General features: G+C 34.8%; 23 protein-coding genes, 2 long non-coding RNA genes and 1 other non-coding gene across 30 annotated transcripts; 8 read left to right on the top strand and 18 right to left on the bottom strand.

The window, feature by feature from the left end:
* Positions 1-843: 843 nt before the first annotated feature.
* On the bottom strand, positions 844-3,862 carry LOC108819495 (probable bifunctional methylthioribulose-1-phosphate dehydratase/enolase-phosphatase E1). The gene is made up of 12 exons (XM_018592545.2): positions 3,570-3,862; positions 3,265-3,401; positions 2,895-2,990; positions 2,686-2,805; positions 2,482-2,571; positions 2,227-2,394; positions 1,996-2,151; positions 1,762-1,914; positions 1,577-1,678; positions 1,384-1,493; positions 1,185-1,303; positions 844-1,086 (listed from the first exon to the last, which is right to left on the bottom strand). Exons 1-12 carry the CDS (start codon positions 3,754-3,756, stop codon positions 995-997), a joined length of 1,530 nt encoding a protein of 509 aa, XP_018448047.1. The 5' UTR covers positions 3,757-3,862; the 3' UTR covers positions 844-994.
* Positions 3,863-4,392: 530 nt separating this feature from the next.
* LOC108840516 (early nodulin-like protein 1) lies at positions 4,393-6,136 on the bottom strand. Its single transcript, XM_018613343.2, has 2 exons — positions 5,746-6,136; positions 4,393-5,528 (listed from the first exon to the last, which is right to left on the bottom strand). Exons 1-2 carry the CDS (start codon positions 5,927-5,929, stop codon positions 4,534-4,536), a joined length of 1,179 nt encoding a protein of 392 aa, XP_018468845.2. The 5' UTR covers positions 5,930-6,136; the 3' UTR covers positions 4,393-4,533.
* Positions 6,137-9,018: 2,882 nt separating this feature from the next.
* On the bottom strand, positions 9,019-9,510 carry LOC108829483 (UPF0329 protein ECU05_1680/ECU11_0050). The gene has a single exon (XM_018603137.2). It carries the CDS (start codon positions 9,418-9,420, stop codon positions 9,226-9,228), a length of 195 nt encoding a protein of 64 aa, XP_018458639.1. The 5' UTR covers positions 9,421-9,510; the 3' UTR covers positions 9,019-9,225.
* Positions 9,511-17,624: 8,114 nt separating this feature from the next.
* Positions 17,625-21,432, top strand: LOC108843119 (phytosulfokine receptor 2). Its single transcript, XM_018616222.2, has 2 exons — positions 17,625-18,006; positions 18,201-21,432. Exon 2 carries the CDS (start codon positions 18,377-18,379, stop codon positions 21,350-21,352), a length of 2,976 nt encoding a protein of 991 aa, XP_018471724.2. The 5' UTR covers positions 17,625-18,006; positions 18,201-18,376; the 3' UTR covers positions 21,353-21,432.
* A 1,381-nt stretch (positions 21,433-22,813) lies between these two features.
* Positions 22,814-25,164, bottom strand: LOC108818852 (protein RICE SALT SENSITIVE 3). Of its 3 annotated transcripts, XM_018591802.2 has the most exons (7): positions 24,675-25,164; positions 24,538-24,588; positions 24,283-24,420; positions 24,038-24,143; positions 23,871-23,912; positions 23,730-23,786; positions 22,814-23,653 (listed from the first exon to the last, which is right to left on the bottom strand). In XM_018591802.2, exons 1-7 carry the CDS (start codon positions 24,809-24,811, stop codon positions 23,054-23,056), a joined length of 1,131 nt encoding a protein of 376 aa, XP_018447304.1. In that variant the 5' UTR covers positions 24,812-25,164; the 3' UTR covers positions 22,814-23,053. The 3 variants fall into 3 exon arrangements, with proteins under 3 accessions (XP_018447304.1, XP_018447320.1, XP_018447312.1); XM_018591818.2 differs by lacking the exon at positions 24,675-25,164 and having other exon boundaries at positions 24,347-24,420; positions 24,538-24,594; XM_018591810.2 differs by lacking the exons at positions 24,538-24,588; positions 24,675-25,164 and having other exon boundaries at positions 24,272-24,411.
* Positions 25,165-42,410: 17,246 nt separating this feature from the next.
* Positions 42,411-42,565, top strand: LOC130508884 (U4 spliceosomal RNA). The gene has a single exon (XR_008943069.1). It is a non-coding gene; the product is annotated as a U4 spliceosomal RNA (small nuclear RNA).
* An 833-nt stretch (positions 42,566-43,398) lies between these two features.
* LOC108838224 (PRA1 family protein H-like) lies at positions 43,399-44,184 on the bottom strand. Its single transcript, XM_018611189.2, has 2 exons — positions 43,692-44,184; positions 43,399-43,573 (listed from the first exon to the last, which is right to left on the bottom strand). The coding sequence occupies exons 1-2, from the start codon at positions 44,165-44,167 to the stop codon at positions 43,399-43,401; spliced, it is 651 nt and encodes a 216-aa protein (XP_018466691.2). The 5' UTR covers positions 44,168-44,184.
* Positions 44,170-46,237, top strand: LOC108843503 (uncharacterized). The gene is made up of 7 exons (XM_018616714.2): positions 44,170-44,427; positions 44,520-44,615; positions 44,804-44,944; positions 45,071-45,136; positions 45,318-45,485; positions 45,595-45,864; positions 45,987-46,237. The coding sequence occupies exons 1-7, from the start codon at positions 44,221-44,223 to the stop codon at positions 46,086-46,088; spliced, it is 1,050 nt and encodes a 349-aa protein (XP_018472216.1). The 5' UTR covers positions 44,170-44,220; the 3' UTR covers positions 46,089-46,237.
* On the bottom strand, positions 46,204-48,194 carry LOC108843502 (suppressor protein SRP40). Its single transcript, XM_018616713.2, has 3 exons — positions 48,020-48,194; positions 46,493-47,854; positions 46,204-46,395 (listed from the first exon to the last, which is right to left on the bottom strand). Exons 1-3 carry the CDS (start codon positions 48,077-48,079, stop codon positions 46,330-46,332), a joined length of 1,488 nt encoding a protein of 495 aa, XP_018472215.1. The 5' UTR covers positions 48,080-48,194; the 3' UTR covers positions 46,204-46,329.
* Positions 48,195-48,994: 800 nt separating this feature from the next.
* LOC108839945 (protein yippee-like At5g53940) lies at positions 48,995-50,530 on the bottom strand. Of its 2 annotated transcripts, none has more exons than XM_018612732.2 (5): positions 50,372-50,530; positions 49,952-49,995; positions 49,571-49,679; positions 49,412-49,460; positions 48,995-49,326 (listed from the first exon to the last, which is right to left on the bottom strand). In XM_018612732.2, exons 1-5 carry the CDS (start codon positions 50,465-50,467, stop codon positions 49,187-49,189), a joined length of 438 nt encoding a protein of 145 aa, XP_018468234.1. In that variant the 5' UTR covers positions 50,468-50,530; the 3' UTR covers positions 48,995-49,186. The 2 variants fall into 2 exon arrangements, with proteins under 2 accessions (XP_018468234.1, XP_018468235.1); XM_018612733.2 differs by having other exon boundaries at positions 49,412-49,467; positions 50,372-50,529.
* Positions 50,531-60,874: 10,344 nt separating this feature from the next.
* Positions 60,875-62,871, bottom strand: LOC108841077 (protein CUP-SHAPED COTYLEDON 2). The gene is made up of 3 exons (XM_018613859.2): positions 62,642-62,871; positions 62,222-62,505; positions 60,875-61,734 (listed from the first exon to the last, which is right to left on the bottom strand). Exons 1-3 carry the CDS (start codon positions 62,829-62,831, stop codon positions 61,105-61,107), a joined length of 1,104 nt encoding a protein of 367 aa, XP_018469361.1. The 5' UTR covers positions 62,832-62,871; the 3' UTR covers positions 60,875-61,104.
* A 13,581-nt stretch (positions 62,872-76,452) lies between these two features.
* Positions 76,453-79,133, top strand: LOC108820767 (probable aminotransferase TAT2). The gene is made up of 7 exons (XM_018593777.2): positions 76,453-76,916; positions 77,509-77,848; positions 77,936-78,154; positions 78,249-78,308; positions 78,399-78,554; positions 78,642-78,735; positions 78,821-79,133. The coding sequence occupies exons 1-7, from the start codon at positions 76,672-76,674 to the stop codon at positions 78,958-78,960; spliced, it is 1,254 nt and encodes a 417-aa protein (XP_018449279.1). The 5' UTR covers positions 76,453-76,671; the 3' UTR covers positions 78,961-79,133.
* A 6,079-nt stretch (positions 79,134-85,212) lies between these two features.
* On the bottom strand, positions 85,213-86,271 carry LOC108838205 (uncharacterized). The gene has a single exon (XM_018611169.2). It carries the CDS (start codon positions 86,269-86,271, stop codon positions 85,213-85,215), a length of 1,059 nt encoding a protein of 352 aa, XP_018466671.2.
* A 2,373-nt stretch (positions 86,272-88,644) lies between these two features.
* On the top strand, positions 88,645-89,575 carry LOC108841313 (homeobox-leucine zipper protein ATHB-52). Its single transcript, XM_018614084.2, has one exon. It carries the CDS (start codon positions 88,896-88,898, stop codon positions 89,358-89,360), a length of 465 nt encoding a protein of 154 aa, XP_018469586.1. The 5' UTR covers positions 88,645-88,895; the 3' UTR covers positions 89,361-89,575.
* Positions 89,576-90,114: 539 nt separating this feature from the next.
* LOC108838197 (UDP-glycosyltransferase 79B10-like) lies at positions 90,115-91,687 on the bottom strand. Its single transcript, XM_056993351.1, has one exon. It carries the CDS (start codon positions 91,643-91,645, stop codon positions 90,302-90,304), a length of 1,344 nt encoding a protein of 447 aa, XP_056849331.1. The 5' UTR covers positions 91,646-91,687; the 3' UTR covers positions 90,115-90,301.
* A 2,348-nt stretch (positions 91,688-94,035) lies between these two features.
* LOC108839868 (UDP-glycosyltransferase 79B9-like) lies at positions 94,036-95,726 on the bottom strand. Its single transcript, XM_018612648.2, has one exon. The coding sequence runs from the start codon at positions 95,517-95,519 to the stop codon at positions 94,224-94,226; it is 1,296 nt and encodes a 431-aa protein (XP_018468150.2). The 5' UTR covers positions 95,520-95,726; the 3' UTR covers positions 94,036-94,223.
* Positions 95,727-96,392: 666 nt separating this feature from the next.
* Positions 96,393-97,333, bottom strand: LOC108841794 (uncharacterized). Its single transcript, XR_008941599.1, has 3 exons — positions 97,240-97,333; positions 97,023-97,145; positions 96,393-96,933 (listed from the first exon to the last, which is right to left on the bottom strand). It is a non-coding gene; the product is annotated as an uncharacterized LOC108841794 (long non-coding RNA).
* Positions 97,334-97,361: 28 nt separating this feature from the next.
* Positions 97,362-98,057, bottom strand: LOC130505246 (uncharacterized). 2 transcript variants are annotated; one of them, XR_008941594.1, is made up of 4 exons: positions 97,929-98,057; positions 97,803-97,839; positions 97,507-97,726; positions 97,362-97,404 (listed from the first exon to the last, which is right to left on the bottom strand). It is a non-coding gene; the product is annotated as an uncharacterized LOC130505246 (long non-coding RNA). The 2 variants fall into 2 exon arrangements; XR_008941595.1 differs by having other exon boundaries at positions 97,507-97,581.
* A 708-nt stretch (positions 98,058-98,765) lies between these two features.
* On the top strand, positions 98,766-101,132 carry LOC108842878 (homogentisate 1,2-dioxygenase). Its single transcript, XM_018615923.2, has 9 exons — positions 98,766-99,085; positions 99,263-99,493; positions 99,569-99,648; positions 99,738-99,905; positions 99,983-100,158; positions 100,235-100,304; positions 100,392-100,546; positions 100,620-100,703; positions 100,789-101,132. The coding sequence occupies exons 1-9, from the start codon at positions 98,904-98,906 to the stop codon at positions 101,020-101,022; spliced, it is 1,380 nt and encodes a 459-aa protein (XP_018471425.1). The 5' UTR covers positions 98,766-98,903; the 3' UTR covers positions 101,023-101,132.
* On the bottom strand, positions 101,004-105,079 carry LOC108842877 (uncharacterized). Its single transcript, XM_018615920.2, has 18 exons — positions 104,813-105,079; positions 104,599-104,727; positions 104,362-104,529; positions 104,209-104,292; positions 104,067-104,117; positions 103,873-103,929; positions 103,704-103,786; positions 103,496-103,619; positions 103,361-103,420; positions 103,037-103,291; positions 102,799-102,952; positions 102,595-102,722; positions 102,452-102,499; positions 102,237-102,367; positions 102,066-102,148; positions 101,781-101,955; positions 101,402-101,679; positions 101,004-101,313 (listed from the first exon to the last, which is right to left on the bottom strand). The coding sequence occupies exons 1-18, from the start codon at positions 105,056-105,058 to the stop codon at positions 101,150-101,152; spliced, it is 2,418 nt and encodes an 805-aa protein (XP_018471422.2). The 5' UTR covers positions 105,059-105,079; the 3' UTR covers positions 101,004-101,149.
* A 2,375-nt stretch (positions 105,080-107,454) lies between these two features.
* Positions 107,455-108,205, bottom strand: LOC108840975 (major latex allergen Hev b 5). Its single transcript, XM_018613769.2, has 2 exons — positions 107,962-108,205; positions 107,455-107,857 (listed from the first exon to the last, which is right to left on the bottom strand). Exons 1-2 carry the CDS (start codon positions 108,070-108,072, stop codon positions 107,624-107,626), a joined length of 345 nt encoding a protein of 114 aa, XP_018469271.2. The 5' UTR covers positions 108,073-108,205; the 3' UTR covers positions 107,455-107,623.
* Positions 108,206-109,243: 1,038 nt separating this feature from the next.
* Positions 109,244-110,360, bottom strand: LOC130508754 (uncharacterized). The gene is made up of 4 exons (XM_057004415.1): positions 110,259-110,360; positions 110,065-110,156; positions 109,678-109,737; positions 109,244-109,556 (listed from the first exon to the last, which is right to left on the bottom strand). The coding sequence occupies exons 2-4, from the start codon at positions 110,101-110,103 to the stop codon at positions 109,416-109,418; spliced, it is 240 nt and encodes a 79-aa protein (XP_056860395.1). The 5' UTR covers positions 110,104-110,156; positions 110,259-110,360; the 3' UTR covers positions 109,244-109,415.
* Positions 110,361-114,291: 3,931 nt separating this feature from the next.
* Positions 114,292-116,816, bottom strand: LOC108839835 (uncharacterized). Its single transcript, XM_018612610.2, has 9 exons — positions 116,600-116,816; positions 116,270-116,513; positions 116,044-116,193; positions 115,688-115,745; positions 115,508-115,600; positions 115,274-115,372; positions 115,080-115,171; positions 114,693-114,752; positions 114,292-114,584 (listed from the first exon to the last, which is right to left on the bottom strand). The coding sequence occupies exons 1-9, from the start codon at positions 116,740-116,742 to the stop codon at positions 114,444-114,446; spliced, it is 1,080 nt and encodes a 359-aa protein (XP_018468112.2). The 5' UTR covers positions 116,743-116,816; the 3' UTR covers positions 114,292-114,443.
* Positions 116,817-118,933: 2,117 nt separating this feature from the next.
* Positions 118,934-121,366, bottom strand: LOC108840661 (uncharacterized). Its single transcript, XM_018613488.2, has 9 exons — positions 121,026-121,366; positions 120,700-120,943; positions 120,472-120,621; positions 120,180-120,237; positions 120,010-120,102; positions 119,793-119,891; positions 119,562-119,653; positions 119,345-119,404; positions 118,934-119,251 (listed from the first exon to the last, which is right to left on the bottom strand). Exons 1-9 carry the CDS (start codon positions 121,292-121,294, stop codon positions 119,111-119,113), a joined length of 1,206 nt encoding a protein of 401 aa, XP_018468990.1. The 5' UTR covers positions 121,295-121,366; the 3' UTR covers positions 118,934-119,110.
* A 1,507-nt stretch (positions 121,367-122,873) lies between these two features.
* LOC108825395 (vesicle-associated protein 4-1) lies at positions 122,874-124,584 on the top strand. The gene is made up of 7 exons (XM_018598693.2): positions 122,874-123,257; positions 123,355-123,425; positions 123,494-123,575; positions 123,643-123,764; positions 123,885-123,962; positions 124,074-124,193; positions 124,287-124,584. Exons 1-7 carry the CDS (start codon positions 122,993-122,995, stop codon positions 124,347-124,349), a joined length of 801 nt encoding a protein of 266 aa, XP_018454195.1. The 5' UTR covers positions 122,874-122,992; the 3' UTR covers positions 124,350-124,584.
* Positions 124,585-134,500: 9,916 nt separating this feature from the next.
* On the top strand, positions 134,501-137,224 carry LOC108838188 (uncharacterized calcium-binding protein At1g02270). Its single transcript, XM_018611151.2, has 9 exons — positions 134,501-134,813; positions 134,896-135,001; positions 135,165-135,376; positions 135,466-135,542; positions 135,644-135,752; positions 135,891-136,016; positions 136,183-136,293; positions 136,385-136,492; positions 136,632-137,224. Exons 1-9 carry the CDS (start codon positions 134,589-134,591, stop codon positions 136,869-136,871), a joined length of 1,314 nt encoding a protein of 437 aa, XP_018466653.2. The 5' UTR covers positions 134,501-134,588; the 3' UTR covers positions 136,872-137,224.
* Positions 137,225-137,472: the final 248 nt, after the last annotated feature.

Raw genomic sequence — 137,472 nt, 5'->3', positions numbered from 1 at the left:
GCGGGTTCGGCTTCTGGCGGTACACGGCGGGCCTGTCCCGCGCGGGATGCGGTCTTCAAACTAGCTACCCAATCCCGTACCGCGAAATATGTAGGCCTTCGCGGGCCATCCCGCGGGACATCGAATATTACATTGCTTATTTCTACATGCACAAACAAACATAGACAATAATTGAGTTTGAGCTTACACATGATCGAGCATACTCTTAAAAGATCAATACATTAAGCTTATACAAAACAAATGTTTTTTATTATCATTTATAATGGCTTGAAGAAGCTCCACCGGTGCAGACCAGAGACGCTTGGGAGACCGGAAGCATCATCGACCCTGAAACCACCATCAACGGAGCTCCATAATGTCTAATCCCCCTCTCTCTCTCTCTCTCTCTCTCTCTCTCTCTCTCTCTCTCTCTCTCTCTCTCTCTCTCTCTCTCTCTCTCTCTCTCTCTCTCTCTCTCTCTCTCTCTCTCTCTCTCTCTCTCTCTCTCTCTCTCTCTCTCTCTCTCTCTCTCTCTCTCTCTCAGGTGAAAGCTTCAAAATCCCGCGGTTTAACCCATCCCGCTTTCGACCCGTCCCGCTTTGAGCCCATCCCACTTTGAACCCGTCCCGCTTTAGACCCGTCCCGCGAGGCCCGCAATTTTGCGGGTTTATCAAATGGAGGCCCAATCCCGCCCCGCAGCAAGCCTTTACAGGCCAGGCCCGCGGTCCAAGTCCTTGATTGCCATCCCTACTATTATGTACTTATTTTGTTCTATCTTTTCTGTTCTTAGAAAATATATAATATTTATATTATACATAATTATAGAATTGTTGCCCCAACGTTTTGCCCACTTCATACCTCACATGCATGAACCAAACTTTACTGAATTCACTGATAAATCAGAGTCGAGCTTCGTCGAGCTCTACATATAAATTTATTATCAAAGTCCATTTATTTGGTAACTGTGATCATATTCAAGTACAACACCAATAGGAAAAAACACATAGAGGAATCTCTAGATTTGGGAGAATGATGTGACAGTCTTGAACCCGTGATTCTCTGGTAGGGAAGCGTTTCCAGGTCTAATAGATATAATCGCATCCAAACCTTTTCACAACCGCAAAAAAAAAAGTCATCAGAATCTCTAACCAGTTTCACAAGTAAAATAGTATCTAGAGATAGAGTTTTGTGCATGTGTTTATTACCTGCGGCTTTTGCAGCAGTAGCTTCTTGGTAAACATCAGTCACAAAAAGAATATCAGAAGGATCATCCACTCCCAATGTTTCTGTAATCTCCTTGTAACTCCTGCTTTCTTTCTTGTTTCTGCAGCCAAGAAAACGTATGAGACTTTGGATCATCCATCTTCTATTGAAAATGGAAGTGATGGACTCTTTTTATATTACCCGATTGTAGTGTCGAAAAAGCCAGATAAATACTTCCTCAGATCTCCATAGCTTGTGTTCCCAAAGAGAAGCCTTTGCGCTAATCTACTACCACTGGAATATATGTAAACCTATTCACATCAACATGTTAGACATGTGAACAAACAAAAAAAACAAAAACGCCATTTCACCTAAAAGCTTTCATGAAACAGACCTTAGTTCCTGACGTATGCCATTTCTCTAAAGCGTCTGCTACATCTTCGAAAACTACAGACTTCAGTTCATTACACTCGAAACCCGTTCGCCATATGTGACCCTTGCAATACAGATATTCAATATCAGACATCATCAAAACCAACGAGACATTGAAAGCTGGTGGTAGCTTGTTTTTATTCTCACTTGCAATTCCTTTAAAGCAGTGATCTTTCTATCGGCTTTTATCATTGCCTCTACGTTAAAGACCACAGCTGCAATGACCTTCTCTTTTCCTTCATCAGCATGAGGTACAGGAACAGCACCACCGGTTACACCTTGTCTCAAGTCTTCCTCAACCTAAAACATATAACCAGAGATGAACTTTGGTCACTTGTTGTTTATGACAAGAGTGATATGATGATAAGACAAATTATTTACCTGAGACCGCAACAACTTGACATCCTCTTGGGTTTCTGCTGTGTCGTACGTCAAATTCAAATGCTTCCCAACGTTTTCACGAGCATAGGGAAAGAGAACATCGGTGACGAATGTTATGGGGGTTGTTGTCCCTTCAATGTCCAGGACAATGCATCGCTGTGCAACCAAAAAAAAAAAGAGTATAACTGAAACTAGATTTTGTCAAACCTTGACTATTGGCTTTATACATACCCAAGGATATTCTGTTTGGCTTTGTGAATCCTTGACTCCGGATTTCACAGATAATTGATTCTGTGAGTGTATGGCTCTTTGGATAGGCCCATGTTCTGGAGTAGCAGCATCCAGACCCAGTTGATGAAGCTTGATGGCAGCATCGAACAGATAATGGTAACATTCAGCCTGGATTCAAGCATACAAGTTTTTATATAGCAAATGATATGTGAATGAAACATAAAAAAAAAAAAAGCAGAAGTGACTTGCACAAACCTGAGTCTTAGCATGGATCCAGGAATCACCCCAAATGTAAACTCCGTGATTGCGTACCAACACTGCCGTTGCTTTTGGATAGGCTTCCATCTGAAAATGGGAGCGAGCCATATATGTCAGAAGTCAGAACTAATGAAAATTTCTTCTTTTATTTGCATATTCAAGCTTCCTCAATTATATATATATATATATATATAGACATACAGCTTTAGTGAGAGAATCAGTGAGCTCATTCTCATAAGCAGTGTTCTCTATGATTGGGACAACGAGCTCGTCATAGTATCCGTGACCTTGAATCCCTTTGATCATCTCCATGTGAGTTATCTGCGACATCTCAGATATGAAGGACACATTACGAACCCAAGGTTTTTAACATATATATATTTAAGGAACTTTTGAACTGTCGGCTTTACACGAAATTCTTTGGCATGTGGATTAAGCATTGTGACAAGACAAGATTCCATGCCATGGCTATGAATAACAGCTCCAGCATTTCGCATCTCATATGCCTGCACGCATACCACAACGTTAAACAGTACCTCATACGAGCTCTTCACCAGGCGTTAGAAACTAAACAAAGTTAATGCTATGGACGTTTTTTTAATAGAGTCAAAATTATCTCACTGTTACTAGAGATTGGACATATAAAATGAAATGGAAAATCATAAAACAGAACAATAAACATTTGGTAGGGCAAAGAAACTACCACACGATTAAGTAGAAATATCAATAACCATTCACCAACAGACCACACAGAAAGGTAAAAAAAAAAGGAAAGCAAACCTTCATGAAAAGAGGAGCACAATCAGTACACTTGGGGAGCTTATTAGGGTAAGGCTTAGGAGAAGGTGCAGATAAGATGGAACCATTAGGAGATATGATGTACATATCCTCAGGTTGCATCCTCTCCTTTTGAACACCTTTCAACACACATTAACACACAAAATGGAATCAAATTACAAACCAAGAACACTACTAAACACAGAACAACTGTCCAAAGAAGGATAATTACAGAACATGATCACAGCATAATAAGATAAGACAGACAGCATAATAAGTTCAAACAAATCATTCCAATCAAAAGCAACCTGAAGGAGACATGACGATGAGTTGGTGGGGTTTGGGGATAGAAGCATCGTGAACCTTGATGGTGATGCTACCTCCTGTTCCTGATACCCAACCTTGTGTGTAGAAGTGACGGCACAGCTCAGTTACTAACGAACTTGTCTCCTTCACCTCTTTGCCCTCCAGATACGCCTGCGGATAACCGGCCATTGATTTAGCAAAGCAACGAGAGATTTGAAAAGCGATCTCGCTGGCTTAGCCCTTTCTCTTGCCTGCTTTCAGTATAATTGATTCCTTTTTCTCTCTTTGTTATTTTTTTCATTTAGATTTTTAAAAGGTTTTTTCTTAAGCAAAACGCATTTTCCTTGCTCTTTTTTTTGGTGGGCCATTTCAGTAAAAGCCCATAATTTTAGAACTTCTGTATTGACTTTGAATTATTTATTTTGAATACGATATGATTAGAAGAGTTCTCGAGGTACATATCCCCTAGAAACTTGTTAGTCACCATGATTAGAAGATAATTACGGATCTTTCCAAAGCGACACAGGCTTTTTATAGACCGAATTCATCATAGTTATCGGCAGAAATTCATTATTGTTTGAATGGAAAATACTTTTATAAGATTTGTATTTTTTTTTATTTGTATTTGAATGTGCACATTAATTACTAACAAATTAAAGGATCTCTACTAAATGTCATAAATTTCTCAATAAATCACAGGTCAACTTTTTATTCAATCACTGGTTCATGGAACGATAGGGGTTCAATTCAAATTCCGAGTATTGACAACATTCTGCGATAACAATTCAACACAAAAATAAATAAATGTAGAATGAAATGCTTAGAACAAAGACAGCGATATTAATAACAACAGTAATAGTTCAATAATGCAAGTAAAAAGACACACTCAGAACAAATAATAAAAAGGACTCAGCAAACAGAACAAAGACATGTAAAATCACACAACAATTTTTTAAAAATAAAAACTTAAGCGAACATAAAAACGGTAAAAGCCACACCGAACAGTGTAGACATAACCGAAGTAACGGTCACAACGGTTGCTGCACTTTTGGGACTTGGCGCCGGCGCCATGTTGTGATCTGAGGGTGGAGTAGATTCAGAAGGAGTTGGCGCCGAATCTGCTGGAGTAGCTGGTGGGGACGTCGGAGGTTTCGCTGGGGGAGATGCAGACGGCTTTGTTGGGGCAGCAGGGGATGGAGACTTTGGCGACGGCGGAGAGTTTGATGACGGCGATGGAGATTTTGATGGCGGAGTATGTGTAGCTGGGGACGTTGCTGGAGCTTTGGACGGAGATGCTGACGGAGCTTTCGCCGGTGCAACTGGAGAAACAGGGGAATGAGCTTTTGGAGGCTGACCTGTCCACGGAGCTTTCGCCGGAGAAACAGGGGAATGAGCTTTTGGAGGCTGACCTGTCCACGGAGCAACTGGAGAAACAGGGGAATGAGCTTTAGGTGGCTGAGATGTCCGCGGAGCCTTCGCCGGAGCTTTCCACGGAGCCTTCGCCGGAGCTTTCCACGGAGCCTTCGTCGGAGCTGTCCACGGAGCCTTGGCCGGAGCTGTCCACGGAGCCTTGGCCGGAGCTGTCCACGGAGCCTTCCCCGGTGCAACTGGAGAAACAGGGGAATGGGATTTAGGCGGCTGAACTGTTGACGGAGCTTTGGAAGGTGCAACCGGAGAAACAGGGGAATGAGCTTTCGGTGGCTGTGCGGGGGACGGAGCTTTCGCCGGAGAAACGGGGACCTTGGGTTGATTTTTGATGCCGAGGACAAAGACTATCAACTTCTGTCCCTTGGTGCAGTGCTCTTGATTACCACTGATGAAAAAAAAAGGACCAGATCGGTTAAGAGCAACCTCGGTTTCACCACTATCAAACTTCTCTATCGGATTCTTAACGTTGCATGCGTCGTAATCTGCTTGCGTCACGTGTAGCACCGAGTCTGATTCCTTGGCATACTTAAAATCTACACAAGATTTTATGATTTTTTAGGATTTTAGGAGATATTTTGTCACAATCACACACACACACACATATATATAAGAATTTTAAATATAGTCTAATATTTTAATCATATATATAAGATTTTGTCATAATCACACAAGTATAGTTTAAGATTTTTTGTCACAATAACATGTATAAAAACTCGTAATATAAAACCTTAGCAAAAGAAATAATCTTACAGAGTGTGTCATTGACTTGGAAACGGCGACTTGCAGCCCAAGTATTGTAACTCCCACTTGGATTTACGACCCAAGCGCCGTCACCACCGACTTTAAAACTATTTGCATCAGCAACTGAGAAGAGGGTCGCACAAGACGCCAAGACGATGAAAGAAAGACAGAGACTTTTCATGATGGCCACCATGGTTTTTAGAGAAGTGGCGAGATCTGAGATTAGGGTTTTGTGCGTCTCTGATTCCTGGGGGGATGAGTATTGTTATATAGTACTAGAAGTTTAGGAGACTCAAAGGAGAATCTTACAAACATGGAAAATGTAGATATGACAGATTACTTCTTTGCTTTAATAGAAGGGAATATTTTTGTTAAGGTAATAAAGTATTTGGTTTTGAACATTGACAGAGATGATTAGGAGGCATTTATGTGTGAGGATTGACTCATCGTATATCATTTACCATAACTTTTGTTATTTACTTCTGATTAAAGATATTCATTACCGTGTGGTTGACTGACTAGATAAGTTGAACTTGAATACCGAAGTGGGTCTTGACTTTTCAAATCTGTAACTAGAAGAATCCGAATTGGAGGCTACTCTTAACATTTGATTATCTTGGAAAGGTGTGGCTCGTTGGAAGTCCAAGTTGAGTTCGAACAAGAAAAGCCCAATAACGTTTTTGATTGTTTTCTTTTGTGTGCGAAGCAACAATAACCGAACAGTTAAGAGAGATAAATACCTATGAAGAAACTGTAAACAATTATGTAGCTATGTATAGTTTTGATTGAGCTCTTGCTAAATTGGATTGTGTTTCTATTTTCTTTTTCAGATTTACTGAAAAACTCTGTTTGCAATATTTTGATCAGCTATATCTCATTACTGGTTTGATTTATCTTTTAATGAAAAATTTCATATCACTTTGAGCGATTATTTTTATTCGTACTCGTAAAAACCAGTAATAAGATAAATTAAACCAGCATATATAAGATAAATCAAACTAGTAATAAGATAAATCAAACCAGATTTTTATGGGATTTAAGGATTCTTTTTGTCACAATCACTATATATGCTAGTTTCAGTTTGGTTCAATACTTCCAAATTCAAAATCATATTAACTTTGTCAGTCGCACTTAATTTGGTTTATTGGATTGAATTCATAATATATGGTCGTTCACTTGACATATTATAATATATGTTTCAGTGTCATATATCATTATTTTTTACCTACCAAAGAAAATATCATAATTTTCAACTCAAACCAACATCCTAGCCTAAAAAGATAAAAACTTTTGTCAGTCACTGAAATTTTTGTTTATAGTAAACCAAAAGGTATTTACCAACCAAACAAATGTGAAAATTTGAAAAAAAAAATATGAAGATCGTTCTTGTTTGAATTTTTTAAAAGATTGTATAATTCGATATCTTTATATATAGATAGAAAAAGTCGTTCAAATTATAATGTAGCTAGCTAATGCTCTTAAGGTGAAACTTTTCTATAACAAAATATTCGTTAAGAACTGGAAGATAATGTAAAGACTTGCACACACTATGTTAACATGTAGACTAACACTTTAATCCTAACACTTAGCCAGGGGCGTTCCTGAAGGGCGTTCCTGAAAGATCGGGGGCCTAAAACATTTTATAAAGGCTTTAACTAAAAAAAAATTTTAAGCTAATTTGGGGGTCTTTTTTAGAGTAAATATTTTCAAAAAAATTGGGGGCCATAGTCCAATGTTTCACCTTGCTGTGCTCAGGACCGCCTCTGCACTTAGCAAACAAGTCATAGTGAAGGTTTGATAGGAAATCTTTCTTTTCTACTGCAAACAATTCATAGTGAATCAATAACATGTTGATCTGATTATCACAAACACTGCAGAGAACTACCTACACTGATTCTTTCTACCGCAAAACTCCAATTGGATTATATAATCGCAAAAAGCTTATTTCATTCTATAGTCTGTATTGTAAGTTTTTTATTTTTGATAATTTTCTGATTACATGGTTATATGATCACATCACTTTGCGCGATTATTTCTAATGAATAGAGTCAAATCAACATATTTTAAGTCAGTACTCACGATCCAAAATATGGAGTGATTAAGGTTTGGATCGGTAGCTATCGATTAATTACGGAAAATAGTTAAGCTGTAAAAAATAATTAAATCGCAGAAAATTTTAAAATTTATAGAATGATAAAATACATGTTTAATTGATCAAAATGTTTTATATGATATTCACTTTATTATAAAAAATAAATATCGATAATTAAAATAATTATTTCAAAATGTGAAAATAACTAAAATTTATTAGTTTTTATTATAAATATTAAGTTTATCTTTCAATACGTTTTAATAATAGATTGATATTTTATAATATTATAAAATAAATTATAGGATAACTTTATTTACAACATAAATATTAATCATTAAAATCATTTGCTATTTATTTAAAATTTTATATTAGTATTAGCATATAATCTAATAATATTAAAGTGTTGATTTTGTAAATAATATACTAAACTCACTTTTCTACTTAATGAAATTTTCTTTTGAATTTTTGTCAACACAAACGCAAATCTGCATTTTTGAATTTCTGTCAGCACAAACGGAAAAAGCACAAACGCAAAAGCATTTGTCTTTTAAGAAAGACCATCATTTTCAGTGATAAGGTAATTGATAAAATATATAATTAGGAATTTTCTGTATTCGGACTAAGGAAACAGATGCATGGATCGCTTTCCAACACCACTGTGGTCATGAATTGAAACACATACAATCGATTTTTATCAATTTTGGATGACTACTATCAACGAGATAAGAAGTGAATTATGTGAGCAAATCCTTAGCAAGATAGATTGAACCTATAACTGCTTTATTAGAATGGAAAGAAGCTTTAGATGCCCCTTCTTTTGAGAACTAAACATTTCTGTATTCCATAAGAGAAGGTGTCATCCAAAATAACTGCAACCTTGATTACCTTCTTACAATGCCATTTTGCTAAGGAAATTAGATTACACGAGCTTTTGAGATCGTGACAAACAAAAAGATTACAAGAGCTTGAGTTGATTTCATTGAAACGGAATTCTGTTGTAATAAATTATTGCACGCCTAGACCGATAAGAGTTTTAGACTCAGATTTGATTCGTTTAATAGTTTTCATTCATAAACTTGTTAGAACAAAATTATCAAATCCGAAACTGAGAATATCAAATACATTACGAATCATATAAACTCAAACCCTCAAATCTAATCATAAGTGGATTTTTATAAAATTAAAGCATATCACGTTGAAACAATAATCATAGCTTTCACGAATTCATAAGAGTACACATATCAAACGAGCATCATTGATAAAATAGAGATAAACCATATTGGCAAAAAAAAGACAATTTATTAATCAAGAAAAATTACAAGTTACTCAAGCATCACATAGCATCGAAATTAAAATAAAACTGGATAATCAATTACGTTTTCTTGAGAGTAGAGCTTTCACTCGGCCTTCTCTGCTTTGGTTTCTTTCTTCTCTTCTTTCTTCTCTTCTTTCTTTTCTTCTTTCTTCTCAGGCTTCTTCTCCTCTTTTTTCTTCTCTTCCTTTGGTTTTGAATCTACAGCTTTTGGTTTACCCTGCTTTGGTTTCATGAAGCAGAAGCAAGAGCAGCATGGACACTGGAACAAGAACTTCATTTTTCTCTCTCTCTCACTTATCCCCTTCTCTCTATCTTACAATCTCACACACACATTCTACATTCCTTACCTAAGAACTAAAGCTTTAATGAAAGTAGAGCACTGATTGGGCCTTTCTAGTCACTTGTTACTGTGCTTTTTTGACATTTCTCTAACAATTTTGTCCTTTTCTTCTCGTCTAATAATGATACTTTCCTTGGTCCCACTCCAACCAATTATCTTTTTATTTTCAATCATGTCCCCTAAGCTCGGCTGGAGTGACAGTGTCCCGAGTCCTGAAGGTGGCCAGTTTCTTTCAGAATTTAGTGACAACTAAATCAAATAACTCTTTAATAGCTTTCTCACTTATTCACACGCACGATCATTGATATTATAGTTTTTGAACTCCGTTTTGGTGTAGAGCAAATCATATTTAGGAACAAGTGGCCAACCATATGGATTTTTTTGAATCTGATTGAATTTAAGAGAATTATAAGTTTGCGGATGGACTTCTTTTCTGTGGTGTTCAGATGGTTCATAAAAAATGGATCTATATTCAAATTAAGTAAACGGAATGTGACTTAGTTTCGTATAACAAGACGATAAAAGTTTTGGAACTTGTTTACGTCCCATGTTCATCTAATACCAGTTGACCACAAGGTTCCTTTTACACTCGATGTTGTATAACACAGAAACATGGAATTCGATTATCGCTTGATGTTTACCATTTGATTATAAGGCCCGTTCTACACTCGATGTTGTATAATACAGAAACGTAAAATTCGATTATCGTTTGATGTAAGGAAGAAAACGTAAGGGAATGACAATGTCATGTGGAGAAAACAGTCGGTTCTTTTTCGTATATTCATGCACATGCATAATGACTACTTTAAGAATGATTATGAAATGTTGGAGAAAACAGTAACGATCATTATTATAATTTGAAGAAAGTAGTTCATATATTATCTTGGATCTTTGTGACATATGGTTGGATTCCACTTCAGTCTCTTTCAAACCAAGTGGATGGCCGCCCTCCTCTTTTATTTTATTTTTTTGTGTGGGACCTTGCGAAGGATTTCTCTGCTAAATCTAGTAAATTATTAATCAATTGCACTACCTTATGATAATGATACTCAAAATCGCATTTTATACACCGTTTAGATGTTTTTGGATATTTGATATCTAATTTTGTATTGCACAGCAATGTGGGCTGGGCTTAGGGTATGTGCTAAGAATCATGGTATCTTTATGGTTTCATACATCACGATCCTGGATTAACCCATTAGTATCATGATAAAGGATCAGGCTACCCTCAGATTTATTTATCCAAGGATTTTGTTATGATTTAAGTTTTCTTATTCAGAGGGAGATGTCAGCTATAGCAGGAGTTTCATCTAATGATCTCAGTGGTTCAAATCGTTAACTATAATGACGAAGTTGAATTCTACAGTATTTTCTCAGGTTTATGGATTTATATTCCGTCAATTAACAAAGAGTAAAATTTTCTTTTTCCATGTAAGATTCCTTATAGAAACTTCTAAACATATACCATTGTGGATGGAGTCATCTTGGTTTCATATGCTGCGGTAGCTTATTACATGTTTACTGGTAGATTTATTTGTTGTAAACAGTGTAACATACTTCACAAGTTCACATAAATATTTATCGCATTAGTAGCTCTTCTGAGTTACTAGAAACCTTCCAAAGGAAGTACCTCTTAAGATCTCGTGTTCGAGTATCGCTGCTGAGGAGGGAGCACATTTAACATGCTACGTTCGAGGACCGAGGTTGTGAAGGGATTACGGACCTTTTTTTTTCTTTTTTTTTTTGCCACTTGGGGAAATTTCACACCCAGAAACCTTTGAAGGTGGAATCGAACCCTGGTGTCTTGGATGCCACTTAGCCACTAGATTAAAGCTGATCCGGCAGGGATTACAGACCTAATCACCTAAGTCTCTTTACTGACAAAGAAACAAATGTAGAACATACCTAAAAGTCTCTTTACTATATAACAAAAAAACGGAAAAAGAATGTAGAATATTTATGTTTAAGAAGGTAGAAAGTTTTTTTATATAAACGATGATAATGTAATACCAACCCAATATTTATACTCCCTCCGTTTCAGATTAGTTTTCGTTCTAGAGAAAAATTTTTGTTTCAAAATAAGTGTCGTTTTCAAATTTCAATGTAAAATTTATTAATAAGATTTTTCTGTCTATTTTTCTATTGGTTAAAATATGGTTAGGTGTTTAGGTAATTGTGTTTTTATCTTAAAAATATATAAAATTACATGTTTTATTAATATGTATGCATAAGTTTAGAATACGACAAATAAAATAAAACAGAGGAAGTACTTGTTAATGGTAGGAAATAAGACAAATGTACTTACTTTTCCAAAAATGTTTGTATAATGTTGGTTTCTCAATAGTTATTCAATTTGGAACACCGAACACAGTCAATTGAGACACAAGATGGGATCTAATTGACACGTTGAAAAGATGAGACAAGCTTTGCATCCTTTTCTGCTTTCTGAATACGGGTCTTTGTGTTCTTCTACGACAGGAAAATATAAATCTCAAGTTATACGATTTTAGAGATACATGCATTCTGTTTATAGCTGTGTATGTCTCTGAAGTCTTTGTAATAATATTAGCCAAAACCAGATTATATAGCTATGCAAAATAGGTACAGGTTGACTAGTTAAGTGCACCAGGCAAATAATATGGAAACATTTACATTAGAAGTCAGTTTTCTAGTTTAATATTACACTAGATGATAATCCGCGCCATGCGCGGGGTGAGTTTTTTAAAATATGTTGTATTGAAATATTACAATTAGAATGCATCTTGTTATCAAGATTTTTTTTTTACATTTGATATGGGGTGGACATTCGGATACCATTTGGTTCAGTTATGTTTCGGTTCGGTTCAGTTATGTTTCGATTTTTTGTGAGTTCGATCCGGTTCGGATCTACGGGTTCGGTTTGGGTTTGGACTCAGATAACTCATTTTATTTTTAAAAAGTAAAATTCATATATACTTTAAATTTCTCAAAATATAAAAATAAAAAATTATTTATAACATATAAATGTGTATAATGCAAGCTAAAATACTTAAACTTAACTTAAAATTTGGTTAGTTTCAATATTCGGATAAGAAATCAATAGATATTTGAAGTATTGGTATTTTGAATATCATTTAACTATTTTGATCATGTATTTTTAACTATTTGTAAATATTTTCAAGTATTTTGGACAACTTAATAACATTTTATATATATTGTATATTCTTTTAGATATTAAATTCTAAAAATAATTAATATATTTAAGTATATAAATCTGGTTTCGATATATTCGATATCCGAAATATTTCGTTTCGGATCAGGTTCCGTTCTAAAAAATATCATCTTAATAACATCTTACAATTTTTGGTAATTTATAGACGTTTTAAAAAATTTAAAATATAACATATATGAAAAATATTTTTTTAAATATGTTTAAGTGATTTTTTTGATAATATTAATTAAAATAAAATGTAGAGGATACAATTTTTTTATCAAATATTTTTTATTTGTAATCATTAATTATCATATATACATTAATCATATTAGGTAATTTCGTAGCTTTTATTTAAAGAAATAAACTTATGTAGCTTTTATTTAAGGAAATAATTTAAGACTACTAATTAATATGATAATTAGTTTAATAAAAAGTATAATATATATTTATATGGACCAACATATTTTTCTAAGGATTTCTGAGAATCATCCTAGTGATGACACGTGGCTACAAAACATGTTGTAATGTTCCAGGATTAATATATAGGGGATTATAAGACACTTTCTTCTACTAGGGTAGTTTTTCTAAACCAAATCTACTTTCTACTTATAATCTAACTAAATAAGCTAACTAATGTGGGTCCCAACTTTCTCTTTCTTATCAATTTTTTCTTTTCCAATCAACTTCTTCTCTTTTTTATCGCCATTTATATATTTTTTTTGTTTAGATGATTAGAAAATTCAAATCTGATTCTTAATTTTTTTTTCTTAAACTATTTTTTATGAAATCGTTTTCTCCATCACTCGATCTATCTTTTGAGATCTGTGAAGGTGCATCTCCGATGTTGGTGTACACTTTATTTAATGTACACATGTTATTTTGTGTACGCTATTTGACATATACACGTGTACATTCAAAATGAACCAATATATGTGAATAAGTTGTACACATAAAGTAGACCGGTGGTTGCTTACTAATGTGTACAACAATATGATGTCCATGTGTACACAAATTTTACTATCATGTACAATGATTCACTTGTATGATATTGTCCACGTACATAAGACCAATTTTTGTTTTTGAGCAAGAACAACAAACGACATGTGTGTACACTTTGTGACGTGTACACATGTAGGAATTTGAACAAATTAGATGTTTAAAATAAATGGACATGTTATTTTGTGTACACTCAGTAACGTGTACAAATGTACATAGAAAATAAACCAATATATGTAAAAAAGTTGTACACATATTGGTTCATTTTCTAGAAAATGAACCAATATATGTAAAAAAGTTGAACCAATATTTTGTGCACACTCAGTAATGTGTACACATGTACGTAGAAGATATGAGGCACCACAAAAGTTATTAAAGAATTGTGTTTATTTTATAAAACCACTAGACTAAAAAAACAAAATCTGAGAAAAAAATAAGATGAAAAATCAGTGGATCCTACAGATAAGATGAGAAATCAGTTGTCTATTTTTACAAAAAAAAACAAATAGCGTATACATGTGTACAATATGAGATTATGTACATATGTACACTGTGAATGTCCACATGGATCATTCAAAGAGAACATGTTTTAAAAATCTTTCAGTGGCTATGAAAATGTAAAAAAACTCTAAAAAGAATTATATTTCAGATCCTAATGTATATATATGTTTGAAGATATGTGTAGTTGCTTTGACAGCTCATGGTCAAAAAGTACATGCTTCACAATGTACATATGTACATTAACTTCATATCGATCACAATGATGTACACATTGATATAATTCATCACATACATGTGGATAATATATCATGTGTACATGTTGATAATTTTTTGCATATTCATGTGTTTTAACAGTTTGAAGCATGATTAAGAGTGATGTCACAACAGAGATAACACTTATGTCAATGTACATATTGAACTAACAAAAAAATAACACTCAAACATATGTGTACATGTAAATATCCGAAAATAATATATCTCAAACATATACACAACTTTACAACATGCATGACATCTAACATGTATCTCAAACATATGTGTAAATGCAAAGCAAATGTACAAATTTCTTTGATTTTTCACCATAAGAAATAAAAATACACATGTCTATTTTTACAAAAAAACAAATAGCGTACACATGTACAATATTAGGTATGTACATATGTACACAGTGAATGTCCACATGATCATTCAAAGAGAATGTCCACATGTTAGCCTTTGTCGATGTCAAAAACATATGTGTACATGTAAATTTCTTTTTTAAGTATATGTTAAACACACAAACACCTTTAGATGTGCTTACAAATTACTAATATAATAGTGTACATACATATTATTATCCATGTGTACGACTCATGGATGTGTACATGTTTTTTTCAATTTTTAAAGCAGTGGTATTTTAGTAAATATGTCTTCGTCTTCCTTAGATTTTTAGGGTTTTCTGCAACAATTTTGCAGCCGCCATTGATTTCTTTCACATAATCTTTCATTTTTTTACATTTTAATTATAGGTTACATACACTTCAAGATCGTAGTGTTATCATTTAGAAAATGGTTTTCAAATTCAGATTTCAAAAATAGTGAGTTTTTTTTGGTCAAAGGAGATGAGTTGAAGAGAACAAGAGAGATGAATTAGCACAAGAGAGATGAATTGAAACACGGCCACCACCGCGGAATTCAAACATCACAACCACGAGCACAAGAGAGATGAATTGTGAGAAAAGAAAACGTTTGTGTTACAGAGAAAAAGAAAGAGAAAGAGAAAGAAAAAGAGAAAGATAAGAAAAATAAAATTAAAAATTGTAAGACCCATTTAGTTTAAAGAATGCACATAGTTAGGAAATAGTTAGCTTGTGATTTTAATAAACTATCTTACGAGCAACAACTGCCCTAAAGTATAATAAAAAACTTAAAAGTGTCCTACAATAAAAATAACTCAATAATATGAACAGAATGACAAAGAAGGGTGACCGAAACTAAACATACACCAATGAAAAAATAGTAACTGAGGTGAAGTGCGATAGATTCGAGGTACGATCGTAGAGAAGACTTGAAAAACAAAGAAAGTAGGAGGCCGATAGGTGTACGGTTCGAGAACTTCACGTGATTTGCGGTATGTGAGTAGTTGACTATACAATTCATTATCGAAAGACATCACTCCACTCTCGATTCTCCCAAACATTAATTAAATTCACATTAATATTATATAGATATAAAATGAACGCTCCATAGGATAAATCTCTTAAATAGTACACCTTTAAAATTTACCATAAAAATAGCATTCAAAAGAAAAATTCTTCAAAATAGTAGTACTCATTTAACACTAAATCAAAAACTTAAAATATTATATATTTAAAAAAACCTTTTAATATATGCTATTTTGAAAGAAACAAATTTTGTCAGCTATTTTTAGATATTATTTAGTGCTATTTGAGAGTATTACTCTACTTTATATATGTAATGCTGTAGAAGAAAAATCGGTTGTATCACTAGACCCACAAAAACTATTCATCATAATTAATTATCAGTACCAAGTTCATAACTTTATTTTTGTCAAAGTACCAAGTTCATAACTTACTCGTAACTATTGGTTAATTACTTCAAGTCTTCTACATATATATAATTACAATAAAGAGTCTCTTTCCAGTTTTCTCATTATATATTCATATATATATATATATATTTATATATTATTATTCATATATATTCATACTATTATCACTTTGCACTGCATGGTTCTATCAAAATTTAAAACTTTATCTTTAAAATATCATGTAATTAAACACAAAAAGCATAACAGAGTTAGTGGGCACATCATCAATCAAGGACCTTTTGTATATGAATTTTCCCCATTATGTATTCACAAGGTACTTTTTCGAGACCATAACAATTTATTTATCGTTATTTTAGAACTATTTTTTGTAGGTTGTCAATAGAGAAAGATTTTAAGGAAAAAACAGAGTTATTTTAAAATAAAAAGGCCAGAAAACATATCATTAATGCAAAAATGTGCAAGTCACATGGGGACGCGTGCATCTGGCCTTTTCTAAGAATCTCAACGGTTCCACCTCTTTCACGGCATCGAACCCGTGACGTCCGGCTGAAAGTCCAAACCGAACCGGTGAACCCACAAGGTTCTAAGGAAGGTCACTCTCTCCGGGCCACGTGCACCGTAAATAGCCATGATGCGTCACGATTTTCACGGGAGGTTCGATTACTATATATTGAAACACTTGCTACATTTTTCCTGGTTAAAATTTGTTTAGATATTTTTTTATGACTAGAGGTTCTACACTTATGAATCTTTTTATGTTATTATGGATAACGATACTTAAATTTTTACTTTTTAGAGAAAAATCATTTTGGTATTTGATTTTTGGGGCAACGTATTGACAATATGAGTTATTAGCTTCATCATTAGATAATCGGATTAATTCGGAACGATACCTTAGTCTTTTTCTTCCATTATTTTCCTTAATGCGACAAACTATATAAGAAAACGAAAGGCGGTAAGAAAAGTATTTACCTAACTACATACTTTTGTTGACTTTGTTCCAACTAAAAATTTAGTTTGTTTCCCACTAATTTGTCCAAAAATATAGATCTGTAACAAAACGACAACATTTTGTCTGCATATGCTTATGATAGTTTCGAGAAACTTATGTTTTTTTTTTTACCTCAACGGAGGTAAATTAAAATAACATTTTCTCTTATCTCCAAAGTAAAATATTCAAAGAAAAAAAAATTACAGCTAAACTGTATGAGGGTTTATTATTTAGAGAATATAAATAAACTTGTGAGCTGTATGTAATAAATAGTTGTGCAGAATTTTGTCCACAGAAATTAAATAGTAAAATTTTAATTGACAATTATAATTTGTAAAAAGAAAAAAAATAAATAAAAAGTTAAGGAGAAGTGCACACAAGACTTTGGAGACAAGACCTGTCACGGACAAAAGCTAATTAGCAACTCTCACTGTTCTTGAGAAAACGAAACCAACTCTCCTCTCCTTTTCTTCTCAAAAACATCTTCTTTCTATTGTCTTCTCCAATCAATTTTGAAATTAAAAACATTGACAAACTTTTAAACCTCAACTGCTCTTCTCTCTGTTTCACTTTCTAGACTGTTCTTGTCTCACCACGAAAAAGACCTGCACTTGCAGACTATACACTCTATAAACCCTCCAAACAAAAAGTGTTTGGCATCATCATTGTTTCCCTGAGAGAGAAGAAAAAGATCATTCAATGTCTCAGTGGCGGTTGTGAACTCGAAAGGTCTTAGCTTTACCTTGGAAAGCTCTGCAATTTAGGGTTTTTGTTGGCCAAAATTGCTTAACGGTATTATTACTTTACTCTTTTGACTGATTATTTTAAGTTTTAAAATTTAGTATTACTTTGCTTAAGTTACAAGTCTTTGGATAAGACTTGGGATGTGAGCAGTCTTAGTTACAAGTCTTGTCTGTTTAGTTTCTTCTTCCTCTTCTGCTTTGATTTCATAATACTCTTTTTTTTTTCTTGGGATTCGGTTTCAGGAAGATACGTTTTGCTCTTCTCAATTCGCTTTCATCACAATGTTGCTTCAATCACAAGTTGTGCAAAGCTCTACTCTTTTTGGGACATGAGCATGTGACTCTGTGAGTCTTCTTCTTCATGAGCCCTTAAGTAAAGCAAAAAACGAGAAGACTCTTGTCTGTGTGTTAGTTAAGTCATGGTGATCATTCTCCTAGTGATGTTCTTCTTTCTTGGTTCAACCCTGAGCCAACCTACGCTCACATGTCATCCCACCGACTTATCTTCCCTCAGAGAGTTCGCAGGAGCGTTGAAGAACAGGTCCGTCACCGAATCTTGGTTCAACCATTCAACTTGTTGCGAGTGGAGTGGTGTCAATTGCGATGCTTCTGGTCGAGTCACAAAGCTGGTTCTGTCTGAAAAGGGTTTAGAAGGTGTGGTCTCAAGCTCTCTAGGCGAGTTGAGTGAGCTGAGACTACTCGATCTCTCTCATAACCACCTCAAAGGCGAATTGCCCTCAGAGATCTCCAAGCTGCATCAGCTTCAAGCTCTTGACCTGAGCCATAATTCACTAACCGGGAACCTATCCAAACTCGGAGCGTTCCCTCGTCTTGTGATGCTTAACGTAAGCAACAACTTGTTGGAAGGTGAGATTCATCCTCAGCTATGCGGTGAGGTTCTTGATTTATCGATGAACCGTCTCGTTGGGAGTCTCGATGGACTGTACAGCTGCAGTAACTCTACTCAGGTCTCAGTCTCTGGAAACTACTTATCAGGAGAGTTAAGCGAGAAGCTGAGCAGCCTCACTGCTCTCAAGTCTCTCTTGATATCCGAGAACCGGTTCTCTGGTGAGATACCAGATGTCTTTGGTAACCTCACTGAACTCGAACACATAGACATAAGCTCCAACAAGTTCTCAGGAGAGTTTCCTCCAAGCTTATCTCACTGTACCAAACTCAAGGTTCTTGATCTCAGGAACAACTCGCTAACCGGTCCTGTTGATCTCAACTTCACTCTGTTTCAAGACCTAGCCGTTCTTGATCTCGCAAGCAATCATTTCTCCGGACATCTCCCTGACTCTCTCGGTTATTGCTCAGACATGAAGATCTTGAGCTTGGCGAAAAACGAGTTCACCGGAAAGATCCCCACCACGTTCAAGAACATGAAGTCTCTTCTGTTCCTGTCCTTATCCAACAACAGCTTCGTGGATTTATCAGAGGCCATGAACGTGCTGCAGCATTGCAGGAACCTCTCAACTCTCATCCTCTCTAAGAACTTCATGCGAGAGGAAGTGCCGAGAGACGTCACCGGATTCGACAACCTCGCCATCTTAGCCCTCGGAAACTGCGGTCTCAGAGGTCGCATTCCCAGCTGGCTGCTGAGCTGCAAGAAGCTGCAAGTTCTTGATCTCTCTTGGAACCGCTTCTACGGAACCATCCCTAGCTGGATCGGTCAGATGGAGAGTCTCTTCTACATAGACTTCTCAAACAACACGTTAACAGGACACATCCCTGTGGCCTTGACCGAGCTCAAGAGCCTGATCCATCTAAACTGTACAGACTCCTCTCAGATGATAGACTCTTCAGGGATACCTCTCTACGTGAAGAGGAACAAGAGCTCTCACGGTCTTCCTTACAACCAAGTCTCGAGATTCCCTCCTTCCATCTACTTGAACAACAACAGACTCAACGGGACGATCTTGTCAGAGATAGGACGGTTGAAAGAGCTTCACATGCTGGATCTGAGCAGGAACAACTTCACCGGGGAGATACCTAACTCCATCTCAGGTCTCGACAACTTGGAGCTTCTTGATCTCTCTTACAATCACCTCAACGGTTCCATCCCTCTCTCCTTTCAGAGCCTCACTTTCTTGTCGAGGTTCAGCGTCGCTTATAACCGTCTCACGGGCGCTATTCCATCGGGTGGTCAGTTCTACAGCTTCCCTCACTCCAGCTTCGAAGGAAACTTGGGACTCTGTCGCGCCATTGACTCTCCCTGCGATGTTCTCATGAGTAGTAACGTGTTGACACATAAAGGCGCTTCACGTAGTGGTAGTAATGGAAAGTTTGGGAGAAGCAGCATTGTTGTGCTTACAATAAGTCTTGCCGTGGGGATCACGCTTCTTCTCTCGGTTATTCTACTAAGACTCTCGAGAAAAGATGCTGCTGATGATGATGATAGAGTCAATGTTTTTGATGAGGAAGTCATCAACAGCGAGGTTCTTCATAAAGCTCCTCCCATGTCGTCGTCAAAGATAGTTCTCTTCCATAGCTGTGGATGCAAAGACCTGAGCGTGGCGGATCTGCTCAAGTCCACGAACGGTTTCAGCCAAGCAAACATCATAGGATGCGGCGGGTTCGGTCTCGTCTACAAGGCCAATCTACCCGACGGCTCTAAAGCGGCGGTCAAGAGGCTTTCGGGTGACTGCGGGCAGATGGAACGTGAGTTCCAAGCAGAAGTGGAAGCGCTGTCACGTGCGGAGCACGTGAACCTCGTCTCTCTTCAGGGATACTGCAAGCACGGGAACGATCGGCTGCTTATCTACTCGTTTATGGAGAACGGGAGCTTGGACTATTGGCTGCACGAGCGTGTCGATGCGAACACCTCTCTTAAATGGGACGTGAGGTTGAAGATAGCTAAAGGAGCGGCGCGTGGGCTTGCTTACTTGCATAAAGACTGTGAGCCTAACGTTATCCACAGGGACGTGAAGTCGTCTAACATTCTGTTGGACGAGAGCTTCGAAGCTCATCTCGCGGATTTCGGGTTAGCCAGGTTGCTTAGGCCGTACGATACTCACGTGACGACTGATTTGGTGGGGACGTTGGGGTACATTCCTCCGGAGTATAGCCAGTCTTTGATAGCCACGTGTAGAGGAGATGTTTATAGTTTCGGTGTGGTGCTTTTGGAGCTTGTTACGGGTAGGAGACCGGTGGAAGTGTGTAAAGGGAAGAGCTGTAGAGATCTTGTGTCTAGGGTGTTTCAGATGAAGGCTGAGAAGCGTGAAGCTGAGCTTATTGATGAGGCGATACGGGAAGATGATGTGGATGAGAAAGAGGTTTTGGAGATGTTGGAGATTGCGTGCAGATGCATTGATCATGACCCTAGAAGGAGACCGTTGATTGAAGAGGTTGTTGCTTGGCTTGAAGATGTCCCAGTAGAGTCTGTTAAACAGTAGTGTTAATCCTTTTGTAAGGATCTTTTGTTAGTTCTTTAATGTAAGATCACTGGTTTTTTGGTTAGAGAAGCTTTGGGGTATACATGTAAGTTATGAACTTTTGTTGATCAAGTCTTGGCCTGTGTACATTGTTCCGGAAGCAAGATTCAGTTCGGTTTTGAATCCTAGCAATTATACATTACATTTTTAGAACAAAAAAATGAAACGAATCAGAACCTAATGACACCCAGATTTGTACAGTATAATATAGTTTATATATATATATAAATATTAACTATGTTTAATTTTAAAATAATCAAATAATTTGTTGTAAAATAATAATAATCAAATAATTTTAAAATACTATCTATAAATTGAAACACCTAAAAACTGAATTACTATAATATTCTTTATCCGAAATATAAAAAAATTGTCAGAATTTTTATCTAAAATTCTGAAGTTTTTTGAATTTTTCTGACATTTTAACCTAAATTAACGAAATAACTTGAATCAAATCGGAAAGATCCAAAATTATTTCGAGGCAATTCCTCTCATGCCCATATTTCTTACTCCTCAATCTCTATTAGACAGTTTTTTTCTTTTAATTTTATATGTCTAACGAAAAATTATAAAATTAAATCGGAAATGTGAATATTTTTTATTTGATTTATAGAATTTGATAAAAATATTTCAAAAATCAAAAAACTGTTTTTAATAGTTTCACGAAAATCATCAAAATATAGTTAAAAACGATTTTAAAATACATTTTTTTCAAATTTGAAAAGTATAGAAGTTATATACTTATCCATGGGTTCACTAATCCATAAGGGGGGAGTTAGGGTATAGTTTTGAAGAAGGGGGAGGATTTTATTTAGGATTTTGGGTTTTGATCAAAAATAGAATTATGGAAAAGAGGTATAGAAGATCATGGAAGCCTATCGGAGATTGTGTGTAGAGAAATAGGGGTATGGAAAAGTTTACTCAATTATTTCGCATGGTAGCCAACCAATTTTGTTACTGCACCCAATTTTGTTATTTTCATCAGCTCATATGCCCTTCATCTCCAAAAACAAATCCACTATATCCTTCACTAATAAAAATATGAAAACCCCAAATCAAATCTTCCTTTCTCTTCAAAACTAAACCCTAACACCTCCTTATGGATTATTGAACATATGGATAAATATTTAAGTTCTATACTTTTCAAATTTGGAAAAAATATATTTTAAAATCGTTTTTAATCATATTTTGATGATTTTTACGAAAATATGTAAAAATAGTTTTTTAATTTTTAAAATATTTTTATCAAATTTTATAAATCAAATAAAAAATATTGACTTTTCCAGTTTAATATGATTTTTCGTTTGACATATAAAATTAAAAAAAAAATGGAGAAATAGCAGATTTAAATTTTTGATCGGACACTGGAGACGATTACTCCAACCAAATGCCTAGGGCCAGATCCGACATACAAAGTACAAATACATCAAGAGAATCAGACTTTTCTCATGTGACAATCCTTATGATACGTTACAAAGTATCTTAAAAAACGTTAAAAAGAGTTTTGACATAAAAGCAGACATATATGTTACAACAGCAACAACAACAACGACGGAGATGTAAGAAAAGAAACAAAGGGACAGTCTTAAACATATTAAGCTAAAAGCTTTTCATTACCCTTTTAAAATCTGTCTTTAAACCTGATTCTTGAAACTTGTCAAATCACCTCAAGAACGTCTCCATAACGTCAGGGAACATTCCTGCATTGCTTCCAGAGTTGTTCCTGAACTCTAGTGGTTGCTGATCCAGCGAGGTTGATGATGAGGAAGAGTCCATTCTTGCTGGTAATGTATAGCTTCTTCTAAACTTGCTAGGATGACTTTCAAGGCTCAAGAACTCGTTCTGGTTCTCGAGATTCATCGGGTTATGCTCCTGGTTAAACAGAAGTCTACTAGCTTCATCTGCACGGCCAGTCAAGGCATTGAACAAAGATAAACCATTGGGCCATTTGATGTCTTCTTCATGTTCTTCCATGGGAGGAAGCATCTGAGGAGCAGGAGGAGCATTGCTTTCTTGAAGGAAACCGAATCTTGTTGAAGCAGGTAGTGTTTGGTTCTGATAACCAGGGGAAGGTAACAATGGAGAGTGTGATCCCCACCCTAAAGGCTGAGACTGAGGTTGCTGGTTTGGAACCAAGGATGAGGATGGAGTCACACCAGTTCGGTTTGAAGAGAAGAGCTGGGAGAGGTAAAAACCGGATCGATAACCAATTGATTCAAACAATTGCCTCATCCTCAGCACAAAATGAAGATCTTCTGGAATCTGGAGTGAGTAAAATAATGATTGTATAGCAGAATCAAAAAGCTAAATCTGAAACTGTAAGATAAAAAGAACTCACAATCTTGCAAGAACCTAGCTGTAACAAACCATGTCCAGCTTGAATCACAGCAATTGTCTGGTCATTTAAACATTAAGGTGAGATCAAGAAGATTAAAAAAAAACTGAAAAACACATGTAAAAAGGATGTTTGACTGTTGACCTGTATGCCTGATTCAAATTGGTCAGTCCATTCTGGAGGAAGCTGCAATAAATTTTTGAACAACCAAAAGCTTAAGTGTTAAGGTGTCACCATTAAGATCATAAACTTCTTATCCAAGAAAAATAAAGAAAGATATAAAAGATCTGTGGAAGATTGAGAAAACATACAGCATCAAAAGAACTCTGCCAGTAATTAGCAAGATTGGGTTCAGATTCAGATGGTTCTTTGAATACCCACTTGTGACATTTATCAGAAGCAACTTTGCCCATCAATCTGCAGATATCATATCAAAGATTCACAATATAATATATCTTAATCAAAGTTTAGCTAATTATGGAGTGATTAGGGTGTGTTTATATAATCCAATTATTTTCTCCATAATTATTTATATAACCACCTACCCAGCACCCACCCTTCTCCATAATTATATAACTGAATGGACATCTTGCTGAAAGCTTTTCTGACAAGATCTTCACCTTCCATGTCTGGTTCCAGACAAAGATCTTCACTTCTCCCTCCTCCACAAAACCCATCTTCCCACATCAACATCCTTTAGTATTAAAATCATACAAACGAAAAAATTGTTTCAGAAAGAGATCTTGAGTTGAAACAGAGCAGCTCTGTTTCTGTCAAAAGCAGAGGAAAAATAGAAAGAGACAAAACTCACAAGCTGCCACTTTCATCTCCAATCTTGCATCCATTACCACCACGGACCCTCCTGTAATCAGAAAGAGGAACAATAAAAGATAAAGAAACACAGATAGAGAAAGATTTATGAACAAAGAGAGAGAGAGATGTGTGTACGGTCGGGGACGAATGGTCCAGAAAACAGAGTAAATCCAGTCTGAATTAAGACAGACGCTTCTAAGTGCTTCGTGTAGTGCCATCATCCCTACAGCATCTTTGCTTCTATCTCCTCCTACACTTCCTGAGCCCACCATGTTTCTACTCTCTCTCTTTTTACCCTCTTTTCTTTCTATTTCTCTCTCTCTCTCACTTCATAACCCTTCAGGATTCTCCAAAGACATAAACCATTACAACTCTTTAAGGTCTTTAAACTCTTTAGCTTTCTTCAGACAAACTCTCTTTTGTCCAAATATTATAAAACTACCCACTGAAAAGAAAAGAAAAAAAAAAAGAAAAGAAAATAAGTTATCTTTCTATGTGAGAGCAAAAGAGTTTGTCAACCACAGAGTCTCATCTCTCTCATACTTTCTCTCTCTACTGTTCTTTTGCTTCGAGTCTTTTAGTGAACAGAATTATATTAAACGAAATCCCGGCGACAAGTTAGGGTTTAGCCGTTTAAGGGAATATATGAAAAGAAAATTGATTATTTATTGGAATATCCGTAAATATTATTTCTTTTAAGGTTATCACGATTGTCATACATAATGTCATCTCCACTTATTGAGTTGCATTCATAAATATTTGGTCCACCTATATTTATTAAAGTTTTAGTTTAATAATTTTTAACACGTTTTTCAGTTTTTATAATCTTTATTTTATGACAACTAAACATTTTTGAAAGTGTTTTGTATGAGAATTTCGATTTTTCAACAAATTTTGCTTAATAAATTCATTCTTGGTGGTCCATTGTTTTAGACTTTAAAAATTAGTCTACCTTCACCAAGAATAATATGGTTTTCCTATAATTCCATTATAGTTGATAGTTAAAAACGCTATTACTTTTTTTTTATATGAAAACCCAAAATAGTGTTACATACATTAGGCTACAATACATACTATACACACATACTTTAAATGGTAATTAAGAGAACGAATAGTAACACTGCATTTTTTAATATTCTTTAAAAATGTTACCATTCATGAAGAATAGTTTTCTTTTTTATTTCTAATTATTAATTTTTATAGAGAATTAGGGAGTATATTTGTTTCTTATTAATTTTGATAAAAAAATTATTTCTATTAATTCTTTTTTATTTATTTTTAATGGTCCTATGATGGTTACTAATTACATCCCAATCTTCCGAAAACGAAAAAAAAAATCCACTTCTTAACAAACTTTGGACATGGCTCTAAAATTTTACTTTTTATTTAAATATTTCTTATATTTTTATTTAAGACATGAATAAATTTGTCAAAATGCATATTTCTCATTGAATTATATAAAATATAGAAAGATTGAGATTTGAGGGTGGGGACAAGTATTATCTTCTTTCTGGCTAGCAAGACAAATGTAGGTGTTGAGGGATGACAAAAGTGGTTCTGTTTTTGTTTCCCCCTCTCATCACTCACTGCCATTTCTTTTTAAAGTATCGTTTTACCCTTCTTCCTCCACATAAATTACGACTCAGGACAGATTTGATGTTTTATCGTATTGAAAATGAAGCAAATGAAGCTGGACCATTTCATCTCCATCTCACAATGGTTTTCTTTTTTTTTTTTGTTTAACCTGGGGGTATCCCAGGCCCAGAAGGCCCAGACTAATCCCCAAGGGGAAGGAATGCCCACGGATAGACGCCCCTCCCAGTTTTTCAAATGGGCCGAAAGCATGGCCCATATCCGTGTGGGTGACAAGAGCGTTGCAAGGTAGTTCCCTCCGGCGTGGATCGAACCCCCTACCTGGGTGCAGGCGGGGACCCGTCCTAACCATTGGGCTACAACGTCTTGTCTCTCACAATGGTTTTCGCTGCGAAAGTTTTTATTTAAAATGACATAATATTGAAAACTAGATTTGTGTCATGCTATACTTCAGAGTTCAGTCAAGTAGCAGGCTGGACCGCAAATTGTGTTCATTCCAGGCCAAACCTAGCATCATCTCTTTATCTCGTTAATATTCGAACCAATAATGTGGTCTTAGTTTTGACATAAACGTCAAAAGAAATATTTAAGATGACGTTTCATATTATTCCGTTCATGTCAATCCTATACATTGATGATTAAAAATGCGAACGGAATTCTTTTCAAAGAAGAAGTTTGTTTGGTACAAACATGAAAAATAACAAATCTCGTGTTATCGCACTACATGTAAGATAAATTGTCAGACATTACAATGAAGAATCTATAAAAATGTTATATATCGGCTATTAACCCTAGAATACATGAAACATACGATACTTATTCCACATGCATACTTAGCATACATTATCCATCGATGTCGGCAGAAAAAAGAAGAGTTCCCCACATTAGCTCTGGCTGTCAACAAGAGATATCGGGGGTTATAGTTGTACATCCAATAGGCAATAGATGATCATGGAACTGACCATATCCCAATTTCTCCATCTTCAAGCTTTTTAATTAGTCGAAAGCTTTAACTCTGACCATGTTAAGCTAGATGGGCTTCACACTTAAAACCAATTGGTGATAAGAGGAGTGGTTCATCCACCTTATATACTACTAAGGATCTCTTCCAACTACCGATGTGGGACAACTATGTATCTAATACACCCCCTCGAGATGATGGCTCTTTGAGCGTCAATCTCGGAATGCTCGGGCAAAGATCGATGGGCCAACTTTAGGCCATATCGATGTGGATCGGGTTGGACTGCGTGGATCGGGCTCTGATACCATGTTAAGCTAGGTGGGCTTCACACTTAAAACCAATTGGTTTTAAGTGTGAAGCCCATCTAGCTTAACATGGTATCAGAGCCCACGATCCAGAAAGTCCAACTCGATCCACATCGATTTGTGTCCAAAGCTGGCCCATCGATCCTTACCCATAAATTCCGAGATTGACGCTCAAAGAGCCATCATTTCGAGGGGGCGTATTAGACACAAAGTATCCCACATCGGAAGTTGGAACTAATATTCACTAGTATATAAGATAGATTGGTCAATCCACTAATCACCGATTGATTTTAAGTGTGAAGCTCTTCTAACTTAACAGCTTTAGTTTCCATCAATAAAACGTGGTTTTTTGTTTGATCAGCGCATATTCATCAGCATTAAAATTCACCTACTGTTCATAGTTCGTTCTATTCCAGAAATGGATTTATGCACTTATCCAATATTATCAGCAGGATGTTATAAAAGATATATATGCGTTCTTATCAGCACCACTTGATTTAACCATGGCTAATTGGCTATCGTTTGTTTACCAAACATATTGATAACAAGAAAAAACTCGTGGAAAATAATATACGAGATTAGTATAAGAAATGAAAAGCTTAAGAAGTAACATACTATTTTTGATGATATAAACAAATAGAGTATGTTGTCAAAAAAAAAACATAGAGTATTTTTCCATCTGTACACGGTATCAAAATCTATCTAATTTATTTTTCGTTATCTATTTTTTCTTTGTTAGCTTAAGAATAGATAACAAAAAAATTAGATAGGTTCTTATATCATATAAAGATGGAAAAATACTCTTTATGTTATACCATCAAAAGTTGATTACATTAATCTTTATACTATATCAACCCTAGAATATATATGATGGTTTTTTCTCTAAGTATATACTCCCTTCATTTCGCAAAAGTTGTTATTTAGACATTTTTCACATATATTAAAAATGATCAAAATGTATTTATATTTTTATCAATTCAATTGGTTTACTAATATTGTTTTAGACAAATAGATTTATTTATAAAATAAATTCATTTCAAATTAATATTAAACTAAAAATTAAATTAAATTGCATTGAAATTATAGAATAACCGTTTTATATAATAAAAAGGATAAATTGACACTTATTAAAAAAACAGAAGAGTATAATATTTTTTTGTTCTCAAGTATATCTAAAATACATCATATTACTTGTCCTAATGGAATCAACAAAATAGAAATTGTAATGAAAGAAATTTAATAAGTTCTAAAGCATTAAAACTCCTCCAATATTATTGAAAACGCTGACCAATCTTATATAACAATTGCAATAAATCAAAACAAACAGTCTCAAGCACCACTAATCTACAATTACTCGCTAGTATGCACTTCATATACCACAATAAAACCTTGACTGTTTTATATTTCATTAAAAATTTCTTTCAGGACTACCATACGAATAGTTTTTAGAATAGCTAAAGCATAAGGTCCTAAATTCATTAGAGAACTACACATTAAATAACAAAACAAGAAAAACACATATGGAAAGTTAACATCAAATTTTATATGATTTACTACAAAATTTGAGACTGATCTTGATTTCAAACTAAAGAGAGAAGAATAAAAATTCGATATTATAAGATGGACCCAAAAACAAAGTTATTTGTAGAAAAGTAGTTAGAGTCATAAGCTGTACAAAAATATAAGCATGTTTCATTCACAAAAAAAAACAAAGCAAAACCATATGCAAAGGCTTAATGTTGTTACAAAAGAAAATAATTATAAAGTTTAATTTTTAACCAAACAAAAAGGTTAGTGCATCATTTGACTATGCACACAAGGAACAAATGTTAATTAATGTAACTAAAGTTTACAGTCATGTGACCAAAAAAAGAAGTATACACAGTCCAGCTCTTTCAAATCAACCGAATATTAGTTAAAAATAATTAGAGATAAAGTTATTAAAAAAAATAGTACCTAATCACTGAGATCTGTCTAGATGAAGAAGATAATTAATAGCAGAATGTACTAATCTAATCTGATTAATTCAGCAAAGAAAATATCAAAAAGGAGGGGGTCACGTGCGCACGTGCCGTCTGCAGTGAGTCGGTGCGTCACTTATCGTGAGGAAAGCGAACCGCACGAATCGCGGGACCTTCTCCGTTTGCAGCACTCTTCACGTCCTCTCTCAGAGACCACGCGCCATATCTCACGCAATCCCTTAAATTTTAAGATTGAAAGCACACATATGCTAATAAGACTATGGCCATGTTCGTTTACAGCAACCAACCACTGTGATCTATGACAAATGTTATTCGTTTTGTTGTTGTTGTTGTTGTGATTTATGAGTTGCGACCAAATGTTGTTTGTTTTGTTTTTGCAAGTTTCTGATACATTCAGAACCGTGCTTACCTTGTTATTTTTGAGGCATTGGCCTCAGACCCCCTCTCATATCAATACAATTTAGGGCTCCCATATTCATAAATAATAATACAATCAAAATGATAATATGATCAATGAAAAACATACTAGTTTTAATACTTTTTAATAATAAAATCATTTCTGTTTAATTGTTGTGGACATTAATTTATTTTTCTTCTTATTTTATATGTCAAAATACCTTTTCCATATAGAGTTTGAGTTTATATTTATAAATTTTCAGTTGTAACCAAAATATAACATTTATCGTTATTCTTCATAAGATTATTTTTTTCTTAAACATAACGTCAAAATCATTAAAAAGGTTATTTTCTGGTTAATATTAAAAAAATAATACTATTGTTTGAGATAAATTAAATCATTTTCGCCTCAGGCCCCTAATAGCCTTCCCACGGCACTGGATACATTGCATCTCATATTAACCTTATTGACGTTCCAAAGATTATTTAGGAGATAGACAAAGTAGATTTTGTTAACTATTTCGGTATTGATTTATGTCAAAAGTATCCTTATATGATATATCTGAGAACACATTCTATTCTCATGTTTAATCTATACAGGGGACAAAACGGTAAGTTCTTACTAATGGATTTATCATATATCCAATATAAAAGTTCTATGTATAGTTACTTTATTATTTTTTGTTTCTTGTATTTCCAACCAATTGCCTTTTTTTTTTAAGTCGTTGATTTTTTCTAGTCCTAAGAATTACAGATTGTTATAATCTAATCAAATTTAGTAAATTTATGTCAAGTGCTGCGTTTTCTATAGTTATAAAATAGGTCAACATACTACCTAGTACCTAACATAATTCTTCCTCACGATATTTAACTTGTAGTACTAATTAAGTTGAGTTAGTTGAATTTTGTTTAGTCATGCACATAATATCTCATTTTATTCACAAAAATGATAAGTAGACATTTTCAGGCAGTTTAATATGCATTTAGCAATCGAATTAGTGACTAAATGAGTCAGTCAAAATACAAAAGTGAGAAAATAAATTTATTTAATTTTCCTAATAAATATTCCCTTTATTGTATTTTTAGTTAAAAGTATTTTATTAAAATTTGACTGTATGATTTGACAAAAGAAAAACTAACTGTTACATTTGGTATGATCCAAACGGCCAAATTATACATCTATGATCTAACATCATCTATTTTTTAGCACTATTTCTGTTTTATATTCTAGTGCTTGTATATCGAATAATTTGCGTTACAGATTCCAACACCATTGTTAAGAACATGAATTATTTTGGGAGACCCAAACAATGAAAAGAAATCTGAAATTTTTTTTTTTTCTAATTCAGACAGGCAAACACATTGCGCGTGGACAAGTTAGAGCGCGTCATATGAGGAAGAACCAAAAACAACAGATGTGTGAGCATTCAACTAGGCTCCGTATTGACCGGCACAGGCCGATCTAACTCCTCCCACGACCGTATCTATGGTGGGTCCTCAATCGTATCTTATTGTGTTTTATGAACATAATATATAGTATTTGTTTATGTAGTTTAGTTTCACAATTAAGAAAAGAAAAGGAAGACTCAATTCTCAGACGGTCAGAGACGTCCTCAGTCGTAAAAGAAAAAAAAATTCTTAGGACCTAAATATATCTATTAGTAGTGAAATGACCCATTGTGAACTAATCCATTGCATCGTCGAACACCTATTATTGTTTTTATTCAAAAAGCCGCAATAAATCGTACATATCACTTTTGAATTTTAATACTTGTCCTTAGATTTTATTAATCATGCTTTTTCTTGATTACACACTTTAAATTTGTTTTGATTTGAATTATATAAAGGGAGAAAACAAGAAAGAATCAATAAACCAACATCGAGTAATTGGCTGTAACTACCGTCACTCAGTTTCAATTCACGATGGGAAAAATTATCTACAATAGTAGATTTTTTCGCAAAGAAGTGAAAATAGTTTTTTATACCAAACAAAAATAAAGCAATAATTAACTAGAGAGGTAACTTAATGGATTTAATGGCTGTACTTCCCCGAGAATTAATTTAAATTTTTTTATAGATTTGAAATATCCCAAGTTATTCAAAAAAAAGCTAAAACTAGAGAGGTAATTTAGTGGTTCTATAATCAACAGTAGAATAAATAAAAACTACACCATGTGACATTTTTTACTATCTACTAAGAGCATCTCTAAAAATGAATCTTATTTTAAGGATGGAGAATCTTCAAAATAAAGGTTCGAGGATAGAATGCTCCAAAAAAATCAAATTTATCTTTCACACTTTATGTAATTTGTATTTTAGTCCTTAATTTTAATATAAATTATTTATACTCCTTAAATTTTATATAGACAAATAATACACACATTAATAATATGAAACACAATATTAATAAATACATTTTATTGTAACACAGAAATACATAATAATAACATAAAATCCACATTAATTCATTAAAAATACATCGAATATTTAAGTTAGATATATGTGTATATTTAAGTGAAATATATATGTAAAAAATCCATATTTTGTTTTATTTAACATATTATATTATATATATATATAATATATATATAAGATTTAGTCAAATATTTAAGAGAAAAATAATTATGAGGATTAAAGTGATAAAGAAAATAATACTAATACAATTATATGTAAGTTATAAAATGTAAGGATTAAATTGAAAAGTAAATAATGTTTTGAGGGTCTCTTGGAGATCCTCTAATAAACGCAAAACAGTATAGGTTTTGTGAAGTTTTTAAAATATCAGATGCTATTTATCAGCATTCAGAGCATTCAGAGAATTATCAGAGATTTCAGTATTTATTTTCTTACTTATTCAAAAAAAAAATTCTTCTCCTTAAGTTAGAGTCCTGTCAGCGAGAGAAAGAAAGCGAGAGAGAGAGAAAGTAGATCTAATCGGTTCTGGCGGTCGGCCGGCGCGTGAGCGCTCGTGCCGCCGCCGGAGCTTTTCGTTTTTCATCTTCCTGAGTTGTCTGGTTTCACCTCTTTTCTATCTTACCTTTCGTTGCTTTGTTTGAGCTCTGGTCTGTCTTTCTTCTTCGGAGACGCGGTGGTTTGGAGGGAGAACGCGACCGTCTGGGTTTTGGTGTGGTGAAGAGGGTTGTAGTGGTTAGCTTTTCCGGGAGGTGGGGGCTAAGTTAGCTCCACCGACGCCGGCCCCAGTCGCTGCGAGGCGGAAGTTTCTTCTACTTCGCCGTCGTCAGCTCAAGTTGTTCGGGGCGTGAAGACGAAGCTTGTCTTACGCCGTCGGCTTTAAGGCTCATCGGTTTTTAGTTAGTCAGGGTTGGGTTTCGGTTCGATTGGAAAAGGATTCTAACTCTTTTGTCCAAGGTTTAATTGGCTCTTTGTCGGAAGAAAGCTCGTGTGTTGAAGCTCTCCGACAAGAAGTCAGGAAGTGTGTGAAGAAAAAAGTTTCGGTGGGGATTCGAAGGTGTATCGAGTTCCGGCGTTGCTAGGGTTACGGTGGTCTGGTGCGGCGGTGTGAGGAGCAGTGACGGTTGAGTCGAGGCGGAGCGACACCTGTTTTCTAGACGGTGCAGATCATGACACGCGTCCATATGGAAGCCTCCTCGATATGTGCTGCTCTAACCGGCCGGATTTGCAATGTGGGCTTGGAGCCTGTTTCATTGTAGTTGGGCTTCGGCCAGTTTGTTTGTTTGCCATTTGGCTTGTGGGTCTTGGCTTTTTGTTGTTGTTGTACTGGGCTTCGGCCGTTTGGGCTTGGCCCTTTCTATTAATATAAATCTAGATGGAAAAAAAAAAAAAAAAGTTAGAGTCCTGTTGAAATGAATCAGCTATTCTCTCTGTCATAATACGGGCCTACATAATATAGTTACTTTTGTAAAAGCGAGGAAAGATTCAATATTGGAAACTCGAAAAAAATGGGGTGACGTGTAAAATTCAATACGTAGACAGCAAGAAGAGACATGCTCTTATGAGATGCTTTGTTTTTATAACCAACAATGCAACAATGTAACTTTCTTACGTGTGAGTGTGTGATGTGAGTTCTTTTAGCTATTTTGGCCACAATTTATAAAGCAACCAATCTGTTAGAGCAACATTAGCGATTTCTCAAACAAAAAAATAATGTAAAAGAAATAAAAATTATTCATAGCATGACGTGTGTATTGTAAAATCGGCGGAGCCATTATATAAAAAACATGTGGAGAAACTGTTCTTTTTGAGAGTTCTATTGAAAGTTTTTCACCGCTGATATGCTAAGTTTCTTTACAAATACAAAACAGGTTTTCATTTTTTTCTCAGAAAAACAAGATCTTTAATTAACTCCTCTCAGCCTATAATCTCTCATGCTTTTGATAAGATTCTAAATAAGATTTCCATTACCTAATCCTTTAGATTATAATGAATGTTTTTCTCTCAGTCATTGTACATTGCATTGATGTATATGTGTGTATGCTCGCACGTACACATATACAAAATTAGTGGCACAAGAAAATGGAAGCCAAAGGATGAGCTGGGCATAAAATGGGTGTGTGTGTGTGTGGGGGGGGGGGGGGGGGGGGGGGTAGAGTCATTGTCACGTGCGGTCTTTGCGGTGGTTAAGAGTAGAGCGTGCACACACATATATACAAAAGTACATGCAAAGACCACTTCCAAGTTCCACCACCTTCTGATTTCTTCTCCAGACCAAAAAGAAACAAGGGACATAAAGAACGGGAATTCGGCCAAAAAAATCCTGAACTTTTCTGAAATTGCCAAAAGAATCATGTACACTTGCCTGACTAATAAAAACCTAAACTTTTGTTGACTTATTTAAATAATTTAGAAACTTACGGTTGACTGACCAGATTAGCACACCGTTAAACAAGAGTTAAGACAGCGTTAACACAACGTTAACTGTTGGCGTTAAGTAAAACGACGTCGTTTCGTTTAACACTATTTGAAAATAAAAATACAAAGAAACCAGGTTTCGAACCCAGGTTGTTTGGATCAAATGGCAAGGTAATTTACCATTAGGCTAGTGGTACATTCAATGTATGTACTAACACATTTAGTTTTATTTGGTACTGATTTTGAATATAAAAAAATCTCTAAAAATTTAAAAGGTCTTTAAAATTCCAAAAATATGAAAATAAAGAATTTTTTTATAAAATTAATTTTGAAACTAAAAGTAAAAATAAAATTTTATTTTTCCTTAAAAATCAAAAATCTTCCAACATTTTCATTTTTAAAAACAAATTCCAAAAAATAAAATTTTCATTTTTCAGATAAAAAATAGAAAAAATAAAAAAAAATCGAAAAATATTAAGAAGTTATAAAAAAATCGAATCTGAAAATAATCAGAATTTATTTAAAATGTTTTTTTTTTTTTTTATAAAAATATTTTTTTATTTTTTTTATAAAAAAATGCCAAAAAGAAAATTTTTCATTTTTCAAATTATAAAAAGAAAAATTGAAAAACAAAATTCGAAAAAATAAAATTTCAAAAAAAAGGGATAAAAAATTTCAAATCTGAAAACATATAATCAGAAACTATAAAAACATTTAAAAAAATAGTAATAAATTTTATATATATATATATATATTTTCTGATTATATGTTTTCAGATTCGAAATATTTTATAACTTTTTGGAATATTTTTTCGAATTTTTTTAAAATTTTTCAAATTTCTTTTATAATCCGAAAAAATGAAAATTTTCTTTTTTGGAATTATTTTCAATTTTAGAAAATTTAAAGATCTTTTTAAGTTTTTATATAATTTTTTTAATATTCAAAATCAGTACCAAATAAAAGTAAATGTGTTAGTACATTCAATGAATGTACCACTAGACCAGAGGTAAAGTACCTTTCCATTTTATCTAAACAACCTGGGTTCGAACCCAGTGGTCTACATGATTTTATTTTCAAATCATGTAAAACGACGTCGTTTTATCTCATTTCAAAACGACGTCGTTTCACTTAACACCAACTTTTAACGATATTATTTTTTTCTGTTAAATTTGGTGACGGCGTGCTAAATTGGCAAGTCAACGAAAACATTGTTAATTAATTCTAAAGTCAATGAAAAATTTGTGTTTTTTTGGTCAGCCCTAAAGTTTATGTTTCTTTTGGCAATTCCTGAAAAGTTCAGGATTTTTTTGGCCGAATTCCCCATAAAGAACGCATTTCCCACTTTTTTTTTTTTTGCTAAAGACTTTTTAATATAAATGCAGGAGAAATAAAATATTACAGCATGGTGCTAGTGGCCAAGTGGCCCAGATTCATATTAAAAAACCCAATCTAAAAGAACCCATAGTTGAACCCAAATTTTTAGTAAGCCAAAGCCCAATTTTGAGATCCAAGGAGACAAAAAAACATAGGAAGTAACGACAAAGGGGGGAGATCATCGCGTGTTCATGGCGAACCAGAGAGAGAGAGAAGTTGAGAAGATTCATGTGGGTTAGAGAGGCGATAACTGGAGATTCTGTTCCTGATCAGGTGATCAAGATCGCGTTTAACAGTAGCCGGAGACTTGCGGTCATTCTTGTGGATTCTATTGTTCCGTTCAGTCCATACGAGATAGATGGTTGCTTGCCAGGAGAGGAGTAGGAGCTTCTAATGATGTCTGGAACCCTGGAAGCGTTGGAGGTCCAAGAGAGTAGTTTCCCAACTCGGCGAAGGAGAGAGACCGCACCGCGTTGCATAAGGGTTCCAAATCGCGGCAGTATAGGAGCATTCGAAGAACAAGTGAGCTCTTGATTCATTGTGGGATTGACAGAGAACACAGAGCCCATCTGTCTGAAGCCCCCAATTCAACATCCGATCTTTAGTAGGGCATCTGTTGAGTACCATTAACCAGGAGAGGAATTTATGTTTAGGAATCCCACCAGAAAACCAAACCTGTTTGTGCCAGGTTACTTGCTGCGCTTCATCTCTCAGCTGATCATATATGAGGCGAGTCGAGTAAGATTGTGAGGGAGAACCATTAGGAGACCAAACGTATTGGTCTGCGGCATCAGTGAGGGCAAGCGAAGTGATGTGTGAGAAGATGGTGACATGCTCCTCTGATCTTGCTGCTGGAAGAATCCAACGATCAATCTCCCACAATTCAGCCAGAGTACTATCTGAGCGAATCCCCAACGCCAGCGATTGTTGATCTCGGAGAAACGTTGTTATACTGCCCATTGGAGCCCAGTTCGATGTCCAGAAATATGTGTTCTCTCCATTACCTACAGCAACTTTGATCCAAGGGTAAGCAATAGTTCTAAGAAGGATTAGTTGATTTGCCAACCAAAAATGTTTCTGCCTAGTATTGATGACCCAAAAATTATTTAAATCTCCTTGCAGGACTTCACTACGGAACCAAGCAGACCAGATGGAGTCAGGCTTGAAGGAGAGAAGCCAAATAAGTTTTAGCGCAGCTGCAATATTCCAAGCAGATAAGTTCTTCAGTCCCAATCCTCCTTCAGATTTTGGCTTTGTCACCGAGTCCCATGCTATCTTAGCTGAGCCCTGACCATCCGTCTTTCCCTTCCACAGGAACTTACTACTCAAGGAGTCAATTTCAGCGAGACACCCTTTAGGGAGAATATAGGCACAAGACCAGAAGTTAATAATGCCCGCAATAACAGTAGACAGAAGCTGGAGCCTCCCCGCAAACGAGAGCGATCTGACTGTCCAAGAGTGGAGCTTCGTTTTAATGGCCTGTATGAGAGGCGCGCAGTTGTTGAGTGAGAGCTTCTTCGTACACAGCGGGACACCAAGGTATCTCACCGGTAAGGTTCCTTCCGTTAGACCAGTAGCCTGCTTTATCTGTTGCATCTCATGTGGCTTTATTCCTGCAGCAAATAGCGTGGTCTTTTCAATACTTATCGCCAATCCAGAGCGCTCTTCAAAGTCTCTGAGTATAGCAAGAATGGCGTTCACCGAACTGATCGAGCCATCACAGAATATGAGGAGATCATCCGCAAAGCACATGTGGGTCAGCTCAGTTCTTTGACACTTGGAATGATAGTTAAAATTCCCCTCTCTGGCTGCCTTGTTAAGAGATAGTGATAGGCAGTTCATTGCAAGTACAAATAGGTAAGGACTGAGTGGATCCCCCTGACGTAGCCCACGCTTCCCTTTAAAATATCCGTAGACAGATCCATTGAATCCCAATGAGAAGGATGTAGTGCAGACACAGGCATGAAGCCACTGTAAGAAAATCTCAGGGATAGCTAGATTTCTTAGGCATTGGAATATGAATTCCCATCTGACTGTGTCGAACGCCTTAGCAATATCAACCTTAATATTGATTCTCTTAAGTCCTCCAAGTTTATGGTAGCCTTGAACTATCTCTGATGCGAGGATTGTATTCTCAATGAGTAATCTTCCCTGCACAAAAGCAGTTTGATTAGGAAGGATGATCTCAGGGAGAATAGTCTTTAAGCGCTTAACCAGAAGTTTGGATATTGTTTTGTAGGTTGTGTTGCAGCAGGATATCGGTCTATAGTCCGAGATAGAGGCAGCTCCTGGTCTTTTAGGAACAAGGGTGAGAATCGTAGCATTTGTTGCAGCAGGAAGAAATCCTGTGGCGAAGAACTTCTGTATAGCATCCAGTGTCTCAGATCCCACAATCTGCCATGAGGATTTAAAGAAAGCTGAAGTGAAGCCGTCGGGACCTGGCGACTTGTTTGGGTTGAGCTTGAGGAGTGTTTTGTGAATTTCTTCACGAGAAGGAACCGAAGCCAGGATATTTCTATTGAGATCAGTACATCAAAATGGGATAAGCTCAGTGAACCACTGGAAAGACGAGAACAACTGAGGCATCACAGTAGGAGCCAGGATCTGCGAAAAATGGTGAAGCGCAATCAAGCTGAGTTCTGTCGGGTCAGTGACCAAGATTCCAGTGGCTAGTAGGAGCGATCTTATTGAATTGTACGATTTCCGGCTTGCTGCAATTCTGATGAAGAAAACCATATTCTGGTCCCCTAGCTGAGCCAGTTGATTCGAGACTTCTGGCGGAAGAAAGCCTCTTCTATTCCCCGAAGAAATGTCCATTTAGCCATCATTTCCTTCTCTGCAACAAATGTCTCAGTGGTGGGATTCGCCATTGCTTTATCCTGCACATCTTTAAGCAAACAGTTAGTGTCTAAAACTCTCCTCTCAATATCAGAAAAACTCTCTTTATTAAGTGTTTTTAGCTCTCTTTTTAGTGATTTTAGCTTGTATCCCAACATATGGAGGTCTAACGCCACGTTTCCACTTTGAACCCATGCAGTTTCAACCGCGGTAAGGAAGGATGGGTGATTGGATAGGAAGTTGAAGTATTTGAAAGGGCGGGTTCCAGCAGAGGGTAGGGGACATGCTAGATCAATCAAGCAGGGGGCGTGGTCTGAGAATTCGAAGGGTAAAAAGGTAGCTACACTGTCTGGGTACGCATCAATCCAAGATCCATTGACCAAAGCACGATCTAGTTTCTTTGTGGTAGGAGCTGAAGGAGTCTTATTTGTCCAAGTGTGATGAGATCCTTGAAATCTGAGATCCTCCACCCCAAGATCCAGCAGTTGATCTTGAAACTCAATCATATCACTTGTGAGGTGGTCCACTGAAGCGGATGAATGCTCATGAAAGTGTCTAATTTGATTAAAGTCACCACCAATGATCCAGTTTCGGTGCTCTAGGAACAAGGTAGTTTGAGCTTCCTGCAAGTCTTCCCATAGTACACGTCTCTCATCTCTTAAGTTAGACGCATACACAGCAGTGAAAGTAAACTTTGTGTGAACAGGGATAGTGACTTCACAGGTGAGAGACTGCTTTGATTGATGAAGAGTCTGAACAGCAGCTGGGTATCTCCAAATGATAATTATTCTTCCATCAAGGTCAGTATCGTGATTGGAGGCAAACGACCAGTTTGGGCAAACAGAGGACAAGATATTATTGAGATTGGGTTCTTTGATATGAGTTTCCAAAAGAGCACCTACTAATGGCTTAGAAGAAGATAGCCAAGATACAAAAGGCCTATGCTTATCCGGATGATTAAATCCACGGACATTCCAAAAAATAGGTTAGTACACATCTTAAAGATCGGGGGAACCCTCAACAAGAGAGGGCGGGTCAGGGGGGGGGAGGAAGGTTCAGGGCAGGATGAAGAAGGCAAGAAAGAAGGGACAAGGGAGGGGGCTAAAAGCGGGAGGGAGTCAACAATGGCAAAAGGAGAAGAGGCAAAGGAGGTTAAAGGGTTAGGGACGAATGGGTTGAAAAAAGCAGGGTCAGTTGAAACAGATTTGGGACAAAAAGTGGTTAATGAGGAAGAGGAGGGATGATGGGCCTATCATGAAAGACAGCAGGAAGGGCAAGAATGGTATTAGCTAAACAAGGAGGGGAGGGAAGAGCAGGGCCAGGTGAGGAAGGAAAGGATGAGGAGGGTAGCGATGCAGGGGAAAGAGGCAAGATGGGAATGGGAGGGAGAAGGATTCTGAGGAGAGGGGAGGCCAACATCCATGGCACCAGGAGGCAGAGGGGAGGAGGAGGCAGTAGGGAGAGGCGAAGGAGGGGCAGAAGACGGGTCTCCACTATCTAAGGTTACTGACGAAGCAATCGGAAGCTCCACTACATCTACAAACTCAGAGACAGATCCTTCTGTAAGGCCCGAATCCTCAGCAACAGGAGAGACAGTAGCAACAGGTGAGACAGCAGGAGCACTGCTTGGGTTTTCCTGAGACTTAGTAGGCTGTTTTTTCTTTCCGGTAACTTCAATCCAATCTTGTGGTCCTTTTGGACAGTTTTTCATTAGGTTACCAGAAGCCTTACAAGAATAACAGAAAATTTTAGAGGGAGTTGGGGGAATAGGTTTGGTTCTGGCAGTAGGGATTTTAGGATTGTTTTTGGCAGTGGGAACGGTTTTAGGGGGTTCAGGGAGGAGGAGACAATTTCGGGAGATATGTCCCAGTTCTTTGCAGTGAGCACATATAGGTGGAGTCCATGGATACTCAACCTCAACTTCCACAAAAGAGCCATCCATTCTCCCCACCTCAACTATCTTTGGCAAAGGCACAGAGGTGTTAACCTCAACTTTAACATGTGCAGTGCTGATACTTGTGAAGCTTAGAGTCCAGTCATCAGTCTCTTTGGGTTCACCAATTTGACCAGCAATATGGCTCAAGCCCTCCGAGTAGATCAGATCGAATGGAACTCCTTTTAGGTGAGCCCACAGTTGGATGTGCTGTAGAGAGGGAGAAGCTGTTGAAGCCGACCACTGGGAAACATGAAACATCGAAGTGTCGACGTACCAAAATTTCTTGAGGAGAACTTTCTGTCTGATGAACTCATTAGGTACCCTCACCAGAACAGATTTAGTAGTTGGCACCATGTGGATCTCCAGATGCCTTCCTTTTCCCCAGAGGTAATTTAGAACATTCTGAATAAGATTATAAGCAGGGGTTCTACCAAAGAATCTACACACAAGAAATTCCTTATGTAGATCAGCACCTCTTTGGTAAACCTCATCCGGAATAACAACCCGAGGGACTCCGCTGGGGGAGAGAGTTTGGGGAGATAGTCTTGTAAGAGTTCTATTCGTGTTAGCCCTTGCTTTGGAGGCCCAAGTCTCTGGTTTGTTTGGTAAGGACTTCGGTTCAGGAGGACTTGACTGATTCACGATGGGGACAGGAGAGTTGAGTAATGGAGCAGCAGTGGTTAGAGGTGGAGTTACGGTAGTATGAGCAAACGGAATAGCTCCAAGCAAACTGACTTCGCGAACAGAAGCTAAATCAGTTACTGTAGTAGTTACTGTAGTAAAATTGGATCTAGGGTTTGGTGAACAGTCAGGGATGAAAGGAAGGGAGATGGAGGCTAGGAGTTGGGCAGTAGTAAAAGGGCTTAAGGAGGGGGAGGGAATGGGAGCAGGACAGGGGAGGGAGGGAGGAGAAATAGTAGTTGAGACTGGGGCAGGCGGAAGAAGGTTAGAGGAGGAAAGTTTCAGAGGAGGTTTGGATGCTGAGAGGGGAGGGAACTGGAGAGGGTCGGGGGGATCTGGCAAAGGGGGAGGGCAGCTGAGACTGCCGGCCGGAGCCGTTGGGTTCAAGGGGGAAAGGCGGGCGATTTCCAACCAGGAGTTGGGAGAAGAAGCCATTTTCTTAGTAATTTTCCCCCACTTTTTTCATTTTTGTAAAATATATTTATTATCTGCAGTTTTTTTTTTCTTTTGGTAATTTTAATCTTGTATTTCAAAATGCAGACTACTAATTTGAAAGGTGATATTTCAGGCCTGTTTTTGATTTTAAAAGTCGTGTGTTTTCTATGTTATGCATGCTGTATGTATCTTTGATATTGACGTGGCTGAGAGGAAATGTAGAGCCATAAATTAAGATATGTGTTTTGGCCCATTTACGTTTTAGTTGTCAAGTTTTCTTATTTGATGTGGATCACTATTTTCTACATCGCTAGTTTGGTGAAAAACCTTGTAGTATATTTACAAAAATTAGCTATTAGGAAGCTTAGAAACATACCTCTTCTCGATCTTTCGGCTAGAGCAAATCTGTTCAAAAAAAATTCACGGAGTTGCCAAATTCTTCTAGTATCTTGTTGTTAGTCTATATCCCGCCTCGGAAGTAATGGTAAAGTTGATAGGTATTGTTTGACAATAAAATAAAGGAGTTCGTAAATTCAATTCATCTTTGCACTTGGGGCAATGACGCAGCTAATGAGTTAATAGCCGAGGCGCGTCTATTGCCTGGTTGAAAACTATTTCCAACCCTCTCTTTGGGCCTCTAAGATTGTTCTATGCTTATTGAAAATTTCTAGAAGGGCTCCCGTTATGGTAAAGCCCTAAAGCATAAGTTGCATCCTCATCAGTAGTATAATTAAATTCGTGGAACAAATGAGTAGCTATGGTTTCTTAAACCTATATATTCCCTATAAAGAGAAGCAATCAAAGACTTAAGATACGAAAAGTAAGACAATAGCTTTTCAATTCCTTTTCTTTCTTGTCGCCTTGTCGGACAAGGCAAACATCTTCATACCTCCATTCTGGTACATTAAATGTAGTTTCTATTTTTATTTATCTGTTAAATATGTCTCAAACTAAGACTCGGATCTATAATTCTATAGATTTAGGAAACGTTTTCAAAATGTTTGTTCTTCTTGTTTAACCAAACATGAGTTGTTGTCTGTTATGATTTAAGTAAAGCTAAGAATGCTACAGAACTTTTAAATCGACACTCTCAAAATAAAGTCAAAATCCAAAAGTTACTATTGATTTTCTGCAGCCATCGCAAGGTGTTGTTGTCAGTCCTACTTATGTGTTGGTTCTATGACTTCTAACTTGCCTCAAGATTGGTTCTCGGAAAGGGATAGATTCCTGAACCCGCCGTGCAATAGTACAACTACAAAAAGAAGAGTGCAAACAACATCATCATCAATTCGTTAGAGGCTGTTAAGAAGATAACTGAGAAACCAATATACTGATCAGTTACCTGCATAACTTATCGCAAGAGCATAGAACACAGCAATTTGAGCATTCAGAAACGCCAAGAAGCTCACGGTTGCTGCAAAGCAAAACGAGGAACTCTGTTAAATGATCCATTTACGCAAAGATTTACGTTTAAAGAGAAGATGTCAACTAAGTATAAATATCATCTTAGGGTGTATATCAAACAAGGTTAAGCATGCAAGAAAGAGTCCTCAGTTGCATACTTACCGCATAGTGCGACACGTATTAATATTTTTCTGATAAATGGATGGCGATTAGATTCCCATCTGTCGACGCAGAATTTGAATAACTCCCAAAAGGCATAGCTTGTTACAAACCCTAGAAACGCTACTGGCATCTCAAACCTACAAAAGGTCAATGTCAGGACAAATCAACACATTGAGTTCTAATCTAATTTGGCTGAAACTGCAAAATTTTAAGTGAATTTCAAAACCAATTTGGCTAAAAAGGCTGAATGCATACAGTTCGTAAGAGAAGAAGAGGATGAAGAGTGTTGCGTAGTTCCTGGCGAAGCGCTTGACATTCTCATGGACTCTGTTTCTAGCTTCATGAGTAGACGACGGGAACGAGTAAAAGTCAGAGTCGCCGAAGAAACTGGTTGTCCATGGCGGCGTATCTCCGGAGAAATCATCGGCTGAGAGCTTAGATAAAGGGTTGACTGTTAGAAGGGAGAACACAGCGACGAGCTGAGCCGACAGAGCTGTAGGAGGTTTGGCTTCAGTGGCGGCTGAGGAGGAGGGTGACATTGGTGAGACGGTGGAGGTACGGTGGTCGAGATAACCGGAGTCTTGGAGCCATGAATCGAGAACAACAGAGTCTGGAACGCTTAGCGAGAGAGGATTAGCCATGATTCTTATTAGTATCCATTTTTTTTCCTTCTCTTCTTTACTATTTATAGAGGAAACTTTCCATTTTTGTCTTTTTTTTTTGTAGAGCATTTAAATTCCACAATTGACGAAAGAAAAAAAGTAAAAAGATACAATAAAAAAAAATGTCAGCTTGGAATTTCATCAAACACTTTCCGTGCACCAATCTCTCCCGCCATATCCTCAGAGCCAAACCTCGTTGCTGCTTCACTTCCTCTACCCGTCCATCGTCCTTTTCAATCTCAGCGTCTCTGTCTACATCTTCCTCATCTGAGTCGTTCGCTGCTGCACCTTACCTCTCTGTTCGTATCCACTGTCCTAAACATGTCGTCGTATGTAACCTCTCATTCCCTCTCTCTCTCATACGCATCATAATTGGATAAGGGGATTGAAAGTTTCCATTTTTTCATCTGGGTTTCGTTAGGATCCTTTCTCGGAGGCGTTGTTGTGTTTTGGAGCGAGCTCAGTAGCTGTAGATGAAGACGATGACGAAGAAGAAGAAGATGTGACTTCGAAAGAGGTGAAAAAAGCACAAATCTTTTGTATCATTGAACAAATGTTTGAACAAATAGGAACGCTTTTGCTAAGTCTCGGCAAGTTCAGCGACTGTTGTTTTGATGTAGCTCTCACAGTTTCTGGTTTCTTAAAGATGTGTTCTTGCAAAGTCTCATCAGAGTTGTGTTCTTAATCTTTGATGTTTATTTGCAGATATGTATAGAATCAATATTTCCAGTACACGAGGAGGTGAAAATGTGCATTTCACAGGCTGCAAACTCCATTGGCTTGAAGGAGATACCAAAATTCAAAGTTGAATTGGGAGATGAACAGGACTGGATAACCAAGAACCAGGTGTGAGCCTTAGAGTTTAACAGAGGACGGAGGATTTACCCTAAATGCTTCTGTTTCATTTTAAGAGAGCTTGCACAGCTGTCCTCTTCACTAACATTTGTTGTCTTTTGGTTCATGTTTTTGCAGGAATCGTTTCAGCCTGTTGAAATCGCTGAGAGGCTTTGGATCGTACCTGAGTGGACATCTCCTCCTGTATGTTTAAAATCGTTTCAACACTTTTTTTTAACAGTTTCATTCTACTGACAGATTCTCCTCCTAGCTACTGAGTGTTGCAGAATATGAGTCTCCCTCTTTCAGAGTCACCTTATACAGATATATATATATATATAGAGTTGTGTGGGTAAAAGTACTCTTTTTCACTATTCTTTGCAAGGTCGCTGAAGCAGTGAACATCATTCTGAATCCTGGACTTGCGTTTGGGACTGGAGAACATCCCACGACTAAGCTGTGTCTATTGCGTCTACAAAGTTTGATAAAAGGCGGAGAGGCTTTCCTCGACTACGGTACTGGTTCAGGAATACTTGCAATCGCAGCTCTCAAGGTCAAAACTCTCACTCCTTTCTCAGTCTTTTCTTTCACAAACCAATCATTACAACATAAATCTTAACTTATTTCAAAATCTTTATGTATGGCTTGTTTGAAATTTGCAGTTTGGTGCTGCATCATCTGCTGGTGTTGATATTGATCCACTGGCAATCAAATCTGCAACTCATAACGCAGCTCTGAACAGCATTCCACTGGAGAAACTGGAGCTGCACCTTGCACCAAGTGATAATACAGAGATACCATTGCGAAAAGAACAGTTTGATGTGGTCATCGCAAACATTCTCTTGAACCCGGTTATGGAACTGGCGGATCATATCCTTTCATTCGCGAAACCCGGGGCAACCATTGGCATTTCTGGTATCCTCTCTGAACAGGTACATAAACAGTCATCTCTCATTACCATACTCATGCATCATTACAGCAAGCTAGCTACCTGCAAAGTCATTGGAACCGAAAAACAGACTGTAATCTGACTTGCTCAATACTGTTTTTGCAGCTTCCAAGTGTAAAAGAACGGTACTCTCCCTTCTTGGAGGACATATCTGTAGCCACAATAGGTGACTGGGTTTGCATGAGCGGTACCAAGAAAAGGAGTTGATTGATAATTAAATCATTTCTTCAGAAAAGAAAACGTTATAATAAAAAATGCCTAATGATCAGAGAGCCTAGTGGAGTTTTGTAAGAGGCTACAAGCCTACAACTACATTTGACACTGAAACTTAATGTCCTCTTCATTGTATTCAAAGATTCAAGTCTATGATAATTTTAAATTTGTGTTGTCACAAGTCTAATAGAAAAAACAGAAATATGTCGATAGTCTCTATCTTCTTGTCATCGCTTCACCTCCTCAGTTGTCTTCTTCCCAAAGAAGAAGTCTTCTTAGGAATGTAGACCTTGTAATTCACCTGAATAAATACCATTTTAAAAGAAGAAAACGAATAGTTTAGTAACAACACAGACGTTTGGACTCATATAGACTCAATCAATGCAGGAACTTTTTACCTGAACCATTTCTCCACCCCTCATCACGGTCATTGTTTTCTGCTCGTACTGTGACTCACCTTTTGTTTCATCGTTTGTCTTCTGTTCAGACTGAGACTCTTCTTTGTTTTCATCTAATGTCTCAGTCTCAGTATGAGAAGAAGACCTAGCGCTAACTTTTCTCGGTTCAATGCTTTCCGGTCCATTCTTTGTTGCCAGAGCTAAAGAAGTTTCTGGACAACTCTTGCCATTGATGCTCTCTGCTTCAGCATCTTGACAACCATCGGCTTCTTTCTTGCTAGCCAGATTTAAACTTCCCTGTCTCAATACCGGTCTAATCAACTTCCTTTTGGTTGTTGTACACGAGCTAATCTCAGGACCAGCTTTGACCATGGCAGTATCACCACCAGACTGTTGAGAGGGAAGATCAGCCAACCCTGTTCCAGATTCCTTCACATTATCGACTTGTGTAGTCTCAAGATCTTTGTCTCCCTCTGAAACACAGAGCTTCTGCTTCGTGACAGGGCACTCTTTTGACTCTTCAATTTTTTCAGATTCAGTCTGAAGAGTTTCTTCTCCTTCAGAAACAGAAGAGACCTCTTTACTTGCTGTTCGATTATTTTGGGTCTCTCCACGGAACCTTTTCAAATTCTCTAAGGCTCTTTTCTTTAGAATGGCTTCCAAGTCATCACCTTTCAAGCTATTGTCTTGATGAGAAGCTTTGCTAGTTTCAGAACTATTATATCCCTCGGAATCATCATAGCCAATACGTCTGCTGTCATGAGCACCACCAGTCGCAGGAGAAGAGAGAGTAGCTTCACCATCTCTCTGGTCATCCGCAATCATATTCTCATCAGATTCATTCTTTCTCTCACCACCATCATCATAGTTATAAGTAACCACAACAATGGATTTAAGCCTTTTAGAGTTATTCTTGTCAGTCATAACATCATCTTCCACTTGCCAGCATTCATCATCATCAGGTTCATCCTTAGATTTATCAAGTCTTCTTTTTTCTCTAGTCATTCTCATTCCATCACTACTCTCACTATTGTCATCACTACTAGTGGAGCTTGAACTCGAATATCTCTTACGTCTCTTCTTCTTGCTCACTACATGTTTGTCCTTCCTCTTAGACCTTTTCTTAACACGAATGTCTTCATCCTCACTGTCGCTGCTAGAATACTTCTTGCGTGACCTCTTCTGCTTCTTCTTCTTCTTGCTCAGTTTAGACCTACGCTGCTTCTCTCTCCTGTAATCATCTTCGGAACTAGAAGAAGAAGAGTAGAAAGAAGAATCTGATTCACTCTCATCAGAAGAGTCTTTAATCCGACGAATCTTCTTCGATTTGATTCTCTTCGTCTTCTTCTTCACGGATCGCAACTGCACAATACAATTCATCAACCAACAAAAGTATAAAACCCTAATTCGAAAGTAACTAAAGGTCGACACTTTTACATAAACTCAAATCGAAAGTTTCGATCTTTGCTGATATGGGAGATATAATGGGTAAAAGAATAGTCATAAATCATTGAATCGAGACTGTACCTTAGAGGGATCTTCTTTAGAGCGTTTTAGTTTCTTAGAGGAAGATGATGATTTGCCCATTGTACTCTCCCTCAGTGAATCGCTTTCTCTTCCTTCGAATCTGTTCAAAAAGGGGATTAGGTTTGAGAACTGCACTGTTATCTCTCTTCCCTTGCGGGGATGCTAATGGGCTTTCTCTTGTTTATTATACTCGATCCAGTTTATCAAATTTAAGGAAAGTGAAAAATGTGTTTTCCTATTTTCTTTTTCTTTTTCCCTATATTTCAAGAGATATTATTGTTTTCCGCTCGCTTTTGTAATCAGATATATACTCGTCTTGTTCCGTTATTTGTTGTAATGGTTATGGCAGATTATTCGACAGGTTTAAGAATAAACTTTTCGGAAAAGATCTCTTCTAGAATAACTTTAACCAAAAAAAAAGATCTATTTTAATCGGGAGAACTTTTTTCGAGTAGGCAATGCAAGGGACTACAACCCGTTGTGATGCGGAAAATCACTTCAATTGTTAACAAATGCGAAACAAGATCAGCTTGATATCAATGTATTGTCACCATCCAACCAATATTAAATATGGATTTCATCATTGATTTTTTTTGTAATCGAATTGTCAGGTCATATTTTCTGTCGGATTTAATTGTTTTCTCAAGAGTTTATTTTGGTTTTCTTGATGCTATGTACCATATCAACTGTTATGTTATTGTATTTGATAGTCTGAATAAAAGAAGCCTTAGACAGAAAAATAATAAAAACATTTGTATTGAGTCATTTTCCAATAAGAATAAAGTTTCAAGCAGATTCAATACAGTATAAACTTTCTTTTTTTGTCAACAATTTAATATATGTCATTCTAGTTGGAAGAGAAGGCTTTTATAAAGTTCTATCTTTTATGTTGACAAGAAAAGGAATTTTTTTTTATATTTGATGTTTCTGTACCTCTCTTGAGATTGATATGGTTTAAATTTGAGAGATTACAACTATAAAAACCAACTACAATTTATTGAACTGACGAAAACACTTGCAGAAGATGTTGGATATGTTTTCTCTACACAAGTAAAAACCAAGAGACCATGAAGTTGAGATTATTACACAATACAGCAAGCTCCATGACATGTATCTTCTATAACACTCATACTACAGATATCTACACAAGTATCATATGCTCTGATCTTAACAAACATTATTCCACACACAACAACAAAAAGGAGGGGGGGAAGGGAATCTTAAAGCTAACATATTAAGAATCTTCTGTGTCGCTTCGAGTATCATCGACGCAACCCTCTGTTGATGTTTCATCCACGATCCTTCCTCTGAAAAAGGGTTGCAATAAACCAGAGTTTATGGCTGAAACTGTGTGGACCAGACCAGAGAACTCTTTAGAAGAGAAGATGTTACCTTTCCAGAACAAATTTGCCTTCTTTATACTTCTGATCTTTCTCATGCGCTGATTCCTAACAAACAAAAAGAAAGAAACAATATGAAAAAAAAAACGAGAAGCCTCTCCCAGGAAACGTGAAAGTAGTGAGGCTGAAAGCGAGATAAAGTGAGGTTTACGTATTTCCAGCCAACATTCTGTCCACAACAGCAGCAGTAAATATCAGCAACGGTGTGCATACCCGAAAGCATCATCCTTTCCTCTAAAGGACCCATACTTATGTTCACTCTGAAAAATTAAAAACTCATTGGAATCAGCTCTACAATAAATCCAACCACCCCATTGCATTAGATTAATGAAAAAGGTAACGATGCATCAAAGGAAGAAACTAGTTTTGAGTAATCAGCAAGATTCAGAAAATGTAAAAAGCTCAAAGTAAGTTTCGTCTATAAGTTTACATATATTAGATGACAAAAGAATACTAGAGTCTAGCACTGCCACGTAGACAAGAAGAAACAGAACAAGTCTAATATATACATCTGATGGAAATTTATACTTACGAGCGATTGAAGAGGTAAGCTTTTCCTCTCCGGCAATGGAAAGACTGCCAAAAAAAAAAAGATAAGTCAAAATAAGGTTTTACATTCTCAATGGTTAGTTTCAAAGCAAAACAAAAACAATATACCAATAAGCTAAAAATACCCTCAATTTTCAATACTCCAATGATAAACTTTCATGATTCATCTAATTATTATTACACAATAGTTTAAATAGAAGTAACTCTAAGTACTTCAGATATAAACCCAGAAGAAATGAAAAACACACAGTCTGAGAATTTATATCAGTAACTAAACTATCCTATCTCTTCACCAAAAAAAAAATCAAGGAGCTATGCTGCAAATAGATGGTTTATATAACTCGCCGGTTGGTGGGAACTTGTAAATATCTACTACTTGAGCTTTGAAGAAGGAGAGATGTACCTTGGAAATAAGATCATCGGGAAGAGCGAGATGGGTTCTGCAGAACCTGCATCTGTAAGATCTTCCCTCAAGCTCCACCGTAAATATCCTTCCCATTTCTCTTCTTCTTCTTCACTCCTCTGTCTCTTTCTCTGTTTCTCTTTTGCTCTGTCACTTACAAAATAAGAGGCCCTATAAGTGGAATTTGGGTCTCAATTGGGCTCAATTATAATTTGGGCCGCTTTGAATCTCAAAACTGACAAGATATGAGTTCAGTCACTACTATTAAATGGCATATTCAAAGACCCTATGGTCTAACTACTGGCTCTCATCTTGCTTCCCCGGATCTCCAGATAAACCAAAGACATCTTTGGATTCAGGAAGACACTCTAAAGGGAGGGTTGACAGGAAAAACGATCAAAACAAGGCCCAAGGTCGGAGATGTAGATGAAGAACTTACTACAAAAAGATTGAAAGAGATAGAGACATTTAATTATCTTCTAACAAAAATTAGACGATGGCCTTTAACTTTATTCCTTTTTACCATAGGTCGTTAGTTCAACTGTAAAAAATTGTTCATTATATCAGAGTTCCTCCGTTAGAATGATTGTTGAAACGAAACTAATATTATATGATATGGTTTTGGGTTTGAAAATATTACGAGTTTTGGGCTCGAACCTCCTGGTATTCAAAAAGAACAAAAGGACACAATTTTAACAATAGAAACAAGAATGACTCTAGCGCTCTAGTGCAATTTTGGCTTTCCTGGTCTTTAATCATCTCTCTTTTATGATAGACTCAGAGTATCATTACCGGCGTCCCTTGGGCCCGAGTCCTTCGTGTTTTAGGGTAAAATAAAAATAAAAAAAGACTAAGGACGATGCAAACGGACCTTAATTAAGGCATTTTCTGCTTCGTCCCTGTTGGCTACGTGGCAGCAGTGGATACGTGGGGAGATGTCTCGAAAGATAGTCGTCATCGATTTTTTCTTTTTCCGGTGCCCCATCTCTTCTCTCCGTTCAGTTTCGTCGTCGGTGTCAGATATGGAGAGTTTACTGGTGAATAGTGTGGAGAAAAACCTTACCCAGTTTATGTTCTCCAATGTCATCTTCCTCTGGGAACGTCTTCTCGTTGATTTCTCCTCTGAGGTTCCGATTCTCTTCCTTTCTCAGTTTTTTTTTTGCAATTTCAGTTTCTCGTGTGATTGATCGATCACATGAATTTCTGCCACTCTGATCCGATCTTCTAGCTTTTCTCTTTTCTTATTCTTATGGTTTATTTTTTTTTATTTTTTTTTAAAGATCAATTTGATCCGATCAAATTGATCATGATTTCTGGGGTTGATTTTGTGATTTTCTTCCACCATTTGTATTTTAACTTGTCAATAATGTCTCTATTGTTGCTTTGAGGTGAGCTGGAGAGGCTGAAGGCGCATTGTTGTCCACTGTTGAACAACAAGTAGTATTGTCTATGCCCGTTGCTTGTTACTTCTCTTTATTATGAAGTTCTTCCGTATCCATGTGCAATTGTCAGATTCCTGGTGGTGCAGCTGGGCATTATCTTCTTGGTCTTATCTATAGGTGATTCTGCAAGTTTCTGTATGAGATGCTGTTGACTCTCGCATGCTTTAATGTTTACTACTTCACTATCTTTGTATACTGATGTTGTAGAAAGCTTATTCATTTGCTGCCTCTCTTACTACCAAATGGAACAACTTTCCTATGTCTTTTGATGTGTGTTACTCTCTGTTACTTGTTACCAGATATTCTGGGAGGAAGAACAGCTCGGTAGAACAGTTTAGAATTGTATTGTCATGTGATCCACTGTGCTGGGAAACATATGCACAACTTTGTAGTTTAGGTAAGTGAAAGCTCTGTATGACTTGTTTTGTTTTTTTTAAGTTTATTTTTTTCTGGTTATCAAAGAGCTGGAAATCTGAGACAGCAGATTTTATATATTTTCTATGGCACTCTGCAATTAACGTATCAGGTGTCGCTGAAGAAGCTTCAACAGTTTTCGGTAATGTCGCTGCCCAGTGTCTTCAGAAAACTCACATCTCACAAAGAATAAACTTCTCAGAAGGAGAAACCAAGGACCAGCTTATAGATTCTGATAAGGCCTAGAAATAAAATCCCACCACTAATCTAAAATTTATCAATTTTCCTTAGAAAAGTCCCTAAACGCATAAGTATTAATAAAATATGCTAATGGCTCTTACATAAGGCACACCAATAATGATGCTCTTACACCTAATACAACTTTTATTTTGGCAAGGTTCTACTATAGTCTCTTGGCTGGTTAACCTCATGCAATTTTGAAATCCATACAAACTCTCTCCTTTCTTTTAATGAAATTAACATACATATAATTATACAAAATACAAGTTTATAATGTGACCATCATTTTATTTATAAACCTAATTCTAAAAGCAATAAAACTCCAAAATTAGTGATACAATATTTACTACAATCATCCAAGTACCACATGAAACAAGTATATGCATAAATATAAATGATCAGGCCACTCATCAAGACCCATATCCCTATGCTCATACACAGCTGTCTTTCTTTCTTTGTTAAATTTCTCCCTGCTCGTTTCATTTTCTTTCTTTTTCATTTATACCCCGAAACTTTAAATACGTGAATGCTATATCGTCCAAGACCAAGTTCCGATCGCATAGAAGCGTGGATTACTATTTCCATGCACAAAGTTCACTCTCTCCACTCATTAGTACGTATATACACACTGCATGCATGCTCGTATCACATGACTCCGTTACTTCGCCGGCCAACTCAATCAACGGGTATGCATCTGCCACTTGGCTCGATATGGAGGGTCCGATATTTTTGGGACCACGACTACATAAGGACCATCATCAACGTCGGAGTTTGATGTTGTTTTTTGATATTTGTTCCCTCTCAGGGTTTGGCATTTGCTGCAAAACATACATATTGCCATGTACTTATAATTGATAACTAGGGTTCTTGTAATTATTGCTCGATATAAATAGAAATTTGGAGAATATTCTTGGTGGGAAGATTACAAATGCTTAAAACTAGTTTTAGTCCAACAAAATAACCCTTATATTTACCTCTTTATCTAGCTAAAGAAGTGCATGTTTCTGTACATGTATTGCAGATACCATATATATCATTGCACCAACAAGATACCATATATGTCATTGCACCAACACGAACATGAAAACATTATAGTGATGTATAATCTATATGAGAGATTCGTTGTGAATCGGTGCAAAGTTAGCAATTCAATGTACTAATATATTTATTGGCTTTTTGTATAGTCACTTCAAAGCTTATATCACATAACACCAAGGCTTTAAATATTATAAAGACAAGTGTCTGATGGACTTTACCAAATTTTTGAGTTAGAATGTGAACGATTGCAGCCAATGGGATCAATTAATCAACTTGCATAGAATACCATTTCACTATTTATAATTTTGGTTTGTAATCGTACGTAAAGAAAAATAGAAGAAACAAGTGGTTTATCCGTTGCAAACTCTTTTAATATTGTTATCCGTCCTTCAAATACAACGGTATCATAACATTCTGAACTGTGATATAAATAAATATTTAAAATAATTGATTTGAATATCTATATCATCAAATGTGTTTATGTTTTTTGGCATGCATCTATTTAGAATTTTAAAGTTAAACTGAGCTGGAATAATGGATTGATGAATGATCTATTGGAAAATGATTCGCGATAGCTTGCGAATGAGACAAGAGCACATGTAAATATCATATGGTGAGTGTAGGGTCAATAAACAATGATTTTGAACTTTTGGAAAAATGAACGTACGGACCGTTGGAATGAAATACATCCATGGACCGAGAGAACATGTGTCGATGGCTTATTAGTCGTAGGTGGTCGAGGCGTTATAAGTAGTATTAGAGCTCGTTAGCCATCTCGGTTTTGACTCCATAAATATTTTAAGACCTATCGTAGGACGCAATGAAGACACATTGCATTTTTTGAAAGGGTGTGGATTGTAATATCCTGAATTGTGATATATGGAAATGCTTAAGATAATTGATTTGGCTATTGTCACCAACGTGCGTTTACAGAGACACATCTATTTAGAAATCTAAAGTTAAACGTGCTTGAACTGGAGTAAACTGTATTTATAACAGCCTCAAAATCTTTTCTTTTTTCTTATAGGACTACATACTTATATAAAAGGTAAATTTCTTAAACCGAAAAGGCATACTGTATCGCGGGGACCTGCGGGTCCCACACCCTTTTAACCCTACGTCCGACCAACGAATGCTAGGCTTTTATTGGTGCATAGAGATTTAAGACACACTGATGCAACAGATGATTTATCGGAAAATGATTTGCAATAATTTGTCAGTGAAATCAAAGCACGAAGAAATGTCATGTGGTGATTGTATGGTTAATTATAAACAATGATTTAGAATTTTGTAAAAACTAACAAACCGATTGTTAAAACAGAATGTAACCTACGGGTTAAATGAACATGCGTAGATGACCAATTAATTATGAATGATCATAACGTTATAAGTGATGATCCACATCCACAGAACGGAATGTCACAATATTGTTCAAAAATGAATCAGCTGGCTTTCCACTGCAACCACTAAAATTCTGAGAGATTGAAATATTATGCTTTGAACCCGGGCGTACACATTTTATATTAAAAAGAAATATTATGTTGACATATATAATCATACGAATTGATTTATTTCACGAATTTTGGTGGAAATATTGGGCTTAGAGTCATTTGCCATAAAGGCTTGTGTTTATTTTGTTGTTCTCGAAAAAATTCAGCATTTGATCACATAACTGAATGGTAATCGGTGCGGCAAAATGAGAAGAAAGTCAAATGCCTTTTGAAAAAAGCAAAGCTAACAGTGAAAATAGCCGGCACTACAAGAAAACAGATATTTAACGAAGGCCAATTTCCTCGTTAATTCCTCGTAAAAGGAAGTTTACGAGAAAATGAGTTTCGTCGTTTATCGTCCGTCGTAACACACATTTCGTCGCCATTTCCTCGTAAAGTAGCAAGTCAGCCATTTCCTCGTAAAGACGAAATAAAGATTTCGTCGTAAGTTCTTTGCCGCATTTCCTCGTAAAATCCTCGCGGGTTTTCCTCGTAGAAATCACACGATGCATTCGTCGTTATTTACACGTAATTTCCTTAAAAAGAAATCCTCGTAAATTTGATGTAACTTCCTTGAAATATATTCCTCGTAAACTCCACGTAGATTCCTTGAAAAGCTTTCCTCGTAAATACCTCGTAAAATATTCCTCGTAAATTCTTCGGTTAGCTTTCGACGTAAATAACTCGTATAATGCGAATTTTCGAAATAATAAATAATATTGATAAATTTAATAATTATTAATTTAATTTAGTAAAAATATTTAAATATTTGTGGTTTATAAATAAATTTTAAATAAAATTCAAATGCAATACAATATTTTATATATAAATAAAGTTTTGGATTTTATAATACATAAACCGAAAAAAAACTAAGGTCCGTTCATCGCCTCGTAGAATTCCTCTCCTCGTAACATCCTCCTCGTCATGTGTGTCCGATGACTCGCCTGGAATGGGATTTTGTTGTTTCATGTTCCTCAACAAAGTTTCCCATTCCGGATTTGTGGCCACTATAACGTCGATGAAGGCCTCGAGTCCACTCACACGTAACCGCCGGCACCTGAAGAAGAACCTGGCGGGTCTAACTGACTACCAGGCTCACCGAACATGTCTCTGTAGTGAGCAGTAAGCATGTTTTTGGAACCTGCAAAAATATATTTTTTGAGTTTATGATCATCAATAATAAAAAATCTATCATCAATAATTAAAAAATCTATCTAACGAACATAAATTTCGTAAACCTATCTAAATTCCCTAAACTAACCACCTAATATACTAAACTAATTATGGGAAGCGAGGAAATTACCATTTCGAAGGAGAGAAGAACGGGAGAGGAGTTGGAGAGGAAATGGGAAGGAATTGGAGAGGAAGTTGGGACGAATAGAGAGTGTGAGGTTTGAGTTGTATATATAACTTACGAAGGCGTCGCAATTTCCTTGTAGCTTTACGAGGAATTAAAGAGGCCCGTCTTTTATTTCTTCGTAAAATCCTCGTAAACTTACGAGGAAATTGCGAGTCCCGTCCCAAATCCAACGACGAATAAGCGAGGCCCGTCTTTCTGGTCCTCGTAATTTGCGAGGAATAGGTAGGTAGCAAAAAAAAACGTGCTTTAGTATTCCTCGTTAAAATCACGTAAAACATGTCCTCGTAAAGAAAACGCGAATTTACGTTGTGTTTACGAGGAAACTCTATTTCCTCATTTCCTCGTAAAGATGATGCAAGCTTTACGTGGTTTTAACGAGGAAAGATAATTTCTTCGTTAAAATCACGTAACTTTACGTTGTTTTAACGAGGAAATGTTTTTTTCGTTACTTTACGAGGAAATAACAAAGTTTTATTCTTTCTTTGTAATTTTCTCGTAAAGTCGACGTAATTTTACGAGGATTTTATTTCCTCGTTAATTTTTCTCGCCAAAGTGTTGTTTTCTTGTAGTGCGGCCATTTGAGTTTTCTGTACTCTTTATACATTATGTAGTGTAGATAAAATTAGTAAACTACTGTAGCTGATTTTTAACTTACATTACTCTGAGGACCGACTCAACACTACTAAGAACACTTGGACGAAAAACTTTTTTGGACCTTTTGTTGCACAAAATATTTTTTGACCACATAATTATATATTTTTAGTGTTATTAAAAATCATAAGTTAAATAAATTTATTGTTTTATCTGATTTTTAATGAAATATTTTCATATTCACATTTTAAAATACTACATAAATTGAAATTTATTATAATATATGTTAAAGAGGTAAAGAATATTATATTGGAGAGGGCACTGGGGCTGACAGCCCCCCATGCTAAGCCAGCCCTGATTATTTTGGTCAATTTTATCAGCCAAGATCAGTTTCCTTTATTCTTTTATTTTTATGGAGACGTATTGACAGATATTCTGGCAGAAAAAAATTTTCTATCAAAAAACTTTTTTCTCTTACAAATGTAGCAAAGGGGAAGATCAAAATAATAAGCATACGTAGGTTACCTATTGGCATCATGAAAAGTTGCCATTTAGCGAGAGATCAAAAAACTTTTTTCTTTTACAAATGTAGCAAAAGGGAAGATCAAAATAATAAGCATACGTACGTTACCTATTGGCATCATGAAAAGTTGCCATTTAGCGAGACGTAAATGTAGGTATTACAAAATAAAAAGCGAGACGTAAATGTGAGTATGTGACCATGAATTTGTCTTAGGACTAGGTAGCATAGGTTGGTGATGCAACAAGGGCAATAATTGACGATGGTAATGATGATGGTGGAGGTGCTACGGTGTTAAACACAAGTACATCTCTATTATTAAAAGAGAAGTACACTTAGGAAATACCCCTAAATTTTCAATGTTAATTACATTTCCATGCCACGGAACCTATTAATAATCTTTTCTTAAAAAATTCTTATCTTTTCCACTTAATTTAATGCATATTTTCTCACTGTTTTTTTTTTCATTATAAACGTATACAACAACTTCCCATATTCACGATATCTGTTTATAATTAACTAAATTACATGAAAACTCTAAATCAACTACAATTATATGACAACACATTAACGAAATTCCTTTCTTCTTCACGTACACCATGAAATTTCGAATTACTTAAAAAATAAAACAACTGAACACTTTAATCTGCAATTCTCTTCTTCTCCAAGAGTTTGATATTCCTGTTTAAATAGCAAGATAACTTTAGTTCTTTACAAAGGAATTTATTTCATTTCTATTTTTCATTACTTGTAACTTTTACATTTCATAACTTTGTGTTCATGATATCTGTTTATAATTAACTAAATTAAAATAAATTATTAAACGTGAAACAATATAAACTATCTGTTTTTCATGTTCAACGTGAAACAATAAAAATTATTAAACATTTGTATGGATAATTATAATAAAATCAAACAATATTCATTTATTAAATGTAAACAGAATATTTTTGCCAATAATTAATTATATCCTATAATCACTGTCAAATATTCGTAGGATGCCTATAAAACAGAGAAACTGTATCCCATAATTGCGCCAACTTATGGCCGTGATGAATAATAAATTATCTTTAGATTTTTTTCCAAAATAATTATTTTTTGCTTAACTTGGGGAACAGTCAAGCATTAATTACGTTGTAAAAGGAAATTTTCCAACTCCAACCAAATCCCTATATTTTCGAATAATATAGATGCAATTTTTTGGAAACAATTTATATTGTTATATTAAATCACGAAATTTTCTCTTTTGCAATGTTTTTAGGTATATTCTCTTCATTAAGGTTTTAAATTCACGTTATATATATAGTGTACCTTGCAGTCATAGTCAGTATCACCTCAACAGCTCCTAAACAATTTTATAGTTCGCTTCTTATGGTTCATAGTGTCAAAAAACAAAAGTTTCGCGTTGTTAAAAAACTTGAAGCCGAGGTCCATTAAATGGCGTGTGCAGGTGAAAGTGAATAATCATGGAAGCACTATGCTTCTGATGAAACACTCGAAAAGGTTTCGGCTGATGAGACTATAAGTTTTACCTACACATCCGTTTAAATGTTCTTTATACTTTAAGTTTCTAAACGATTTTTGTTTGTTTACAGGGTGTGAAAATTCAAGTATCATGCGCCAGACCACACATGTTTTGGACCCAGCGAAACTTAAAGTTGGGAGAGTGGGGTGTGATTGAAAACTCTAAGGTATCCGGTGTTGGTAAAAGGAAATACCGACCAACAACTAATCAGTATAAGATGACTATTACCAGAGAAAGCTATATATTTTAAATTACTGCAGGTCTTTTTATTACCAGAGAAAGCTAAATTTACCTTTTTAGGAATTTGGAGAAGGTTATATATTTTAAATTGCTTCAAGTCTTCCTCAGACAAATCGAATCCATTCCAATACATTTACTAAACGTAAACAAAAAATAATTCAGTTTCTTTGTGCTAAGCAATGTAAACGTAATTCAAGTTAAAGATGAGGACCAATATTACTGACCATGATTATACGCGAGTTCTGTTTTTCTCTTTCCCGGAAAAAAATTGGTTAATCATTGACATAATTTTAATGGGCCTTTAGTAGTATACATATTCTCTGAATTGTTAATTTAGATGTTCAGAGCCCGAAGGCCATTTAAAATATCTTTAAAAGTTAAATAAAAACTAATATGATAATTAAATTATCTTATAAATTGTAAACTGAATTTATAAAAAATCACATTTTTTATTTAAAAAAAAATTATTTTAATTTCTTTTCAACTTTATAACTAATGTATAATTTTTAAGTAAGATAGTAAACATAGTTATTTATTTGATATAATTTTCATTCTACAAATTTGTTTCCAAAATATTTTACATAGACATAATTATATAAACTTTAGATTTGTTTCTATGAAACCTAGCTTATATGATTTTTTTGGTAAACACTAAATATAGATTTATTTTATATAATTTGAAGACATGACTAATTAATTTTAATAATTAATGCAAACACAAAATAAAATATAAAAATAAATACCCGCCCGATCGGGCGGGTCAAGGTCTAGTATCAGGTACATTATATGTTGAAATGGAAACGCATAATGGTAGTAAATAGAGAGAGGTTATCAATTATGTCTCTTTCTAAAAATAGAAACATGAAAGCCATCCTTCTGAAAGTGAGGTGGACTGTTGTACAAGACCTGAACTTGAGAGTGGTCCGTTCGTCAGCATGCGCATCAAAGTCATCATCTCCCTTTCAAAATTCTTGAATCTTGATAGCAAATAAGCAACTTGTTATTCTCTGTGATTATTTAATAAACTAATTGCTAAACGATGCATGAGGGGTGTTCCAGATTAGCTTTTACATTATTGAAAGAAGCTATAACATGTGCATGTCTGTTATATTCAAACCCCAAATTGTTATCCTTAGTCGTTAGATAGCAATAAAAAACACCTAACTGAAACTGATTTCAGTTTTGATAGATAGACTTATTAAACCACTGGATTACAAGACAAGTACATAAGTACTTATGCTAAGAACGTGAAACATTGTTTAAGAGAGATCGTCAAACGACAAAAGTTAACAAGTCAACATGCACGTATCACATTCGAGCATCTTTAATTGCACAAATTACTAGCCACATGCGTTAGCTAATTATGGAAATCATCTATTTGGCGACTAATTTATTCTTTGTATTAAGATTCGGAGACTTTTTATTCCGAAAACATATGCATAACCGCCATATCAAATCTGCCATAGCACTTCATGACGAAAACTAATGTACATAAAGGCGACTGATTACATAAATCCATTATGTCGGGCTATATACGATTGACACAACGCATTTACTGTTAAATTTCAACGGAAATAGCAAATTTATGAAGCCTTGATATTAATCAACATGCATAACGATAAACATTAAATCCATAGACGATATTAATCAACATGCATAAGATAAACATTAATCCATAACGACGATAGCTTATACATTAACACACCCGTTAAATAGTTCACGAAACACTTTCTTGTGCCCCTTATACTAACGGTCGGATACACAAAAATACATAATTAAACAAACACACCAAGCTGGTTGCTCACGATCCTACAAATTTAAACATAAAAACCCCTACAGGGAACACAATTATTAGTTAACGCCTCTTTTGTGATTAATGATTCCATACGCAATCAAGTCCACCATTAAGCAGACCAGCCTTTGTCTCGTTTTCTTCCGCCGTCGTCTGTAGCCAGTAGTTCATTCCGGTACCACCGTGGAAAGAAGGCAGGTTAGCGGAGGTGGTCATGGTGGATGCAGAAGATGACCCAAAGTACGGAAAGTGACTGAAGTTCTCTTGGAACGACCTAAAGTTAGATAGAGGCGAGACGTTTCTAGAGACAAAGCGGGGAAAAGGGTCAAACCCAGACGGCGCAGGCGGTAGAAGATGGTTGAATGAGTCAACGTTAACATCTAAGCCCAAGGCAGTAGTAGTAGCGGCAGTGGAGAAACAGGACACGTGCTCGGTTATTGCGGTGTTTGTGACGGTTGTGTTGGTGTTACGGCTGTCGTAGGACCAGCTGCTGTCGGTGTAGCCGAGGGTTGTGGTGGGGTCAAGGAGAGGAGGGAGTGAGACGGATGAAGGAGAGCTTGGTTGCTCACGGTAGGTTGTGGAGATGCTCGAGGGTATTTTTGTCTTCTTAGACGAACCGGTACCACTGCTAATGCTAATACTTGCTCCTGCTGAGGCTCCGGTATTAGCTAAACCGGTTTTCTTGAAAACCCTAGAGATCACCCATTCGTCCTGAGGGAATAAATATTTTTTTTAAGTAAGTTAGATCTTGCAAATATAAATAACCATGGTGTAAACGCTTTCATAGAGGGAATGTTCATCGGTTATTGCAGATGGATATGAAAATTTAATAAATTTTACAGAAACTCCATTTAATGTATCTATGTATGTCAGAAGATCGGGAAGATGGGTTTACATTGGATTTGGGTCTTGCATTGATCTTTCCAAAAGTAGGATATATATTAATAATTTCTGTCAAAATATTTATAATTTCTTTTGCTTTAGGAAATCACCATTATAATTAATAAAAACATGATGCTCTTACTTTAACCTTAAAAATAGCCGTGCTATTTCAGCCATCAATAAATATGAAAGGCAGGAAAAAGAAAAAAAAAACAAAAATTCAACGTCACCTACTATGTCATACTCTTGAAAAGAGAAGCAGAAGATTATAACTAATTAAATAAAAGATAATAAAAGGGTTCAAATTAATTGATACCTTCGAGCTTCTGGAGATGAAATGGTAAGAGAATTTTCCTTCAAGACGATATTCATGCATAACCCAACTGCTCTTCTCTCCTTTAGGAGCTCGTCCTTTGTAGAAGACAAGAGTCTTCTTCATCCCGACAAGTGCACTAGTCTTTGAACTATAAATCTCTCTATCTTTTCCTGTAGCTTTCCAGTAACCAGCCTCCGTTGCTCTATTCGTTCTCAGTCCCGTCGGATATTTCCGGTCACGGAGGCTAAAAAAGTACCATTCTTTCTCACCCATCTTAGCTTTCCCTAAAGAAAATGAAAGTGGTTTAAGTAATGGGATATCTCTTAATTAATTACAAGATTCAAGAAGAATACAAGATCTAACCAAGACAGTTACAAGAACTACATAACGGAAGTTAATAATTGGTTTGTTTTCTCTTACCGGGAAGTTGCCAAGGCTCGCACTTGTTGAGATCAACCTCTGCGATGGCACGGCTTGAGAAGCAGCCGTCGAGGACCTTACGGAGGAGGTAATGAGTGATGAGCTCTTCATCTGTCGGATGAAACCTGAAACCCGGAGGAAGATATTGGCTGTCTCCTCCGTGGTCATAGTGGTAATACGGAATATCCATGAAGAAAAGATCTTAAGCTTTTAATGAAACCCTAAGGAGACTAGGCTACAAATGTTTGTGAAGAGGAGGACACACGAATATAAATAGAATGGAGGGTTCTTGAGTGAGGGACTTCGATTTGTAACGTGGATAGATTTTTTAATTTTGTATTTTATATTTTTGTACACATAGGGATTTGATAAAATCAAAAACGGCGATATAGAAATGGAGTATTTTGTATTGAAAGTAAATAAAAGTCGTAGAGATAATAATTATAATAAACAGACAGGTACGTCTACTCTTTCATAGGAATCTGTGGTTTTCTCTGCCTTGTCTTGTAGTAAAGAGAGCAAAGCCAAAGCAGATTATTACATCATATTTTTGAGTTTATCGATATATTTTCTTTCATAGACTCGAGATTTTTTTGTCAATCGAATCAAAATACAAATTAATCATGCTGCATCCGTATTTCTGTCATTAAATTATTAAAGAAACAATCAATGGGCTCTTGTTGTTATCTGAGTATGCGTGCGTGCATGAGAAAAAGTGCAGTGGTATTCTCTGTCAGTGATAAAAATATAAGGAGGATGCAGATTGTAACTTTTTATTTATTAATCGTTTATATTTGTCTACAATATTGTTCTATCTGTTTACTGTATTATGCGTTTGGGTTACAATATTACTTATTGTATGTACATACAATGACTAATCGAAACAATAGTATTACAGTAAGGGATACATTATTAGACGTATACAGTTGTTATCTATAAAACGAAGAGTTCCCATTTTATTTTTTTATAGGATGTATCGATAAGGCTGTTTCAAATCTTGGAGTGTCAGCACAGTACATGATTAATTTATCAAAAGAAATTGACAGACTTTGTTACTACACGCCACCACTTTCTCTACCTTTCACCTCTTACTCTCTCTCCTTTTATCTTGATTTTGTTTTATTTTTCATTTTCTTTGGGGGTTTTAGTTATTTTATTGGCTTCAAGTTTATATGTTTGCAGCATAAAGTTTTTCTCGACAAAATGTTTGCAGCATAAAGTTAATATACAAATAATTATTTTTATCAATTCTGCCATTGCTATTGATTTATGATTTATGATTTAAGATTGAACAATAATTAAATCAAACAGTTACCGACTTATATACAAAGATTAGGTCTGGACATTTCGGATATCGGTTCGGTTCGGTTCGGGTATTTCGTGTTTCGGGTAGTTCAGATAGGGAGTTAGAGGATCAACTGAGTACTTAACTTTTTTTTGGTTCGGTTCGATTCAGATAGTTTCAGGTTCGGTTCGGTTCATATAGTAAAACTAGGAACCGGAAAATACCAGAAATAATTTCGGTTCTCATTTGGTTCCGGTTTGGGTTGGGATAGTTCGCATAGTTCGGATAGTTCAGATAAAATAATAGTTATTTAGGATAAAATATCAAATAATTATGATGATTTAGATAAAAAGTTTGAATGTTTTGGATTATTTTGGATAATTCGGAATAAAATTATCCGGCTATTTTTGGATAATTTGAATAGTTCGGATGTTTTATAATAATGTAGTTATCTTCAAATATTTTTAGATTTTTTTAACAATTTTTTTAGTATAAATATATATTTAGTTATGTTATATATAAAATTAATATTTTTATATATCTGAGTACCCGTTCGGTTCTCGGTTTGGTTCCAGTTCAGTTTGGTTATTTCGGATATAAAAATATAGGACCATACGGATATTTGAAGGTCTTCGGTTCGGTTCGGATTCGGATATCCCGGTTCGGTTCCGGTTCGGTTCTTTAGTTTCGATTTTTTTGCCCAGACCTAACAAAGATGTTATACAAAATCAAATATTCATGCTGCATGTTCTTCTTAAACAAAGTTAATATTATTCTTTTAAAATGTATAATTTTGTTAGTTATACTAACAACTAGGCAAGTTTCCGCGGATTGTCTGTCCTAATATTCAACAATATTAAAATTTAGGATATATGTTTTGTATTTAAATTTTGCATCACATGTGATAATCAACTTAAAGTAATTTTAATATGGTATTTTAAGTTTTAAGCTTTATAAATTGGTATTTTTGCACTGACTCGAATTATATCCCTATTAACAAGGTTTTCAGTTATTAGGAAAATATATCTTTTTAACTAACTACATATAAACTAAAAATAATAATTACATATATCTATTAAAAATTGGAAGTTTTTTGTTGCAGTTGTAAGAGGTGTTGTTTTTTGAACCCATAACTTTGTTAATTATATCTTTGCTGAGAAGTTTTATAATTTTTATGTGTATTACGCATCAGCATAAAATATATATACTCATAAAATCTGCAAATTATCATAATACAATGTTAAGATGGATACTAATATATACATCATAGTTCTATGTACCAGAGTACATATTATTATAATATGACATATCACGATAAATATAACTTGCAAATTATCTATATTGCTGAGTAATGGGGGAGTGAGTGCTTAGGCCATCTCCAATGTGACATGGTGTAATTTCGTTCCAATGAAACATCAAAAGTTATACCATCTCATCAAATTTGGTGTAAAATGAATAGTGTTATATCAAATTTGGTATAATACTATTCATCGTACCAAATATTTTATATACATATTTTATTGTGTTTTATTTAATAATATAGTTTAATTATTATCATTAGTTAGTTTAAATTTGTTTCAATTAATATTATTAATCATTTCCAATTTGTAACTAAAGATAAATATATTGTGTTATTTATATTTCTACATTATTTTTACATAATTAAAATACTTTTTATTTTGATTTCAGGTAAAAATCACTAAGTTATTATTATAATTTTTATGTTATAAGAAATAAAATATCATCGTACTTTATATTTATTTTATTTTTTAAATAAAAAATCACTAAATGATTATTATCATTTATTAAATTTTAAATATTGGTTATATTTTTATATAAATTATATTTAATACTATAAATTCACCAAATGTTAAAATATATGTATTTTTTAATATAGTTAAACATGTGTTATTGACTAATACAAATTTATTAAAAAAATATATTGTTATGTTATGTGCTTTTCATAATTAATGTTTTGTAACTTTTAATATTGTATTTTATGTAAATTAAACACATGTAATATTGTTAAACCATAACATATAAATGTAAATAAATTTTATAAATATATAATTACGAAAAATTAATGAACATAATATCAAAATATGATAAAATAATTATTTATCAATTTAAAATACTAAAAAATAAAAAATTATTAAAACAGAAAACATCAAAAAATATAATACTATTTTGGTGTAACGTTTGATATCATGATTTGGTTGGAGATGACAGAAAATGTTTGACACTAAAACAACCAAATTATATTACAAACACCGAGTTTAGTGTAATGGTTAGATACTCTTAGTACAAACATTTTATCATATGTAATAAAAGTCAGCTAAACTTGATCAAAATTTCGTTTCTTTGACTGATCATATATTCGTGGTTTCAAGTTTGTGTATTGTGTAATATAAAGCAAACGAAAAAATTGTGTAGTAAAAAGTAATAATTATACATTAAAATCATTATCAGAGTCTCAGAGACATGCTAAGACTGTTACAACTGCTACTACTGTTTCCCTAATATTATTATTGTAGTAATGAAGGTCTATTTATCTGTGTAGACATATCAGCAAATGACAGTAACTAAATCCAATTACTAAGATCTTCTCGTCCCTAATATTAGAAGAAAATAAACCAAATCAGACAGCATTAAAATTTAAGTATGTATTATAAAATAAAAGACAATATCTGGAGATACTCGTTGTTTTCACTTCTTTTTACCCTTTAGTTTTTTACTATACGCTTATTTGGTGATTTTTCCTGGTTCCCTTTCATAGCCTTACACCTAAAACCTCATAGCTGTTGATGCAACGTCTCTCTTATTATTTTTCTTTTGCAAGTTAATGCAACACGTCTTAAAGTACAACTCCCTTATACACATTTTAGACGAATTAAAGGTCACATGTTATACGTAAAAGATCCTAATGGTATACGTACGCAGACCGTAAACTACGTAACTTTCATATTTTTACTTTTTCTCGGAATGCATGTCTCTTTCTCCAGAGAAAATTATGCAGCAGCCAGCAGGATCGAAGTTACTTGGAATGTCGAGTTCGTGCTCCTTTCTGTTGTCTGCTTATATGATTTAAGATTACATTCAAATATCTTGGTTCCCTCAAATTTACTAGCGAGTAGCGACATATGGAATATTGGGCTATAGCCAAATAATTTTATTATTTGATAGTTTTATAGTATAATAAGATCATCTGCAATGTAAAATTCTAAGGTTGAGTAAAAAAATTCAAATCTGAAAAACTGAATTCGATCTGAAAAATAGTACCGAATTCGAATCAGAATTAATTAAATATATGATTGGATTTAAAATTTTGGTATTTAAAAAACCAAAACCAAACCTGATCCTAAGTATTTCGGGTATCCGAATGTAATTGAAATAAATTTATATATATATATATACTAATTATTTTAGATTTAATGTTTATTTAAAACATCCAATATATATATTATTAAGTTGTCCAAAATACTTGAGAACACATACAAATAGTCAAAATAATATTTAAAATATTTAATTTATAGTGAAAATAACAAAAATATTTAAAATATTTATTGATTCTCTGGCCAAATATTCAAACAAAACCAAATTATATGTTAAGATATTTTGACATATGTTATTCAGATTTATGTAATATATTATTTTTTATAAATTTTGAGAAATTTAAAGTATACAGTGAATTATAGAATTTTGAAAATAATTTAGTGTATTATCTGAACCTGAGCCAAAACCGCAAAGATCCAAACCGAAATTTAGAAATACCTGAATAAGGTTGAAATCTTTGAATCTGAAAACTCAAAACCCGAATAAATCTGAACTAAACCCGAATGGATGCTTGAACACCCATCTCTATAAAATTATATTTTAACAGTAAAATAGAATAACTCTGAAATACGATAATTCTATAATATATATATATATATTTGTTCTATTCCCGTTCTATTTTAAAATGAAGAATAAAGTAATGAACAAAAATTAAAACATTACTTCATTTATAGAATAATCTATTATTTATTCTAATATAAATTCTTTGTCTGATAAAGGATTTTCATGGAATTAAGAAGTTCTGATTATAAACTCCAGTTTATAGTGAAATATTGAATTGAATTAGAAATGTTCTAATTATTCTCTACGCTCTGATTTCTCAATCACGTCTCTTATAATGTTGTCTTATAACCTTTTATTGATTTTCACTGTAACTATATATAGACTTTAATCCACAAGCCGTATATTTACATGATATATATTTGGATAACTTTTGGACTTCTATATCATTATTCAGTAGTTGTGGATGAATTTGAAAAAATATGTCTGAAAATACAATTCATGAATATAAGAAACATAAGAAGAATAGTGCCATCTTTACATTATATGATAGAAGTATTTGGTTGGACAATGGAAAAATATGTTACAACATTTCTCATGTCAGAATTTTAGAATAGACTGGACAAATTTAATCAGCACGATTAAACAATTACAAGCATGATCAAACTTTTTAATGGACGAAAAATAAATAACAGAGCTTCAAAAGAGATTTTGATCTTTCAAGATTTGTTATATACCTGAAATTTTTGATTTTGAGCTATAACTGGTAGATATTTTTTATAAGAATTTATTTTGATATAGCTTTGCAGATCATGTATTGTTTAAATAATGAAATAAAACTTTTGTTTGGGACAGTGTGGTGGGGTGGTAAGAAATGGGGTTGGGACGTAATACATTTTAGATTCAGTTCACTTATTGCGCGAAACTAACATATGTTGTTCCTCGAAACTTACACGGATATGAATCCAAGTTTTCGTGCTCATCATATCCGGAAATAGAGTCTATTTGTAGGCTACAATTTCCTTTGAAAATTAGTCTAATTTTTTCCATAAGTGTGAGATATCTCTAGATTAATAAAAAACATCGTATGAAAATTTGTATTCATGTTAAATTATACACAAACCGAGTACAGCCTGAGCATACCTAATAAATACATTTTTTAGTTTTTGTCACAAAATAGCACTTAAAGAAACCTTCTCAGAGTGACATTTGTTGAACAATAGAAATACTAAATTACAAATACTATATAGAGCTACAGTTGATGTTTTTAAGGTATTTTATTGGAAATTACGATGTCCACCGAAAATCAAGTATTTTCTATGGAAAATAGTCTCATGATGTATAGCGGTAAAGAAAAATTTAAGTAGTAGAGGAATTCAAGGCGATATATGATGTGCTCGTTGTGGAGAACCAGATGAATCAATAAACCATGTGTTTTTCGAATGTCCACTAGCGATACAAGTTTGGACACTATCACAGACTCCATCGAATCTAGATATTTTCCCAATACAATCACTCACCATCTATTTTGGAGAGTTACTCCGCAAATAGAAGATCATCAATTTGTATGGATCTTATGATATATCTGAAAATGAGGAATAATCAATTTTTAACAACATAAATCTGATGAAAAAACTACAATTACACAAAAGATTATCCAAAGTAGGATGAATGAGGTTACAAACTTACCTCCTATTCTGGACAGATGGTGTTTCACAGATGAGTCGTGGAAGGACAATGATTTACATTCGGGACAAGGTTGATATAACACTCTAAAGGGTTTTAATGGATTATTGGGGGCACGAAATACTCGAGTTAGTCTTTTACCCTTTCATTCGGAAGTAGATGCTCTTATTTGGATAATAAAATATATGAAGAATTTACGCCAATATCAAGTCACATTTGTAACAGATTGTTCACAATCGGTGAAAATAGTTTTGGAACTAGAAGAATTGTCAGGTTTTACAAATTACTTAGAAGATATCCAGATTCTGAAAGAATGTTTTCACTCTTCCGAGCTCCTCTAAATACCAAGAACGATGAAGTCAAGGTGGATAATCTTGTACGCAGTGTTAAGAAACGACCGATTTTTATCGTTCATATGGATTTAGAGCTATCAGATTAGTTCGCAGAGTCGTCATGAATCTATGTTGTTTCTGTCGATGACAAAAATAAAACTAAAATTACTTCACCTCCTAAAGTGTAACTATGATCCCCGTACACCATCAAAATATTAAACTATGAAATTTAATCACTAAATCTTAGAAATTAAATTGATAATAATATATTTTTTTTCTTTTAACATAAATATTTTTTCTTATATGCTATTTTAAAAGAAACTTTTGATTTAGTGCTAGAGAAAGATTTTTCTCAACATTTCTCTTTCATTATCTCTATCTATGAAATTTTACAAAATTGTATTAGCATGTTTTTTAGCATGCTTACAAAATTGCACTAGCATGCTTATTTAACTTCAAATAAGTTGTTTTCCCCCTGTCATAGAAAATTTGTAGAACTAGAGCCAATATTAAAATTTGAAACAGTTTCGGATGACATTATTGTGGAAATTATATTTTCTGTGTGTTAAAGTCTATACATATCTTTCTCTTCGATAAAGATTATTTAATTTATAATTTTATTTTTAATACAGAAATATTTTCAAAAGTAACTTTTCATTTTTTATAAAAACCTATATTTATGGATTTTTGTTTTTGTTTATAAAATGATAAATATTTTGGAAAACTAGATTTCTGAATTTTTAGGGATTTTTTGCTGAAATTCTTGATGGCTAGTAAATTAAATTTTACAAAAACTAAAACCTAAATCTAGATTGGATAAAAATGATTTTTGAAAAAACATAAACCAAAATTATTTGAAAATTACAAACAATCAACATCTTTTTTTTTGAACACACATTCAACATCTTAGTGTTTAAATTATTGTAGGTCTAAGGCGAGTTATTTTTTTTGTGTTTTGGGTAAACAAAATTTTGTTGTAAAATATTTTTTTTTAGATTCGCCGGATTGATCCTCTATTGCGGACCGAATAAGCGAAATGGTTTGATGTAAAGTTCTAAAAGGTTTAATATTTGTGTCACAAGTATTTTGTGTTAAGCGATCTCATAAATAATTGCCTCTAAAAAGGTCATCTTATTCCTAGCATCAGGTCCATTATTGTTCAATTGGCCCAATGACTGATTTGAGTCTTTTAGTGTCCAGTTAGTTGTGTTTCGAAAAAACAAAGTGTCCAGTTAGTTACAGAAGTGTTCTAGTTCTACACTTCTAGGATCAAATGTACCGCCGGGCTGGTATGATACCTTATCCAGTTATCCTATATATGTCGAGAACTTTGGTCTTTGCTTGATAGACTATATTTTGATTAGTATATGTGTGTTTCAAACCACAATTTACTATATAGATATAGCGTAATCCCATTACTCCCATTTAACTTAAATAGTCGAGAAGATAATCTGCAATAGGATTGTCTCGCTCTGGTATCAAAGTGCATATAAACCCAAAGGCCCTGGTTTGAACTTTGAAGTGCGACCATAACTGATATCGAACCGTTAAAATCGCTAAGGCAGGCCCATGACCGTTGCTATATTTTATTTGTCAAGAGTAATTTTGCTCTGTTTTCTAGTTTTCAACCCATTGAACTATATTCGCTTATTTGTGAATAAATCTTACATTTTGAATATGGAGTTTCATCAAATACTAATGAATAACAATAGATAAGTAATGGTGGACGATGGGTTTGAAATCGGCATTGTTACTCAGTGAGGTACGTGTTTCAAACTGCCATTCATTCTATAGAAGGAAAGTAACTTTAGGCGACACTTCGTCACGGGGATCCAAATTACCTACGACACTTAAAAAGTGCCGATAAAAACATAAATAAGCGCTTCAACGAACTAGTAAGCTTGTGATACAAGAAATATTCACGGTTTCTAAGCCACTGATTCGGCATAACGCATAAGAACATGGGGTCATTTGTAAAATTTTTGATAGCATAGCCTAATTACCGATGTGTCTGATGTAAAACTGTATTTTCGATTGAATATGATTTTATATTCATTCGAGAAAAAAAAAGAGTAGAACAGTGATTCGATGAGTTTTGGTCTTCACGATATGGACAGCGATTGCGAGACGAATAAGAATGGCGAAAATATTTCTGTTTCCCATGAAAAGCGAGTGAGGTTGGAAAATTAGGAGAGGGAGACGACAAGTGGAAGCTTACGTTCCAAAAGTGAGACACGTAAAGAGTTGTAAGAAGACGTGTGGTGAAAGTACTCTCATCTTCACAAATATATTTTGGTTTTATCTACACATGCTTTGTCTTATCCTACGTGTCCATCTAATCAGTTCCGTTCCGTTCGTCAGGACCATATCAAAAATCAAATAATCGTATCACAGATCTTATCTACCATAAAGATGGTGAGGTCCATTTCTGTTCTAAGGTTCTTTTTTAATTTGAATTACTACCAACGGTCAAAAGTACTTTTTAGTTAGGTTTAAAGACATCACTAGCTGGTGACCGCTACATGTCTAGTTTCTAAATCTTACCTGTCCAACCGATTTGATGGATCCGACGCCCAACGGTGATCTAAGAGAGAATATATAGTTTTGAATTAGTGTGTATAATTGGTTCAGTTATACTATATGGTTCGTATTTGAGTTGAAAATATTTAAACAACACAATATGTTTTCTTTTAAAAAATTTACTAATCAATATAAAGATGTGACGATAAGCTGCAACAAGTTGCGTTTATCTATAATAAGACCGCAACTTTTTGCACATATTTTCATAATCTAAATGCTTAAACACAATTGAAAACACCTTAAGCCTATTGGAGTTCAAATGCCAGATTATGTTACTTTTTACACATTAAAGGAAATTTTAGATTTTGTCCCAATAAAAATGATTTATTAAACAATTATACAGATTACGAAAAAGTTACAAAAAATGTCGAATTGTCTATGTATTTTTTTCATAGTTATAATATAATAATAAATCAGCATTAGGAAAATGCTTAAACACATTTTTAGAGTTGACTTTGAATTGGTTTTATCATGGAGACTTCCAAAAAAAGTTTTGGGATTGGAGATTTCCAGAGTTGGATCTAAGCCATGTTATGAAAGGCCTGTTCGTTTTGAGATCGCCGAAACTGGCGTCAGCGGCTAAAAGTTAGTCATGATTTGCTTTTTTTTGGTTGCTGAAATACAAAACAGAAAACACAGCGGCAAGATAATGAAAAGAACTCGGTGGCTCTGCTGACGCTAAAATAAACAGCGGCAAGATAATTGAAAGATTTCGGTGATTCCGTTGTCGCTAAAACGAAATTCCTTCATCTCATCTCTTACTTTTCCTTTTAAAATTATGTTTTTGTTCTTTTAATTTTGACGCAACCGCCGCGATCAGCGTCAGTCAAAAGAACAAGGCTGAAGTCATCCACGACTAATATGCTATATTTGGCCTACTTGATATTTGGTTTGACTTGTTCGAATAATAAAATTAAACATGTATTTGGTTTGTTAAAAACAAATATTTGCATTTTCAATTATATAATAAAAATGGTGTATTTGCAAGTTAATTTTCTACATATTCATTAGTAATGAACTACTTACAAGTTATTAAATAATTATTTGTAAGTCATTTAATAATTCTTTATTAACTTTTAGCTTCATAAACTTTGCATATGAGTTTGCTAAAAAGCTAGTTAGTTATAATTCCAAACTACACATTTTTTTCTATTATAAAAGGTATTTTTTTTACTTCTCATTTGTTTTAGGTTGAATATGAAATAACATTAAAAGGAAACGAAAAAGGTTTCCATCTACATTCAGTATACAAAATAGAAAACTCTAAAATATTTCTATAAATAGATTACTTTTAATTCATTTATCATATAAATGAATTATTCTATTATATTTTAGAAACTTAAAAAAAAATAAAATAGGTAATAAGTCATAGATAAACCTTGGATAATAAACTAACAGAACTAAGTAATTACTTTGATCTTAATATTTGATTAGAACTTGACCCGCACATCCGTACGGATATTTGATTTAACTTATTTTCAAATTAAACTCATAGATCATTGGTTTTATGAAAAAATTCCATATATATTTTTATATTTGTAATTTAAATATAGAGTAAAATAAATTATTATATAGCATAAATGTTTAATAATATTATTTTCTTTGTACATAAGATTAAATTTAAAATTTTGTAACTTGATGCAAATTGATGTAATTGTACTATTCATATATTAAATTAATGTTTTTATTAATTTATTTTAAATAGAAGCAACATACTAAATTTTTTAATTGTTTGCATTAGTTTTCTATGAATTATTATTAATTTTATGATATTTCGTTTTCTTAAAAATTGAATTCTCGAAATTTTTATATTTGACTAAACTAAATAAGGTAATACTGAATTTAAAATTTATTTTATATAATATATACTATATATTTTATTTTGTGTTTTAATTTCACCACAAAGAAACAACAATCATTGTAATTAATTAATTGAAATTTATTTTAAATGTATTGGTTAAATCAGTAAATTAAAAGAAATATAAAATGAAGTATTTAGTTTATTGTAGACGTAATGGCTAAATATACAAATAAAAAAAATATTTAATTTGATATCCATGTTTCCAAACAATATCATTTATTATGCTATCAAAGTTTTCAAACACACTTATTTATTAAAAACTATCCATCTTACCAATCAATCCCAATTTGTACTTGAGTTTTAATAAGATAGATATTTGTATTGTATTTGCGAGTAATTAATATAAACGACTTAATACTTTAACTTGATCAAGATGAATACTCAATTTCACAAACCAAATACGGACTAAGTAGCGAATACGAACCGAATAGCAAATATTTATGCCCACTCCTAAGTTAGGAGTCCTATGAATTTAGAAACAATAAACCAAAAGATAAAATCTTTCAGAATAATTTGATTGTAGAAGATTCGGGTTGAATCTATAGGGATATAATCCATATTCTAACACAACATAAAATGTTGGATAAAGCTGTAAACCAAAACTAGAGTTTAATCATTGCTATCACAAAGATATTTATTTTATTTTCTGGTAAAGTTAAAATTAGTTATTTTAGAAAATAGATATATACTATTCATTTGATGTTTTGAAAATGCTTATCTAATTAAAATTTAACTTAGAAAAAAAAAAAAAATATATATATATATATATAAGATTTTATTAATTTTTTTTGTGTTTATGGTTTAAATAAACCGTATGCTCTTAATTAAAGCTTTGTATGAAATATAACTACGTGACGATCAAAATAGGATAGTTCATTTAAACTTGTTTTGCATTTATTTTCAAAATCAATTCTATGAATATGAAATTATACAAAATTTACTAAATATATTTATGTTATTAAAAAACACATGATTGTTATCATGTGAGAAATATGATATTTTAACTTATGTTCTTAATGTGCGAATTATTATTTGATTAAAAGTTATTGTATAAAAATTTATATTTTTTAAAATGATGTATTTTTAATTTTTCATACAGTTTATGTTTAAATTTGTATATAAGATTTATTTTTATTTATTATTAGATGGGTTATTTTTGGGACTTGAGGATAATTTTTACCTGAATCATGAACATATATGTTTTCATCTATGTATTTAAAATGTTTATGAGATATATAACATACAACATATTTTTAGTTTTATTATAATTGTACAAGTTTAACATTTCAATCATAAAGGAGAGAATCTTTACATATTTATTCAACATATACATCTACTTAAGATTCAAAAAAAAAGTTTTAAGAAGAACATATACATTTACACTTAGTAAACATATTCCAATGGAACATTTTTAAAACTGTTCTACAATTTGTAAAACCAAAATCACTTGTTACAAAAACCAAATATTACGTGCATAAACAAATTCATGAGTTCTAAAGCTATGCTAATCAAATCATATTTAATTTTCATATTAAATTTACTTTTTGGTTTAATTTATTATTAGAACTAGATTACATATATTTAGTAAAATGATATATATATATATATTTACTTAATTAGATAAAAACTACTCAAAGATATATATTTATAAGAGACCATGAAGAAGTAAGTTAGCATTTTATACAAAATATATTTTCCCACAAAATAAAGATTATTAGTGATATATGCCGTGAATCTAAATCTACAAACCTAAATTTTTGTTAAGGTAATATTGAATTTAGTTATTATTTTTATTATTATTTAAGTAATGTTATTTTTGGATCTTATATCTTACAATTTTCTTACGATATTTTAGGTAATTTAATAATTTGAATAAAGATAAGATGTGTTAAATAAGTTTTTTATAAGAATATTATTAGATAAAAATAGTCACCCTGTGAAATTTTAAGAGATAATTCAGATAAAAAGTCACATGTGAAAAATTATGATTTTTTATTTAATAGATAAGATTAGTAGAATCGAAATAGATGTGTATTAGTATTCCCACTATCTATTTTCTTTTTATATGTATTAATTATGGTAAATTTTATAAATGCAGTTCCTGAAAAAAAAAACATTTTCAGAAACTTTTTAATACAATGAACGGTTTAGAAAGGAGGTACGTAATCTAGAAAATTCTTGTGCTATTCGGTACAAACGAGTGGCTGTAAAAACGAGTGGCTGTAAAAACAATTATATTTTAAAAGGTTGGAAAGTTAAACACCACTTCTTGTTTCCCTATGTCCTTCTCCAATCTGGCAAATCTCGCTCTCTGACACATATCAAAACACAAATCCCCCTTCTTTGCGAGTTGCACCGAAAGCTTCAGCCAAAACCATCGAAGTAAAAGATTCAAGAAACATATAAATAACCATCCACAAGAAAGAAGAAGGAGAAATCGAATTGAAGAAAAATGGAGAATGGAGGGTCGACAATCACAATTAAAGGGATTCTGAGTTTGCTGATGGAAAGCATCTCAGAGTTGGAAGATGAAGAAGGAAGATGCGCGAAGAGAGTTATATCACTTGGAATGGGAGACCCAACACTGTACTCGTGTTTCCGTACAACACAAGTTTCACTTCAAGCTGTTTCAGATTCTCTTCTCTCCAACAAGTTCCATGGTTATGCTCCCACCGTTGGTCTTCCTCAAACTCGAAGGTTATTTTCGTCATTTGCTTCTTTCTCTGTTTTCTTTTCCTTTTATAGGTTAACGCCGCCGATACTACCGTCAATATTTTTTCCTTTTTAACCACCACCGTCAATTTCTTATAACGCTGCGGTGTATTTTGATATTTTTCTTTAGAAACAAATCTTTGGTAATTATTGTAGAACGACCTGGACAGTTTACAAAAAGAAGATCTGAGCAGTCATATGAAGAATCATTTATAAAAAGAATTTTATTTTCGACGTCATAAAAAAGAATCCAAAAGTATACGCTAGAACGTAGACGTGGTACTGTTAGAGCCTAGGAATGCCAAACTCGGTTGGTTTAGCTCAACCGAGTAAACCTAATCAAAATAACCGATTGGAATTTTGAACCGAATGTAAATTCGAGACAGTCAGAAATTTAACCAAACTAAATTCGAACAAAAACTTATTTTATTTCCTTTTACGTAAATTAAATAAAAATTAAAGATGAATTTTGGTCGAAAATTGTCCTTTATAGTAAACCGGAATATGCAAACAATAGGACCAAATATAAAAACCTAACTTGTAAAACACGTCTCACACTTTTTGTGCAATGAAACAGGGCAATCGCAGAGTATCTATCGCGTGATCTTCCATACAAACTATCTCAAGACGATGTGTTCATCACATCAGGTTGCACGCAAGCAATCGATGTAGCACTGGCAATGTTGGCTCGTCCTAGGGCCAATATACTTCTTCCAAGACCAGGTTTCCCGATCTATGAACTCTGTGCAAAGTTTAGAAACCTAGAGGTTCGCTACTTCGACCTTCTTCCAGAAAACGGATGGGAGATCGATCTTGATGCTGTCGAGTCTCTCGCAGACGAAAACACAGTTGCTTTGGTTGTTATAAACCCCGGTAATCCTTGCGGGAATGTCTATAGTTACCTGCATTTGATGAAGGTTAGCTCTAAACTTTGACATCAGGAAACATATACTTCGTATTTGGTTTATAAAGAAACTTTGTGTGTGTGTTTTTATGGGTTTTAGATTGCGGAAACGGCGAAAAAACTAGGGATTCTTGTGATTGCTGATGAAGTTTATGGTCATCTTTCTTTTGGGAGCAAACCGTTTGTGCCAATGGGTGTGTTTGGGTCTATCGTTCCGGTTCTTACTCTTGGATCTTTATCAAAGAGATGGATAGTTCCTGGTTGGCGTCTCGGTTGGTTTGTGACCACTGACCCTTCTGGCTCGTTTAAAGACCCAAAGGTTAGTAGTAGCTTCAATATATCTTTCAAAACTGATTATCTAGAGAGCGTGAGAATTAACCATTTACTTGATTGAACTTGTTCATTTGGATCAGATCATTGAGCGTTTCAAGAAATACTTTGATATTCTTGGTGGACCAGCCACATTTATCCAGGTATATATCTATAACATAAATTCAGAATCAACTTCTATGGTTTCTCATCGTAAGTAGACACAAATACTGTTTTTGATTTTGTTGCATTAGGCTGCAGTTCCCACGATTCTGGAACAGACGGACGAATCCTTCTTCAAGAAAACGTTGAACTCGTTGAAGAACTCTTCGGATATTTGCTATGACTGGATCAACGAGATTCCTTGCATTGATTCCTCGCATCGACCAGAAGGATCCATGGCAATGATGGTTAGTAAATATATATATATATATAAATTGTGAATGATGTGCACATTTTAAAAATGTTCTTATTTTACTTTCTACGGTTGGTTTCAGGTTAAGTTGAATCTCTCGTTACTAGAAGATATAAGCGACGATATCGACTTCTGTTTCAAACTAGCTAGAGAAGAATCAGTCATCCTTCTTCCCGGTAAGGATATTACTTCAGCCTCTCTGATTATGGATATTACATTAAGATTAAAAAATTTAATAGTATTATGGATGTGGCTGAGCAGGGACTGCGGTGGGGCTTAAGAACTGGCTAAGGATAACGTTTGCTGCTGATGCATCTTCGATTGAAGAAGCTTTTAAAAGGATTAAATGTTTTTATCTCCGACATGCCAAGACTCAGTCTCAAACCATAGTTGATTTGTGATTTTGGTATGGTCAAAATGTGCTTAGAAAGCAGATACAGTTATAGTGTTTTCTTTTTCTTTTTCTTTCAATATGAAATACGTGATATACAAGTACTGTAGCTTCATTGTAATAATATCAACTCAATTAAAGGAAAATACATGCTATACAGTTATAGGAAATATTTATTAAAAATTTTAGATACCGTTTCAAGCATAATTTAGTGTAAACTATATGATCACTGACAGAAATGTATTCACCGTTGTGTTAAAATCATTGCTTTCCAATTTTGTATCTTCTGTCACCCATTTAAATAACATGCATGAACTATCGATGTTAAGATAATATGATATATTTATATGACCCAGAGCGAAGTCTTGACCTAGACGTGTCTAGGTAAAATCCCACAGCACAAGCGCTAAACTCTTCGAGTTTGGTGAATGGTGATACAATGTGAATATAGGTATAAGGGTAGTAAGACGCAGAGAGAAAATGAGGAGCAGAGGAAGTGATGTGGGGATTTTAAATCACCGGTTGCAAAATCCTAAACTCTTCGAGTCTGATAGAATGTAGAACGTTCACGTATCAATATCATACCTAATCCTTTAAGGTTAACGCTTCAAAAGCAATTATGTTCGACCGACGACATGACTTCTTAGTTTGATACCGAAAGGTATTATTTTCTATAACATTTTTTATATACCTTATTGGCTGATCTGACCATTTTTGGAGAAATGTGTTTAATGCTATAGAATGGATTAATTACTACACTATTTAATCCAAGTTTAGATTGCTTTCTGACAAATGTTAAGGGAACATATCATTTATATTAAAATAGAAATTACGACTTTGATTCATACGTGATGTTTAATAATATATCATTAAAATCGGATTGACTAACAAATCCATATTTGATTCTTTAATAAATTATACATAGTGGTAATGTACCACATATAAAATAATCATGATATATACAAATCAAATGATTTCTCATTTTCATGCATATAACATAGGTTATTAATGTTTGGGTATAAATTAAACCGTATGTATACAATATTAGATATATTTATTGTATCATATGTATACAATATTAGATACATATATTTGAAAAAAATATATTAGATGGAAAACTAATATAAAATTATTATATTCTAAAGTTGATATACACACATCATATATATTATAATATATAGACCGATTTAGAAACGAAAACAAATAATTTTATATAAAAATAAATGAAAACAAACATTCTGCATAGATCGATATCTAGTCGTCTATTACAATTTACTATGTTAACCACTTGAATCAAAAAGTGATAATTTAGTTCAAAAACAAATCAAACCTATAATCGATGATGTGGTATACACCAAATCATAAGAGATTACTGTTAAACTACCACTGCTTTCTAACGTTGATAATTGATAGTGTCTAACATTAATGTTAAAAAAAATTGTTTTAAAAAATCAATGGATCTCTCACCAAGATGCATTAAACTTTAAACACATACTAATCCCCTAATATGCTATTAGAATAGTTTTAATATTACAGTGGTGGACAAATACAAGCCCATTCTCTTTTTTTTTTTTTTTTTTTTTGGCTCAACAACTACTTTCATTAACCATAAGAATTAGGACCTACATCAAAGTTTGATCCTAAAGAAGGCATTTCAGCCTCTATTACAACTTTTAACCACTGTGGCACAATAGAATACAACTTGGGAACATAATTCATAAAAGAAAGAGCTTCCTTCGCTATCCTATCTGCCGTTTTGTTACTATCACGAGTAGAGTACTCGATCTTGTAGCCACGGTTCGCCGAGAGAGTGTGGGAGATCTCCTGAATGAGTGGCTTCAGTTTCGGCCATGTCTCCTCCTTGCCTGTTATCATCTTGGCAAGGACCAAAGAATCTGTTTCAAACAAGACATGTTTATATCCAAATCGAACCATCGTTTGTACTGCCCACCTTAGCGCCAGTGCTTCGGTTTCTATTGGAGATCCCACACCCTGTAACCGCTTAGCTCCTGCCCACAGCAAGCGACCAGTATGGTCTCTGCTCACCCAACCAATACCCTGATATTGATGATCCTTGTGCCAAGCACCATCAGTATTGCATTTTATCAATCCTTGTGGTGGGGGCTTCCATTTGAGCCTTGGTCTGTTGCTTGTGGGTTTTTTGACCTCCATCTTTTCTTCCTCTTTTCTCTCCATCCATTCTTTCATGTCGTCGACGGCCCTCCTCACTGTATCATCGGCTGCATAATCCTTTCCTTGGAATGCAAAAGTGTTTCTGCTTTTCCAAATGCGCCATAACAGCCAGGGTATCAGGTCAGCATGTGCTTCTTCTTCTGGGTATATGTCCTGCAAGCTCATCACACGCCAAAGGTTTGAGAATAGAGACTCAGACATTATACCGTCGATGGGAGCATGAACCGGAGATAGTGCCCAGACAAGACGAGCGTAGGGACATTCGAACAGTATGTGATTGATAGTTTCTTCCTCCATAGAACAGCGCGGGCACCTCCCCTCTCTAGTGATGTGTCTCTTCTTCATGTTTGCTGCTGCAGGGAGGGCGTTGTTGACGCTTTTCCAGAGGAAATGATGGATCTTTGGGCTTGCATTTTGTTTCCAAATCCTCTGGATTAAGGCATCTAGGCTCGGCTGGTCCACTGTTCCTCCATGATCGTTTGACTGAATGATTTGTGTCTGTACCCAGTAGCCAGACTTGACGGTGTAGTGCCCTGTCTTTGTGAACTCCCAGCTGTAAGTGTCTTCAGCTGTCGCACCTTGCGGGACTGTGGAGATGATTTTATCTGAGATTTCTCTTGGGAAGAGATTCCTGATAAGCCCCTCATTCCACTCTATTCCTGTGCTTATCATTAGGTCGCTAACCTTCATATCATGGCTGAGACAATTGTAGTAGGGTTCAGCTAGGATCTTTGTTGCATTCACTGGCTGCGCAGGCTTGCTTCCCAGCCACCGCTCTCCCCAAACACTTGTCTGTTGTCCATTACCAAGAACTACCTTTGCACCTTGTTGTATAAGTTTTTGAGCTGCGTGAATGCTTCTCCATGCAAAGGAAGGGCGTGATCCCAGTGTGGCGTTCAGCGGGTCAGATGTTCTAAAATAGCGGCTCTTGAACAACCTAGCGAGCAGAGATGTTGGGTGTGTGATCATACGCCAAAGTTGCTTTCCTAGGAGCGCAATGTTGAAGGCTTCCAGGTCCTTGAAACCGAGGCCTCCATTATCTTTGGGTCTGCATAGATAGTCCCAGCTTCTCCAATGCATTCCTTTAGAGGATTTGCTTGATTTCCACCAGAAGTCTGACATGATGGAGGCTATTTTCTTGCATATAGTTTTGGGGATGAGGAAGCACGACATTGTATATGTCGGTAGAGCTAAGGCTACCGCCTTGAGTAGAACTTCCTTTCCGCCTGCAGATAAGAATCTGTTTTGCCATCCACCAATCTTTTGTTCTAGTCTTTCTTTGAGGAAACTGAGGATAGAGACCTTGGAGCTTCCAAAAGACTCTGGGAGACCTAAGTAGATCCCGTCGCCACCCTCTTGTTGCATTCCAAGCTTTAGTTTAATCTCCTCTCTGCGCTCATTAGGAATGTTTTTTCCAAAGTATATGCTTGACTTCTGGTAGTTGATGCGTTGTCCCGAGGCTAGGCTATACGCTTGGAGTATTTCAGATAGACGACTGAGTTCTTCATCTGATTGCTTGCAGTAGAACATACTGTCGTCTGCATACAATAGATGAGAGACAGCTGGTGCCCCCCTTGCAACCTGTAGTCCCGTTATTTCTCCGCTACTCTCCGCCTTTTGTAATCTTTGAACCAGGAGCTCCGTACATATGACGAATAGATAAGGAGACAGGGGGTCTCCTTGCCTTAAGCCTCTCGTTGGTCTAATGTCTCCATGAGGGCTACCGTTGATGAGGACCTGGTACTGGACCGTGGATACACATTCCATGATGAGAGCACACCAAGCATCTGAGAAGCCAAGAGTCTTCATTGCCTTTGCCAAAAAGGACCACTCCACTCTATCAAAAGCCTTGGAAAGATCTGTCTTGACGGCGATGAAGTCCCTTGAGCAGCTGTTGTTGGAGTTTAGGGCGTGAAGTAGCTCATGGGCTATTAGTATATTGTCTGAGATAAGCCTGTCTTCAACGAAAGCTGCTTGAGATTCAGATATTACGCAAGGCAAAACAGACTTCAAACGTTTGCTTAAAAGCTTAGAAACTATTTTATAGGCAACGTTACAGAGGCTAATAGGCCTAAAATCCACCAGCTTCTTCGCATCTAATTTCTTGGGAATGAGGCAGATGTTTGTCTTGTTTATGCTTTCTTCTAACTTCCCTGAATTGAAGAAGTTCTTGACCATGTTCGTGACGTCTTCACTCATGGATTCCCAGAATTGCTGGAAGAAGAATGCATTTATACCATCCGGACCAGGGCATTTGTGGGGATTAATGTCGAAGACTGCAGCTTTAACTTCCTCTGTCGTGATGGGTGCCAATAGTTGCAGGTTCTGCTCCTCGGTGACGACCGTAGGGACGTCATCCCAACTCCCAAGATCAAGCCCAATATCTTCTGACGCATATAAGAGTTTGAAGTGCTCGTCTGCAAGTCTTCCCAAGTCTTCCTCTGCATACCATTCCTTCTCTTCTTCATCTAGGAGACTGTAGATGCGGTTCTGAGCCCTTCGGTTTTTTGTGACAGCGTGGAAGAACTTGGTGTTTCTGTCCCCGGACCGGAGCCAATTGAGTCTGCTCTTTTGTTGCCAGAAGACTTCTTCGTTGTAATACTCCGCATTCAGGGCTTCTTTTAGGCTACTGAGCTCGTCTCTATTGATGAAGCTGGACTTCGTTGCTTCATCGATTCTGGAATGTAGCTCTTGGATTCGCAAGGCAGAGTTTGGCTTTGCACTTCTTTTCCACACAGAGATGTCCTTTCTGCAGGTGGCAATTTTGGCGAGAAGGCCAAGTTGGCCAGGCGCTTGTCTCTTCCATGATTGTGTGACTGTATTGGAGAAACCTTCTCTTCTGATCCAGCGGTGGTCATACTTGAAAGTGGCTCGCTTTTTCCAAATTTGATCAACTAGTGTGGTGAGGACTGGGCTGTGATCTGAGCAGACCTTCGGGAGGTAAGTTGCTGAAGCTTGGGAGAACATGTCGAGCCAGGCTTGATTAGCTACTGTTCTGTCTAAACGGCACTGCACTGTCTCATTATTCCTAGTGCCTGCCCAAGAGAACTGGTACCCAAAATGCTTGATGTTCCAAAGGCCATTAGCATGCAGCATCTGTCTGAAATCTTTCCCTTCGTCAATAGATCTTACTGCGCCCCCTAATTTCTCCGAAGGGTCTATAAGCTCATTGAAGTCGCCAGTCATCATCCATGGACCTTCTCTAGTGGTGCCTATTCTGGTGAGCCTCTCCCATACATCATTTCTCTTGCCCTTTATCGGCTCACCATAGACACAGGATAGGAAGAAGATCTTGTCTTGCCAGTGAACTTTTAGATCAATCACCCGTCTATGCATCTGGAGGGCCTCTACCTTGCAAGCCTCCTTCCACATCACTGCTAGACCTCCCCCTCTTCCAATCGGCTCCACTGTTTTCAGATAGCTGAAGCCTAAACTTTCTACTAAACTTTCCATATATCTTCTACTATTTTTGGTCTCACTGAGGAATAAAATGTCAGGAGAATGCTGACCAAGCATTTCCTTTAGACGTCGAACTGTAGGGGTATTCCCCAACCCCTGACAGTTCCAGCTGAGAATTCTCATATTGACTTCGAAGGGTTGGAATTATCCATCAACCCTTCTTCCAAGATTTTACCACTCCCCAATACTATCCTACGGACAGTATGGCGAGTGTGGAGAGCTGCTACTTGAGCAGAATGAACATGGGACTCTGGCTCCTTTTCTCCTGAGCCACCACTTTTATTTCCAAGCCGCTGGAACACTGAAGCTTCTTGCATCTCAAGGCGGGGCTTTTTTGGATCTCTGTCTCCACTGTGACTGAGCCGGCGCCTTTTGGATGATGTCGCTTCTAGTGAGCTGCGTTTTTTCTCGGATGAGTTCTTTGAGCCTGATCCAAGCCTTTCGAAAACTGACGGAGGGCTCCGACTGCCTTTACTAGAGAGCCTCTCTTGAGATGCTTTCTGCGAAGATAGCGCCTTGGAACTGCTAGTATTTGGGTCGAGGTGCTCCACCATCGATGGGCTATCAGGTTGCTTGTCTCTTTGGCTTCCCAGCCTCTCAAAGACAGACGTCAGTTCCCTGTCTGGTTCCAGAGTGTGGGGGCTCTGCTTTGTTGGCCTTTCTTCTTGCCAGATGATGACTTTCGACCAATAGGGACAGAAGATTCGCCTGAACTCTTGGAGGTAGTTCCTTCTGCTCTGGGTGTTGAGATTATCTCCTTCTGTCTCCAGACTCTAGTGGAGGCTCCCACTATACTTTTTCCTTTTGTGTCTGCACTTCTGCGTTGTGTTGAGGCTTTTGACGCTCTTCGAGATGTTGTTTGGCGAGGTTGGGGTCTTCCCATGTCTACAGCGGTAGCGCCAGAACCACCATGGGACCTTCTTCCTGCCACAGCTTCAGTGACCAGTTGGTTACTTGCAGGTGTGTCTCTTCCCTGATGATGTAGTTGGGAGGGGCATCTGTTTTGGTCATGAGTTAATCTCTTGCAGAGGAAACAAATTTTGATGAGCCTTTCATACTCAAGCTCAGTAGGAATTACTTCACCAGACTTGAAGCGAGCAATCCGGCGGAATTGGAGTGGCTCGTCGGCGTTTATCCAGACCTGAGCTCTGACGTATTCCACTGATGAAGAGTTTTTTGCGTGGAGTTCTACATTCTCGATTTTCCCTAGAGGCCCAACCAGAGTATCAATAGTCTTTCTCTTCAGCAGGTGAACCGGGAGGCCTTTTATCCGAATCCAAAAGAGGATCTTTTGGAGAAAGCTCGGTCCTGGTGTTGGAGACCATTGATCCAGAGCTACTATCCAGCCGTTGACGAACCAGGGACCTCTGGTGAGGACATGGTGGAGGTCCCTGTCTGACTGGAAGATGAATTGAACACGGTCAGGGCCAACCCCTCTTCCATGTACTCTGTCTTCTAGACCCCAGATGGGAGGCAGAGCTTTGACGAGGCCACCAACTTTGTGTACCGATGGGTTGAGGCATCTGACGATGACGCTGAGAGAGTTTTCTTCTAGGAGATCGTCGTTTTCCAGCTCAGGGATGTCAACCATCACCCCTTCCTCGAGTAACTCGAGCTCCTTGAGTTCCTCCACCAGCGAGCGCTCCCTTTGTTTGCTTGACCGAAGCATTCTGGGAGCTTACTGTCGCAGAAGGAGTGAGATAAGAGGCTACAGAGGCCTAATGAAAGAAGCCACAAAGGCCTAATGAGGGACTAGATCGTCTCAATCGAGCCAAGAGACCCAGAGATTGTGTTACTTGTTCGCAGATCTGGGTGGCGATTGGAAGCTATCGGAGCTTAGTGGAGACAGCTTGTACTTGAGAAGGCGAAGCTGAATGATATCCTAGAGATAGATCAGAAAAATGGGTGTTTGGGGGCAGATCTGAGGAGATTCGTGGAAACCCTAGCCGTCGCACTGTAGTCGCTTCTCTCTCCCATTTTTCTTTTACAAGCCCATTCTCTTGGATGCATCAGAATCTGTTAAGGCCCAATATTTGGTATTATTATTAAAAGATTGTTGTACTCCTTTAATATGAAGTACTAAACGATTCTGATATTGAAAAATCGTAGTGAAATGAAAGAACTCACTTAAAAAAAGAAAAAAATGAAAGAACTCATAAATCAAGATGCATTGTCCCAAAAAGAACAGAAAAGAAGGTTAAATATTTATTAATTTAGTGTTGTGCTAGATGATAATGTTATTAAATTTTAGTGGTTACGATACGACCAGCCCACGTGATCACATGCATGTATTTGAGAAAAATACTTGTAATCAACTAATTATTAAATTTATTAATCAAAAGATTTAAGTTTACTAGTCCTAGTTCATTCTTTTGAATAGTAAAGTGGGTCCATAAAGAACAGTTAGTTGGGCTTTTGGCCCCAGAGCTTTGATTCTTGAGTGACCCCTTCCAAATATACACCTCCTATCTTATGTTCTATCCATTTTTTTCCTCTAAATAGATAAATATTAACTTGGAATGAGTAATATACCTAACATGATATTTTCAAAATAACTTCATTTTTTTTTTCATATTTGAACAATCAACATAAATTTATGTTTTTACACTATTTCTCCCATAATTTAATATTTTCAAAACACGAAACTTTAAAAAGTTATTAGCAACAAAATTTTGGTAGTTTAATTGTAACAAACGAGATTCTTTTTTTGTAATGTCACGAGTTGACTTGAAACCATCAAAAAGCATCAAATTTGATAACTTATTAAAGGAAAGAATTGTTAATTTTATATCAGAATTTCTAAAGATTATTTTTTTTGGTGGACAAGACTTAGGTTCACCCCCTATGGTGAACCTTTAAATTCACCATTCTCATTAAAACCAATCAAAATGCCATGTAGATAATTAAATAAAAATTATTAAATTATTTAAAATAGTTAATAATAAAAATAATATCAATTTTAATGACGTTAAGTAAATCTTAAACCCTAAATCTTAAATTCTAAACCCAAATATATATATCCTAAACACAAATTTTATACCCTAAACCCAAACCATATACCGTAAACTCAAATTCTAAACTTTAAACCCAAACCATAAACCTTAAATCCAAATCATATACCCTAAATCCATCATATATCCTGTACCCTAAACCCAAATCGTATATCCTAAACTCAAACCGTATACTTTAAACCTAAATTATATACCTTATATCTAAACCCTAAACTTAAAGATTTGGATTTAAGATTTAAGATTTGGATTTAGGGTATAAGATTTGGGTTTAAGGTATATGGTTTAGGTTTACGGTATATGGTTTGAGTTTAGGGTATGGCATTTGGGTTTAGGGTATAGGATATATGATGGGTTTAGGGTATAGGGTTTGGATTTTGGGTTTAGAAGTTGGGTTTTGGATATATGATTTGAGTTTAGGATATAAAATTTAGGTTTAGGGTATAGGTTTTGGTTTAGAATTTAAGATTTTGGGTTTAGGGTTTATTTAGCGTCATTAAAATTGAAGTTATTTTTTTAACTATTTTTTTAATAATTTTGATATTTTTTATTTAATTATCTACGTGTCACTTTGATTGGTTTTAAGTGAAGTGGTGAATTTAAAAGTTCACCATAGGGGGTGAACCTAAATCTTGTCTTTTTTTGTTGATAATTCGGGGTATCTAGCGGGCCGAGATTCAATCGACTAGTTTATGGAGATCTGACCACGGTACCAGTTAGACCCGGTTACTCGCAAAAAAAAAAAAATATTCATGTTACCTCGCCACATGGATGGGTAAAGCTAAGTTGGCGCGGATTCCAACCCGATCCCTTAGAAACATTTTGAGACGCTATGCGCCATGCCAGCCGACCACACCCATGTGGTTAAGATTATTTCAAGTATATATGAGAAATTATTTAACATGTTCATCAAGAAAGTATATGAGAGATTATGAGTTAAAGTCCGAAAATATTAATTAAAAGACACTTTCTAGATAACTAGTTTTCGAGTGGATACATCGTAGTGTTTTATATAGAGTATAATTACGATAATAGTCTATTAATGAGTTCCTTTGTCACATCGATGCATTAAAATCAATTTACGTATCTGTAGTCTGTTACACCAGATTAGTGGACTTCAATTTCGATTACCAAGTTGGAATGTATTTTGTTTTCTCGTGGTTTACATAAAATACATTCGAGGTTTTCTTTTTGAACTAACGCAAAAGTGTGAGTGTGTGTGTGTGTATATATATATATGTAGGCACAACGTTGTACATAACACAAGAAGAAAAAAAGAGAGAAAATGGAGAATCCTCAGAGTAGAAACAAGAAAAAGAGGCTAACACAAGAGCAAGTTAGACAACTGGAGAAATGCTTCACGTTGAACAATAAACTCGAGCCAGATCTCAAGCTTCAACTTTCCAACACGCTAGGTCTACCTCAGAGACAAGTCGCAGTCTGGTTCCAGAACAAGCGAGCCAGGTCCAAGACTCAGTCTCTCGAGCTCCAATACTGCAATCTCCAGTCCAAGCTTGAAGCAGTTCTCTCCGATAAGGCAAAGTTAGAAAATCAAGTGCAGTTTCTCCAAGATGAGCTTAAAAGGTCTAGGAATCAGCTTGCTCTGTTCACACATCAAGATTCTCCTGTGGATAATTCTAATCTTGGTTCTTGTGAAGAAGGTCATGATGACCAAGTGGTGGTCTTTGACGAGCTTTATGATTGTTTCGTTACCAATGGACATGGATCTTCATCAACCTCATGGGTCTGACTCTGTTGCAACACATACGACGAGATTCCAATATTTTCAATATTATCTCTATTGTAATTATAGTCGCTTACTTATACCAGTGTGTGTGAAAAATGAAAAGAAAGATTTGACTTTTTTCTTTCTTATTTCAACTCTGGATAGTAGATATAGTTTTTTTCTTTTTTTTTTCCGGATAGTAGATATAGTTAAAGAGTATTAAATAACTGCAATCAAGAATCACAACACAAGAAACCAAAAAAAAAAAAACTTAATGGTCTACTTTCATATTTTACCTTATTGATCACATGAAGTGTTATCATTCAAGATTGTTCAACATGTACCAATTCTGCAATGATTTTAAAACCTTATAGGTGTAACTGGTCAATAGTCCAGGTCTAACCAGAATCTCTTCCATTTGGTATGAATCATCCTCAACAGATTCCTTAACTCGCTATCCTTTTCATCACAGACACGATCGCAAATCTCAATCTTTCTTTCGAGAAATATCCCTCTTGTCCATATCTTTTCGCTTTCCATCCGAACCTCGTGTATATCTAGTGTTGAGTATCATCATTCAAATATGTAAGCAAGACAATTCACTCACCAGAGACTCCACACTGATTCGAATAGGAGGTTAAAAAACTATGTGGTTTAAGAATAGATTAAGCTTTCTTAGGGAACAAAAAATTATCATGTGACCTTTCTCAGCCAATTTGTTGGCGAGACAGAAGTATGGAGTCACATGACCAAAACATATTATGGAAACATGAAAGGATGAGACCTTTTTTGGTCAAGGCGTCAATATCTGTCAAAAATTTTAACATTAAACAAATTACTATATGTGGAAACATATAGTAACGAACTAAACAAGGAAAGAGTGATGAATCAATCAAAGAAAGGGAAATTGAACAAATACAACTACTTCATGGTCTACTTCTTATTGCGTTTTTAGAAACACAAATTCATGCAAGATTTGTCTCCTTGAGTAGGTTCTCCAAAGTGTCAACAAAATTATCAGTGTAACCGGTTAACAATCCAGGACTAACCACAACCTCCTTCAACTTGGAGTGGTTCCTACGCACGAGATCCCCAATCTCGCTATCTTTGTCCATCACAGAGGTGACAGCAGCACTCAAGTTCTCCTTAGAGAACCATCCTGTCTTTTCTCTTGGCACTTCAACTGAAACCTCGAGTTCATCAGTTAACAATCTCGTGTTGAGAACTTGATCAGCCAAGTATGGAAGCAAGACTATCTGGCAGTCACTCATTAGAGACTCCCACATTGACCCGAATCCACAGTGGCTCACAAAGCAGCCTACTGATGGCTGAGCCAATATCAATGGTTGCTGCACCCATTCTCCCCAAACTACTCCACGACCCTTCACTCGCTCCTCGAACCCTTCTGGTAACGCTTCTTGAATCGTCTTGGCACCTTTTGGTGGCGTTACGGCTATAAAAAAGGGTAAACCAGTGAGCTCCAGTCCCAAGCAGAGTTCTTGGAATTGGTCCTTCTCCAGGGTGATTTGGCTGCCTAGTGCACAATACACTACAGAGCCCGGTCCAAACCCTCCCAGCCAATGGTTCCATTTATCTTCAAGTGGTTTACTCTTGTCTGGCTCAGGAAGCATTGAACCGGTCAAGAGAACCTTCTTCTGGTACTGACGCCCTATATAGTCGCAGAACTTACCTTCGATTTCTTCGCACGTCCTAATGGAAATGAAATCACAGTTCGTAAGACCCGTGGTGACACGATAGTAAAACCTCTTGTAGTAGACGGCGAAAGACAGCAAGGCGTGAGCATCATGTCGGCGGAACAATAGAGTTGATGAAGGATAACCAGGTGGAGGAACTCCTAGTTCACCACCAGGGACAAGGTCATGAGCTATAGATGTAGCTGATATCACGTTGTACAGCATACTCTTGATTCCATGCTCTTTCGCCACTTCCGTAATCCAGTGAGCAAGATCGAACAAGATAATGTCAGGTTTCAAGGCACGAACCGCAGCTTCCACCTGGTCGCGTGTCATATCCATGGCTGTGGACAAGAACCTCCATAGCGTGACCGGGATATCGGAGGGAGTCTCGGCGCCAGCAGGGAGACCATCAACATGAGGAATAGTAATAGGGCGGAAGACGATGCTGTCCGGGAACAAATTAAGATGTTCTAACTGTTTCTTGGCTTTCTTGGGCAGCAAGAAAGTAACCCTATGGCCTTTCTCAGCTAACTTGTTAGCTAGATGCACGTAAGGAGTCATGTGACCAAAAGCGAACCATGGGAACATGAATGCATGTAACTTTTGGCACATTTTCTCTCCTATAATTGTCAAAACAAGCAGAACAGAAATTTTTTTTTTGACTGTGAGGTTTTTGCGATTGATGAGATGCTCTTCCCCTCTCACGAGCAGGCCTATATTTATTATGCGAGTCTGTGTGAAGGACTGAAGGGTGCATTAGGTAAAATATTAGTGTGTAATTGGTATATTAAATTAATTATTAGTAGTTGATGGGTGTTTTAGGTTTATTTAGTAGTGAATTTCATGTGCCATGTTGGTCAAAAAAAAAAAAAAATTTCATGTGCCATGTGCCACACTATATACTGGACAAAATATATGGAATCTTAAATTGGGTTTGGTTTAATTCGAGCCAACTTTTTTCGGATCTCAAAATTTTGATTAGTGGAATATTGTGATTTACTATATTCTATTTTGTGTTGTGGTCATTTTATATTATTTAATATACTCTATTTTATGTTTTGGTCAATTTATATTATTATTGGAAACTTATCTGGAGATCACTAGATATCAACGAATCTATCTGACTCCATTGTATGTGTGGTTTAATCATGTACTCATGAAAGTTGTAGTTGAGCCAAAAAAAAATATCAACGAATCTAGATCTACAAATTTCGGATATTGAATTCGTGCTCTCTAACGTATATTTTTGTAGTTATTCAAACTCTTTTTGTCTTTTCCCAATGCGGAAAAGTAACGTTAGTTTATTTTGTCGAAAACAAACGTAGAAAACTTTGACAAGAAAAGAAAAGAAAGAAAAACGTCCGAAAAGAAAGAATAGTACTTCCAAAGTGTCTAGGGAGAATTGAACTCTTGACCTAAGACACAAACTTTGGAAGGCCAAACCACTAGACCATTTGCATATTTCTTTTCATAAATGAATACTAATAGTTATTATTATGCAACCTCTTCTTCTACCATAAATCTCTAAATGATTTTATAAATATTAAAAGTTAAAACTTGTAAATAGCTTATTAATTATTCAATATTTCGAGACTGTTATTAAAAATATGAAAACCGGTTAATAATCCAGGACTAATCAAAATCTCTTTAATTAGTTTTGCGTGGTTCATCCTTACGTTGTCCCTAGTATTCACTGTCTTTGTTTCGATCACACCGCTCAAGCTTTCTTTTGAGAATCTGATAGGCCGTTACAAGTATACTAATCTAAGAAGAAAAAGGGGAAGCAAGATAAGGAAACAAAGGAATATTCAAATGAGACTGACATTTCGGGATATTCAGGAGGAAGTTAAGTGGGACGGAGAGACTCTTTGACATTTACGATTGTTAGAAGAAATACTCTGTTATTGTTGTTTTTTTTTTGAGTTTTTATCAAAGAACATGTTGTTGTAAGCGAGTGAGTCATTTCAAGAAAACAGACGAATTAAATGAAGCTGTGAAAAAGCTTCTCGCAAAGTATTTCTGGCGGATCATTGCTTCTTAGGAAATAACTTCCAAAAATTATCGTCGAAAATTATTCCCGAAGAATATACACTGATTGTCGAAGTTTTTGTTTTGTTTTGAATAATCGAAGTGTCTGAAATTTTGGTCTAAATAATTTCCTTAGGCCGAGAACATCAATTGTTAATACTCAAACATGTCGTAAATCCTTCCTCTCAACAGAAATAAAAGTAGCGGAACAATGGATGCAATTGTAAACGCTAAATCATTAGTCCAACACATCGTTGTCGAAGTATTGAACAAACATTGTACGTTGTTACCAATTCCTTGTGAATTGATCTGGGTGTATTACAAATGACTCAATTGTGACTTACGGTTTCACAATTCGGGTTTAAAACTAGATCACATCAGCCCGTCATAATATCACTGGAACACATCACAAATGCAGTACTCTCACGTTCCAGTAACAAAAGCAAGAAATTCATTTTGCAAATCCAAAGGAGAGTGTGCTTAACAAAATATTTTTTTTGTCAACGTGCTCAACAAAATATCAAGACTAACACTTTATGAGTTTTTTCATAACCAGTTTCTAGCTTTAAACGGTGATTAGTAAAGAGATTAAAGTCATAAAATTGAGTTCATCTAAATCGTGTGATCAGTTGTCTTGAATGAACTTGATTGTTTATTCAAGCACCCTTATTCAATTATTGTAAAGAAAAACGTCCAAGCAAGTTTTATTGGTTATGTCGACCATATAGATAATGACTTTAATTTTTTTTATATAGAAAATATTTTAATGTGGAAGAAACTAACTCCACAAATATGCGAACAACACTGTAACAGACAAAAGGGCTTTGGCCTGATCACTAAATAATTTCAATAGTGGAAATTTTCGTCATATTAAAAACAATATAAAACTATTAGATTGTATTAAGTTAGGTGACAACATTGCTAATCCATTTATCAGAAGGTTTAACACAAAACTAAGTTTTGAAATTATCGAAGACGTTGAACTTATTGCATATGACTATAACTGTTTGATAGAAACCCCACCAACATGATTTTGTATTTTATATCGTAAATTATTTTATAGTAGGATATAGAGACCAATGAGAGCATATTCTTCTTTACAAGCAAAGTATTTCATTCAAGATTTGTTACGTTGACTAGATCATGCAATGCTTCCACAAACTTATCCGTGTAACCGGTTTAGTAGCCCAGGACTAACCAAAATCTCCTTCAATCTGATGTGGTTCCTCCTGACCAGATTCCCTAACTCGCTATCTTTGTCCATCACGGAAATGATAGCAGCACTCAAGCTTTCCTTGGAGAACCATCCTGTTTCTTCTCTTGGTACTTCAACCGAAACCTCAAGTTCCTCAGTCATCAATCTAGTGTTGAGGATCTGATCACCTAAAAATGGAAGCATGACTATTTGGCAATCACTCATTAGAGATTCCCACATTGACCCAAATCCACAGTGGGTCACAAAGCAGCCTATTGATGGATGAGCCAATATCAACGGTTGTTGCACCCATTCTCCCCAAACTATTCCACGACCCTTCACCCTCTCCTCAAACCCTTCTGGTAACGCTTCTTGAATCGTCCTTGCTCCTTTTGGTGGCGTTACCGCTACAAGGAAAGGTAAACCAGTAAGCTCCATTCCTAAACAGAGTTCTTGGAATTGATCCTTTTCAAGAGTGATTTGGCTTCCCAATGCACAGAACACGACAGAGCTTTGTCTAAACCCGGCCAACCAACTACTCCATTGATCTTCAAGTGGTTTACTCTTGTCTGGCTCAGGAAGCATTGGACCGGTCAAAAGAACCTTTCTCTGGTATTGACGTCCGATATATTCGCAGAATTTACCTTCTACTTCCTCGCATGTCCTAATAGAAATGATATCGCAATTCATAAGACCTGTGGTTATGCGATGGTATAGCCTATCGTAGAACATGGAGAGAGACAACAAGGCGTGAGCATCACGTGGGTGGAACAACACCTTTGATGAAGGATAACCAGGTGGAGGAACTCCTAATTCGCTGCCAGGGGAAAGGTCATGAGCTATAGCAGTAGCTGATACCACGCTGTACAACATACTCGTGACTCTATACTCCTTGGCCATTTCAGGTACCCAATACGCAAAATCGAATATGATCATGTCCGGTCTCAAAGCACGAACCGCGGCTTCCACCTGATCACGTGTCAGATCCATGGCTGCAGTTAGAAACTTCCCTAATGAGATGGGGATATCCGAGGCTGTCTCAGCGCCAGCGGGGAGGCCGTCAACAGGAGGAATAGTTAGTGGATGAAAGGCGATGTTGTCCGGGAAAAGATTGTGATGTTCCAACTGTTTCTGAGCTTTCTTGGGCAGCAAGAAAGTAACCTTATGACCTTTCTCGGCTAGCTTGTTGGCTAGATGCAAGTATGGAGTCATATGACCAAAAGCAAACCACGGGAACATAAAAGCGTGAAACTTTTGGACCATTTTCTTTACGAATTGCCGAAACAAGAACGGAACACAAATCTTCAAAGCAAAATCTGAAATAAGAAAATTTTGTTGTATTTCAAATCATAAGCATTTTTTGTTTTTGTTTTTCTTTTATGCTTTCTGCGACTAAGATGCTTCTTCCCTTCCTAGAACATGGCTTTATTTAGCTTTGACAATGTGCTTGTGAAAGAGTGTGAAGGGTGGTCTAGTTAACTATTAGTGGGCTGCAGGAGATTAATCATTTGTGCTAGAAATTAATTAGTAGGTGGGATTGATGGGTCCTTATTAGGTCAATTATTTGTGGTGGTTGGTGCTTTTGTTTCATTACTAATATTATTTCTCATACTATTTTAACATCTAGTTGACAGTTTTATTACTTTATGAAAATACATGTCTGATTGCGTCCTTTCGAAGCCATCCTATAAAATCTGATTTATATCTGATGATACGTCATTTATCATACAAAACATTTTTTATAATCATTTTCTAAATAATCTATATAGTTTACATTTTTGGGGTTTGAACCCGAGACTCGAATAGAAAAACATTAATGAATTCTTAGCTAAATTGCTGGACTAAAGGACTTTGCATCCTTAATTTTACAAAAGATCTTTTCTGAATAATTTGTATAATTTACATTTTTGGAGGGTTTGAAACCGAGACTCAAATATAAAAATATTAATGAATTCTTAATTAAATTGCTTAACTAAAGGATTTTGCATCCTTAATTTATGAAATTTCTCATGTTATTCATGAGCATATATATATATATATATATATATATATATATATATATATATAAATATATAAATATAATTTACAACAAATCTATGCTACATGAAATCAGAAGCACATACGTGGAAATCCTGGATTAACAATGGACCATCCTGAGTCAAATCCTGAGTTAAGCGAACAAACCAGAATTTAGAAAGTTGGATAGGTGTAGAGACTCAATGGAAGTGTAGACGCAAGATTGTCCATGCATTCTTCTTTAATAACGTCTCTTGCCACACCCTGAGCTGAAGCCATGTGACCGTGCTCACAGAGTAAAAAAGATCATGCTACCTGACTACCTGTGCTCTAGAGCTATCAAGTATATAGGAGCAAAAACGTATTGATGTTATCAATAGTGAACATGTGTTTGTCAAATATCGTTTAGTTTCCGCGTATAGAGTTCAATTTCTCTTAAAACAAGACATGTTAGACTAGTTACGTTTCTCTACAGATAAAAGAAACGAATCCAGAATATTCAAACATTCGTAATATTAGATGCATTGATAGAGTTCACAATTGAGGTAAATTCTTCCATCTCTCAAGCTGACTTCACCTTGCATGTTTTAACCTTGTGTCTGTACAGAGCATAAATGACTATCTCAGAAGCACTCAAGAATGCGCCAATCGCACTGCATATCTGAAACAAAACAAAAAACCATAAAAAAGTTACAATTAAAACAATCTTTAATTTTAAAATCAAAATTGAATGAAAAATAAAAGACTTACAAAGAGGTAAATATTGATTTTGTAGATCAAAGAGTAAGCCATCCAGACTATGGAGTTTATGAAACCAAAGAGCACTAAGGAAAATGGCATGAGCTCAACGCTCTTCGTCTCCACCACTATTGCCTATTCGCGCACAAAGAAAAAAAAATCAACCAAAAAAGGAAAGACAAAAAAAACACATATAATTGATAAATATTTAACCATCGAAAGGACTTACGATTGTTGCAACATGAGTTACCAGCATCATAATGTTGAATATGATGACACAAGTAACACCAAGGAACTTGAGTTTAGAATCAAGACTTTTACATACCATACATGTAATCAAAATAATGGCTAACATCGCAATTATATCAGCAACTGCAAATAAGCACACCTTTATCTGCATCATCATCATCATCATCATCATCATCATCATCATCATCATCATCATCACCACCACCATCATGAATAAAAAACAAAAGTGCAACATTTATCAACTTACATATATTTTTCTTGATTTCGGGCCTTCACAGTTAAGTAGGTAGATGATCAAGCAAGCACCATGAAATACAAGCCCCTGGGCATGGACGATGCAAAGAAGTATTGTGTCATCATGAAGGCCGTACATAAAACAAATTGCACAATACAATAGATTGACTAGGGGAAAATCCGGCTGCATGTTACCCACGGATCCGTCATTCACAACCTTGATATACCTAGGTCTACGAAATTACTAAACGCATTAACTAAAACTCAAACTACAGAAAAAGGGAATTTTTTTTTATATACTATACTTACATATGATAAGCTAACATTCCAAAATTTGTAATATTCCCTGCAAAGAAACAGAAACATTACCAGTTATGTCAATTTTGTGCTAATCAGTGAAACAGAGACATTCTCAGTTAAGGAGATGGATCGTACCAATAACTCCTAATATTAACTGAACTTGTTCGGCATCCACCATTGTTAAACGAGAAAATAAAGTCCTAAAGGACAAGACGAATTGATTGAGATAGAGAGCGTTCTGAGGGGCTTAGGATTAGTTTAGAGTTAGGGTTTTCAACATTAAGAACTATATTTTGTAATTTTTTGGCCTAGATAAATGCATCTACGTAGATGGGCTCTATTAGCAAAACAAATTCTTTAAGCACATAAAATTTAATTTATTATATAAAACTTAATGTTCCAAAATCAGTAATTAACATAATTACTTTACGTACCAAATTTTGATACATTTCAGAATCTATTAAAAAAGAACTCAAAATATTGAAGAACAAAATCAAATCACTCGTAAACTTAATTAAGTTCATGCCAAATGGTAGCTTGAAACAGTCATTGGTTGGTGTGATGAAAAACAGGAGTATTTGCTGATATGGTAGCTCTTTGAGAAAAGACCATGATCTAACTTACAAAGTAGTTCTTGGTCTAGCCTCGGTGCTGTGTTTTTTACTAGTATACGTTGAAAGTCAACATGGTAAAATTATAGTCCGTAAAGTCTATTAGCATTCATGTTGTTGTTTCAAAGGTTGAGAAACCGAATCTTACAAAATGTAACACTTGTTGTGTATGTTCTTAAAATTAGATTTGCAAACAAGCACTAATACATGTGAAACGGGCCTGATTGTTAAAAGCCCATTTGTGCCTAATAAACCCCTTTTTTGTGCGAAGCTTCGTGACGAAAAGAAAAAAGATAAGTGACGTAAATAGACACTCTGCCACGCTGGAGAATCCATAGAAAAGGAGTTTTAAAACAAGACGTCGTCTCTCTTACCTCTTTGATCGAAATGTCAACGTCCACCAAAACTCCCCCACGTTTATAACTCTTTAACTGAAACCAAAGTGAATCGTCTTCGTCTCTCCAGTCCTCTCTCTCACCAAGAAGAAGAAGCAAGAGCCATGGGAGATAAGCTTGCAGAGTTAGAGTACCAACCAGGCTTCGGCAACCACTTCTCCTCCGAAGCCATCCCCGGAGCTCTGCCTCGAGATCAGAACAGTCCTCTTGTCTGTCCTCTCGGTCTTTACGCCGAGCAGATCTCCGGCACCTCTTTCACTTCCCCTCGCAAGCTCAATCAGCGAAGGTCCTTTCCTTTACTCTCTGTTTCATGAGATATCATCTTCTTTGCCTCTCTATCTGTCTGTAAGAAGCAAATCTCCGAGGAGCCTCTTAAATAAAGTCCTTTTGAGATTGGTGTTTAAGAGACAGGGGTAAGGAAGAAGATTACTCTCACTCATCGTTTTTTTAAAAATAATTTCAGTTGGTTGTATCGGATCAAGCCATCGGTGACGCACGAGCCCTTCAAGCCACGTGTTCCTGCTCACGAGAGGCTCGTGAGTGAGTTCGATGCGTCGAACAGCCGTACGAATCCGACTCAGCTTCGTTGGAGGCCTGAGGATGTTCCTGATAAGCCTACTGACTTCGTTGATGGGCTGTACACTATATGTGGAGCTGGAAGCTCCTTTCTCCGCCATGGATTCGCTATTCACATGTATACAAGAGAGAGATCTTCTTCTTCCCTTCTTTTGGTTTTAGATAAAAAGTAATGATATTTTGCATTTGGAAGGTACACTGCTAACAAAGGGATGAAAGACTCTGCCTTTTGCAACGCTGATGGTGACTTCTTGTTTGTTCCTCAGACTGGAAGTAAGTATTGGTTATATATATATATATATAGAATCATTAAAGGTTTAGTCTTTGTTCTGATGTGTGTTTGAGTGTGTTGTTGTTTTCAGGGCTGTGGATTGAAACAGAGTGTGGGAGGCTTTTGGTGTCTCCTGGTGAAATTGCTGTTATACCACAAGGTTTCCGCTTCTCCGTTGATTTGCCAGACGGGAAGTCTCGTGGTTATGTGGCTGAAATCTACGGTGCTCATTTTCAGCTTCCTGATCTTGGACCTATAGGTAAGGGTACTTGAGTTCTGGATAGTGTTATAAAAAAAGGCTGTCTCTTTGAGAATGTTTTTTTAATCGTTTGAAAGGTGCCAATGGTCTTGCTGCACCGAGAGATTTTCTTGCACCAACGGCGTGGTTTGAGGAAGGACTACGGCCTGACTACACGATTGTTCAGAAGTTTGGCGGTGAGCTGTTTACTGCTAAACAAGATTTCTCTCCCTTCAATGTCGTCGCCTGGCATGGCAATTACGTGCCTTATAAGGTTGGTTAATACACTGTAAGCTCTTGAAACATTGAACACAACTTTTCTGACCATATCATATTTTTTGCATCTGCAGTATGACCTGCACAAGTTCTGTCCATACAACACTGTTCTTGTAGATCATGGAGATCCATCTGTAAATACAGGTAAGTGCACTATATCGATGCCTAATTGTCGTGCTCTTCTTATAATTGTGCTATCTTACTGATAATCAATGTAAATGGCTCTCTCAGTTCTGACAGCACCAACTGATAAACCTGGTGTAGCCTTGCTTGATTTTGTCATATTCCCTCCTCGGTGGTTGGTTGCTGAGCATACTTTTCGACCTCCTTACTATCATCGTAACTGCATGAGTGAATTTATGGGCCTAATCTACGGTGCTTACGAGGTAAAATGCTTCTACTTACTGGCTTGTGTTCTCCCTACTACTGAAATCTAGAAGCTGACTCCACTTCTCGCAGGCCAAAGCTGATGGATTTCTCCCTGGTGGAGCAAGCCTTCACAGTTGTATGACACCTCATGGTCCAGATACAACCACATACGAGGTATCAATCCATCTCATGCAGCGTCAATCACAAGTTTGATTTCGTTTTACTCCAACATCATATTCTTGTGTAAATGATTTTGTAGGCGACGATTGCTCGTGTAAATGCAATGGCTCCTTCCAAACTCACAGGGACAATGGCTTTCATGTTCGAGTCAGCCTTGATCCCTAGAGTCTGCCACTGGGCTCTGGAGTCTCCTTTCCTCGATCACGATTACTACCAATGTTGGATTGGCCTCAAGTCTCATTTCTCACGTATAGCCTTGAACGAGACTAACGTTGAACAAACAACAGAGACAACGAGAGAAGCTTCAGAGTAAATATAAAAAAAACATAAACTAATGTGTAATGTCAATAACCAATTATGTACAGACCTTCTTTACCATATGTAAAACAGTGTATATTGCAATAAACAGGTAATGTTTCCTAATATCACAATAAAGAGATTCAGGCCACAACATCAGTCAGCTTCACTTTCATCTTCATGATGCCTACTTGAACTAAGATCTCTTTCTTTGACTGTTCTACCTTCAATACAGTCACTTTTTTGCCCAGAGAAGAAACAAACACAGAGTCACCGACTTCAGGAAGCTTCGCACTCCCTGCATCTTCTGTTAGTTCAGAAACATGGTTCAGTTTCAAATATCAAAACCAGAGAATAGAGATATCTTTCAAATGGCTAAAACTCTAGTTTAATACCAGAAATTGGTCGTCTGGCTACCAGAGATGATGGTGAACGAGTAACGTTATCTCCATCCTTGGTCGTTTTGACTTGGGTTTGGAGTTGTGTAGCTACCTTTGTCCGAGAAGATTGTGCAGCAGATGCACGAATCTGTTGCAATGTTCTGCGAAGTGTAGAACGAGCCATTGATCCAGCCTGAATCAGTTCTTGTCTCATCTTTAGTCTTTCTCTAGTGGCATGGTTGTTAATGTTCTTTTCTGCTGTAAGTAGGTTCTCATGAAGCTTTCTTGAGATCCTAAGAACCAAAAAAGACAAGCTTATAAGAGTGTACAAGCTCCTGACTCTTGGTTCTTGAATCTTGTTTAATGATCTGAGACAACCATAGATTATTATTACCTTATATAACGGCGTGACTCGTTTAAAAGCCTCTGATAGTCTTGCTTGTACCGTTCCATGTCAAGTATGACCTCATTGATCTCAGTACTTGCAGAGCCATACTGGTCACGAGCACTGTTGATGATCTCACATGGAAGCCCCAATCTTTCGGCTATGTTTATTGCATTTGAACGACCTAACAATCATTTTCAGACATGGCTTAGTGAAAACTTTTAACACTGAATCCAGTTCAGAGGTGTAAGAAAATAGATCACTAAAGAGTCTTTGATGATTCTGTAGCTAAACCTGGTACTCCCCATAATACTTTGAAAGTGGGTTTTAAGTTGAGGTCATCAAACTCCATGCAAGCATTCTCAAAGGCAGAATTGCTACCAAAATATGTAGAAGAAAAAGGAAGTTATTACTCTCTAAAACATTGGATGATCCAAGAAAAACGGTAGAACTGCAGAATAAAACCTGTATTTAAGCATCTTAAGCTCTCCGTGATGTGTAGTTGCCATCGTGAGCAGAGAACCGCTCTCTGCAAAAGATTCGAGAATTGCCATCCCTAATGCAGCTCCTTCAAGCGGATTTGTTCCTGCTCCAACCTGTCAGATAGCACCAACAGTTTAAAGCAGACTCCTTCAAGCAGATGTTCACTACAAATATCTCGAGTCTTAGTAGTAACTTACTTCATCTAACAACACAAGTGATCTGCTCGTTGAATGCGAGATAATCTCCTGAAAGTTAACCAGTAAGAAAAAACACTGAGATGAGAAGAGGAGACATCTGTTGAACTGTGAAAGGCGTGGCAGCGACATAGAAACAGGCTTACACTTATTTGTTTCAAATGACCGGAGAAGGTAGAAAGTGACTGCAGCAAGGACTGTTCATCGCCAATATCAGCATAGATGTTGTCAAACCAAGGTAAGCGAGCAGATTCAGATGCTAGCACATATAGACCTACAAACAACATTGCAATCATTTGGTGTAGTTTTGAATTCAAAGAAGCAAATAACAGAAGAACATATGGCTCTACCTGATTTAGCCATCATAGCAGCGAGTCCAACTGATTTCAAGCAAATGGTTTTACCTCCTGTGTTTGGACCGGTAATGACCACAACTCTAGTCCCCTTAACGATCTGAAAATCAGCTGGGATTGGCGGAGCCCCTGATACTGATACCGTATCCGCCTGAAACAAAATCAAACCATGTACTTAACAACTTCAGCTAAACACGTATCACCGAATCTGAGCAATGATCATTAGGGAACTTACTGTTTTATGATATTTTACAGCGTCCTCCGTCTTTCTTATGCGTTTCTTGTGTTGGTGAAGCAATAGAGGATGATAACATCTAGGTAGATACAGCAACCATTCTTTCCTAGGAAGCGATTCCTCACCTGAGAGGTTATTCTTAGGTGACTGTTCTCCAGCAGATAAAGATTCAGAGTCTACTCCATCTTCAGGTGGTAAGTATATATCAGGATGTGCACCACCATACGCACGACTATAAGTAGCTCGAGCGTTTATCTAAAAGCAAAACAAGAAAACACACTTAGGAAGATTGTTTTTCATGGAAGGGAGTAAAAGCATGCTTACCACATCCAGCTGGATTGAGTATTTCAGCACATCCACAATTTGATCAAGATCCATTTGCATCTGTATTGATTGAATCCAAAAATGAACAAAAAGGTATCTAGAGAGTTTCAACTTTTGAAATCAATGTTCAACTACCTTTGCAGTTAGCATTGAGAGAATATCTGCCTCAGCCCGTGCAACTGATGCTCTCGCACTTTGGAGTTCATCGTTCATAGAGACCGCAGCTAGTGGCTCAGTAGCAGTTCCTCCACCTGAACCACTGTAACACATATTACCTTCAAAAGGATTGACTTGAAAAAGATTAAAGCACAATCTGAAAAAAACTGCAAATTTAAGTTTTAACCTGGAAAGCAGAAGACCATCAACAGAAGTTAGCTTACTAGAGCTTGTTTGTATACACCATCTTCTGCCAATCTCAGCTACAACCTGGAATTTTATTTTGAATTTTTCAGTGAAGACCTTTAACAGAAGTTAGCTAATTTCTCCTGCCCCATGTTAAAAGGATGCTTTACCATTTTAGATTCATTAGCCTTCTGGTTCCTTACAATAGCTTCCAACATTTGTTGCACCTGAAAGGAGACAACAGGAGGGGTTTCAGACAATCTTACTTTAATCTTAAGAACAAATATCAGTGAGAAAAAAACAGTCATGTAAAGATACTATTTGGACAAAATATTTCATCATTTATTTAGCAATCAAAGCGGACCTTTCTTTCAAGTGTCCGGACTCGTTCACGTGATAGTCTAAGATCATTACTCTGAAACAATATAAAGACGAGTTAACCATTAAAGATCATGCCTCTTGACGCTGTATTCAAAGAGTGAGAGAGAGAGAGAGAAAGAACAAACCGCAGAATCTTTGATTTTTCCATCAATATCTATAATTTCTTCAACCAACTTGATGAATGGTCTATTGATAACAGGTAGCATTATCTGCAAAAAAAAGAGAGAGGTATGAAACTACCACCACAACCAACTTGAGATGAATGATCTGTAAAATACCATTTCAGATATAGGCATGAACCGTTTGTACCAATCTCCATCTTGCTTAATAGCAGATTTGAGACCAAGCTGCAGATTGTCGAAGAAGCGAAGAAGAGAAGCCACCTCAAGTGCTTGGTCTGCTCGCAAAGACATCTTCCTCTTAGCATTACGTATGCCCAACTCAACCTTTTTTCACAACACAAAATCAGTATTACATTAAAAAAAAAAAAAAGAATACAAAACTGATTAAGTTACCAGGGAGATTTGAATGGTGGAGAGGTCGAGACAGAAGGAACCATGTTCAAGCATTTTAATGGCGGCCTCTGTTTCTTCCAAAAGCTTTAAGCTTTCATCGAAACTCTGATCTAGAGACCAAAGCTTTTTCTAAAAAATTGTCAATGTGAGTTTAAAAGCAGAGAAGTTTTATTACAGAGATAAGGTTTTGAAGAAGAAAAAAAAAAGATGAAACCTTTGTGACTTGGCGACCTAAAGAAGAACGAGCAAAAGAAGCGACGACGTCGCAGAGCTTGTCCCATTCCAACACTCTTAAGCTGTCTGTTTGCGATTTCGATTTTGATCGGCAAATAAGAGTTGGAGCAGAAGAAGAAGGAGAAGAGATGACACTCAGATTAACTCTGTTTCTGTCTCTGTTTCGGACAGGGTTTCTTCTAAGGAGCAGGGCACAGTTGGAGAAAGTTATCGATAAAGTCTGCATTCTTTTTAGCCCTTTTGATTTTGGGGGAAGAATCGATTAATAAATAAATGGGATTAATTTGATCAAAAAAAAAAAAAAAATTGGATTAATTGATCAAAAAAAAAAAGGGATTAAAATCTCTTTTTTTCTCATTATTTATATTTTTAGAATGTATTTGTAAACTTGACTAATTTCTTTGATATTTGATTTTTAGATATTCCAATCCTTAGGGCATCTCCAACAACTCCATTTTTAACTCCAAAATGGAGTAAAAGTGATTATAGGGTAACATATGCTCCAACCTAACTCCATATCTCACTTCATTTTGAAGTTTACTCTATAAATGGAATAATCTATTTTTTGTTTGTTCATGACTCCATTATGGAGTGAAAAATGAAGTAGGGAGTAGGTTGGAGTAATTTTACTCCATATTCACTTTTACTCCATTTTGGAGGTCCATATTCACTTTTACTCCATTTTAGAGGAAAAAATGGAGTTTTACACTGGAGATGCTCTTAGAATCCAAAAGTCACCTTTAAAATCTAAAAAGAAAGATAATATACACTATAAATTTAAATAGTATATGCTAAATATCTAAAAAATAATATAAAATTGTTTCATATATTTGGATGGAAAACCAATATGTATCTAGGATATTTTTGGTGTTTTTAATATTTTGGAACATTTATTTTTAAAATAATATTATAGAAATATTTCTAAAAAGAAACTTTATCACAAATATAACAGACATAGATTAAAATGACAAAATATGTTTATTAAAAAGGTAAAAGACACTCATATCTTAAGAATTAATTAATCTGAGATTTTAAATTTAGATTTAAAGGGTGTGATTTAGAGAAAGGATGGGGTTTAGACACTTCATAATTTTATTATCAGCATCTAATTCCAGTTCTCACCAACCAAACTTTTTGGTTTTCCCACTAAGAGGAACACCAGTATCAGCATGGGCACATGGGTCCATTTTTTGGGCTATGAGGAGATTGAGGTTTGCTGATTATGTATTATGATAGAATAAGTAATATTAGGACCGAGTTTTGGATATAATACATCCCTTTAAAAAATGGATTATCTTTTGTATTTCTGGAAAACATTACTAGCATATGCAAACCGAATTACAGGATTATGCTTGCAAAACTTCTGATTTCAAGAACTGAGTGTGTCTATGGGAGGATTATGAATTCAACTGGCATAGTAACAGGTTCGTGTGACTTAAAGCTTGTAAGAAAATAGAACAAAACATCATCAGTTTATGATTCTTTGTCTTAAAATTAAAACGAAACGTGAATGGTAAATATTTAAGATTTTTTTATTTGCGTTAAAAAGTAGATTTGAAAAAAAAAAAGGTTTATGGATGCACTATCGACAGGCTATTGGGAGAGATGTCTAAAACCATAAAAGGGCATTCGATCAATTGAGAATTGAATGACAAACTCAGAGATGCTTCATCTCATGTTGGTCCACTCTGAACCTGAGAGAGACTGAACAAGCTCATTCCTAGACGTGGTGTAATTCCTTTGTAGTATACCCTTCACCAGATTGCGCCAAATCCAGGAAGAAAACTCACGGGAAAAAAAAAATGGTTTCTAGTTTCAGTTATACTATTGCAAAGCACACACTGAGTTGGTAAGACCATGTTCTATCTCACCATCCGATATGCCGTACTGAGCCTGTTATGCATCACCAGCCATGTTATAAAGGAGTATTTAGGTGTAGCTTGGGGAACCAAACGACTTTCTCCCAACCACATTTCTACTGTATCACCTTTATAAGCTCTCATGTCTCATGAGTAGAGAACATAGTGTGGTAATCAGAGCATTTTTTCCATAAGTTAAAGCCCTTTTGATTTCAGGGAAGGATGATTAATAAATGGGAGTAAAATATGTTTAAATATGGCTTTATTTTTTTTTAGTAATTTCGATAATTTAAATATGTTTTAGATAATTTGGTTATATCTCTTAAAATACTCAAAAATATGGTTTTTAAATATTAATTTTTGAAAAAAAATCATAAACCCTCCTATCATAAAATTTCACTCCTCGAATCTAAACTTTATGAATTAGTTAATCAAAAGAATATACATGTCTTTTTACATGTTTAATGAACTATTTTAATCTTTGTGTGTTATATTTATATAAAAGAATTAATACTTTGTATCATAGAGAAGTTCTCAAGACAATTTGAATACAAAAATAATAAATAACAGAAACCGTAAATTTTCAGATATTTACTTGTTCTTGATAAAAATATCCACACCAAACCAAATTGAAAGATAACTGAACCTATCCGAACCGATTTGGTTAGAAGAAGTGGAAAAAAACCCGAAAAAGTTCTCAAATCATCTTAAACCGAAACCGAACGCCGAGGATTATTAGAAAAGTAAGCACATACATCACATAAGATTTAATCACAATGGGATAGATATTGATATTGTGAGGAGATTACAAATCACAAGAAGTTGGTCATTTCATAAGGTGCATGTGTGACAACAATAGCATTACAACAACAGCGGTGAGAAACATACAAATATAATAAGAGTTTTGATTACAACGAAATGATATTTGAGAATTAAAGGGTTACAAGAGGCTCTTCGTTGGTTTTGGTGTCATTGGCTGGTGCAACCTCCTCTTGTTTTGGTGGCTCAGTCTCATCAACAGCTTCGACGGTTGCTTCAGTCTTCACAGCCTCTGGAGCTGCCTCAGCCTCAGCCTCAGCTGGTTTGGCTGGTTCAGCTTCCTTCTGTGTCTCTGCTCCATCTACAGCAGGCTCTTCCTTCTCTGCAACAACTTCGTCTGCCTTCTCCTGTAAATCGCCACGAAAGGAGAAAAAGAATCACCCATAACATTAGCTATTTAGCTCAGAAATCAAGCGATGAAAACCAAAGTTGATATATTTATCCACAAAACCTGAGTAACGGCTTCGGATTCCACATTCTTGGACTCCACGGCGACGTTTTCTGTTACGGCAGGGGTTTCAAGGATATCAGACTCCTTAGGTTTGCTCGCACAGCCTCCCATGGTGTTGAATGAAAGAATCTGCTTAAAACAAAGACAAGTTACAATGGGAAGAACTGTGGAGCCAACAATGAAACTCCTTTTCTGATCCTTTTTTAAAAAGCCAAAACTGTTTTTTCGTTATTAGAGGCTGAGCAAATGTAGGAGAAGGCAACAAAGAGATATATATAGTGGTTGTACGGACAACCAAGGAAACGCTATTTCAAGAAAAGGACTAAATATATTCATGTCACCATAGATTCTCTGAGGCTCTTCTCTGTCAACGACCTATTAAACAGGAGAAACAAACCTTAACCTTTTATTCTCCACCGTTCTTCTACATTTACGTTTTAGCCACAGTTTCTTCTACAGTCCCACAAACTTGTCACAAGCTCTACTTCTATCTAGTGGCAGATCTAGAAAATATAATTAGTGGGGGAAAAATTTTTTTTTTACTAAAATACTTTCTATAGCTGAAAGAAAAAAAAATGAACCTATTAGAAATGAAATGACAAGAAAAACTAGAACTATTTGTAAAAAAAAAAAATTACCTGAGTGAACATAACTGATGGAAAAAAAAACCAAAAAAAGAGAACATTAGAGAAAAACAATTATATAGGTGGAGGGAAAATATTGTTAAGAAAACAAAGAAAACAAGAAACAAAAGAACTGTGAAAACTAGGCAGTTTGATAATCGAACGTTGGGTCAGTGGGGGCATATAGAAGGTTATAACCAACTAAGCTGCGAAAATCTTTTTTAAACCGGTGTATTTAGATTTAATTCTTGGTTTTTACTGGGGGCAGCTGCCTCCTTCCTCGGCTAAGTAGATCTGTCCATACTTCTACCATTAGAGCACCCGCATTGGAATATCTATCATAGAGTATCTAAAAGTACAACAATATGTATGTATATATTATATACATGTATGTAAAGCTTTGGGCTACGTTTCAGATATTTTGGGTTACGTTTCCTCCAAAGCTTAGAACCCCTCGATTATATATACATACATACTATTGTATTTTTAGATGCTCTTTCTTTTTTGTTTTTGAGCAACTAGATGATCTTTCTTAGATACCCTTAATGAGGGTGGTCTTAGCAACCAAATAGAAACAAAGAAAGAACAAAAGAAAAAAACAGAACAACGGATGGATAGCTTATTGTTATAAAGATAATTGATTTTACTAAGGCAAGCAATGCAGTTTATGTGATGTGATGATGGAAAAGAAGAATAAACCAATGTTATAAAACCAAAGCCGTTGCAAAATCTCGTTTCAGAAATTAGAGTTTCTCACATCATACACTAGAAAACTATTCCCAGGTCAAAAGAATTATTATTGTTCCTAGATTTTCTTCTACCACACGTCTTCTATTCCTCTTTAGGACATGATTCGACTGTTGAAGTTTCTTGGAGAGCACCCTTGGGGACGAGACTTTTGTACATTGTCAAAGCTTGAGCGATCATGTTTGCAGGATTTGCAGCAGAACTTGGAAGCAGCATCGTTGTACCCTAACAAGAAGAAGAACAATAATTACTCTTATTGGATTCATACCCCCAAGGGAGGACGATACAAGAAAGGATATGAAATCTGGTACAGTATGTTTGTCAGTTTGTGTTTTGTAAATGTTACCTCCTTAGCGATGTTGCCAAAAGCATGAATGTATTGCTCCGCAACTCTCAAACCCGCAGCCTGCATTTTTGCACCACGATTAAGCATGAGTTCCCAATTTAGAAAGCGAAACAAGTTTACTTACACGTCAACTTTTGTAAGTCCAATAAGCTACAGAAACATCTATTTAGAAGCTAGAGAGAGTCATTTATGTGAAAGTAGGTTATATTATCTGACTCAATGCATTGGCTGCTCCAGGTGTGAAACCAAACTACATTTGAAGGATCACATGAAGACAACTTAACAATTTCTGCAAATTTTATTACACCTAAGTAATCAGGTTAATTCATTAAGCACAAAACTTTGGAAATCATGTAAAGATACTGCTGTTTGATCTCATGTACTAACCTCCACGCCACCAGTTTCCTTGAGGGATTGAGATAACATGGCCAGCCCCCTGGATGTTGCTTGTGCTCTAGCTATTATTGCTTCTGCCTCACCTGGAAAGCAATACAAAAAGAAAATTGTTATGAAACAAATTGAAGAATGGCTTGACATCTTATTATGATGCGTTCATGGCTTACTAAATAGTTAATGCTAACCTGATGCTCTATTGACTTGGTTTATCTTTGCAGCTTCTGATTCCAAGATTACAGAACTTTTCTTACCATCAGCAATGTTTATATGGGCTTGTCGTTCTCCTATTCAAGTTAGTAAAACAGGTTATGAGAAAACAAATTGAGCAGGCTTTGTTATATGTCAACGAAATGTAAGAGTGATCTGGGCCATAAACAATATGCAAGCCCAAATTTAATTATATGTCAACGAAATTTAAAACAAAAAAGGTATTTGATTTGTTGTGATGGCGGCATGTAATTTTTGTGCAATTCTAAATGCTAATTTCTTTTTGTATTTCAGCTTTAATAGTTTAGATGTCATGTTTGGTTGCTCGAATCATGGCACCATTAGTGACTGAAGTTAGCAAAAACAGATTATGAGAAACAAATCAAGAAGTAAAGTGGGTAGCTTTGAGCCAATAATTTGAAAGAGAAATGAACAGAGTAGCAAGCATTTATTTGAAAAAGGATAAATAAGTTTTGATTTGTTAAATATACTGTCGGATTTGTTTAAACTTATGTGATAAATATTTTAAACTTCTTCATAACTTGATTTACTGAATATTTTGTATAATTTTTAATTATTAAAATATGTTTAATATAATTATAACATCCCAAGTTGTGATATGTGAAAAGGGTCAAGAGAATTGATTTGGCTACATATATCACCAAAGTTGACTTATTTTTTCCAAAGCACATCCTAAAAGAATTCCAAAGTTAAGCGTGCTTGAACTGGAGTAGTGGAAAAATAGGTGATCTATCGGAAAATGATTCGTGATAGCGTATTAGTGAGACCAAAGCAAGGGAAAATGTCATATGGTGATTGCATGGTCAGTAAACAATGATTTCGAGCCAGAGAAAATTAACGATCGATCGTCGGATGGGATGGAATCCACGGACCGAGAAAACGGACGTAAGTGGCCTATTAACTTTGGTGGTCGGGGCGTTACAATAGTCTTATGAGAACTTGATTGTATCCAAAGTATTAGTCTTTGGTTAGTATATGTTTAGTGTCGTTGTCATCACGAAAATCGTTCCGTTTAAACCATCACTATTTTTGATTTTGAATTAATTATAGTGCTGCTATATGTAGTATCGGTTTAGACTGTAAATGTGTAAATCATATGCACAATTATGCTAGAAATATGGTAGAGAAATGATATTTTGCTTCTGGTGTGTTTTCTCTCAATAAAAGTCATATTGCTTGCCGGTTTATCGAAGGTTTGGAATTTAACGTTTCCGGTTTATCCCACATAAAAATATGTATTGAGGGTATCAAGGAATAACATAAGGCTAATACAAATTTATTTGAAATAGGTTTTAAGTAGATCCAAAAAAGTGTAATATCCAAAAAACTCTAAACCATCAAAGATATTTATTTATACTGAAATGTAACAAATAGGTCCAAAAGTTAAATGACAATTGTTAAGTAGATAAAAATTAAATGTAGCTAAGGAAAAGTACAAATCCTATAACTGCAAACATACACAATTTTTTAATCAAACATACACAAAATTTTAAACAAACAAAATAAGAAACTATCAAAAGTCCAAATCCTACAACTTCAAAGATGGAATCAATGAATTAACACTTCGATAAAGAAGACGAATTATGCAGAATATTGGAGACAAGTCTTACAGAGGATCTTTAGCATGGCGCAAGGAATACCGTCAGGAATGGATCTCATAGGGCGGCTCAGGTTGATGTAGTCAGACATGAATTCTCATAAGGCAGGTAGAATGGTCAGCTGTAATATCATCTATGTAATGTTTCTCATAGTTTCTAATAGGATAATATACCCGACAAAAAAAAAAGAGAACGCCATGGATCTGAGAAAACATTGGAAAAGCATATCAACTAGCTGCTAGAAGAGATTAAACACACAACAGTCTAAAGAGATAAAAGTTGGAACCGATTTCTAGATCGAATTAGGAATTTGACATATATATAGAGAGGATGATCTAGTAGAAGCATGTTCCATAGATTAATTGACATAAAATGGAATAGTCAATCTGTTTCGTTGAAGTCTAAATTTGTTTATAATACTTATATAATTAAAATAGTTTCATCCATTTTAAAATCTATAAGTGATTGACGTCAATTATTAATGTTTTCATAAAAATGGGTTGATCCATATTTTTAACTCGTCTTAAGGTGGTTTTAAATCTGTTTCTATGTTATTGGAACAACTCATGAAAAGTTCTTTTCAAAAACAAAACAAAAAAAAACTCATGAAAAGCTGAAAATTTATAAACCATCATATCTATTTTGATACACCTTATAATTAAATAACATAAAATATCGATTATTACACTGAAAACAATAATCGTAAATTTGACCAGCTTTATTTATATTCTTACGTTAAAAATGTAGAAGCTCTTTTACTTCTTGTAAGCAAGCACTACAATTAAACGGGTAAGCAAATCTACACTTATTTGATATTAGGTGCGTTGTCCGAATATGCGAATACAATTTTCTTCCAAATATTTATTAGTTTATATATTTTATTAAGATATGTATGCTTATTATTGTATTAAATTTTTGAAAACACTAATACATTAAAAATATTTTTGATTTTGAAATCTTATACTTGTGTTATCAGTTTTTGTACATTTATTTTTACTTATATTTTGCTTATATTTTGCTCATATTTTCCATTTTTTCTATTATTCATATTTTCCATTACATATATTTTACTTATCTATACTATTTAAACATAAACAATAAAAATTTACTTACAAAAAGTAATAGTTGGATCAATAAAATAAAAATAATATATTTTTTATTAAAACGATATGATTAATATAAGTTGGTTTTATTTTAATATATATTTTTAGATTTTGGATATTTATTATTAATATTAATTTTAATAACTTATCTAATCAAAAAAAAATTGTTTTTTATTTTGTGGTTACTTTATGTTTTATTCATTAAGGGTATAAAAAATATTGATCACTCTAATTTTTTTATTTTAGAATATATTTTTAGATTTTGGATAATTCTTATCATTATTAATTTTATTTACTTATGTAATCAAAAATACATTCGTTTTTATTTTGTAGGTAATTTATATATTTATCCATTAAGAATATAAACAATATTAATCACTCTAGTTTTTTTTTTTTTTAAATATATTTTTAAAATTTAGATTATTCTTATCATTATTAATTTTAATCAGTTACTGATTTAATATTTAATAAATTGGACAAAAATGGCTGTAAATTGCTGATCATTTAAGTTGAAGAAGAGGGTATTTACGTCATTTGCTTCTCACTAAACCTAAAAATGAAAATAAAGTTTAAAATGTACTCAGTCTCCTTCGAACCGACGCATGGACAAAATTCCATAAGCTGTTGACCACTATACCATATAATCATATTTGCCTATACGCTCTATTCAATAATAATTGTCCACTTCTTTTCAATTCTCTTTTACTCATTTGAATTTTTTTTTTCAAGTTTTATAGTTATTTTTCTTAAAAAAAGAAGAAGAAAATTTCCCTATATATATCGAGTGCATGAAAAACCATCCATAAGAAAATTTTATACCTGTTGTTAAGGAAAAAACAGTTTCTATGGCTACTTTCATAAACTTTCTTAGGAGAACATTTTCTTCAGGTCGATAGAAACCAGATAGACCCGAATTCCCAGTCTACGACAAAAGTCTTTTCACCAATGCAACGGCTTACCTGATGAAGCTCAGGAAGTACCATCGCCACTACGGTAAAAGCAGCCAACAGAAGGAAGACAACAAGTGTGCGTGGCAAACAAAGTTGGAGACGAAATACAGGGATTTGGCACTAGAGGCCAGACAGCAACAGCGGACTATTACGATGCTTAGAGCTCTCTGTTTAGTAACTCTCAGATATATTAAGTTTGAACTATGTATGCCCCTTTTGTTATGCATTAGAATATGTTTGAAGCATCTCTGCAGAATCTCTGAGTAGTTTTCTCATTCAATTAATCGAATGTGGTTTTAGACATCTATGGTGTTACTATGGCACGCAATGCAGTTGAAATGATGATGTAAAAAGAAGAATAAACCAATGTTATGAACCAAAACCTAAAAATCTCCTTCGGAAATTAGAGTTTCTCATATCATACTAAAAAGCGTTGCTAGGTTAAAAAAAGAAGTATTATTGTTCCTAGATTCTCTTCTACCACACGTCTTCTATTCCTCTTTCGGAGAGGATTCTACTGTTGAAGTTTCTTGGAGAGCACCCTTGGGGACGAGACTTTTGTACATTGTCAAAGCTTGAGCGATCATGTTTGCAGGATTCGCAGCAGAGCTCGGAAGCAGCATCGTTGTACCCTAAGAACAAGAATAATAGTGCCTCTATTAGATTCATACCCCGAAGGGAGGACGATTTAAGAAAGATGGAATCTGGTTCAATATTGTTTGCGTTTCCTAAATGTTTACCTCCTTAGCAATGTTGCCAAAAGCATGAATGTATTGCTCCGCAACTCTCAAACCCGCAGCCTGCATTTTCCACCACGATTAAGCATGAGTTCCCAGTTTGGAAAGCAAAACAAGTTTACTTACACGTCAACTTTTGTAAGTCCAATAAGCCAGAGAAACATCTAATTTAGAAGCTAGAGAGAATCATTTATGTGAAAGTAGGTTATATCATATGACTCAATGCATTGGCTGCTCCAGGTGTGAAACCAAACTACATTTGAAGAATCACATTAAGACAACTAACAGTTTTTGCAAATCGTATTACACCTAAGTAATCAGGTTGATTCATTAAAGCTCAAAACTTTGGAAATCATGTAAAGATACTGTTGTTTAAGCTCATGTACTAACCTCCACGCCACCAGTTTCCTTGAGGGATTGAGATAACATTGCCAGCCCCCTGGCTGTTGCTTGTGCTCTAGCTATTATTGCTTCCGCCTCACCTGGAAAGCAATACCAAAAAAAATTGTGATGAAACAAATTGAAGAATGGCTTTGACATCTTATTATGATGCGTTCATGGCTTACTAAATAGTTAATGCTAACCTGATGCTCTATTGACTTGGTTTATCTTTGCAGCTTCTGATTCCAAGATTACAGAACTTTTCTTACCATCAGCAATGTTGATATGGGCTTGGCGTTCTCCTGTACAAGTTAGTAAAACAGATTATGAGAAAACAAATTGAGCAGGCTTTGTTCTTGGTATTTCTGAGCAGTAGCAAGCACACAGTTCAATCACAGGACATAAGTATGCAAAGATAAGCAACACACAAATATTACCTTCAGACTCAAGAATCTGAGCTCTCTTTTTACGTTCAGCTTCAGCCTGCATTTCCATAGCAACCCTCACTCCATTAGGAGGCATGATATCCCCTGGATATACAACAACACATATATATTTAGTAACAAGCAAACAAGGGAATCCATCAAAACAGAGTCAAAGACAGAAAAAATACTGACTTATCTCATAACGAAGGCATTCAAGACCCCAATGTTTTGCAGCCACATTAATGGCTTCCTGCAAAAAAATAATTCCATCTCAAAACCATCATACATAAACAAGATTCCCCAGCTAAATTTTACAAACTCTTATCTAACAAAAACTAAACTCAACTAAAAGAACAAGAAAGCTAATATACCAACACCAAGCAATGATTAAAAGAACAAGAAAGCTAAACAATCTCAGTTGCAATCTTAAGTACTAACATTACCAACAAAAATATCACATTAACATCACTCTAACCATGACACTGCAGAATCAACACCTCTCAATTCAAAACTAAGCTCAAGTACATTAAAGGCAAAAGAAGACGAACCACAATCTTCTCGTTGAGAGTATCTCGTTCCTCAAACGTCTTGTCAAGAGTCATCTTCCCTAATTCACTACGCATTGTAGTCTGAGCCAATTGCACAACCGCGTAGATTGGATTCTCAACGCCGTAAGACGCCAGATGTGGATTCACAATCTGCGCAACAAAAACCTCCAAAATCAACCAATAAAACTCAAAATAAGATCCAAAATCAACCAACGATAAACCTAACCTTGACATACAGAACACCGTCGATGTGGATGCTGACGTTATCCTTCGTGATCGCAGTCTGATTACCAATCGGGATCGCCTCCTCCTTGAGCGAGTGAACGTAAGCGATGCGATCCACGCCGGGAACGAGGAAGTGGATCCCCGACTCCAGAGTCTTTGCGTATCTGCCGAAACGCTCGATCACGCACGCCTTCTTCTCCGGCACGATTCGGATCCCCCAGTTCACCGGCGGATTGATCCTGTAGCTACATTAAACAAAACGAACGCGTATCATCGACCGACCGATCGAGAAAACCCTAAGATTCCTAATGAAATCTCGAACGATTCTCACCTGTTGAAAGCGTGGCCTGGAGAGGAGCTGAAGTGGCGGACGGGGGTAGCGGTGGCTGTGGCGGCGCCGGCGAGTAGTGGGGATTGACGGAGGGACCTTACGGCGTTGCTAGCGACGGATCTTGAACGGCTGATTTGGTACATTGTGTAACTAACTCGTGTCGAATTCGAGAAGGAGGGAGGAGCACAAAATAACAAAAACCCTCTTTAAATCTTTTTTTATTCAATTTGGAAGTTATGTTTTGGTTGACGAGCATACTTATATGGACCACTGTGGAAAAAAAATACTTGGAGATGTGGCAAAAACATTTGACCGATCATTTCAGATAAACACCGATTTAATTTGAGATGCTTATTCAACATCTTTATTTCTTGTTTGACACGTTTGTTAAACTAAAAATTAGATTTGTCTAGTTTCTTACATATTTCTTAACATATCCTATAACATATATGTGTATAGGATTCACAAGATAATGACAAATCAAGTTTCAAAAATAATAATAACAATAATAATAATAACGACATATCAACACTAGGGTTGGATACAGATCATATATCCAGATTTTTAAAGGTATTTGTGAATTGTTTTGTATATTACAGATATCTAATTTTTTTTATTTGTTTTGCTTTGGAAAAATTCGGATATCTGGAAAAACGGATATCCAGAAATTAAATAGATAGTTGCGAATATTTACGAATACTTATAAATATTTCATCTGATTAATACAAATAATCTTAAAGTTTTGATATAAATTTGTTTTTAAAATATATTTTGTATGATATATAAAATAAAAATTAAAAAAGTAGTGAATCTACATATTTTGTAAAATTTCAAAACTTAATTAACAATTATAAAAACATAAAACTTAAGAAAATGTTATAATTGTCATAATCTTTTTCTATTACTTTATGTAATAGTTTTATATAAGTAATAATTTGAATTTAATTTATCAAGACATATATTAGAATAATAATTATATAATTTTATATATTTAAAACTTTAAATATAATTAAGATATACATGTATTTATATATTTTCGGATCGGAGCGGATATCCGCTTCTAAAATTTTAATATTTGTGATTTATTTTAATTTTAGTGGATATTAATTTTTAGTATTTGTGTTGCTTCGAAAGTTTACAAATATCCAGAATGTTTGGATCGAATCGAAATGAATAACGAATCGAACTAAATTTAACGGATAAAATGTCTAATCCTCAGCACCCATCCTTACACATCAGCCCAATAGAATATGGTCAAACTTAAATCAGTTTTACAGCAGTTCCAAATCGTATGGTGGTTAATTTATTCTTCCTTCTATAATGTTCAAATACTAACAACATTTTTTTGTAAACCGTTGTTCATCCTCTTTGTTTTCTCATCAACCCTAATATTCCATGAATATTTATCCTTTTTTGCTCTGTGTTTTTGCCTTATTTTAAATAGTGGTTCTCGATAAGTTAGCTATGTAGTCATTCATTTGACGAATGGAGGGATGTGGAGGACAACAGTTACTTAATTTGAACTTTTTAGAGAGAAAGCAGGAAGAAAAGAAACAGAGATGGGACTACTAGCTAGAAATAGAAAATATACGTTAATTTTTTATTTCTTTTTTGGCTGAATGATATAAATTCATATGTGATAATCATTCTTTGCCCAAAAGCATGTAAAACTCCAAGCAATATAAGGCAATTTACTGAAGTGATTGTCTACCTTTTGACTGGTCCTTTTTACAGTTGAAATTTATGGGTCCTTTTACAAAAAGAGTATTTAGCTTCTCATAGAACTAACTTCTTCCCCACGTTAACACACTAATCATCCTTAGCTAAACATAGTAAATGACTATCTTGTCAAATCCTTTGTATTCGAAGGTGGAGATCTCTTCTTCATCCATCGCCTTCTCTGTCTTACCCATCTTTCTTCCTTTTTCTTTACACTTTTAGCCTAAACGGTTTCGCTTATATACAAATCATATCCGTTGTGGATACACATATCTCTGCATCTGCTGGTTATACAAAGAATCTTGTTCCTCTTCCTTCATCTTGTAACACTCATTAACGTATTTGCTCAGTTTTCATTGCGTAACTGTTCCGATTTGAGCTTTAGAGTGTTCAAAGGATGATTGGCGATCACTGGCCGTCAGAATCCGAGACAAGGAAACTCCATGTTCTGGCTGAGGACACAGAGTTCCATTTCTCTGAGTTAACTGATTTGGTTCTGATTGTTTTTGTAGTTAGAGATTGAAGTTAAATGTACATAGGATCTGGACGTAGCAACCAAGAAAAAAAAGAAGAAGAGTTTGTTATTGAAATAAATATTTTAAGACAACAAAAAAAGCCAACCAAATCTGGAGATGAGAGTTTAGATCCTTTCTAGTTTGCAAAAAAAAGAATGACAGTCAGGTAAGATAAGTTGATAACTGTCTCTCATATGAAAAAAGCTTTCACAGGTCAAAAAATAATTATAGTTCCTAGTTCAGCTACCATGCATGGTCTTCTAGTGAAAGGTGTAGCTCAGTTAACCACGTCGGAAGATTCTACTGCTAGAGTTTCTTGGAGAGCACTCTTGGGGACGAGACTTTTGTACATTGTCAAAGCTTGAGCGATCATGTTTGCAGGATTTTCAGCAGAGCTCGGAAGCAGCATTGTAGTACCCTATCAAGAAGAAGAATATTAATTACACCGATCAACACACTCGACTGACAACTGAGACTAGAAAGTAGTAAGTTATGTTTTGTAATTGTTTACCTCCTTAGCGATGTTGCCAAAAGCTTCAATGTATTTCTCCGCAACTCTCAAACTCGCAGCCTGTATAATGCACCACCAAGTCCCAATTTAGAAAAATTATATGCATCACTGAATAATTAAACCAAACTGCTTCTGATCAGGATTAAGTAGCAATGAATGACTAAACCTTTGTTCAAATCATGCATAAAAAAACAATGTTTTTATCCTATTCACTAACCTCCACTCCACCAGTTTCTTTGATAGATTGAGATAACATGGTCAGTCCCCTGGCTGTGGCTTGTGCTCTAGCTAATATTGCTTCTGCTTCACCTGTTGAGCCGCAGCACAATTTTTATTGAAAAAAACTATTGTTTAGCATAAACAAATTGAAGAATGACTTGACATTTTATTATTATTAATGTGCTCATGCTTTTGAACTGTTTGGTTACTAGATAGTTAAAATACTAACCTGCTGCTCGATTGACTTGGTCCATCTTTGCAGCTTCTGATTCCAAGATTACAGAACTTTTCTTACCATCAGCAATGTTGATATGGGCTTGCCGTGTTCCTATAAACGTTAGTAAAACAGATTATGAGAAACAAAATCAAGAAGTAAAGTGGGTAGCTTTGAGGCCAATAAGCATTCAGCGACATAAGTAGGCAAAGATGAGCAATGCAAAATGTACCTTCAGACTCGAGAATTTGGGCTCTCTTTCTACGTTCAGCTTCAGCTTGCATTTCCATAGCAATCTTAACTCCGTTAGGAGGCATGATGTCCCCTGGATACACACCACATATATTTTAGTAACAGGCAAAAAAGGCAATCCATTACCAAAACAGAGAAAAATTGACTCACTTATTTCATAACGAAGGCACTCAAGACCCCAATGTTTTGCCGCCACGTTAATAGCTTCCTGCAAGAATAATTCCGTCCAAAACAATCATATCCAAAACATAAATACAAATGCATAATGCATTCCCCACCGGAATACTATATACAAAAAAAGGAAGCAATGACAAATAAAAAAAAAGAACAACAGAGCTAAATTAAACTCAACTTCAATCTTGTGTACTAATACATTCACGGTAACATCACTAGCACATGAAAGGGTCTACCAAAAAAAAACATGAAAGTGTAGAGCACGTACCACAATTTTCTCATTGAGAGTATCTCGCTCCTCAAAAGTCTTGTCGAGTGTAATCTTACCGAGCTCACTACGCATTGTAGTCTGAGCCAACTGGACAACAGCGTAAACTGGATTTTCAACTCCATACGAAGCTAGTTTAGGGTCCACTATCTGTGCAAAACCAAATGCAACAACTCTCAACACAGGATCCCTTTCAAAACTAGAACCAAAAAAAAGAATGTCACAAACCTTGACGTAAAGAACACCGTCGATGTGGATGCTGACGTTATCCTTTGTGATCGCAGACTGATTACCAATAGGAATCGCTTCCTCCTTGAGGGAATGAACGTAAGCGATACGATCCACACCCGGTACAAGGAAGTGGATCCCCGACCCTAGAGTCTTTCTGTATCTTCCGAACCGCTCGACCACGCACGCCTTCCTCTCAGGTACAATTCGGACTCCCCAGTTAGTCTGGGGCGTGAGTTGGAATCTACGTTTCAATCATATCAATCAACAGTGTAAGATTACCGTTGAGTTTCACTTAATACGAAATTCAAAGCTTAAAAAAAAACCTGTCGAGAACAGCTTGAGCAGGGGAGCTGCTGCTGAACTGACGGACGAAGGCGCTGGCTGCGGAGGATAGTTGCGTCCGAGGAGGGGCGGAAGGTTTGTAACTAGGCAGGGGAGAGCTGCTGAACTTGCGGACGCTGGTAGCGGCGGGCTTGGAGGCGGCGTTGATTCCTGCTGATATTAGAGGCAGAGCTGCGTAGAGTGGACGGATGTAGTTGAGGGACCTAGCGGCTGCGGTTCCGAAGGATGGTGAAGATACGATTTGGTTCATGATGATCTTTGTAGCTGTGACTCTGGGAAGGAACTAGGTAAAACCCTCTCTATTCTTTTTTTTTCAACTCTTTCTGTTTCTCATGATGACTTTTATAATTATATACTCTGTCAAGTAACGTGGAGAAGAGGCAAAAAAAAAAGGGAAAGTTTTTAAACTTTTCGGCAAAGCAAAAGCGAAGGACCTATCACGGTTAACTAGCTCAAAATTATATTTTTTAAAAATGTTGTGATAATTTAATTTAATAGAACAATTATTATAAAAAATGGTATTACTAAAGTGGTATAAATGAAATTTCCTCTAGAACAATTATTATAAAAAATTGAAATGTAAGTTTAACTTTTTACATTAATCTAAGATATTTTACATTCTTATGATACTTTATATATTGAATAATATATATGTTTTTTTATCTTTTATAATCTAATTTATATTTAACATAAATATAATTATAGATTAATGAGAGTCAAAATGGAATAATCGTTTTATTTAATCTGTTTCATATTAGTCTAAATCTGTTTATAATATTTATATAATAATTAAAATAGTTTTATCTATTTAAAATATTTAAATGAATGAATGGATTTTAGTTTTTAAAAAACTTTATTAAACTAATAAAATTGGCATTTTTAATGGGTTTACAGTATTTACAATAGTTTTCAAATTTTTGAAAAAATAATATATATTCCAAAAAATGATCCGAACATGTACAGAAATAAGTATATATTTTAAGTTATCTAAGTGAGGTCAAAAGAAACGAATTAAAAATAAACATATCAAGACGTTTTTATTTCATTATGTAATCGAAGTCTCTGATATTAATATGGCATATATTATTTAATTGTATATTTAGTCTTTTTTGTCGGCTAATTTTAGTCTAAATTACCTTTGATTAAAAAATCATTTTTTATGAATTTTTAGTGGCATATTTCGTACATCGCAATGCATTATAATGTTGTACTCACATGTAGACTATGAACACGAGAATTCCACTATATCCCCTGTCCATACGTCATCGGACTAATGCATCTCTGCGTAATGTATGAACGAACTACTTGCAATCAGAAACTGAGGAAGATTGTGAAGAGGTAATGGGCTTTCCGAAGGGTTCATATCTTGATGGGTTTGTAATGGTCTTTTGATTTCACGATGTATTGGCTTTGTGCCTCTTAATTAACAAAACAAAGTTGGAAAAAAGAAGTGTTAAGAAACAAACCACCAACAATCTACTATCTTAGAAACATACAAGTAGTTAGCAGATTATAATAATGTTGATCCAATAAATGTAGGTAATAAAACTAGTCGCATCAAACATGCGTACTAGCTTTATATACCACAAAAAAAAAATACGCAAGAGATTGAAAATGCAAGTAAATAAAATCAGTGGGCAACCAAATACTAGTACAAGTAACAAGGCAAGGAATGAAAATGAAATCACAACAAGAACAACCACTCACTGATTTTTCAAATCCTTTTCCTAGTTATAAATGCGAAACACACAACCCTCCTTTTGGTGGACTTTTTTTTATTTTGTCAAAACTCGTTTTCACACGGACTTTGATTTGAAACTTGATAAACTTTATGTAAAATAATAAAAACCAACTTGTAAACTCGTTTCTTCTCTCTCTCTCTCTCTCTCTGCTTTCAAAATTAAAAAATTCATTTTCCTAGAGAGAGATTGCCACTGTTTAGGTCCCGATGTCAATCACTGACCGTCACAATCCGAGCGCGGAGACAAAGAAGAAGAATCTCTTCAGGCTATTCCCTTTCTGGCAGAGGAAAACCACCACCACCTCCTCTTCTTCTCCCTCGTCGACTCAGAATCACCCCACCCGCCACCGTCATCGGAATAATACGGAGCCGTCCTCCTCCTCCGCCTTGTCTGTCTCTTCCGTCGCGAGATCGATTCTCCCCGCTCGACGTCGTCTCCGGCTAGATCCTTCCAGCTATCTCTATTTCCCTTGTACCCCCCCTCTCCTTCGATTCCCTTTCAAATCGATCGTTTCCGATTAGTTAGAGATGAAGGTTGTTAGAGTCATGGTTTGTGTGTGTGTTTGCAGATGAAGCTGGGAAGCAAGTGAGAAGCGCAATCAAGCTTAAGAACACTAGCAAGTCTCATACTGCCTTCAAGGTATAAACGGAGACACTTACTTGTACATGAAACGTTGACTTTTTGTTGACTTTTTTTTGTGTTGGCAGTTCCAAACAACTGCACCGAAGAGTTGTTACATGCGTCCTCCTGGTGGTGTTTTGGCTCCTGGAGAGAGCGTCTTTGCTACTGGTAAGTAATTGATTTTTTTTTTGTTGAAAGTTCGTTCCTCTTGATTCATTTGCTTTCACGGTTGCAGTGTTCAAGTTCGTGGAACACCCAGAGAACAATGAGAAACATCAGTTGAACCAGAAGAGCAAGGCTAAGTTTAAGATCATGAGCCTCAAAGTCAAACCCGGCGTTGACTTTGTCCCCGAGTTGGTATCTTATCTTCTTCTTGCTAACATTACTCTTTGTTGGATAATGCAATGCAATGCAATTTGTTGGATACATGTTTTAGATGATGCAACTCTCCCTCGTGTGTTTTTATCATCATTGCAGTTTGATGAGCAAAAAGATCAAGTCACCGTGGAGAGGGTTCTTCGGGTCATTTTTCTTGATGCAGAGCGCCCAAGTGCTGTAAGCTTTTTAAGTAGATTTTCATTTGGATAAAGTCAACAGCAGATACTATACATCTTCTGAGTTTGAACCTTTTGGATAAGGAGGATTATTTATTGATATAATTATCAGGCACTGGAGAAACTGAAACGTCAACTTGAAGAAGCTGAAGCTGCGGTTGAAGAAAGAAAGAAGCCTCTGCCGGAGACAGGACCTCGCGTGGTCGGGGAGGGTCTTGTCATTGACGAATGGGTAATATATTGATATATTCAATATAAGATCTTTGGCTTGCTTTCTTTCTTCTACGAATTTGTTTTAGTAACCGAAGTTTTTGTCATCTATCAGAAGGAGAGAAGAGAGAAGTACCTTGCTAGACAACAAGTCGAAGCCATAGATTCTTCTTCCTAAAATGCAGAGAGAGAAACGTGGATTTTTCATTTGCGAAGGTGAAAGATCCTCTTCCCCATCATCGTTTGCAGACTGTACATAATTGTATCCGTCTATTTATGTGTGTTATATAATGTCTAGAGTGAGCTACTTTGTGGTTTCTTGTATGTCTCTGTTTCTTTGTGTGATTCACGCCGTTTTCGTCAAATTTTGTTTCGGTTCAAACGAATCTATTAATCGATCTAGAGTCGAACCATAGCTTAGTTCAGTTCTCGATTTGTGCTTTCTGACTTCTGTGGTAACACTATTGTTCTTTTGTATATTTTATCCGTTTACAAATGTAGTTTTTTTTTTGTTTTTTTTTTTTGATAAAGTATCTGACACCTCTAGTTTGAAAATTGAAATGATCTTGAATTGATTCCTTTGAAATGAAAAATCATATTGTTGGTTTTGACTCTTTTACAACGCTTATACTATATTCCACCTCAAAGTATAGACAAGTAGTTTAGAATTGAGTAGGCCTGAGCATTTTACCCGGACCCGAGGACCCGACCCGGAACTGACCCGAAAATACCCGATCCGGAACCGACCCGAAAAATTATAAGTACTCATATGGGTCTTTTTTTTGGATCCGCGGGTCTCGGGTAAGACCCGGACCCGAACCGAGACCCGATCGGGTACCCAAAATACCCGAGATTTATTTTATATATTAGGTATATTTGGGTGATTGGGTATATTTTTGGTATTTCTAATCTTTTTTTAAGTTTTAGGTTCGTATTTTGGGGTATAATTTCAAATTTTGAGTGTAATTTTAGATTTTCAAAAAATATAATTTGGATATTCAGATATTTTTTGAGTTTTTAGGTCTGATTTTAGGTAAATATTCAGGTACTTTTATGGTTTTTCGGGTACTTTTCGAGTTTTCGGGTCCAGTTTGGGTGTTTCGAGTTTTTTGGGGTTTTATATACCCGAACCGACCCGGATCCGAACAATACCCGAATATTATAGGTGTTTTACGGGTACTGAAATTCTAGACCCGAACCAACCCGGAACCGACAAGACCAGACCCGGAACCGACCCGAAAATTATAAATACCCATATGGATCTAAATTCCAAGGACCCGAAAGATCCGAACCCGATAAAACCCGACCCGAACCCGACCCGAAGACCCGGATGCCCAGGCCTAGAATTGAGGTTTATGCATCCACAATCAAGAGCTTTATATCTTTAAAGAATAAAATTCATCTCTTACCGGTTGTGTAACAAAACATAGCTTTTGCCTACAAGTGCTGCTTGTTATTGTTATTATGGTATTGCATTCGTTGTTTTGTTACAAAGAAGCTAAACAATTGTTACTGTTCATTAACACTCTCGATACTACAAAAGAAGCTAAACTATTGTTACAGTTCTCTACATCTTTCAACACACTCGATACTAGGAAAGAAGCTAAACAATTGTTACAGTTCATCATACACAACTGGTTTCTTAGAACAAAATAAAATATTCGTTAATTTGGAATAATAGTTTTTTTTGTCAACTTTTGGAATAATAATTAACGTGTGAAATATGGATGATGGTTTTGTGGACGATATGTTTACCAAAGAAACGTGATCCAGTGCGTTTGAAACCTTTCTTAAACTAAAGTACATGTTTGTATTTGATGACAGTCTTCTACAACGTTTGGTCCTTACTATAATCAGAACTCAGAAGTTTGAAATCGTTCTATCTTTTCTTTTACATTCCTAGTTAGTTATAGTTTTAAAATGAGAAATTCTTGGGTTCACCCCTAGAGTGAACCTTTAGGTTCACCCAGCCAATAGGATTTCGTTATTTCATATTCTGTATCTTTTAAAAAAGGAAACAAAATATTGTCAAGTTTTATTATATTTAAAAAAAAATAAAAAAAAAATAATAATTGTAAACAAAAACACGTTTAAAAATATATTTTAATACCGTCAACCAACACTAAACTCTAAATCCTAAATCATAAACCCTTGGATAAACCCTAAATCCTAAATCATAAACCCTTGGGTAAACCCAAAACCCTTGGTAAATCCAAAACACTTGGATAAATTCTAAATCCTAGAGTTTAAGATTTATCCAAGGGTTTAGGGTTTACCCAAGGGTTTAGGGTTTAGTATTTAGGGTTTAGGGTTTAGTATTTAGGGTTTAGTGTTTTGTCGATTGTGTTAAAAGTGTATTTTAAAAAAAAATCAAAAGATTTAGGATTTATCCAAGGGTTTACCATAGGTTTAGGGTTTTATGATTTAGGGTTTAGGGTTTAGTATTTTGTTGACGGTATTTTAAATATAAAATCTTTTTTTGCTACTACTATTATTTTCTATTTATTTTTTATTTTAAAAACATAATAAAATTTGACAATATTTTGTTTCCTTGTTTAAAAGATACTGAATATGAAATAACGAAATCCTATTGGCTGGATGAACCTAAAGGTTCACTCTAGGGGTGAACCCAAGTATTTCTCTTTTAAAATTCTTGTTTACTTTCTATAAGAATATGGTCCGCAAGAGTGACCTCTAAAAGACTGATACCCAACCACAACCAACCGCACGCACGAGTGCCCTAGTACCAAAAAGACGTGTACCAAAGGGTGAGTTTGATGCGTTGCTATTTTGCTCCTAGCATTAAAACTGGGAGTTCAAAAAAAAAAACATTTAAAAACTGTGATATTCATATTCCTCTTTGCCTAAATGATAAGTAGAATAAAAATAGAGATGAATGGTGTTTCAAAAAAAAAAGAATAAAATGAATGGAATATTTTCTTAAAAAATGAAATATATTCATTCAATTCATTTTTATCAAAACTGTAGAAATGTTTAGGAAGGTTTTTTTTTGAATGGTTGTACAATCTGTAGAATGAGTATTTTATTTCATTCAAGTTAAATGATAAAAATAATAAAATTAACGGAATAAACTATTCTACAGAATTCCATTTCAAAAATTGATAATCCAGCTGAAGATTAATGAAATAGTTGAATGTTTTATAGATAACATTTATAAAACGTTATTGTATTCGAAGTTCAGTTAGGCGGTTTCGAGTTTGATGGACTCTTCGGGCTAATCTTGTCTTCCATTCTTCTAATAGTATCAAATTCTAGTATCATCAATTTGGATAAATAATATCATAATAATCTACAAACAAAGTAATAATTTAGTAATAATGTGATTTTATATTAAGAATGAGAGATTGTTCTTAAACCTTTTAGTAATAATATGATTTTTTTTTGAACGTCTGGATCGATTATTATCGATTAATTATGCTATTATAATGATGAGAATATTACAAAGACGATTATACAGCCGACAATTCTACTATCTTGTGAGAATACACGCCTGACTGCACTTCTCCGAGCCGTCCTATGAAATCCATGTTCGATGGTACGCCATGCACCAAGCTGAAGATCTCCTGTAATCCGTTTCTCCATAAGCTGCATAATTTGGTATTTTCTGGGGTTTGAATCCCAGACCTCCAGGTGTAGAAGCATTACATGAACCCTTAGTCAAACCATTGGACCAAAGGGGCTTCCACAGTAATAATATGATTTTATATTAAGAATGAGAGATTGTTTTAAATTAAAATTCTGTATTTCAACTTTTTATAAACTATTTTAATTTTCAGTATTTTAATATTTTGAATTTTTTATTTTCCATATTTTATTAAAATTTTCCTATTTTTGCTATTTTTATCAATCTTTAGAATTTTTTTTGTTTTATTTTAGTTTTTGAATTTATGAATTTTGTTTTCTTGATTTTCCTGAATTTGTATCATTTTTAAAATTTATATTGAATTTTTATTATTTAAAATATCTAAAAATATTTTTTTAAATATCATCATGTCACCAATTTTTACATGCTAATGAACAGTATATGGTTACAATTTTGACGTGTACAACAAGTAAGTTAGTTTAATATATAATGTGTTACTGAAACCAGTTTTATTGATTAAAATTTTAGCAGTTGAAATCTAAAATTTAAAGTGTAATTTTTTTCTAACTTTATTGTTTTTATTCGATTTTCCCAGAAAAGTATCCAAAGTTTGAATATGTGTTTCTTTTGTTGATAGGAAACCTTTTTCGGAAAAGGAAGAATAAACCAACTCGCAAAGACAGTAGATGTGTCAGAGTTGATTTCCATGTCGCTTTATGAAGCTTTCCGCCAATTGCATAACCAAACAATTCTTTAAGTCTTTATCAAATGACATTGTGTTATAGTAGTCCTTCATACATATCTTCTGCTATATTTTAACTAATAGGCAATGTTTTGAAAACCGGACCGGACATCGACTCGGTGAAGCTACTGGTTGACTGGTTAGACCGGTTCAACCGGTCGAACCGGGTTTTTTATTTATATAAAAATATATATAATTATATATTTATACTATATAAACTTTACTTCTACATATAATACTTTCTCTATTCTTTTTTTATTAACTCAAAATAAACAACAAACATAAATCTGATTAGTATGTAAACTAAAAATTTGAAAAAAACAAATGATTTACAGCTAAAACAATCATATTTATTTATTTTTACAACTAACATTTCAAATTTTAAGAATATGGTAAAATAAAAATAGTATATGAAAGTCAAAAATATATTTTTCACATTTTTTCGTAGAACAATTAAATAGTGATAGTTGAACACTAATTATAAAATATTAAATTTTAGCTAGTAATAACTAAAAACACTTAATTATATATTAATTTTCAAGAACCGGGTTTTAAAATTAAACCGGGTCACCGGTTTTACCGGGTTTCAGCCGGTTTTACTGGTTTTTATCAAATCCGGGTTTTAAACTGAACCGGACTCGGCTTCTTCAGCGAGTCACGGTCGGACCGGTTCGACCGGCCGGTCCGATCCGGTTTTCAAAACACTTAATAGGTTATTTTTTTTTTATTTTTAGAAATTTAGTTTCATATATAGGCAAACAAAGTGTGTGTTTTACTGTTACATATGTTTGAAACGTAACTAGATCAGAAGTGATCTTCTTTTTAGATTTAATTCTAGATAAGACTTGTCTAACAGTTAGATCATAATGACTAGATTATGAATAATCAACAGTGGTTTATTGGTCTGTGGAGTACAAAAGTATTTCCCTCCATTTTTGAATAAGTATCATTTTGACGTTTTCACACGTACTAAGAAAATGATAGAAATATAAATATATATATATATATATATATATATATATATATATAAATTGTTATTAATTATACATCTTTAACCAATAATATTTAAGATAAATAAAATTATTTATAAAGTCAATGTAATTTGCAATTAATTTTCAGGTAAAAATAAGTATAGTTTGCATTGAAATTGTAAAGTTATTTTTGTGTTAAAAAAAAGCTAGAATGATACTTATTATGAAACAGGGGAAGTGTAAAAAAATACTCGCTCTATTTTTGAATAAATGTCATTTTGACATTTTTCACATACACTAAGAAAATGACGGAAATATATGTAAATTGTTATTAATTACACATTTATGATCAATAGTATTTGAGATATATAAAATTATTATAAAATCAATGCAGTTTAATCAGTTTTCAGCTGAAAATAAGTATAATTTGCATTAAAATTGTAAAATGACATTTTTTATTTAACAAGAAAAAAATTAAAATAACACTTAATATGAATCCGGAAGAGTACTCTTTAGTGTAGCGCTCCTAAATTCATTGCATTTATGGCAAACGAACACTTAATTGTTTCAATGCTAACACAGTTTAGGAAATAAATGTCCATAGATATTAATCATCTATTGCTGTGGCCACTCAAAATTTTAACACCATTCAATATATCTTTGACACAAATAATTGTTAGGCATATAGACAAACAATTCACTATCAAAGATCTTCGAGAATCAAGATAAGCAGATAACTCGCTTAAAAGAAGATAAGTAATTAATTTTATGGTATTCCTCATCAACAAAAATTGATAAGAGACTAGAAAATTAAAATGTAGTCACTGTCACTTAATCCGTCGCTAAACTTATTCTTGTTATCAACTTCTCTTATCCTGTAACGAGGAAACATTTTTATAGTAAGAAATACAACAACTGCTGTATAAAGTATAAACCGCCACAAAACCGTCATCAATTGAAAAATCAATAAAGCCAAAGATTTCGACAAGAACTGCTACAACCTATCATTATGTTTAAGTGTCCATGCATTGTTCTTCATTAAGATAAACTAGATCTCGACCCGCACAACCGTGCGGGTTTTATTTTCAGTTGTATATGCATATATATTTATTAGATCATTAATAGTGTACAATTTTAATTTTTATCATATATTTAAATATTTATAAAGCTATTTCAAATATAATAATATATAATTTACATGATGTAAATAATCAACTGTTTAAACCGTCATATGTATTTGTTGATTCTTATTATATATTTATTTTATTGTATTTGTATTTAGTTATTAAACATATTAATATGTATATGAAAAACATATTTGAAAATTATTTTGTATTTAATTTATGTTGAGATTTTACCCTTCCTTCAAAACTGGATTTTTTTAGTAGTATTTTCTATGTTTATTCATTTTACACAATATATTACTATTTATACATATAGTATATTTAAGTCACTCTGAAATCATATTATATTTTTAACATAAATATATTATATTTACGAAAATAAAATTTATTAATTTATTAATTTAATATAATTTCATCATATTTTAAATTTAATATAATAAAAGATTAACATGATTGATTGTGATTATATAATAGATAAAAATAAGAGGTAATATTTATTTTTCATTTTATAAAAGACAACCAAATATTAATGTATAATAATATTTCAAAACTAATTACGGAATTAGTTAAAATAATTACATATAATTTTTAAAATTAACATCTTGTTAAGACCTCTTTAATAGATTTTTCGAAATTTTATAAATAAATATATATTATATATATATATTATATATATATATATTTATTTATTTAAATTGTAAATGATGTTTTAAAAAGAAAAAATTAAAATTTTAAATGAAAAGATATCAAAAGATATTATGATTAAAGTAGTTCAAAGATTTTATATATTATTAGTCTTATTAAAGTAAATTTAATAAAATTTGTTAAGAGAAGACCAATTTAAAATCACACATAAAATGAAAGAAATTTTATTTTAAATGTTATAAATACTTACTGTATATATATTATTGCATAATAATATTTCATTTCTAGTTAAGAAATTAGTGAAATATTTACATACATTTTTTGAAAATTAATACATTGTTAAAATATTTAGATCAACATATTAATTTTCTTTCAATTTGATTGCTTTTTCGTATATAATTGATAAAAATAGGATAGAATATTTATTTTTCATTTTGTAAACGATAACTGAATATATTAGTGTATCTATCTTATTAAAGCTGAAGTACAATTTCGGTGTGTTTGGATACTTGGATAAGAGTTTTTTAAAAAATTGGTGTGTTTGGAAACATGGATTGTAGTCTTTTTAAAAAAAAAATTTTGTTTGGAAACAAAAATAGTAGTATTAAACAGAAAAATTAATGGGCTTAAGTTATTAAGTCCATTATAAAAGAATGTTGTCAATATATATAAGAAAAATACAATATAAAGCTCAATTTGAAATACCAACTCAAATTATGGTTTTTATATTTCATATTAAGTTTTTAAAATATAATATATGTAATTATTTATATGATGATACATATTAAATACTATTAATTATATGATTACTTATATGATGGTACATATAAAATACGATTCATTATATGATGAAATTATACGATATATAATAATGACTAATGATGGGTTTCAGACATATATACGGGTTTGGTTCTGATCGGTTTGGGTTTCGGGTTTTCGAGGTCAAAAATTTCAGTCCTATTAGGATGTTTCTAAATTTTTGTTTGAGTTTGATTCGGATCTTTGCGGGTTTTGTTTGGGTTTGGATAACTTATTTAAATTATTTTAAAAGTTTTAAATCTATATATATTTTAAATTTCTCAAAATCTATAAATAAAGTAATATATTACCTATAAATTTAAATAACATATGTAAGAATACCTAAGCTTAACATATCAATTGGTTTGATTTAAAATTTTGGATACGAAATCAATAATTATTTTAAGTATTTTTGGTGATTTGAGTATACTTTAACTATTTCAGATATTTGTTTTTGACTATCTATATATATTTTCAAGTATTTTAAACCAATTTAAAAGTATCATTCTTGATGTTTTATATACGTAAAATATAAAAATAATTAATATATAAGTATATAAATCTATTTTTAGATAAATTCAGGTACACGAATATTTCGATTCGGATCCGATTCGGTTCTCTAACTAACAAAATTTTGAATAATTCGAATATTTAATCAATTTATGTTCAGGTTTGGTACTATATTTACGGATTGGTATCAGTTCTGTTCCTCGGATTCATTTTGCCAAACCCTAATAATTACATGAAAAACAAATATCATCATATTTTTAAAAAATATTAATCCGCGGAGGTGCAGAGATCAAAGTCTATAATCATTTATTTTAATAACAAGCCAAATAAATATGTTGATTGAAGAGCGAATAAAACAAAACTAGAGAAATACATAGTTTACCAGAGAAACTCTATGTGTCGAATTTATTATAAAGAAAATTTCATTAAAATAAATAAATTCAATAATTACAAATAAATAATATATTTTATAAAAGTGAAAAATAATACCCGCGTTTTCGAAGCGCGGGTCAAAATCTAGTTTTCAAAATTAATAACGAAATTAGTTAAAATATTTACATATATCTTTTGAAAATTAAATTATGTTAAAATCTTTTTAAACAGATTGTTTTCGAAATTTATATATATATATATATATATATATATATATGTGATTTAAATATAAGTTGGACTCAATATATTGTTACTCTTGTTTATGAAATCCCTAAAATATTGGAAATATTATCTTTTATATAATATTAAGCTTATTAATAATTGAATAATATAATGTATTCTATTTAATATGAAAATTAATGATGATTGAAAATGTAATATTGTAATGTAACATACTCTAGTAGATAGTCCATTTTATGAAAAATCACACATGAATGAGAAGTCATGACTTCTCTTTTAATATAATAGACTAGATTTTGATCCGCGCTTTGGAAGCGCGGATTATTTTACGATAAAAATTTTTACTAATAATTTAACAAATATTTTGGTAATTTTTAAAGAGTATGTATTTAAAATATTTTTGCATTTAAATCAGTATTTTTAAATTCAACCCGATTGTGATTATACCGGTTAATCCGGAGGTCTGACAATTCAATTTAGGTTTTTAAAATATTCATATTAAAAAAATTCATTAAAACCTGAGACTAACCGATTGAACTGATGGATGACCGATATGTAATCTAATTGGATTTAAATTGTAATAGTTTCATAATTTGTAATCTTATAATCCAAATTTTAAAGTTCATTATTTTGCAATTTATAAAATTATGACGTTTCTACAAAATTTTAAAGAGAAAATGATAGATATAAAATAACTAAGATTAATTATTGTATTGTTTGGAAACACTGATATTAGTATAAAAAATATATTGTTTGGAAACATTGATAGTAATATAAAAAAAAAGAACATTAGTGATTTAATGTAGGTTTAACTATAAAGTATAAAAGTGTATTTAATTTAAAAACTTACAAAAATAAATGTTAGGTCCAACAGAATGTTTATGTTTTAATAAGATAGATAATAAAAAAATGCAGACATTACTAATAATTAATAAATAAACAAAAACAAAACGTATCACAATTTCATTGACGGCCGAAAGGAATAAATATGGGCGGCCCATTGATTATGCCCTCGATCGAAAGCAAAATATTCATCATCAAAAGCTTGACACGACAAAACTATTATTATTTTTATTCTGACCAACGAGCAAATTCTGGAAATAAAATATTTAATATCCAACTTCATTAGATTACAATGGGACTACATATACGATAACAGAGTGCTTCGCCACTATAAATACACATGCACACACGAACCATATAGTATACGCTCATGAGGAAGAAGAGAGCAAGAAAGATAAAACTAATATAGCTTCGTTAAAGTTTCTAATTTTGGGTTAATAAATCTATAGTTAACTAAAGAAAGAAAAAAAGGCGAGAGATAATCAGAGAGAAGGCGGTCGCGACGATTTCGAGATTCTTCGTCCTTTTCTTCTTCGTTCGTAAATTTGGTTCAATAGAAAGAAAAAAAATGAAGAGGAGAATATCAAAGATAGGAAGCTACGCAATATCATCATCCATAATAAGAGATTGCATCTCCTGCACTACTTTCAACATCCTCGCTCCCATCTACAAACGCCTCTCCCTAAACGATCAAAGCCTCCGCGAAAGCGATAATCGATCGTACTGGATGGGGAGGAATCACCGAATCCTCGATTGGTTGCTCTACGAGAGGTCCTCAATCATATGTCTCCAGGTTCCTTCTCTCTCATATCCCCTTTTTGTGTGTTTTGATTCTCTCTTGCTAATGTTGATGATGATATGTGATTTTTTTTTAGGAATTTTGGGTAGGGAACGAAGAGCTTGTTCGTTTGTACGAGAAGAGACTCGGTGACGCTGGTTACCTCTGTTTCAAACTCGCCCGTACCAACAATCGTGGTGACGGTAAAAAAAAGAAACAGTTAGATTAGAGTTTGTTAGAGGTGACGGTAAAAAAAACAGTTAGATTAGAGTTTGTTAGAGGCTTCCAACTTAAAACTAATTGACGTTAACCTTTAATAGTATTGATTTAAGGTTACTTTATCCTAACATTCTATTAAAATGTCAGGTTTGCTTACGGCTGTTCATAAGGACTATTTCAGAGTTGTGAACTCTCGAGATTTGCTTTTCAACGATTGTGGTGACAGAGTCGCGCAGTTGCTACATGTAGAGTTAGTTCCTCCTTACTCTCAGTACGATGCTCATCAGCAAGTTTTGATCGTCAACACTCATTTGTTGTTTCCTCATGACTCTACGCTCTCTATTGTAAGATTGCAGCAGGTATATAACAATACTTCAAATATCTTTTGTTGGTGTTGATGATGATTTGCATCTTTCTGATTAAGATTTTTTTTGATTTTTTTTTATAGGTTTATAAGATTCTTCAGTATGTTGAATCTTATCAGCAAGAAGTTAATCTCAGTCCTATGCCTATTATACTTTGCGGGTAATTATAAAGTCTGCATTTTGTTTACATTTGTTACATCTAAAAAACAAAAAAAAAACTGAAAATTTTCTGTGCTTGGCTCTGTTTGTCTTTGTGGGCAGAGATTGGAACGGAAGTAAGAGAGGACACGTCTACAAGTTTCTCAGGTCACAGGGTTTTGTCTCCTCTTACGACACTGCTCATCGTTACACAGATTCTGAATCTCAAAAGGTCACTTTCTTTTCTTCATTTCATTTGGATAATACTTTTTTTTTTGGGTATAATGCTGTAGATTTTTGGTGATGTTTTGAATTTGTGATCAAGGTTTTTTGAAACTCTGTTGCCATCTTTTTTTTTTGGCTTTTACAGTGGGTAAGCCATAGGAATCACCGGGGTAACATATGCGCTGTCGATTTCATATGGCTTCTGAATCCAAATCGGTATAGAAAGCTTCTTAAAACAAGTTGGAGTGAGGCAGTGTTTGGCATGTTCAGGGTGAGACACTCCTTAACCTTTCTCTCATCACAATATATTTCACGTTTTGGTTCATTTTACTGTCCAAGGAAGTCTTTTGTTTCGCTATTCTTGTCTAAATGATTTCCGAGAACAGAGTTGTTTTCAAGTAATCTCCATGTAACATCTGAGCATTTTGATTTTGCAGTATCTACTGAGAAGAGCTTCACTAACAGCTGAAGATGCGTTTGCCTTTCTTAAAACCGACAATGATGGTGACCACATTACATTCATGGGCTTCTGCGAGACTCTTCGGCAGGTACATTGACTCTGTTAACGCAATTCAACAATCCCTAGGACCGTCTAACAGCGTTCTCTCTTTCTTGAAATGCTTCTCTTCAACTGTATAGCTCAATCTAACGGGTCATTGCAATGAACTCACGACAAAAGAGATCAAGGATCTGTGGATTCAAGCTGACAGCGATGGAAACGGTCTTCTCGATTACAAGGAGTTTCAGGTAACGTTTCCGCGTGAGACTCTTCTCTTTAAAACCTGTTTTTTTTTAGTAGATGACTGTTAAGCTATATAGATCCCGATATAGTAGTTTTATGTAACACACACACATGTTACTCAGTTGTTTATGTAACTCATTGCAGCAAAGAATTTGGAATCCGACGTGGACTGAACAAAGAGATGCCGAGGACGGAGATGCAAAAGGTAACCAAGAACAAACAGTTGGTTTCAGCGTCAAGAACGCAGTATTGTTTCCTCCTGAAGTGGAGAAAGGAGTGTGGCCAGAAAATTACTCTCTCTCAGATCACGCCAGACTAACTGTTGTATTCTCTCCCATAAGAATGCCTTGCTCCCAATTGGTTCCATTTTTAGAGACCTCTTAAGTTTTTGTGTCCTTAGAAATCAGAATCAACACTTTTGCTCGGTTTCCATTGGTAGGGAAGCTTAAAGACTTGCGGCACCTCCATGAGCGCTCTCACCCCTGAGGTTTCTGCGTCTCGGGGGAAGAAGAGAAAGGACACACACAACACTGAGTCTTATATCATGTACAAAACATGTAAACCAAATATAGAAGATTTCATGTAAAAATGAAATGGTGTAGTAGTCTTCTATATTTGGAAAGTAGATTTATTTTGCCCCTTTTTGTTTCTATTTTTTCCTTTTGCAAAGGACTTTATAAAGAATGCTCTAAGTTACTGTGGTTTGAATGATCCCATTAACTTATTATTCACGTTAATCATAGAATTCCAATCCAATTTAGAATTCTGATTTGTTTCCATCTTAAAAAACTTCAGAAGTTTGTTTCAGTGTTTGATTTTAACGCATCCAAATATACAATTTATCTTTAATCTTTTTTTTTGGTCAAAATATGTGTGTTCCTATATGGTTGCAGATTTCACAGTTCAGAAGTGGATATTGAGATACTTGAAAGTAACGTCTCATGTGGATCTGACAATCACATCTGAGACATACTTTACACTTAGC

Source organism: Raphanus sativus, chromosome 2, assembly GCF_000801105.2.
Source record: "Raphanus sativus cultivar WK10039 chromosome 2, ASM80110v3, whole genome shotgun sequence".
In the NCBI taxonomy this organism is placed as follows: domain Eukaryota; kingdom Viridiplantae; phylum Streptophyta; class Magnoliopsida; order Brassicales; family Brassicaceae; genus Raphanus; species Raphanus sativus.
The sequence above is the reverse complement of the archived record's forward strand: the minus strand, read 5'-3'. Positions and strand labels throughout refer to the sequence as shown.

Coding starts and splice junctions, on each gene's coding strand:
- LOC108819495 (XM_018592545.2), bottom strand. CDS start 3,756: ATGGCCGGTTATCCGCAGGCGTATCTGGAGGGCAAAGAGGTGAAGGAG. Junction 2,395..2,481: donor GGATCCATGCTAAGACTCAG/GTTTGTGCAAGT, acceptor GCTTGAATCCAG/GCTGAATGTTACCATTATCT. Junction 1,304..1,383: donor TTTTTCGACACTACAATCGG/GTAATATAAAAA, acceptor TCTTGGCTGCAG/AAACAAGAAAGAAAGCAGGA.
- LOC108840516 (XM_018613343.2), bottom strand. CDS start 5,929: ATGGTGGCCATCATGAAAAGTCTCTGTCTTTCTTTCATCGTCTTGGCG. Junction 5,529..5,745: donor CCAAGTCAATGACACACTCT/GTAAGATTATTT, acceptor AATCTTGTGTAG/ATTTTAAGTATGCCAAGGAA.
- LOC108829483 (XM_018603137.2), bottom strand. CDS start 9,420: ATGAAGTTCTTGTTCCAGTGTCCATGCTGCTCTTGCTTCTGCTTCATG.
- LOC108843119 (XM_018616222.2), top strand. CDS start 18,377: ATGGTGATCATTCTCCTAGTGATGTTCTTCTTTCTTGGTTCAACCCTG.
- LOC108818852 (XM_018591802.2), bottom strand. CDS start 24,811: ATGGTGGGCTCAGGAAGTGTAGGAGGAGATAGAAGCAAAGATGCTGTA. Junction 24,421..24,537: donor GGAGATGAAAGTGGCAGCTT/GTGAGTTTTGTC, acceptor TTAATACTAAAG/GATGTTGATGTGGGAAGATG. Junction 23,787..23,870: donor AATTTGAATCAGGCATACAG/GTCAACAGTCAA, acceptor TTAAATGACCAG/ACAATTGCTGTGATTCAAGC.
- LOC108838224 (XM_018611189.2), bottom strand. CDS start 44,167: ATGCTCTACAAAAAAAAAAGACAAAAATGGAAAGTTTCCTCTATAAAT. Junction 43,574..43,691: donor CTCTTCTTCTCTTACGAACT/GTATGCATTCAG, acceptor GACCTTTTGTAG/GTTTGAGATGCCAGTAGCGT.
- LOC108843503 (XM_018616714.2), top strand. CDS start 44,221: ATGTCAGCTTGGAATTTCATCAAACACTTTCCGTGCACCAATCTCTCC. Junction 44,945..45,070: donor ACTGGATAACCAAGAACCAG/GTGTGAGCCTTA, acceptor ATGTTTTTGCAG/GAATCGTTTCAGCCTGTTGA. Junction 45,865..45,986: donor CTGGTATCCTCTCTGAACAG/GTACATAAACAG, acceptor CTGTTTTTGCAG/CTTCCAAGTGTAAAAGAACG.
- LOC108843502 (XM_018616713.2), bottom strand. CDS start 48,079: ATGGGCAAATCATCATCTTCCTCTAAGAAACTAAAACGCTCTAAAGAA. Junction 47,855..48,019: donor CTAAAGAAGATCCCTCTAAG/GTACAGTCTCGA, acceptor TGTATTGTGCAG/TTGCGATCCGTGAAGAAGAA. Junction 46,396..46,492: donor GGGGTGGAGAAATGGTTCAG/GTAAAAAGTTCC, acceptor GTATTTATTCAG/GTGAATTACAAGGTCTACAT.
- LOC108839945 (XM_018612732.2), bottom strand. CDS start 50,467: ATGGGAAGGATATTTACGGTGGAGCTTGAGGGAAGATCTTACAGATGC. Junction 49,680..49,951: donor GCTTACCTCTTCAATCGCTC/GTAAGTATAAAT, acceptor TTAATTTTTCAG/AGTGAACATAAGTATGGGTC. Junction 49,327..49,411: donor GGCAAATTTGTTCTGGAAAG/GTAACATCTTCT, acceptor ACCCTTTTTCAG/AGGAAGGATCGTGGATGAAA.
- LOC108841077 (XM_018613859.2), bottom strand. CDS start 62,831: ATGGATATTCCGTATTACCACTATGACCACGGAGGAGACAGCCAATAT. Junction 62,506..62,641: donor CGAGCCTTGGCAACTTCCCG/GTAAGAGAAAAC, acceptor CATTTTCTTTAG/GGAAAGCTAAGATGGGTGAG. Junction 61,735..62,221: donor TCATCTCCAGAAGCTCGAAG/GTATCAATTAAT, acceptor TTATTCCCTCAG/GACGAATGGGTGATCTCTAG.
- LOC108820767 (XM_018593777.2), top strand. CDS start 76,672: ATGGAGAATGGAGGGTCGACAATCACAATTAAAGGGATTCTGAGTTTG. Junction 76,917..77,508: donor GGTCTTCCTCAAACTCGAAG/GTTATTTTCGTC, acceptor GCAATGAAACAG/GGCAATCGCAGAGTATCTAT. Junction 77,849..77,935: donor GTTACCTGCATTTGATGAAG/GTTAGCTCTAAA, acceptor TATGGGTTTTAG/ATTGCGGAAACGGCGAAAAA.
- LOC108838205 (XM_018611169.2), bottom strand. CDS start 86,271: ATGCTTCGGTCAAGCAAACAAAGGGAGCGCTCGCTGGTGGAGGAACTC.
- LOC108841313 (XM_018614084.2), top strand. CDS start 88,896: ATGGAGAATCCTCAGAGTAGAAACAAGAAAAAGAGGCTAACACAAGAG.
- LOC108838197 (XM_056993351.1), bottom strand. CDS start 91,645: ATGTGCCAAAAGTTACATGCATTCATGTTCCCATGGTTCGCTTTTGGT.
- LOC108839868 (XM_018612648.2), bottom strand. CDS start 95,519: ATGGTCCAAAAGTTTCACGCTTTTATGTTCCCGTGGTTTGCTTTTGGT.
- LOC108842878 (XM_018615923.2), top strand. CDS start 98,904: ATGGGAGATAAGCTTGCAGAGTTAGAGTACCAACCAGGCTTCGGCAAC. Junction 99,494..99,568: donor CATGGATTCGCTATTCACAT/GTATACAAGAGA, acceptor TGCATTTGGAAG/GTACACTGCTAACAAAGGGA. Junction 100,305..100,391: donor AGATCCATCTGTAAATACAG/GTAAGTGCACTA, acceptor TGGCTCTCTCAG/TTCTGACAGCACCAACTGAT.
- LOC108842877 (XM_018615920.2), bottom strand. CDS start 105,058: ATGCAGACTTTATCGATAACTTTCTCCAACTGTGCCCTGCTCCTTAGA. Junction 104,293..104,361: donor TCATGCCTATATCTGAAATG/GTATTTTACAGA, acceptor TTTTTTTTGCAG/ATAATGCTACCTGTTATCAA. Junction 102,368..102,451: donor CACTTGTGTTGTTAGATGAA/GTAAGTTACTAC, acceptor GCTATCTGACAG/GTTGGAGCAGGAACAAATCC.
- LOC108840975 (XM_018613769.2), bottom strand. CDS start 108,072: ATGGGAGGCTGTGCGAGCAAACCTAAGGAGTCTGATATCCTTGAAACC. Junction 107,858..107,961: donor AATCCGAAGCCGTTACTCAG/GTTTTGTGGATA, acceptor GGCGATTTACAG/GAGAAGGCAGACGAAGTTGT.
- LOC130508754 (XM_057004415.1), bottom strand. CDS start 110,103: ATGTTATCTCAATCCCTCAAGGAAACTGGTGGCGTGGAG. Junction 109,738..110,064: donor AGGAAACTGGTGGCGTGGAG/GTTAGTACATGA, acceptor GCAAAAATGCAG/GCTGCGGGTTTGAGAGTTGC. Junction 109,557..109,677: donor TTGGCAACATCGCTAAGGAG/GTAACATTTACA, acceptor TCTTCTTGTTAG/GGTACAACGATGCTGCTTCC.
- LOC108839835 (XM_018612610.2), bottom strand. CDS start 116,742: ATGTACCAAATCAGCCGTTCAAGATCCGTCGCTAGCAACGCCGTAAGG. Junction 115,373..115,507: donor TCAGATTCTTGAGTCTGAAG/GTAATATTTGTG, acceptor TAACTTGTACAG/GAGAACGCCAAGCCCATATC. Junction 114,585..114,692: donor TTGGCAACATTGCTAAGGAG/GTAAACATTTAG, acceptor TCTTGTTCTTAG/GGTACAACGATGCTGCTTCC.
- LOC108840661 (XM_018613488.2), bottom strand. CDS start 121,294: ATGAACCAAATCGTATCTTCACCATCCTTCGGAACCGCAGCCGCTAGG. Junction 120,944..121,025: donor GCTCAAGCTGTTCTCGACAG/GTTTTTTTTTAA, acceptor ATTGAAACGTAG/ATTCCAACTCACGCCCCAGA. Junction 119,405..119,561: donor AAGAAACTGGTGGAGTGGAG/GTTAGTGAATAG, acceptor TGCATTATACAG/GCTGCGAGTTTGAGAGTTGC.
- LOC108825395 (XM_018598693.2), top strand. CDS start 122,993: ATGTCAATCACTGACCGTCACAATCCGAGCGCGGAGACAAAGAAGAAG. Junction 123,258..123,354: donor CAGCTATCTCTATTTCCCTT/GTACCCCCCCTC, acceptor GTGTGTTTGCAG/ATGAAGCTGGGAAGCAAGTG. Junction 123,963..124,073: donor ATGCAGAGCGCCCAAGTGCT/GTAAGCTTTTTA, acceptor TATAATTATCAG/GCACTGGAGAAACTGAAACG.
- LOC108838188 (XM_018611151.2), top strand. CDS start 134,589: ATGAAGAGGAGAATATCAAAGATAGGAAGCTACGCAATATCATCATCC. Junction 135,002..135,164: donor TACCAACAATCGTGGTGACG/GTAAAAAAAAGA, acceptor TTAAAATGTCAG/GTTTGCTTACGGCTGTTCAT. Junction 135,377..135,465: donor CTATTGTAAGATTGCAGCAG/GTATATAACAAT, acceptor TTTTTTTTATAG/GTTTATAAGATTCTTCAGTA.